This window comes from Homo sapiens, chromosome 4, assembly GCF_000001405.40.
Source record: "Homo sapiens chromosome 4, GRCh38.p14 Primary Assembly".
Lineage (NCBI taxonomy): Eukaryota > Metazoa > Chordata > Mammalia > Primates > Hominidae > Homo > Homo sapiens.
Genome location: NC_000004.12, coordinates 54,749,359 through 54,893,537, shown reverse-complemented (window position 1 = coordinate 54,893,537; position 144,179 = coordinate 54,749,359). Strand labels below are relative to the sequence as shown.

Here is a 144,179-nt window from a genome sequence, read left to right as displayed (position 1 = left end):
AAAGAAGGAACAGTCAGAAAGCTTGGAAGAGGACAGTATATTATAAGGTGGACTGAAGGAGGCTGGAGAATTTCACTGATCTAGTGCCTCACAGGTGTAGAGTATGATCTTAGGTATTTTTTTACATGTCAGTACATGGATTATCCACAACACACTTTGAGCAAGATAGCTTCTTCCTCATTTTACAGGTGAGGAAATTGATGGTCAGAGATACTAAGTAACTTGGCCAAGGTCATTCAGATATCAAGTGGAAGAATTTGAACCCAGGTGCTAAGTTTTAATCCAAAGTGTTTGCTCTTCCCCTAAACCTTTCAAGAGTGGAAATGAAGATGGTTAAAAGATTCTTGTGACCATTTAGAGCAAAGGGTCTTAACCTTTGGTTCTTAAGGGCTCTCTGGATAAACTTCAGGAAGTCTTTTAATCTCTACAATTATGTGCAAAATTTTGTATGCAAAAAAAGTTTACATCCTCCTGCCCACCCACAGTGAGATGATCTATAACATCCACCAGATTCCCAAAGGGATTTTGAATCCTCCCCAGAATTTAAGAACAGCTATTCTAGATGGCTGTTTTAGTGGAGCAGTGAAGGTTAGGGAGTTATGGATTAAATAGGTAGTGAGGAAAACAAAAGTAGTCTGTGACATAATCAAGAAATTCAGCTCTGAAAGAAGAAAAGAATAGTATGGTAGCTTGAGGAGGTAGACAAGTGAAGCTTTTATTTGTTTTTTTTAAGACAAGGAGATGTGGTCAGGCACAGTGACTTATGCCTGTAATCCCAGCTCTTTGAAAGGCCTGGTTTGAGCCCAGGAGTTCAAGAGCAGCCTGGGCAAGATAGTGAGACCCCATATCTACACAAAGTACAAAAATTAGCTGTTCATGGTGGCCTGCTCCTGTAGTCCGAGCTACTTAGGAGGCTGAGGCAGGAGGATCACCTGAGCCTAGGAGGCAGAGGTTGCAGTGAGTCAAGATCGCATTACTGTACTCCAGCCTGAGTGACAGAGTGAAACCCTGTCTCAAAAGAAAAAAGAAACAAAGATAGACAGATATGAGATATGAGCCTGCTTGGCAGCAGAAAGAGATACTGATGACCTAAGGGTAGGAGGGAGAGTGGGTGCTGTCTAAGGAAGTTCACCAGAGACAGGAAAAAGGTTGGCAATCTCTCCTGGGGATGTCAGTCTCCACTAATCATTGCTGGTGTTCTGTTAGCTGGTTCAGTGAGATTCTAGGGAATTTCTCTCTCAGAAATACAGTCCAAAATATATATAAAAAAGATAGGAAGGAAGAGAGAGAGGGAGGGAGGGAGGAAAAGAGAGAGGAAGAAAGAAAGGAAGGAAGGGAGGGAGGGAGGGAGAGAGGGAGGGAGGGATGGAAAACAAGCCCCATAATGTTTCTCTTAGAGAGAGTCAAGGAGAATGAAGGTGAGAGAAACCAAACCTCCTAAGTGGTCAAAGCCAAATCTGTGACAACATCTTTCTTCTTAGGGGTCAAAGCTAATTCTGTGACAACATCTACTTTGTGCATTAAGAGGAGGTAGAGGCTTTCAGAGTCAAAATCCACACTCAGAGCCTTCAGGGATACGCTAAAAGAAAAGCTCCTTCTGTCCTCCAAGTACCATCATTTTTAAAGTTGGAGGGAGAGGGAGGGGATCTGGCTAGGCCGTTTTTATTACAAAACTCTTCATCTATTTTTATCTCCTGAGTTTCAGATGCATTTAATTATTCTTTCTAAATGCCATCTTCTGCTTTTAGTGAATTTTTTTAAAGAAAACCTCTTCTTCATGCAGATGCAAATTAAATTTGGTGTTTTGTTTACATGAAGGAAAATATAAGGATTACCTTGTTTGCTTCTCCATGGACTGTGGGCATTGTGTATTTTGGAGCTTGTTTTTAAACAAAATAGAATTTTATTGTTATTATTAATAGATGCCCATGGAATATCAAAAAAGAAATTCAGTTCAAGTGTATAACCTCTGGGCATTATTAGCTCACAATTCACTAAGGTATGCATAGGTACAGAAGTTTTTAATTAAAAAAATACATATATACATACACACATGTATTTTACCTAAATTAAAATTTTGATTAGCATGAAATGTATGTTCAGATTCTACTTTGTGCTGGGCATTGTGTTGTCCTTAATTTCAAGGAGCTCAGAATCAAATCAGCAAACAGAAAGATAAGTAAATTAATAATTTTAATAAAAGTAATAACTGACATTTATTGAGCACTAAGTCTGTGCCAGGCACTGTTCTAAGTGCTTTACAAGTATTAATTCATTGAATCCTCATGATAAAGCTATGTCACAGGTACTAGTATTATCCTCATTTTTTATTTTATTTTATTTTATTTTATTTTATTTATTTATTTATTTTTTTGAGACAGAGTCTTGCTCTGTGGCCCAGGCTGGAGTGCAGTGGAGCAATCTCTGCTCACTCCAAGCTCCGCCTCCCGGGTTCACACCATTCTCCCGCATCAGCCTCGCGAGTAGCTGGGACTATAGGCCCCCGCCACCAAGCCTGGGTAATTTTTTGTATTTTTAGTAGAGACGGGGTTTCACCGTGTTAGCCGGGATGGTCTCGATCTCCTGACCTCGTGATCCGCCCGCCTCGGCCTCCCAAAGTGCTGGAACTACAGGCGGGAGCCACCGCGCCCGGTATTATCCTCATTTTGTAAGCAAGGAATTGAAGGATAGAATAGTTAAGTAACTTGCCCAAGGTCACACAGCCAGTAAGTGGTGGCTCTAAACATCCCGCATTCTGACCCATAAGTGCAGTTATGGAAACAGAAAACCCAGGACAGCAGGGGCTAGGAGAAAGGATTGATGGAGGTAGAGGATGCTTCCCCATGCAGGTGACCTTGGAGTTGAGTTCCTAAGGATGAAGTGGGTGGTAAATTATAGGAAGAGAAGTCTGAAACAGCAGGGTGAGTTCTGGAACTCTAGCAGTTTGGTGTTGCTGGAGTGTGTTGTAGAAGGAGTAAGTATTGGGTGGGAAATGAGATTGGAGAGATACCCATGAGGCAGATCATAAAGGCCTTGAATGCTGTACCCAGCAGCTTAGACTTTGTCCTAAGGCTTGTGAAAGAGTTAAATAAAGGAGACATACAGCCACATCTCAGAACGAAACACCGAACGTGATTATATAAGTGTCTTATTCTCTGAACTTTTCTAGATTCTTAGTTTTTTAAAAATATGTATACTAAAAAAAAAATAAAAAAAATAACCCAAGAAACTACAAAGGTTTATTAAAATGATGTAAGTTATGGAAAATTTTAACTTACTGCTGACTTAGTTCCTTGATTAGTAAACAACACGTCTCCTTTGTATCTGATTAATAAGAGATTAATAAGATAAATTAATTAATTGTAATTCATACTATTAATAATTGATAATAATAAATAAAATGAGGATGTAGTAAAAACCTGATTGTCCTCCATGCTTTGGGAAAGACCACATTTCTTGAGTGTTAATAGAATAATTTGCTTTATGCCTGCAGTTTAGATTCTGTCCCCAGACTCAATTCTAAGCTTTATTCTGGGGCTAAACTGCAGTCCTGTATGCACTGTGTAATCCATGTATGTCCTGCCCATATGTTCCAGACTCTCCACCTTTCTAGAGACAGGCTTTTTTTTTTCACATACACATTAAATAGTATGAGGACCCCTCTCCTGTGTTATGAAAAGGCCACACCTTCCCAAGATGGCCAATACTTCTCAGGGGTGACACATTATCAGGGTCACCTCCTGCTTTGAATTCCAGCTCCCATTAAAATTTTCTTCTCTTTCATAATCATACCTGCTTAGTCTCCCTCCCTCCTTGAACAAAACAACTGCTTTCTTCATAATAATTTTTGCCTTTCTTCCGAGTCAACTAGTGTAAACTGCAAATGGCTTTTAAAGTAACAATGTTTTCTTTACTATTACAATAATACCTTACATTACTACATGTATTATAATTGCCCAGTACATTACAGCTTTCAAAACATTTTCACAATAGAGCAGGTATTATTGTTCTCATTTGAGAGGGGAATGGAGGGGAAACTAACATTTGTAGACTGCATTTTATGAGCCAGCCATGGTGCTCCCTTCTTCATATATTTGAGTTCATTAGCATATGGAATCTAATTAAACCCAGTTTCCCTATCATTCTTCACAAAACTTTTGCAAAAGCATATGTATTAGTTATCTATTGCCATATAACAAATTACACAAATTTAGCAGCTTGAAACAACAAATATTCATTACCTCACAATTTTTGTGGGTCAGGGATCTGGTTGTGGCTTAGCTAGGTACCTCTGGGTCAAGGTCTCTCAGAAGGTTGCAGTCCTGCTGTTGGTCTGGTGTGGTCTCATCTAAAGGCTTGACTGGGGGAAAATTATCTTCTAAGCTCATAACACAGCTGTGAGAAGACCTCAGATCTTAACCTAGCTGAGGTCTCCCTCAGTTTATTCCCACGTGGGTTCCTCCGTAAGGCAGCTCACAGTATGGTGGCTGGCTTCCCTCATAGTGAGTGAGCAAGAAAGTGAAGCGAGCTCTTAAGTTGGGAGGCACGGTCTCTTTGTACTCTAATCTTAGAAGTGGTATCTTATTACTTTCACCATATTGTATTTGGTAGAAGTGAATCACTGGATCCAACCCACACTCCAGGGAGTGGATTATACATGAATACCAGAAAGCAGGACTTTTGGGGGCCACTTTAGGACTTGCCTACCATAGCATTATCGTCCCCACTTTATAGTGGAAGACAAAGGGAGGTTAAAGAGAGTAAGCAAATTGATCAAGACCTCAAAAACTAGCAAATTAAAAAACTGGCAGTAAACTCTGATTTGATGTTCTAAGGAGAAAATGCTCCAAAAAGATCTTTTTTTAATCAATAAAAAGAGCTAAATCAAGGATATCAGCAATTTTTATTAAAAACAAAGCAAAACAGAAGGCCCTTCCAGTGACTTCCTTGGGTTCAGTACAGATTCAGCCACATCCCTTATCCAGTGGTTCCCAAATGCTGGTCAATGCCTAGGAAATAGTTTTGGCCAGTCTGCAGCAAACTAAGACATATAAGAACTATGTGGAAGTTTTTCATAATGATAACATTCAATGAAAAGGTCTTTTCTTTATTCTTACTTTTATTCTTTTCATTTTGAGTTGTTAAAACAGTCTTTTATAATGTGTTAGCAATAATAGAATGGTAGTCTTTCTAAAAAAGTATTAGTCTTATTTGACACAATGAATAATATGAAACACTCTGATAGATTCCTAGTTTTTTTCTGAACTTTCACTGGTTTTTGAAATTCGAGAGTTTAGAGGCCTCTGCTTCGTATCACAGTTACACAATCCTGTAAAGTGTCCCTTAATAGAATGATGTCTCTGAGCTTTAGATAAGATCCTCAAATGTTAAAGAAAGTCTCAAGAATGTTTAAAACATTTAGTAAGGCAGGAGAGTGGGGTTTTATTTATAGGAAGTAAATAAAATCATTTTTCCTCAAACTTTTTAAAAATAAGCATTTATATTTTATAATAGTTTTAGATTTACAGAATGCAAAGATAGAGGGTTCTTGTATTCCCTCATCTAGTTTCCTCTACTGTTAACAATCTTACTTTACTATGAGACATTTGTCACAGCTAAGGAACCAATATTGACACATTATTATTAACTATGCTCTACAATGTATTCAGATTTCACTAGTTTTCCCCTGATGTCCTTTTCCTGTTCCAAGATCTTACTCAAAATACCACATTACTTTAGCAGTTGTGTCTTCTCAGCCTCATCGAGTCTCTAATAGTTTTCTCTGCCTTTTCTTGTTTTTGATGACCTTGATAGTTTTGAGGGGTATTTGTCAGGCATTTTGTTGAATGTCTCTGAATTTAGATTTTTCTGATGTTTTTCTATAAAGATTCAGAACTCTAAGAAGACAAAATAATTTACATTGAAACCAAACACAATTTATGAAAGATATAAGAAACCTGAGTTCTAGGCCAGGCATGGTGGCCTAGAATCCCAGCATCATGCCTGTAATCCCAGCACTTTGGGAGGCTGAGGTGGGCGGATCACAAAGTCAGGAGTTTGAGACCAGCCTGGCCAGTATGGCGAAACCCCGTCTCTACTAAAAATAGAAAAATTAGCCAGGCGTGGTGGCGGGCACCTGTAGTCCCAGCTACTTGGGAGGCTGAGGCAGGAGAATCGCTTGAACCTGGGAGGCGGAGGTTGCAGTGAGCCGAGATCGCACCACTGCACTCCAGCCTGGGTGACAGAGTGAGACTCTGTCTCAAATAATAATAATAAAAAAAAGAAATCTGAGTTCTAGATCCTTGGGATATAGCTCTACAAATTCCAGAGTTCTGCAACAGTGATCTTTCTAAAGCACAAAACTTGTTGTGCCTTCATTCTCACAACCTAATATTTCAGTAGCTCCCAAAGATTGTAAGATTAACACCATTTATTCAACGATTACCTGCCAAGATCCAGGTACTATGCTATTACTGGTGAGTCAAAAAGATATACAACATTGTGTTGAATATCAAGAGGTTTTCAGATCCCACTTTCATCCTCCCTTTGACCTCTGAATATATTATTTTCCTCTATAGTGGTTAATTCCATTGCTAATGTAAATCAATTTAGCACCTACCTTAGATTTTGTCTATTTTTCAGCTCTACCTGTTATCCTGATCTGCATATGAAGGATCACAACACAAACACAGATACCTTTCGAGGTGGCTGGAATGGGATAAGGAGCAGGAGAAAGAGGAAGAGGAAAGCTTTTGTTGCTGACACTTGAATGTTTTTTGATGCTTGAATATTTTGACAGGGACAAAGAGAGTTATAGGATATAGGCAACAGAAAGTTGAACAGAGGCTCAGAAAAAGCATAAAAAAGGAGTGAACAATTCTACCTGGGAGGACAGAATCAGGTGCATCGTCTCTAAGGTACCATTAAACTGAAGTTTAAAAGCTATCCAGATGGATGGTGGTTTGAGTTACATCAGGCCTCCTCAAAATATATATTCCTCTTAACCCCCCTGTGAATGTGACCTTAGTCAGAAATAAAGAGTCTTCAGATTAAATCAAGTTAAGATGAAGTCATACTGGATTAGGGTAGGCCCCAACCCAATGACTGGTATCTTTATAAAAGAAGAGAGAAATTTGGACACAGAGACACATGAGGAGAACACCACATGGTGGCAGAGGCAGAGATTGGGGTGATGCATCTACAAATCAAAAAAATGCCAAGGATTGTCAGCAACCACTAGAAACTAGGAGTGAGGCATGCAACATATTCTTCCTCTAGACCCCAGAAAGAATCAAACCTGCTGGCACCTTGACATTGGACTTTTAACCTCTGGAACTGCGAGATAATACATTTCTGCTGTTTTAAACCATCAACGTTTGTGGCAATTTGTTATGGCAGCTCTAGGAAACTAATATAGATGGCACATGGAAGTAAATAGTAGGCAGAAGACTCAGCACAGTGAAGGCCTGGGCTGTGAAGTAGCCTAGGCATCTGCTTATGGAAGATCCTCAGGAACAATTTGTAGGTGGGGTTTTAGAACCCTGACCCTACTATTAATAGGCTATTACCACTGTATGTTAGTCTCAGGCAAATGACAGCTTACACTTTCTAAAATATTACCTGCATATCTACAATAAGGGAGAACATTTAAAATCTGTAAACACACTATTACACATACTTGTTTGTTTTACGCATTTCTTTAAAATTTAAAAAGAATCTGTTATTTTCTATTCCAAATAGGGTAAAAGAAAGTTGTAATTGCATATCTGTTCTGTGAAACATAAGAAAAGAAACCCTTTTCCCTGCTCCCCTTGCTGGAACATTATGCTTACTTGGCTGTAGGCTGGTGGTAAATTCCTCTGTATCTCTCCCTTGCCAAGGAACTCTCATAGCCCTGAGACAGAGGGTAGTTGAGTTGAGTGAGAGGGGTTTACAATCTTCTTCCCAGGGAGAAGTTCAAGTAATGCTGGAGGATGATAAGCTACCTTCTGAGAAGAGCGGGCTGATCAGTGGCTGAGTATTTGCTTTGATGAGTGAGATGTATACAGGAGGGAAGCACCCAGCTAACTCACAGCCCACGCAGGGCTCAACACTCTTCAAAATGAATATTGAACATTTAAAGACTATTGGTTTTGAAGTGGCATCAGGTTGTTCAGCTTTACTGAGGAAAAGTTGGGGGCAGGCAGGCACTTATGTGTCTCCTTTGGTCCTCTGTGGAGCCCTACCTGGTATAATTATAATAGCTGACATAAAATGAACTCTATGTGCCAGGCACTGGGCTAGTTTATGAACAAGATCAGCATTGATCATAAAACCAATCCTATAAGGAAGGTAGTGTTATGACTCCATATTACAGATAGAGAAGCTGAGGCTTCAAGGGGCTGAGAAATGTGCCCAAAGTCACATGACTAGGTAAGTGATGCAGCTGAAATTGATAGCCATGTCTAACTTCAAAGCACCAGTAGCATTTGAGAGGTATCTTAGTCAGGGGAATGAGGGTGAAGGACAATGCAGGAATGAAGGCTGATATCAGATCTTAGACATCCTTGGCTGCCCCACTAAAGACTTTGGACTTTGTAAATATGCAACAAGGACCACTGAACAATTTTAAGCAAGGAAGTCAGAGCATCCCATTTTTGCTAGGTCTTCAGTCATTATCTGTTGAATGGACATCAACAACCTGTGGTTCATAAGCTACAGAAAATGTATTGGAGGAGGGCGGGACCAGAGGAAAGGAGACCAGTTAGGAAGTTGGAGAATAGACCAGGAAAAAGAGTTGAAATGTCTTAGCATGCCACACAGGGTCCTGCTACACTGTCTCTGTGTTCTCTTACTTAAGAACATCGGGCAAATTTAATCAAAGGTGTCCATGAAATAACCCTACCCCTCTTGAATTTCACCCAACTCATCCTACAACACTTAAAATCCATCTTTCCAGCATCAGTGACATGAAATCTGAAGGGAACCAATTAATTATGCAAAATTTAGAGTCCACCTAGGAGCCAATCAGAGACTTGAGATCAGAATAGTCTTTGCCTGATCTGATGTGATTCCTTCTTTTCACCCTATATGCAGCCCTTTCTGTTGGGAAACTGGCTGAACTCACACCTGAGTATTATGCCTTGTCTTTGCCAGGCATATTGAGCCCTGCATGGGCTATGAGATATCTGAATGCTACCCTCCTGTGTGCAACTCACTCATCAAATAGAGTAGTAAGCTCACTTTACTTCAAACTGGTATTTGGTATTCTTTATTTCCTTCCAACTCTTTCAAGCTTGAACTCCAACTGCCTGCATTGGTAAACCCTTTATTCTAGCCCTGGCATTTCCTGGAATGTGATAGGCTTGCCCCAGATTCGTCTCTTTCCTTATGCTTTTTCTTCTGCCTGGAAGGCCATCTCTTCTCTTGTTTATCTCATGCATTTCCCACTAATTCTTAAAGATTTCATTCAAGTGTTACTCTCTCTGAAGACTTCTTTTGTCCTGCTCCCTCATCTTCCAAAACTTTGTGCTCGTATCAGCATCTCCTTAATTACACTGGTGCGTATACAGCCTTTCTATCATGTCAAATTATTTCACTAGGTTTTGTACATGTCTGTTCATGAATTCAATAAGTGTTGATTGAAAACCTGCTATGTGTTAGGCACTGGGTGCCTAGTAATGCAGAAATTTCATGCTGGTTTATGAGAGCTCTCACCCCTACAAATCCACACTGTTTCTATGTGTGTTTGTTTTACTGTTGTAAATGTTTTCACAAATACTAACAACCTCCTTACATATCCTGTTTTGGGTTTGTAGACAGTGGTGCCAAAGAAACATCAGGATCCCAGAAGTAAAATATTCATTCAGTGTAACTTTGGGTTAAAATGGCTCTGTCATTTAGCCATTTAGCCAAGTAGCTAGTATACTATTTTTTGTATTATAGCTAAATACAAATTTTCCTTACAGCAATTTTATTTTTAAATAATATTTATAACTTATAAAATTACCATAGTTATCTATAAATGTATATTTATAGATAATATGTATATTATAATTTCTTATAATAATATTCTGATTGGGAATAGCTGAGAAAATACAAAGAAATATAAACAATAAAACTAAAGTCACCAGTAATCAAACCATTTAAGAAAAGTCTCATTAATATTTTGGTGAGTTTTCATTCACATTTATATAAAATATATATTCATATATGCATAAGCACATATTTAACGGAGTTGAGAATAATATTGCAGAAGAAGTTGCATTCTACTTTTCTCCTTTAACCTTCTATTATAAATATTTTGCATCCCTCAAAAAATTCTTAGTAAACAATTTTAAATGATTTCATACTTTCGTATTATTATATTAAGATTGGCTTAACCAATCCCTTATTGTTGGATATTTAAGTCATTTCTGGGTGTTAAATGATATTGTAATGCACATTTTTACATGAATGTTTATAATGGCTTTATTAACAATAGTCAAAAACTAAAAATAGCCCAAATGTTTATCCACAGAAGAATGAACAAATTGTTGTATATTCATAAATGGAAGACTACTCAGCAATATGAAGAAAAAAAGTGCTGATACACAAAACAACAGAAATGCATCTCAAAAACATGCTGCGTGAAAGATATTAGACACAAAAGAGTACATACTGTGTGATTTCTCTTACACATACTTCTAGGATGAGGTAAACAGAAAGAATAGTAAAGATTAGAACAGTGGTTGCCTGTAGGGGAGGCAACTGACTGGAATGGGCAAGGCAGAACTTTCTGGAGAGATGAGACAGGCTGTGTTTTGATTGGAATGGTAGTTGCATAGGTATATACATTTGTCAAAGCTCATAGAACTATACATTGGAAATTCATGAACTTTATCATATGTAAATTGTTCCTTAATTTGTTGAAGTGTTAAAAATGGTAATAAAAAAAAGGAACGGTAAATAAAGAGAATTAAAAGACATATCAAGTTAAACAAAAAGATGGACAAGGCTATAATGTTTAGGGATGAGGACTTGAATGATGAAATTATAGATAAATGTGAGGAAGCAATTATAACATTTACTTTAGTGGTATGAGAGAGGACTGTGTTGGGTACGGGGCCAGTGAAAAGGATTCTGGGAGGCTGTCAATGGTCTGTTTCTTCAGCTGGTTTGTGGTTGCGATGGTGTTCACCATATAGTGATTCATTAAGTAATATTTTTTATGCAGGTTTGTGTTGTTTGTGTTTTATTTGACAACAAGTAAGAACTTTTTTTAAAATTAAAAAACAAACCCAGTGAATCGCTATAGACAATTAAGAAGGTCTCTCTGAGAATGTGACTTTGTGATGAAACTTGAAGGAAAAGACTATGAAAAGAATCTGGCTATGTGAGGAGAAGGGGGAAGACCCAAGAAGGGAATGCTATTGACAAATGTACCTGGGAAAACCAGAAGACCAGAGAGCTTGAGGGAGGACAGCACTGGGGACGTGTGAGATTTAGTGGGAGAGGAAAGCATGTGCTGAAAACATACACGAATGTGTGAAGAACAATTACAGAGCTTGGATTTTACTCTATGCAAAAGGAGAAAACATTGAAGGGTACTACACAGGAAAGAAACAGACTCCAATTTATGTTTTTAAATAATTATTGTGGCTACTCTGTGAAGGATGGATGCAAGGGAAACAAAATGGAAACAGGACGTTAGCAAAGTAGTTGGGTTAGAGAGACGCAGTATGTGGGGTTTGGGTGGTGACAGTGAAGACGGATAAATGCGAATCTTTCTGATTTGACTATAGAGTGATGAGAAGTGAATTTAGGAGTCTGCTTTCCTTCATAAATAACAGAATAGACAATGATGTCATTACTAAAATAGATATGCGATGGGAGGAAAATTTTGAGAAGGAAAACTGAGAGTTAACTTTAAGAAGTGGGAAATCAACAATCCAACCAGAAATGTGGAAGTTTATTTCCACTTCATATTAACTCTGGCATCCCATATAAGTGTTCATCCAGCTTACCTCTGAGCCTCCGCTTCCGGCAGCTAACTCTTGTTCCAGCCATAGTGTCCTTGTTTGTTTCACCCCCCTCGCTCCTAGCCCTTATCCATGTCTGTGCCCTTTAAATATATTTTTCTGTCAACAAATACCCTTTCCTATTATATTTCTGTCACTAATTTACCATCTGTTCACCAAGACTCACTTTACATCCTATTGCCTTTGGTCCCTATCCAGCCCATCTCCTATTTTTGTGTGACCCATGAGCTAAGAATAGTTTTTACATTTGTAAATGGTTATACAGTTTAAGTGCTTATGTAATAGTCTAGGTTTTGCCTCTTGGACTGAAAGCCTACAAAAAATGTACTATCTGGCCCATTTAAATTTGCTGACCCTTGTTCTAGATGCTTAGGAAAGAAGTTAATTCATTATATTCAATGGATTCCTTGGGGTGTTAGGCCTTAATACTCTCTTGGAACTCTGCTGAGGAGGCTAAGAGAGAAAGTACTTACCCCAAGCCAGGTGCTTTCTGATGTCTCAGCTGAATGCCCAGGTTGTTAGAGAGGTGTTAACAAAACAAGATCTCTTCTCTGCAGCTGAGCTACTATTCCCATCCTCCAGTACTGCTTGATCTCTACGATCTCTTTTCCTCTGTCAATCCTTTAGTAACCACTCTCTGGGAAGTCGTCCCCTTGACTGTATATACTAGACCTCAGTCAAAAACTCATGGATGAAATCCACAGAACCAGAGAACTCCTGGGCTCTTCCTCTGCACAGGTCCTTCTTCTCTGCTGTGCTCTTGTTATGGGCTGAATGTTTGTGTCCCTCTAAAATTAATAGGTTCAATTCCTAACCCCCACTGTGATGTTATTTGGAGTGGAGGCCTTTGGGAAGTAATTAGATTTACATGAGGTCATAGGGTCGGGGGGCTTCATAATGCGATTAGTGTCCTTAGAAGAAGAGGAAGAAAGATTAGCATTCTCCATCTCTCTATGCCATGTGAGGACACAGCAAGAAAGTGACCATTTGCAAACCAGGAAGAGAGCCCTCACTGGGGGACAGATTCAGTGGGCATCTTGATCTTGGACTTCCCAGCCTCCAGAACTGTGAGAGATAAATTTCTGTTGTTTGAGCCACCCAGTTGATAGTATTTTGTTATAATAGCCCATGCTAAGGTACCTCTTCTGCAGATTCTACCCATTTAAATTGCCCCAAATTCTGACCTCTGCCTCCTCAGCTCTGAAGGACCACTGTACTCTGCTTGGCTGCTTAGGCAGTGCTCTAAATTACCTAAGTGTCTCTTCTCTGTCCTGGCTCTAGCCTTTCCAGCTCCTGGCTAAAGTACAACTCCCATCTGAATCCTAGAATCCTAAAACCACCACTTATATTTATCTCACCTCCTGAAGTAATGAGATAATCTAGGAAGATGTTCTCAAATGGACAAGTTAGATAACAGTTAAGCTCAAATAAAAAGAAAAACAGTCACTTGTGGCACCGTTAATACTTGAGAGCCATATTCAAGCAAGACCTTACTCTAAATCTTGTTGTATATCATAATCACTTAAGGAGCATTAAAAAAATAGATTCCTGGTGATTTTTGCCTCATTATGTACTTTTAAAGGTACTTTAGGGGAATCCTCATACAACTAGCCTAACCCTGAATCTCAAACATATACATTTAGGAATTCCAGTGGTTATTTGTCATTTATCTCTACCCACTAGATTCATTCTCTATCCTTTACTGCTGGCCCTGCACCCTGGGGGCTGACTCATGCAGAAAGCATACTCTCATGGATGCAGTGTTCTCTCAGCTCCTTGGTTAGAGATTAGAGGGCCTGGTATCTCTTTCCCAGGATCCTTCTCAGAATTCTGGTTTGGATAGTGGTTATTCCCTCTATGGCCACAGCCAGTGGTTTGCTGTTGCTGTGGCTTGTTAAATTTCCAGTAATTTTGTGGGCCAGTTGCTAAACATAGTCAGTATTAAAAAATAAAGCACATATATATGTACAATTAAATAGATTATATTAAAAATAACAAATATTCAAAACCCATGACTTCCTAATTATTTTACTGCATTTTACTATTATCTATGCTTTTGAAGTTCCTTACCTCTACCTGTGTGATCAAAATACATAATGATGTGCTACTCTGCATCTCTTCCAAACTCCACGTTCACTGACCACATCGGTAGCTTGAAATTGTCCATAGTGGGAGGATTTACTGCATAAAAATCAGTATTACAAATAGGTTTTTTTTTCTCCTGAAGAGCAGGCTGTTAAACATTTCCCAGGAGGCACAGCACTGGCTCCAGCTACTATGAAAGGCTCCTCTTCCACTATCTCATCTCTCTTCAGGCCCTAGGAATGCTATACCCTGCCTTTGGGTCTTCAGGTCTATGGATGATAACAGTTTCTCCTCACTGTTAACACCTGGATTCTTGTTGGTTCTCTTACCTCTAGCCATACCTTCAGAATAGTCCCTTCATTAGACTCACATCAGTCAAACCCTTTTGAGTTGACATCTGTTTCCTACTGGATCCCTGACTGATACAGGCACCATCTCCAGAGACCAGTACTTTCAGAAGTGCAATTGGTAGAAAACAAATACTGTAAAATGTAGATAATTTTCACATTGAAGAAGGTTCATTGGTCAAACGTTTAAGAAAAATTAAATCTAACAAAAATAGGGATGTTTCTTTACTGTGGGACATCTCAAAACCTTTTATATAGGTAACATATTTTGTGATATACCTTAAACTTTCATGTCCTTTTTTTTTTTCTATAAAACTTCTATTGCAACCAATTTTCCAAGAAACACTACTATGGAGTTATTTTAAAAATACAATATTAGGGTCCAGGCACAGTGGCTCATGCCTGTAATCCCAGCACTTTGGGAGACTAAGGGGGAATGATTGCTTGAGGTCAGGAGTTTGAAACCAGCCTGACCAACATGGCAAAAACCCCATCCCTACTAAAAACACAAAAATTAACTGGGCATGGTGGTGCATGCCTATAATCCCAGCTGCACGGGAGGCTGAGGCAGGAGAATTGCTTGAACCCAGGCGGCGGAGGTTGCAGTGAGCCAAGATCACACCACTGCACTCCAGCATGGGCAACAGAGTGAGACTCCATCTCAAAAAAAAAAAAAAAAAAAAAAGAAAGAAAGAAAAAAAGAAATGCAGTATCAGTGTTAGGCACTATATTGGAAATTGACCTAAAACAGAAATGCTTTAGTAATTCTCACAATGTGTTTATATTTTTAAAACTAATGAAACTGATAGATGCTGCCATACTTATAAATATATACTAACATCTTTTTTATCCATTGACATTGAAGAATAAGTGTTGTACACATAAGTAAACATTTTAAATTTCTGAATATTACCCCCAGGAACAGCGAAAATCAATTTAAATCATTTTGAATGGAGAGCATTTTTAAATGTATGATGACTTTATGATATATGTATGATGACTACTTGAAACATTTCTCAGTATGCTTTGGCGGTCAGTAGCTGTTGATTTATCCCTACATGTAATGACTCCAAACTTTAGGTTTTATGTTTTCATGGATGTGCTTATTTCCCTCTGTGTCAGGTTGTCAGCTAACATTGCTTACAGTTGTCAATGCATCTAATTCTAGCTTCCCTCTTGCTTCTAATCTTCTCTAACATGGGAAACCAGATATCCAAGCTGGTTAGAATTGTGTATACAGTGATGGAGGATGTTTATCCCCTAAATTCTAGGTTGATATAGCTATCAGATAAATGGCCTCCAGAGAAGAGACATAATGTATCAAACTCAGCCCAAATTTAAGCCAAACCAGAACTAAATTGAGTCTGTTTAATTGTCATAAATATGTAAAATGTAAAATAACAAACGCCAGTACATAGAATATATTTTGTGGAAATTAATCTTTCAGGCTAAAGTTATCATTTTCACAGGATACCTTTTAAAATACAGACAACTTTTCAGTTTTTGGTGAAGCTAAGCCTATTTTCTTGACAGCCATTTTGTGAGGTTTATGTCAGACAAATTAATTCCAAAGGGAAAAATAAATATTCACTTTCTTTTTTTTTTTTTCTTTCTTGACCGGCTCTTCAATCCAGGATTGAAATTATCTCTGTGGGATGACATCTCAGAGAACCCAAACATCTGAAGGAGGGAGAACACAAAAATCACAAGAGAAACCCAAAGGAGATCTGAAAAGGCGCCCGCCTGAGGCAACCCACACTCACATAAGCTTCCATTATGCATGAAGTTGCTGAGAATCTTTGCAATGGCTCATGGGAGATCTATTTACATGGATTTTGTTACAGAAGCTAACCACATTTTGAGTCAGACAGAGTGGTGTCTGATGTTAAATAAATAAATAAAAATTTCCCTTGTGAAAAACCATCTCTTCTAGTCAGGGGCAGTCACTGGTGTGACTCATGACCTTGAAGCTGCATTTGAACTTGATGGAAGATGGTCATTAGTCCACCTAAAGACCTGATCATGGTTTTTGACTTCTAGAGCACAGTTATTTTTTTGTTAATGCTGGGAATTTGCAGTGAGACATTCACACACACACATTTTTCTTTTCTTTTGTCTTCTTTTATACACTATGTTTGGAAGGAATTTCAAGAGGGCTTCAATTTGTTGAAAGAGGTTGCCTCTTTATGGGGTAGGAGGTGGGACTCAACTCAAGAGGCAGGGCTCGGCTCTGGACCACATTGAAGACTGGCTCTATAAGGCAGGCCTTCCAATATCATGACAGTTTACTCATTTTCTGGAAACAACCCTACCTGGAAGTTACCACTCCTTTTTCTAGAAATTTCCGAATAGCCTGCCCCCTAATTTGCACATAATTAAAAGTGAATATAAATGTGGTTGTAGAACTGCCCTGAGCTGCTACTCTTGACACACTGCCTATGGGGCAGCCCTACTCTGCAGCAGCAGTCATGAAGCTCTAATACTACTCCCTCAATAAAGCTGTTTCCTTCCACCACTGGCTCGCCCTTGAATTCCTTCTTAGGCAAAACCGAGAACCTTCTGGAGGGGAGTCCCAAAATTGGGGTTGCAACACTTAAAGGTTGATGTTCAACTTCTGGGTGAAAGGAATCTAACTTAGGCTAGACACAAAGAAAACTGAGGTAATAATGATTGCAATGACCACTACCATTTATCAGCTTGCTATTATGAGCAGTGTACTTGCTTCATTGATATTCATAACCCTTATCGCAACTCTATGTTAGCTCCACTTTACAAAGAAGAAAACTAATGCTTGGAAATGTTAGTTTCCCCTAGTTTTTTTTTTTTTTTTTTTTTTTTTTTTTGAGACAGAGTCTCGCTCTGTCCCCCAGGCTGGAGTGCAGTAGCACAATCTTGACTCACTGCAAGCTCCGCCTCCTGGGTTCACGCCATTCTCCTGCCTCAGTCTCCCGAGTAGCTGGGACTACAGGCGCCTGCCACTGCGCCGGCTAATTTTTGGTATTTTTAGTAAAGATGGGGTTTCACCTTGGTCTCAATCTCCTGACCTCCTGATCCGTCCGCCTCAGCCTCCCAAAGAGCTGGGGTTACAGGCGTGAGCCACCGCACCCAGCCAGTTTCCCCTAGTTTTACAAAGATGTAAAGTGGTAGAGCTGGGATTGAAACATCAGATCCATTTGACTCATTTGCTCCTTTGAAGTGCATACTCAGCACCTTTCTCTGTCACAGTTGTAGGTACATGAATCCAAGCACTTAACACCTCAGGTCTGGATTGTAGCCAGTCTCTTACCTGGCTTTCCATAGCTGGCTCTTGCCACCTAAGATCTGATGGCCATATTGTGGCTATTTTTATCTTCCTAAAGCTCACTTCTCCTTCATTAAAACCCCACCCTCTGCAGGATGGAGCCTGACTCTTTAGCCTAACCGTAAGAGACTTCCAGGACTGGATTTTGTTTTCATTTCCCATCACTCCCTGCCATCTTCCTGTGCTTCAGCCACCCTAAAGCATTTGACCTTATACTCTCCCCATTCACTTTATACTCACCCTATGGGTACCATTTTCTCTACCTGCAAAGTCTTTTACCATGTCCACATATATAAATTTCACCTGTCCTTCATGGCCCACCTGCTGTGTCACCTCTTCCATGAAACCTCTCCTGATGCCCCAGCCAAAACTGATCGTGCCCTCCCTTGAACCCCTGCAACAGTTTGCACTTCCATTTCTTATAGGTTTTATCACTTACTTCCTAGGGCAATAATTTTTAGTGACCAATACTCATCTTGACACACTATAGGGGACCATGCTGGTCTTGGTCACCATAGAAACCTCGTCTTCATATTAAGCATATAGAAAGCACTTAATAAATAATTGTTACATGGATATTGATTTCTTACTGCTAATATGTCTTTCTATTGAAATATACAGAAAAGAGAGAATAGCGTAGAGCACAATGAATTATCACAAAATGAATATTCTCATTAAACCATAACTCAGATCAAGAAATTGAACATTAAGGCCAGGAGCAGTGGCTCACGCCTATAATCCCAGCACTTTGGGAGGCCAAGGCAGTTGGATCGCTTGAAGTCATGAGTTCAAGACCAGCCTGGCCAACATGGAGAAACCCTGTCTCTACTAAAAATACAAAAATTAGCCAGGTGTGGTGGTGCACACATGTAATCCCAGCTACTTCAGAGGCTGAGGCAACAGAATCACTTGAACCTGGGAGGTGGAGGTGGCAGTGAGCCAAGTAAACACCACTGCACTCCAGCCTGGGTGGCAGAGTGAGACTCTGTCTAAAAAAAAAAAAAAAAATTTGAACATTAAACATACCTCTAGAATCTCTCCTTCATTTATCTTCCTAATTGCTACCTCATTCTTCTTTCCCCAAAGTAGCTACTATGATTACTTTTAATACCATAGGTTAATTTGACTCTTAACATTTTATAAAATGTAATCATACATATGTTTTCTTTGGTATCTGGTTCTTTAGGTCAGTATTATATTTGTGAGACTTATCTAAGTTGTTGCATGTGGCTGTACTTTGCTATTTTCTTTTTTTGTTTTGTTTTGTTTTTTGTTTTTTTTTGAGATGGAGTTTCCCTCTCGTTGCTCAGGCTGGAGTGCAATGGTGCAATCTCGGCTCACTGCAACCTCTGTCTCCTGGGTTCAAGCAATTCTCCTGCTTCAGCCTCCCGAGTAGCTGGGATTACAGGCATGCACCACCATGCCCAGCTAATTTTGTATTTTTAGTAGAGACAGGGTTTCTGCATGTTGGTCAGGCTGGTCTCAAGCTCCTGACCTCAGGTGATCCACCCACCTCGGCCTCCCAAAGTGCTGGGATTACACGTGTGAGCCACGGCGACTGGCCCTGCTTATTTTCATCACTGAATAGTATTCCACTCTATACATATTTCTTGGTTTATTTATTCATTCTACTCCTGATGAACATTTTGCTTGAGACATTGGTTCCTCATGGACATTCCAGTTTGGGACTCTTACAAATAATGCTGCTATAAACATCCTTCTATGGTATTTGCATTTTAGTACTGATTATGGTATTGAGTTTAACATAGTCCAGATTGATTTCAGGGTAAATTATGATACATATGAGCAGTTAAAATGTTTCCAACTTTGTGTTAGACAGTGAACACCATTAGTATAAGTGAAAGAATTACTGAGATGAAAATGCAATGTCCAGTCAAAAGGTTTTAAATACCAAGGCATCTGGGAGTTAGCATAAGCCCATGCCTCAATGTTGGAGGTAATGATGGTAATAAACGGAATCTCAAAGCTTTCTGAAATCCATGTTCTGTGTGGCAAACTTACACCTGCATGCCATTTAGTACACTCATCAAACTAAAATCCCACTGAAAGCCAAATCACATGTTTTAATGGCTTCCTATTAACTTCATTGGGATTCCTGTTCTGGGGTTGAACACAAAACATCCAGCACTGGACAGATGAGATATACAGGAGTGTATTATACTCCATGTCCAGAAACTCAAACCCTGGGAGAGGAGGGCAGCGCACACCCTGAAGAGCCACACGGGGGTTGCACTCAAGAGCATAATGAGCCATCAGGGGCTGTGAGGCAGGCTTTGTAGTATCAAAAGGATGGATGACCCCTGGTTTTCATGGGAGGAGTGATTGGCTTGTTTGAATAATTCTCTAGGCTGGAAGGGAAACAAAACCTACTACTCAGGGATGAGCAGGAATTGCACCTGGTCTCTTTGACGAGGTGGGCTGTTTGGCTAAGGGACCTTATTCACAGAAGCAGACTGGGGAGGGGAACTTGCAGTTAGGCCATTCAAAGCCCTTCCGATGTCACCTGAAGGCAGCACATAATATTGGGCCTTAATATTAGAACTTATACCACACATGTAAATGAAGAACAGGGGTTCCAGCAGAATTAAGAGTAAGATCCAAGATATGACCAAATTTAGCAGTAATGGACAATAGGAAATACTTACTATGGATATTCCAGAAGACAGGTTTTCGGGGATAATTTCAATTAAAAAATTTCCAGTGCTTTACATTCCTGCCTTTCAAGATCTACCTTCAAAATTTATTACTTCTCCCCTGCCCCCTGTGTAAAGGTAAATGCTGTAAGCATTTACCCAGAATATAACTAACTTTAAGGTCTAAGAATAGTGAGTATGAGAGAGAGAGAAAAGAAAGAGAAAGAGAGAATTTCATTTACAGGTACATTTTAAGTTGCTTACCATGGATTTGGCAATAGGTCCTATGCCCTTATTATGGGGCCTTTTCACGTTATAATCATAGTGCTATTTTATGTCCTTGGCTTTGAGCTTAGATATGGTCTGGAAACTCATTGAGGGTAGGAATCAAATATTCATCTTTGTACCTTCCCCAGGACCTAGGAGACTGTTTCTGGTTTGAAAATAAATGTCAATTCAACATCTAGGTCAGAGCCTAGTGCAGGTAGATATTCAGCAAATGCTATGTCTTATGATGACAATGATAGGACCTCAATACTCCAAGTGTGGCCCAGGGACCATTAGCATTGGCATCACCTGGGTGCTTGTTAGAAATGCAGATCATCCTGTGCCATCCCAGACCCACTGACTCAGAAGATGCTCGGGTGATTCACATTCTCATTAAAGTTTGAGAAGCACTGCTCTAGAAGACCATCTTCTCAGCATATGAAATTCCCTGTGGCTAAGACTGCCTCCAGCATGACTCAGGAAGTTTACTGAAAACAAGAAAGAGCTGAGGGAGTTGATATGTCTCTCCTTCACCGCATCCTCCCTACTCCAGTGTAACTGAAAACGAATTGACCAGGACCCAAAGATTTCATCAGAGTATGCATTTAATTTCTCCCTTTAAACAAATAAGAAAGGGAAAATATATTGGGAAAGGGAAACAGGAAAAAAAGGAGACATGAAGAAACACTCTTGGTCCTGCCTTACGATGTTCCCATGTGTGGGATTTGATCCTCATAAAGTGAGGAAATCTCCACGGACTTGCTGCTCATTTCTGTTTGCTTACTTCTTCACGCCTCACTTTTATTGTTCTGTTTTGATATGCATAGTGCCTGATGCCAAGATGTTTGGTGAAAGTTTCTAACCAGAAACTTGCTGGTAGAACATAATAAGATGAGGGGAGAAGTAAGAAAACAAGAGCTTGGAGCCTTTCCTTTTGGGTTAGGGAGGAGGCTGGCTTTTTTTTTTTTTTTTTTTTTTTGCCTCAAACTTGGTCATCCATAGCAGAAGTACATCTGGGACTTATTTTGCTCCTGATAAGTTTATTCCTTATAAAATAGCACCAGATCCTAGCATGAAGGTCCTAGAAAAATCCTCGGAGATCCCTCAACTTTAGCCATTTGAGAAATAAAGTTTTATGTATAACTTATTACGTATGTAATATTTTATATATATTATATATAACTTTATTTCTCAAATGGACCAGGGCCATCAGAAGCTGTGGTCTGCCTACCCATGGTCTACCCAAGGACCTACTATTATTAAATCTGTCTGCCTTCACTAAAAGAGAACAAACATATTAATTTTTGCTGATGTTAACAATCTAATTTGGGGGATTTCTATATTGCCATAGAGGCACTTATTAACTCATGGTTCCTCTTTAACTTAGATCACAGTCCAAGTTTGCTTTCTGCCCTCTTAGACGTATAACCCCTGGCCTAGACCATGCAAGATTAGAAATGAAGAGACCAATTGGGAGTTTATTGCAATAGTCTAGATGAGAAATGCTGAGATACTGAACTAGGGTAGAGGTAGGATAGAAAGGAGAGGTGGAGCTCAAATAAGGTGTAAACTTGGCAGGACTTGATGAGTATTTGGACCTGAAGGGTGAGAGACAACTTACATTTTTCTAGCGTGAGTGCTAACAGTGGTGGTACCGCTCCAAGAAACAGAAAATATAGGAAGAAAATAAAATCTTAGGGGAAGATATAGTGTTGAATTTTGAACATGCTCTTTGAGGTCTGTGTGCATGCATGTGGAGATTCTAGTAGGCAATTAGATATTCTGATTCTCAATACTCAGAATCCCAATAGGCAATTATGAGTTGGTATCTAATCAGAGGCCATGACTTTACATTAAATGATGGAATCTGGTAGTTCATAGGAAGTAGTTAAAATTATGAGATTACCTATGGGTAATAGGCAAAGTGAAAATAGCCAGAGAATGAGGGGTGAGCCCTAGTGAACCAAAATGCTTATGGAGAACACAAAGGGTGAAGCACTTGTAAGACTGAAGAATGATCAGGAAATGAGAAAGAGGCCCAGGATAATTTGTATAAAAATCAGATAGTGTATGATAATATTCCTTTTAACTCACAAAATTGATATTCATAAAGTGGAACAGTGGTTTGTAATCTGTAAAAAATTCTAAAGATGTAGAATAATATGAATTTGTAATTGGCTTTTATGCATGCACTGTTTTATATGTGTGTATTTGCCTATATATTTATGTGACATAATGATTTGAAGGCACTGGAGATTGAAAAAAAGTGGGCAGAATTTCTAAGGGATTCAACTCTTGGAAGAAGGGAACAACAGTGGGTGAGGTCTGCCTTTATCTGACTGTTCCTCTGAGGGCACTCTGCATTCTACAAAGTATAGAGTGGCTGGAATTCAAGCAGAGAAAGCTACCATCTTATTAACCTGAGGTATCTGAAGATGCAATGTGGGCCTGCAAGAGTGGCTGGAAATTAAGGAGGGAAATCCTGAAAAGGAGGCACTTGTAAAAGAAGAAACCTGCAGATCTGATGACAAACTCTCTTCAAATCCATGGATGAACTAGAGGCAAGAGGAAGATTCCAATTTGCTGAGCAGAACTCAATAGCTAGAAGTCTGAAAAAGCTGGGCAGAATTTTAGCTGTTATTCAATACAGAGGAAACAGACTTTGAAGTTGGAAGGGCTTGGCAAAAATCTCAGGCTTTTCTTTGTTTCTTCTAAGCCTTTTATTTAGAATTAATAAATAGTAAAGTCACAGGAAGTTACAAAGATAGCTCTCATGTACCCGTCACTCAGTTTCTCCCATGGTTATCTTACATAACTAGAATACAATAACAAAACCAGTCTATAAACTTAGCACAATACATGTGTACAGTTCTATGCCATTTCATCCTATGAGTAAATTCATGTAACCTCTACTGCAATCAAAATACAAAACTATGCCAGGTAGGGTAGCTCACTCCTGTAATCCTAGCTCTTAGGGAGGCCAAGGCAGAAAGATATCTAACCTTTTTTACAAATTACCCTGGGCCTCCTACTCATTTTCTGTTTCATTCTTCAGTCTTTTACAAGTGCTTCACCCTCTGTGTTCTCCATAAACATAAGGCCATAAGGTCAGGAGGTTGACATCAGCCTGGGCTACACAGTGAGACCCCATCTCTACCAAAAAAATAAAAATTAAAAATTAGCCAGGCATGGTGGGGTGCACTTGTAGTCCCAGCTACTCAAGAGGCTGAGGTGGGAGTATCACTTGAACCTAGGAGTTTGAGGCTGCAATGAGCAGTGATTGTGCCACTGCACTCCAGCCTGGGTGAAAGGGGAGATTCGGTCCCTAAAAAGAAAGAAAAAAAAAGATACAAAACAACTCCATCACCACGAAAAAGCCCCTCATGTGAATCCTTTATAGTCATGCCCAACCTCTTCTCCACAACCCTCTCTAACCCCTGGCAGTGACCTAAAATATCCTCAATCTCTGTAATTTTGTCATTTAGTAAATGTTACATATATGCAGTCATACAGTATGTGACCTTTTGAGGTTGGCTTTTTTGTCTTTTAACTCAGCGCAGTGCTCTTGAGATCCACTCAAATTGTTGCATATATCAATAGTTTCACTTTGTTGCTGAGCACCATTTCATGGTATGGCTATAATGCAATGTGGTTAGCCATTCACCTAATGAGGGATATCTTGGTTGTTTCCAGTTTTTAGTTATCACAAGTAAAGTTTCTATAGTCATTAGCGTATGGGTTTTTCTGCAACATAAATTTTTATTTCTCTGAACTAAATGTCCAGGAGAGCAATTGCTGGGTAAGGCTTTCCTTTTGAAATTCCATGAAGACCATGATTTTGTAGTAAAATCTATGTCTCTCAAAGCTGAGTAAAAGCTTTAAAATAGGGAAAAACTGAAGCAGGTTACTAATAAAGCTTAAACCCAAGTGATTACATATTCATGGGGAATGATTAGCAATTACACTGTTGAAAGAAAAAAATCCATTTTAGGGAAGACAACAGAATCTGGAGTTTCTACAGTATATTATCAACAATGTCCAGTATACAGTTAGAACTTACTAGACATGAAAAGAAACAGGAAAACAAGTCAACACAAACAGCTCCTGAAATTTCTCATACATTTGAATTTGCTGAAAAAGACTTTAAAGCAGCTATTATAAACATTCTCAAAGATTTAAGTAAAAACATGGTCATAAAAAGTGACTAGATGTGGAAACTCAGTAGAAAAATCAAAAAGAAGACATTCTAGAATTAATATGTGTAACAAATGAAATGAAAAATGGAGTAATTAGGCTTAAGAACAGACTGCAGACAGCAGAAATGCTGGTAAACTTGAAGACAAATCAATATAATCAAAGTAACAGAGAAAAAAGTTTCAAAAAAATAGACAGGGACTCAGTGACCTGTGAGACAATACCAAAAAGCCTAACACACATTTAATTGATTTCCCAGGTGGAGAAGAGAGAGAGAGAAAAAACATTTGAAAAAATAATGGTGAAAATCTTTCTAAATTTGATGAAAATAACAACACACAGAGCCAAGAAACTCAGTGAAGCACAAGCAGAATTAATACAAAGAAAATCACAAATAGATTCATCATCATCAAGCAGATGAATATCAGATGAAGAGAAAAAATTTGAAAGCAGCCAGAGTGAAAAAAGACACACTACACATAGGAAAATAACAATATGTATGATGGTGGACCTCTCCTTAGAAAAAATGAGCCCAGAAAAAATTGGAATGATGTCTTTAAAGTGCTAGAAGAAAAAAAAAATTGTTAATCATGAGTTTTGTACTCAGCAAAAATATAACTTTTGAAACTGAAGCTGGGGAGTGTGTGTGTGCACATGCATGTGTAACCTCATTAAAAATACAGAAGATTTGAGCAACACTGTTAGCCATCTTGATTTCTTTGACCTATTTGAACACAACATCTCAAAATAGCAGAATACATCTTCTTTTCAAGTGTACATCAAATGCTCACTAAGATAGACCATATGCAGGGCTACAAAATGTCTCAATAAATTTCAAAAGATTAAAATTTTACATAACATATTTTCTTATTTCAAGAGAATTAACTTGGAAGTCAGTAAAAAATCTAAAAGAAAAAAGCCAAAATATTAAGAAATTAAACAATATACCTTTAAATAACCCAAGTGTTAAAGAAGGAATGGCAAGTGAAATTATAAAATATTTGAACCACATATCAAAATTTGCAAGATGTATCTAAAGCAGTGCAAGACTTCTGGACTAAAAATAGCAAACTTCTTGAGAGAATTTTTAAAATACCTAAATATATGAAGAGATATACTATTCTCCTGAACTGGAAGACTTAATATTGGTAAGATGCCAATTCTTCCCAAACTGACCTATAGACTCAACACAATCTCTATCAAAATGTCAATAGACATTTATTTAAAAGAAATTGCCATGTTAATTAATAGTAAAATGTATATTTAAACAAAGGATGTAGAATGTCAAAATAACTTTGGGCCGAGCGTGGTGGCTCACTCCTGTAATCCCAGCACTTTAGGAGGCTGAGGCAGGTGGATCGCTTGAGCTCAGGACTTTGAGACCAACCTGGGCAATATGGTAAAATCCCATCTCCCCGCAAAATACAAGAATTAGCCAGTTATGGTGGTGTGCACTACTTGGGAAGCTGAGGTGGGAGGATTGCTTGAGCCTGGGAGGTTGAGGCTGCAGTGAGCAGAGATCACACTACTATACTCCAGCCTGGGCAACAGAGCCAGACCCTGTCTCGAAAAAATAAACTAACAATCAAAATGGGAAAAAAAAGAACAAAGGAGGCCCACATTATCTGATTTTAAGAGTTACTATGAAGCTACAGAAATCTAGACACTATTTTTCCCCATAAAAATAGACAAATAGATCAATGGAACAGAATAGAGAATCTAATAATAAATACATTATATATATGGCTAACTGATTTTCAACAAGATCACCAAAGCAATTCAGTAGAGAAAGGAAAATATTTTCAACAAATACTATGGGACTATCTGATTAAATGTAGGTTAAATGCATGTTAGGTGCAATTATAGGTGATTTTAAGTTGCTTCTTTATACCTCTTTGTATTTTTCATATTTCTTACAAAAGAATTACTTTTTATATCAAAAAATAAAATATTTTAAAAATTCTTTTCATTAATCAACAATTTGGTCTTGTGTGCTTCAAATATTCAGCATACTTTGTCCTCCCCATCTAGTAGGATAGCTAAACAAGAATCAGAAGGTCAACCTTAGTTGGTCAGCCTTTGCACACCCTGATGGGCCCTTTCAGTTTATCCAGGCTTGCACCAGGATCACCCACCTACCACATAAACAACCTCAGCCTACATAAAATAATGTATGTCAATTTAAAAAGTAGATGAAGTTGGGGATTCATGCTTCTGCTCTTTATTCAATCAGTGATGGTTAAAGAAATGGCTGGTTAATGGAGAAATAGGGGAAGGCAGGAAGAGATTGAAGTGGAAAAACAGCTGGAGACATTACTTTTAAAAGATAATTGTGAGGGTCATAAAATATAGTGGTTAGAGTGTGGGCTGTCTTGAATTTTATTCCATTTCTAGTGCTTCTTACTTTTTGTGACTTAGGGCAAGGTACTCAAATTCCCTATGTTTTCTCTGTAAGGCAAGGATCTGTAAAATAGTGATGATATTAGTACTAACTTCTGGGTTGTTATGAAGATTAAATGAAATAAACATGTATCTAAAGTGCTGGGAAACTGCCTGGTACTAGTAATCACTTAGTAAACTAGTTGGCTATTAGTATGTATTACTTGGCAGCTATTAGAGGCTTCAGAACCCCTCTCCTTGATTCATCTTTATGATAAATAAAGAAGAATGTCAGAGAACTCAGCTGAGTTGACTACTTAGTGACTATGAAGAGAGGAGGCTCAGAAATATATATCCATCTGTCTTAGTCTGTTTTCTGTTGCTACACCAGAATATCTTAGACTAGGTAATTTATAAAGGAAAGAAATTTATTTCTTACAGTTCTGGAGGCTGTAAAGTCCAAGATTGAGGAACTATATCTGGTGAAAGCCTTCTTGCTTGTGGGAACTCTGTAGAGTCCCAAAGGGGGCTCAGGAGAGAGATAGCAAAGCTGACTTTTATAAAAAAAAACCCCACTGTCATAGCACTTATCCCACTCCCTCAATAACCAATTAATCCATGAATGAATTAATTCAATCCTCTGGATGATTCAGTCACCTACTAAAAGCCCTACCTTTCAACATTGCTGCATTGGGGACTACGTTTCCAACACATGAGCTTTTAGAGGACACATTCACACCATATCATCCTTTGATACGCTTTTCATAATTTTAACTTATCATCAGAGACCAGGCTCTAATGTAAAGTATTCATAATTCTATTTCATTAAGATTTGCTGTTGGACACCCATGCTAGGTGCTAGCCTGTTTGAGTGTGTGGAAGATAAGTGGGGTATAATACACACAGCTATGCCTCCTATATCATCAGGAAGCATCAGTTGTGCCTTGGTGAAAAATGAACCCCCAAAACCTAGTAGCTTAACACAACAAAGGTTTATTTTTGCTCACAGTATTTGTCCATCATGGATGAGTGAGGAGCTCCGCTCAGCGGAGTCATTCAGGTTCCCCAGGTTGGTAGATGCTACTCCATTTATAGCTGTACCATCCAAAATACGCAGACAACTCCCTGGTCATTGCGGCAAGGAAATGAAAGCCTGGAGAATCATGTCTGGGCCTCTCACTACCTAGGCCCGGAAGTGACTTATTTTACTTCTGCTCCTAGTCAAATGGCTGCAAGAACTAGTCAAATGGCTCCACTTGACTGTAAGAGAGTTGAGAAGTACTTTAAGGCTCCCAGAAAGAGAGGAGAACTAGATGTGAGTGGACTTCAGTAAATACCTACTATATCTCACGGCTTTCCCCTTTCTTGCAGGTGACTCTCTCTCAGTATCATTTGAAAAGTAAGATTCACAGAGGCACACAGGACAGCACAGTCATCTCATAACCGAAGAGGCATCCCATGTTCTTGATGGCACACTTCAGAGGGGAACTTTGACTCAACTTTTTTTTTTTTTTTTGAGATGGAGTTTCGCTCCGTCGTTGCCCAGGCTGGAGTGCAGTGGCGCGATCTCTTCTCACTGCAACCTCCGCCTCTCGGGTTCAAGCGATTCTCCTGCCTCAGCCTCCCGAGTGGCTGGGATTACAGGCATGTGCCACCACGCCCGGCTAATTTTTTTTGTATTTTTAGTACAGACGGAGTTTCACCATGTTAGCCAGGATGGTCTCGATCTCCTGACCTCCTGATCCACCCGCCTTGGCCTCCCAAAGTGCTGGGATTACAGGCGTGAGCCACTGAGCCCAGCCTGACTCAACATTTTTAAAACATCTTCCAAGTTCCCCATTTCTCCCCTTCTTTAAGTCATTAAGCACAAATCCCAATCTAATGCCAACAGTCAATGACAGTGTAATATGCAAATCCTCAAGTTAACAGGGCTCTGCTTATGTGGACTGCTGTTGTTTAGGAATTCAGGGCTTGGGAGGCACTTAGGATATTATATCTCACATTCAATTCAATTCTATTCAACTCTTCTCTCACTTCCCAGGTTGTTTTAATGGCCCTTCCCTGTGTGTCAAGATACCGAAAGAATCTATACCATGTCTCCTTTACCAATAAGCACAGTAGTCCCAGAACTCAAGATTCTGGCTTCTTTCTAGTTGCACTAAGCAAATAGAAACTGCAGAAGCTCAAAGAAACTCAAAGAAAGTGCAGATCTGTGGTCTGGAGCAGGCCATCTGGCTACTCAAATAGTGGCAAAATCCCACAAAATAACATTTGTCTGATTCTGTGCTGGCCAAAGTATGTTCCATTGAGCATTTGTTCCCCAAGATGCCACTAGAGAAGATAGTTGCAGAGTTTAATTTGTGTAAGAAACTCTGCACTCTCTATCGTCTTCTTAGAGGCTGATGGTGTAACAGCCTATTAAATGTTCCAAAAAACATGTAGCATAAAGAAGAATCACATTTCTTAATTTAATGATTTGAGAATTTACTTTACCAGAGAACTGTACACTTTTGGCATAAAAACCTATTAACACACTGTGGAAAAATATTCTTTGGGATTCATTTTGGAAAAGGTAAACCTAGGAAAATTCACTATGATAATCCAGAGTCTTTCTTGCCAACACAGCTGGAGTAGATTGGTCTTTTGGGGCAGACACTCTCTAACAAAGACGTCTATAAGCCCCAGATGAAATTATTTATGTTTGGGATTTTGGTGGATAAGTGGTGGGTGGGGGTGGGGGTTGGGGCATAAATAAAGCAAGAGTCACTATTATTAGTTGATGACTTGACTTAGTTGGGTAATGGGTACATGGGAGCTTCTTTATACTATTCTCTGCTTTTCTGCTTCCTTGAGGTTTTCCCTCAAAAACTTTTTTTTTTCAAAAGGAAAAATTTAAACCAGAATTCCAAATGATTTATCTATAATAGTAGTAATAAGGGTAAATTTATCATGTTCCAAGATATGTTCTAGGAACTTGACAAGCATTGTCACTTAATCATAACAGCTCAATGAGGAAGGCATTCATTAGTATTCTCATTTTATAGATTGAAAAAACAGGCTCAGAAATGTGGCCACATGCTTGAGGTCACACATCTAGTAAAAAAACAGGCAGAATGTGGACCCAGGTCTCTCTGATTACTAAGCCTGTGCTCTTAACAAGTGTGTTACGTATACTAGCTGCAAAGAGGACCAGGCCCTCATGTTCTCTGGCTTCCCTAAAGGCAAGCTGTATGATCAAGGTTGCTCACAATGGGTGGAGAAAGAAAATAAATAGAACCAAAGACTCTCAGAATTAGCGTGGCATTAGCATCTACCCAGTGCAACCTCTGTCTCTTCTTTAGTATTCTGCACATGGGGATATCAACAAAGTTTCCTTCCTATTTTTCATTACAGTAAGTGCCTTTCCTGGAGTTGGAAAGCAAACTTAGGACAGCAATACTATTCCAAACCTGTTAACTAATTTTCAAATCTTCTGATCCTAAGTTTTGCAGAAGGGCTAACATAACACTGGCTTAATCAGTACAGAAGCTCTTCTACTTATGAAGTTTTGTTAATTACATGAATAGGAACAAAGCTTTGCTTTAAGGGGAAAAAAAGTGTCTATTCTGCTTGCCACCAAAAAAGGCAAAAGCAACCATGTCCAGTCATTTTCACCTATGACCACTTTGCTGATTTCTGCTTAATTTCTGAGGCATTTTTCCAAAGGTTATTAACCTCATCATGTCCAGTAAGTATAAAAGCCATAAATGTGAAAGGAGTGTTGAACATAGGTATACTATTACAATTTTAAGTTGAAAGTGGAGAGAAAATGACAAATGCCCAGTGTCATTAGGGATTTACTAATAAACGGACCCACAAACAGTTTCCATAACCCAAGCTGTGTGTAAGGGGGTTGATTCTATATTCCAAAGAAATGGGATGTTTTCAGGGTTGTTTTATCGTCAGCAGCAAAAGTCTTTTTTGAGAAAACGAAACAAACACCGAATAGTGTATATGCAAGTTTTGCTAAGTCAAATTGTGTGTATTTAGATGGGAGGGTGAAAGAGTTTATTTGTGTATTGAAATGGTTCATGTCAGTTTTGTCTTTTAAGTCCTTGTGGAGCTCCCAGGAGCCCTTACCTGAGCCAAGTTTTCCATTTATAAGCAAAATCTATTTGTTTATGCACATCCATTTTAAATTTCAATTTTCTTTGGGAACAAAAGAGAGAGCTAATTACTGTATTAACTGAATTTTTTATTGCAACAGGGCACAGAGAGCTGCAGTCAAAGAGAAATGAGAATATTCAAATGCCAGCAACTGCTACATGCTCACTCTTGAACCAATCATTTAGCAAAAGATTTTAGAATACTGTGATTGGCCAGGACTGGGTCAAAAGCTCTTTCCTAGGGGAAGAGGAAGGGAAGGGAAATTTCACCTAAACCATACAGGCTGAGCAAAATTGCTATGGACTAGGGAGGGGTAATTCTCCAAAGGAAAGCATGCTGAACAGACAAATCATACTTCCATATGGGAACCAAACAACAAAAGAAAAAAGTCCTCGATGTATATAGTAGATGTTCAGTGCAGAGTGTAACTAAAATTTCAGAACTTAAACCCACAAACAAGCCATATTCCCACTGCTGCTTTGATAGAATAGATTCTTCATTCAAAATGCTATCGTTGGTTAAAAGTGCTTTAGAAAATGTTTTGATGAAAGTAAGAAGAATGAGAAACAGCACAAGGATGCTTGGAATGGGGAAGAAAAGAGGGCTCTTTCGAGGGCTGGGCAAGAGAAGAGATTGTCTAGAAAATACTGCTTATTTCTGTCAAATGACAAGACTGAGTTCTTCAAAAAAGACTTGGCCATTTGATGTGTTTAAGCGATTACATGGTGATCTGTTTGCTCACTTCTGGGTGTCACAGCCAGCCTTGGTCATCAAAAGGCCTGTTTGCCACAGGGCAAAACAAAGTCCAGGTAAGCAGTTAGAGTATGTTCAGCAGTTGGGAATACATGACTCCTAGCCCTTTCAAGTTTGAGGCTAAAATGGATTTTGTTTGTTTTCAAAATCCACTCCCATACCCTAAGCAGATTTCTGGAAAAGAACTCTAGTTCCCCTACCTCCTACCAATAGTGCAGCCAAGCATTCCTGAAAGTGTTGCTTGCAATTTAAAGCATAGCCATATTTAATTTTTTCCCATGCTTTTCTATTTGACCTTGTTTCCTTCTTTCCCTAGAGAAAAATTTGAGATTCCAGAGGAATCATCATGTCTTTGGCATAGTATTTCTCAGCCCTTTCATTCTTGCCTTTAACCCTGCAATTTAGCTCCTTACCTTTGCAAATAAAATATGCTTCTGAGAGCTTTGCTTCTTAAAAGGTCCTCCCTAGAAAGCCTTTGAGAATTTTCTTTGTGTGTACTATGTGTGTTTGTGTAAATATGTTCTTTTAAGTAAGACCATATTGATATAAAAGAAAGGCAACTCCTTTTCAGCTGGGCCAAGATCCAAGTCATCTTCCTTACCTAAAACACTGAATATGCAAGCCCCACTATACATACTTAAATTCCTGCCTTGCTGCAAGCTAATGGTTGATGGTACAAGCAACACACTTGGAAATTCAGGTCACAGCCTGACATCCTAACCATGGAAAATGACATATTCAGGAGGGTATGAATAAAATGCAGCTGTCAATGCAGTGATATCTGCCGGGCTCCAGGTCCTGCTCTTTGGACATTGTCTTATATGTAGATATCATTAACTCCTGCTATTATCTACACCTTTTCCTGGTGCTTTTACTAACCCTTGGCTTCATCGGATGCCACCCAGAGACTGACTGGGTGGCTTCCTCAGTGGAAAGGGCTTCCTACGCAAGTCTAAAGGAGAGTGGCTGTTCTTAATTACACCTGACAGTTATTAAAGTTTGCCATTGTGCCTGCCTTTATTGAGAAGAAAACTATAAGACTATGAGAGATGGGAAGATATTCTGATACCTATAACTGTTCCCACCAATGAGTCTACAGCTTAGATTTATAAAGGTGGCAAGGAAAACTCAGAATCCCAGGCTACTGGAAGAAACCACGGTTTGTTAGTCTAAGAGCTTCTGATTACAGTTAAGATGATCATGTGGTCTACGTACATAAAACAGTTCAGTGACTTCTCATTGGCTTATGAAAAAAACAAAAACCAAAACACCCAACAATTCCTTTACATGGTCTATTCCCATATCATTCTGACCCCCAAAAAATGTCCCCAGCTTCATCTCATAACTGCTCTCCCCCTCACTATCTGAGTTCCATTTCCTCTTGCCTGTCAAACTCCAGCTTCCACAGGGCTTCTGTGTAAGCTGCTCCCTCTGCCCAGAATTCTCTTCCTTCCTCATTAACTCCTGCTCACCTCAGAGAAGCCTCTCCTGATAGTGGATGGGTCAAATACCCTTCAATATTCATGGCTTCAAAGGTAGGGATGTAGGAAATGGAAATGGCCTTCCCCAGTCTCTAGCAGGAAAATCCTATTTAAACTTCAAAGTTCAGCTCCAGATGTCTTCTATGCTATGGGGTCATTCCTAAGTCCTCTGGGCACAGTCTGTGGTTCATGACTTATTATTCTTATCTTTTCTATAGCACTTAAACAAATTTGGTTATTTATCTGCTCACAATTCTGTTTTTCCACCCAATTTTTCCTTTTGAATGGCATGAACTTTGTCTTATTCATCTTTGTGTCCCTAGTGCCTATATGCTTAATAAATCTTTGTGGAATGAATGAATGATTGAGTGAATAAGGAGAAAAACATGAAGGGCAAGTGTAGGAGAAAACAGATATGATGGCAGTCTTTATTTATAGATAGGGTGCTGTTCATGCCCCTAAGTAGTAATTTCTTTTTTGTTTAAACCAGACACCTTCTGGACTATATGTTCAGACACTTCATTTGTAGTGGGTTTCCTACTTTCTAAAACTGTGCATCTACTTTATAAAACCATCACTTATAGTTAAAGATACCCTCTCACTTTCTGCCTCCTTATGATGACAGGTCCTTGACACTCCTCCATCCGACTCTTCAGTTTGAATCCACGAACACTTACTTCTTCTGTGTTCTAATCAAGGTGATGACTAGTTGATACGATCATATGAGCTCAGCTAATCTGCTATTCGGTAAAGGGCTACAGAGAAAGTTAGTCAGATCTTCAGGCTCCTTACTCTTCTCCCAGGCAATTTTTTCTTGGTGGCCCTCTGAAAGTAATGCTGTTGTTTAATCTGATAGCGACTGAGATTAGGTGATATCAGTCAAGAGTGGACTCAGCTGCAAGTAGCAAGGAACTCGAGAAGATTGGCATAAGGAAGGAAGAGGGTTATTTTTCTCCTATTAAGAAAAGCAGAGGTACTTAAGTCCAGGGCTGATACATCTAATCATAGTGTCTTCAACTATGCAGAGTCCTTCCACCTTCTGAGCTACCATTCTTTGTGGCTTTTATCTTCATGATTGCAAGGTGACTGCTGTACCATGAGGCTTTGCATCTATATTCCAGACAGGAAGAACGGGAGAGAGGGAAGGGCAAATCAGTGAAGAAATGTGCCAGCCAAATTAGAGTTATTTTAGTAAGGAAGGAATAAGAGAAAACAGCTTTAGGGTTGGGATCTAGCAGTGTCTGCCACAGAGCACTTACATCCTAACGAGCCAAGGAAGAGACATGTTTGAATCCCTTTCCTTTGGGCATTTTCTCAAATCGTGAGAAAAGGCTTACTCCTCCCCGGAACCTGGAAATATCTACTATAGAACAATGTCACTCAGGATTCTCTGGAGAAACAGAACCAGTAGGATACCATTATCTATCTATCTATATCTATCTATCTATCTATCTATCTATCTATCTATCTATCATCTATCTATCGATATTTTTATTTTAAATCAGCTGACATAATTGTGGGGACTGGCAAGTCTGAAATCCGTAGGGTGAGCTGGTAGTCCAGAAATTCAGGTAAGAGTCAATGTTGCAGTCTTGAGTCCAAAATCTGCAGGGCAGGGCAGCAGTCAAAAAACTCAGGCAGCGTTTCTCTTTTGAAGTTGGGAGGCAGAATTGCCTTTTCTTCAGCAACTCAGTTCTCTCTCTCTCTCTCTCTCTCTCTCTGTGTGTGTGTGTGTGTGTGTGTGTGCATGCGCGTACTTGCTCGCTCTTAAGGCTTTCAGCTGATTGGATGATGCCTACTCAATAATGGAGGGTAATCTGCTTTACTCAAAGCCTACTGATTATAAATGTTAATCACATCTAAAATTAATCTTCATGGAAACATCCAGATTTATGTTTGACCAAACAACTGGGCATCATAGCCTAGCCAAGTTGACACATAAAATTCTCTGTCAAACCCTCAAGATCTAGTCCAAAACCATAGCCCAGGGAATGCAAAGCCCTTTCCAAAGTAGCTGCACTTCCCAGGAGCTTATGTTTTCAGGGCCACCTCAGGTGCTACAACACATTCTGCTTTGCAGCTTCCATTCTATACCCCAGTTCAAGTCTGCCCTAAAATTCAAACCTGTCCTCAATATCCTATGACAGAAACATGACTTGCACACAGCATTTATGAATTTTAAAGACTTCCCTGACTGTTGAGTTGGGAGACATCCCTCCACCATATTCCATATCCCTTTCCCCTCCCTTCTTAGCAACTCCCTTTTCCACTGAAATCCCCACCAAAACCCCAAATTCTTTCTCTCCAACTACGCAAAATGATTTCCCTTCTTCTGATGTTTAAAACCTTGAATTCTCAGGTATTTGGAATCTACCTTGAGTTCTTATCAACATATTATTTTTCACACAAAGACATGTCTTTTCCTAATTGGAACTCTGGACTGATTGCTAAGATGACAGTATTTTTTACCTCTTTATACCTAGGAGTGTGAGACCAATAAAAAATGGCCCTTGAGAGAGTTCAGGCTTTTCAATCAAGAGAGGGTGATGAAGACATACAGAGGCAGAGATTTCAGAAAGGCATTATAACCCCAAACAGTGGCCCCATTTTTCTGCCAACAAGCTGAAGCTCCTAAGCACAGCACACATGGTTCTTGACTATTTCTCTACCTTCCCAGGCCATCTACCCTCCAACCTTATATTCCAGTCATGGTAGACTACTGGCAGTGCCATGCCTTTGCCCATGCTGCTGTTGCTTCTCTCTCTCTCTCTCTCTCTCTCTCCCCCAGTCATTCTGGTGAGCTCATCCTTCTGAGAAGCTTTTTCTGCCTCCTCCAGGGAGAATGCTCCCATAGATCCTTGTACAATAATTCTCCCCCAAGAGGACCAGGATCCTTAGCACTCTCTATTCCCTTGTGCCTGCCGTAGCATCAAGACCACAGTTCCATAAATACTTGTTGGATTGAATTCAGTTCAAATGAATTGGCACAAGACATAGTTCATCTTTGGAGATTTTCCACCCAAAGTCATTACAAAGCCAAATAGAATTTCACTTCTGGGTCTTGTATCTAAACTATTGTCACATTGCAAAGAAAACATTGTTTTCCACTTTTAAGAGAGGAAAGAAAAAGACCATTCACATAGATCACTGAGAATGTACAGAAAGATCTGCTATTCTCTTGAAGACCACAGCTAGAGAGACACTGACTTAAAAAAAAATCAAATTTTATTTGATGGAAGAGGACTTCCAAATGGGAATTGCTACTCCAAAAGAAAACTCTTGTCTTTATAACTGGTAAAACTTCTGTTTTACGATTATCATTAAGATAAAACCCCAAATAAAGAATGTCTAGGGTTTCTAAAAATTACTCAGACTCCAGTTTCAGAAACATTGAGATCATAGACTCAGGATGCAGGCTTCATGACAAGATGAAGGTGAGACCCTGAGGCAGAGGACCAGGTCCTTGTACGAAGATACCTTTGATCTTCATTTCACAGATTTACATTCAGTAAGGCCAAGGGCAAATCTGCACAAGAGAGTAAGCAAGCTGGCATGCACACGTCCTAGACACAAAAGTTGCCATGACTACCTGTGGTTGTGTCTGTGTGCAGGGCCCTACTCGCACGGGAGGCCGGTACACAATACCCTTGGCACAGGACTCCCAGCTATCTCCCTGTCCCCCAAAGAACCTTTTTACTGTTCCCTTTGGTCTTGCCATCGTGCCTGAGAAGAGAATGTAGAGGCCTGGAAGATTACAGCAGGCTGGCCCCTGGCCCCACAAGCTCAGCCCATTATCTGCCCAAGTGCTGCCCATTTGCCAACTCAGCAAACTGCTATCTCCTGGAGATTTACAAAAACATTTGAAAATTGAAAAGTATGCTTCCTATGTCAACAGGATGCCACGTGTCCGTCCTCTGAAACCTGCCGTCTACCAAAATGTGGCTTGTGGCACCACCTGCAGTGGAATCACTTTGGGAGCTGTTAAGAATGCAGATTCTTGCTCCCCCCAAAACTTTCTTGCTTCTGCATGTCTCAAGGAGTTTCATTAGCAAGGAGATGCTCTGCGGTTCTTCTGTCCCTCCTAAGCCCTTTCTTTTTATCTGGGTTCACTCCATTAGCTCATGGTGTCCTATTAGCTTTCTCAGGCAGCCTGCAGGCCCTGACCTCAACCCGGGTCTGGCCGCGGGATTGTCCCCCAGGGCCAAGGCAATAGATTATTTCTGTGTGTGCACACCATTCACCCTGGACATTCAGAGATGGGTTTTGGCTGATGAGCTCTGTGATCCTAATCTTACTGGAAGACAGCCTGCTGAGCAAAGACTGGCTGCAATCCCCACGGCTGCCAGTGCTCTTTTACTCTCCAATAATTTTTGGACTCCAAGGGGCCCTTGGGTTTACACTAAACACAGAAAGTAAAGTCCAAACATTTTCTCCTTCACCAGTTCCTTCTCCACCCACAGCTGCACCCGGAAGCCTCATAAGAGGAGCTGGGCTCTGTGAATCAATGCTGGAGTAATTTCTCCACATTCGGCTCTCAGAATCCTCGCTACCATCGTCTGGCAGATTGCAGGTGCTTCTCTTGGGATTGGGAGCCTGCCAGCCCCCCGTGTATGTGGTGCTTTGGATTGCAGCTTTCCTCCAAGTCTCTCTTTTCACCAAATAATGCCTTTGACTTCCTGTTTCCCATGCCTATTAGCTGCAGACCAACCCCATCTCCCTTTTTCTCTTTCCTAGCCTTGAGAGGGGAGCTTAGGACAACCACCTTGGGGTTTTGGCTGGAAACTGCTTAAATAAGAAGGACTGAGACACAAAGGAGGGACTCTTTCTTTCTTTCTTTCTCTGTTCTTCTTTTCTTCTTCTTCTTCTTCTTTTTTTTTTTTTTTTGGAGACAGGAGTCTCGCTCTGTCACCCAGGCTGGAGTGCAGTGGTGCGATCTCAGCTCACTGCAAATTCTGTATCTCAGGTTCAAGTGATTCACATACCTCAGCCTCTTGAGTAGCTAGGATTACAAGCATGCACCACCATGCCAGGTTAATTTTTGTATTTTCAGTAGAGACAGGGTTTCGCCATGCTGCCCAAGCTGGTCTTGAACTCCCAGCCTAAAGTGGTCTGCCTGCCTTGACCTCCCAAAGTGCTGGGTTTACAGGTGGGAGCTACTGCACCCGGCCAAAGGTGGAATTTCTATTCTGGTTTTTGCTCATTGTATACCATTAAGAAAAAAGAACTGCCATCATGCAAATGAATAATGGTGATAGACCTCTAAGGAGAGAGTCAAAAGTAAGAGTCACAAACTAACTGATGTGAACTTATTACAAAGACACATGGGGACTCAGAGTAACACAAGAAGTCATGTCCTTGGCCTTACTGGCTATGAAGTCACACTGGTGACCCCTTATGAGGCAGGGTTCAAAGCAAGGTTCAGAGCAGGGGGGCTCCCTTGGGTCTAGGTCACAAATAGTGGCCTTCAGGACATAAAACTTTCCTTGGCCCCATATACGGTGGGGCGGTGATGGGTGCAGGAGGCTTGGTTTATTTGACATAGCTTGTGTGATAAACTACCCACAAATGAAAGTGGCCAGACAGTTGGGTTTATCTTTTGTGCTAACATGACAGAAAATCATGGGCTGGAATATTGCTATAATCCTGACCTTCACCTGCCCTTCACTCCACTTACAACTTTGGGCAGATTACTCTGACCCACCTGAAATAAGTGATGCCAGCCATTTAGTTATTGCAATGGGCGCTGGAGGGTTTGTGTGTATAATCCCCTCTATTCCAGCTCCCTAATTGTTGATTTAGTACTTCTGTTGATGCCCCTTGACCAAATGTTACCTGCACTGACCTCCCAGCAGGCAGTGGTTCTATTTATACGAAGCTTTAGTCTGGTATTCTCAAGATGCTACTTATCCTCCTGCCTTATCCCACTCTCAATGGGATAATTCTCTCAGAAGACAAATATCAGCTTCAAAAGCAACCACTGAAATGTTTACATATTGCTATTAGTTGTCCAGAAATTTCACCAAAAAGGTCTGAGAAGCCTAGAAAAAAGACCCTCACAAAGCACCCTATGCAGCTAACCTGCCCAGCAAAACTGTCCTTCAAATATAAGGGAGTGATAAAGATTTTCTGAGATAAGCAAAAGCTGAGGGACTTCATCATTACTAGACCAACCTTATAAAAATTGCTAAGGGAAGCTCTTCAAGTTAAACAAAAGGATGCTAAGCAATATGAAAGCATGCGAAAGCATAAAAGCCACTGATAAAATAAATATATAGGCAAATACAGAATACTGTAATATGGTAATGGCGCTATGTAAATCAGTTTTAATTCAGGGAGCAGAGATTTCCAACAGTACAAGGTCTTCTTTATATCTTTATAATGTCAAAAAACAAAACAAAACAAAATCTGGCAGACCACCACCACTCCTCACTCCCCTCCCAAATTATGCTAAAAATTGCTTTGAGGAGCTGCAGATTGAGAAAATGTGCAATGATAAAATGAACTCAGTACCTTTTTAAAATCGAATGTATATTTTATGGATCACAATTGCTGCATGCATTCTAAAAATAGCAATACACATCTGGGAAGGTGTATTCTTTAGCAGTTTACAGATACTGCAGCTATCACAGACCTCTTGCAGGAATTCTGGATTGGAACCAATGTCAGAAAATAGTTCCCTACAGCCCCTGCTCCGGGGATCTGTTTTTCTCCTACCAAGAAGGCAGGAGCACCTGGGCCAGGAAGAGTCCAAAGGATTCAATATGTTTTCAAATTTTCCCCAATCTGGGGGACTCCACAAAGATAAGCAAGGGATCAATTATTGTAGGACTAAGCTAGGGATTCTGACCTCTTCAGGAGTAAGAATGGGGTATCTGACCAAAGCTAGAGTTCTAGGCTGTGGAAAGCAACCCATTCTCAAGGGCCTCTCCCCATCCTCAGAGGCCCCTAGATTAACTCTATAGCTAGGCTGGGCCAAAGGCCTGTGAGCCCCTGCTTTTGTGTTAGTCATAGACCGTGCAAAGTTATGACTCCAACTTTGCTGCTTAGAGATGTGACCTAGGATGGCTGTGGTAGTCATTAATGGTAGATGGCAGTACACGCCATGGCCCTCTTGTGGTTGCTGGGGCCATGTGACTAATTCTGGCCAATGAATCTTGAGCAGATGAGATGACATCACTTCCAGGCCAGATCATTTAGTTGCTACTTTGAGACCCTACAGGGCTTTCTTTCCCTCTGGAAAAGGAAAGCATGGTATTGGAGATGGTGGCTGTTCCATCAGCCTGGATCTATGAGGGGCATGATGAGTGAAGCCTCTCTACTGAATAGTGATGAACAACGAGTATTTTGGGAAATCTGCCTTTGTCGGGTTCAGCCACCACAAATCTAGAGTTGCTTATTACTGTGTCATAACTTAACCTATGCTGACCAGATAGGCTAGGTTACTCTTCGCAGTGGTTCTATATTTTAGATTCTCCAATATAATTTAGTCAAAATGGCTATTTTTATTTTTTATACTAACCAGTTGCCCCCTCCAGCACTCTCCTCCTATTTCTATCAGTCCCCTCTGATTTGACTGGAATCAAGCTGGTTTACAGGACTGCCAGGGTACTTGGCTAGTGTCATCTATCTGGCCAGGCTTCTTTCAAAACAAAGCCTTTCTCACTGTTCCCTCACAGGCAATGAGCCATGCAGGCAAGGCAGAGGAGGGCGGGCCCTCCCAGAAGCTCAGAAAACACAAAACTCATGCCTTTATGCTTTATGGATGTCAATTCAGTTTTCTCCACAGGCACAACCTTTTTTTGTGCATGACTGTATATGACATTTTGAATGTTGGCCCATTTGAATTGTTTTAGTCCTGTACCCTGATCCTCTCTGGGGCTCTTGAATACACTTGGGCTTGTGTTTAGACAGTTGCGATGATGTATTCTCAAACCCAGTGTTTAGCTGCACACTTTAATGACAGGCAAGGAGTAATTGGGCAGTTTGGCACGTGTCATGTCCTAAATGTAGAGATGAAGGTTCTAATGGTAACAGAGGGAGAAATAGATTTGTCCTGAACTTGGCAGGAATGTCACTCTGCCAAGCTCTGCCAGCCTGATGCTTAGACACTTCCAGATCCAGGACCCTTCTGAAAAGTGCAAAAGCACCCTGAAATCACCAATGAAACAGGAAAGAAAAAAACCATCTCTGCTTTGCAACACCTTTAGCACACATAAGTGACTTCGGTGTGACTCTTTGGGGTGAAGGTTTTTTTAAAAGCATGACATTTAAACTCGGCCCAACATCATTGTTTCCCCATTGCCATTTCCCTTCCTGTGACAGACATCTCATTATTAAGCATCACATTATTAGCACAAACGCTTTTTGTAGAAGCATAAAGGCAAGGATGCTTATTAATCAGAAACCAAATTTTCTATTCAGGCACATAATCAGGGATCTTGGAAAATGTGAATAGCTTATTTGGTTGGAGGGACTGAGAGCAGCTTCCTCCCATGGTACTTGATCTGCCAGGATAATGATGTCCTAGGGAAGTGTACTGTGAGACCCAGTAGAAACTACTTGAAGCTCAGCAGTCCTGTGGATGTCACCAAGGAGAGTCTTACAGGAATGGATGAGCCCCTGCAAAGTGTGAAATAAAGAGTGCTAGGAGTGCTACTCTGCTTAAAAAAAAAAATCTCCCCATCAATTTGCCTGCATTTTCAATGTCAGAGATACCTTCTTTCTTCTCTTAAAGATTTCAGATGTTAGGAGAGGTAATATAGTTAGTGGCTAAGTTCATACGCTTTGTGGTCATGCTCTCTGCATTTGAATACTAGCTTTGCCACTGACTAGCAGTATGACTTGGGGTAAGTTACCCAACTTCTCTGGGCCTCAGCTTCCTCACCTATAGAATTGGATAATAATCATTCTGCCTCATATATTTATTATTGTTTTGCCTCATATATTTATTATTTATTATTAGGGTTATTGTGAAGATTAAATTGAGGTGATATATGAAACACACAGAACTGATCTGGTACCAAATTTCTAACTTGGGGTTGAAGTTCCACTAACAGCCAATAGTGGTGGTTAGGTAGTCAGGTTGAGAAGGAGCTATTTCCAGGCTTGGAAAGTTCTCCTTGGGAAGGATTTGTTCTGGAGTTTCCTGTTGCTGTATAGCCTTTTTAAGGTCTTGATCAGTCCTAAATTCCCCAAAGACAACTCCAGAGAGTCACAACTATGGTGGAATGTGGACATGAGAGAATGAAATGAAAACAGAGCTGTTCCTTTCTCCTGGGGGTCCTGGGCTGCTACGGAAATGCTGGGCCCAATCTGAATGAAAACTGGTTTCAAAAGGTAACCCCTTAACTCAGTTTGTTAAGCTCATTTTCTGACTTCAAATGGTAGACAGAGTTTCTTTCTTCAAAAGTAGAAAACACTCTGTTTAAAGTGAAAGACCACTGAAAAGTAAACATGATTAGTTCGCCTTAATCAAGAATGTTCAAAAAACTTTTCAGAAATTGCAGGATCTAATCCCACAGGGGGCAGCTGGTTCCCAAGCCCTTTTCTTTTCTTTTCTTTTCTTTTCTTTTTCTTTTTTTTTTGAGACTGAGTCTCAGAGTCTCGCTCCGTCGCCCAGGCTGGAGTGCAGTGGCGCTGTCCCGGCTCACTGCAGCCTCCGCCTCCTGGATTCAAGCAATTCTCCTGCCTCAACCTCCTGAGTAACTGGGACTATAGGCGCGTGGCACCACTCCTGGCCCAGACCCTTTTCTACGCACAGTACTGGAGGACAAAGGCACAGAAAGCTGCTGACCTATCTGGTCACATCCTGGGCAGTGCCAAGAAGAGGCTGCTTCTATCTTCCTCCGACTTTTTGAGGTTCTAGTCACAAAATTGTTTTTCTTGCTCACAAATGGCTCTGTCCTATGCAAAGTGCTGAACAAATAAAATGGAAGTTTTAAAGTTCACACTGACCTTTTTTGGTGCTTGGGACAATGCAATCTTTTCAGTTCGTAATGGAAAATAGATTAAGCTACCTGCCTGGTTTGCTTTTTAGGAAGTTGCAGCCTTCCCATTTTTAATGCCCTGAGATCTTTGCTCAAACTGTCTTTTTTGGTACAACCCATGGGCATTGTGCATAGTCAAGGAGGGCTTATTTGTAACCTGGTTTGGGTTTTACTTCTCTCCCAAAGCAAGTCACCAGCTTTTTGTTTTAACGTAATCTCCCATTTTCTCCAGTTCCTTAATTCACATCATAAAAGTTCACTTTCTTTAGCTACTGACAATTGAAATCAGAACAAAGGGCCCAGAGAAGTATATATATTATAAACGTTTTTAAAAGGTATTTTCTGGGCCTGGAGTCTTTCAATGCCAATTTATCCAGAGTTTTATTTTGTTTTGTGTGTGTGTGTTTTGCTATTACTCCAGGTTAATGGACTCTCTGAATACCAGCCCATCTAATTCTTTCTCTAAAATGGCATTTTGTATTTTCTTCCTGAAAACTCTTGACTCTGTGTCAGGACAGGGTATACTGGATCTTCTCAAGGAATTGCCTGCCCAGCAGACATTATTTTGGCTAGGAAAACAAATAGGAAAATATTAAATAAACATAAGAGTTTGCATTACTGGATTTTCTAAAAGCAAAAAGAAACATATATTTATTTAATGGGCCAACCCCACTGGAAAAGCCTCCAGAGAACCAAGGAAATGTTTGTGTCAGCAACCTGAAGTAAGGAAAACCTCCTCTAATTTTCATTTTCTATCTTCTTCTTCTTCTTCCAAATCTTCAAATAAACTCACCAGTAACTTTATACTTTTGCTTAACTAAAATGAGATATTCTGGCATGCACTGCCAGAGCGCATGCCTATTTATCCAAAGGAGAGCAGGTGCTGGGAACCTGCCTTGGTGATCACATTCCTTCAGTCCCTTCAAGGGTTATCACTGGATTTGAGTTTCTTGGCTACACAAGTACGATGTACTTATAAATTTGACTACTAATAACAGCTCATTTTATGTTGAATTTAGAAAATTGGAGATTTGCAATAATTGACTCTGCAATAATATCAAGTTTCATTGAGATATACACTGGATAAGGAACAAAGTAGTTTGCATGCATTAATTAGTTCATTTAATTCTTAGGACAACAACCCCATGAGGTAGATAGTGTTATTACCCCTATTTTACAGGTGAAAAAACTGAAGCACAGAGAAATTAAGTAACATGTTCAAAGTTACATAGCTGGTAAGTGACAGAGGCAGGATCCGAACCCCTATTTTGATTCCAAAGTCCAAGCTCTGAATCACAGTTGACTCTACTTCATGAACTGGTGTCTAGCAGCCTGACTCTTGTGTAGTGGATTTGAAACGATACTTGTTGAATAAATTAAAAAGCGAACAAATAAATTAATCCTTATATTAGTCCTATCAGGAAAATCAATACCTATAGTATTCAAGGTAAACACAGCTAGCTTCTGTAAAAAAGCAACCACTACATCTCAGTGGCTTAACCACAGTCAAAGTGACTTTCTCCCATATGTGACAAAGTGATATGGTCAGTAAAGGTGGAGAGTATGCACTCTGCAGACCTTCAGGATCCAGGCTCCTTCCAAACAGTGCTTCTGCCATTTTCAGTACTTGTCTCTGGAGGTTGCCCGGAGCATTCTTGTCTCCAAGCTTGCATATTATCCAGGTGGAAGATGGTAGCTGAGAGAGGACAGGATGACTCTGGGAGCTTTAGGTCTAGACCTGAGAGTGTTATGCGTTAAGTTGGCTGGAACTCATAACAAGGCCCCAGTGACTGCACAGGGAGACTGGGAAGAGTGGCTTTGCTATGTTCCCAGGAAGAGCGTGAAATGGGTTTAGTGAGCACACAGCTTTGTCTCTGCCACCGATCCATACCCTGTTTTTAATAGATGGAAATGTACAGACTTATACAGTATTTTCTTAACAAAATCCTTCCCTCAGGCTTGAATGGAAATGTCCATCATTTGAGTGACTCCTTTGAGTTTGAAGGCAAAGATGGGAGTTTTACACACCTAAAGCCAGGCGCAAAATGTACAAACTCTTCCTAGGACTACCATGACTAGTTTTCTTTTGTTGACAGTATTAGAAAGCTCCAGGGTTGGTTGGGAAATTTTAATAAAGGTGGACTCCATGAAAAACTCTGGGTGTTGAGGATGGAAGAAGCAATCTGATGGTATGGCTTGGTGAAGGATGCCTGGTTTAGAGATAAAACATGTGTGTGGCTTTAAAACTTCACAGGTTTACTTATAAAGCGGTTAATTATTTTATTCAAGATGACAAAGAAGCAGTTGGTAAACCAGAGCAGGAAAGTATTCATCTCTTTATCTTGAACTTGACCCCAGTGGGTGACCTCATTTCTAGGGAGTTTCTTTTCATTGAGAAGTGTGCTTGAAGCTTACGTTAGTGACAATTGGCAAAGTCTTCCTCATTTTAAAATTATAACCCATTAAGGCAAGCTTCTGTTTACTCTCCCATGTAGCAAGGCTCTCAAGTTTCTAATTTCTAATGATAGACTGAATTATTCATAAAATACATCTATCTTTCTTACTCCAATTATTAATCTCTTGATGCCATTGGGGGTCTTGAGGCTCTGCTGTAAAAGCTTAATGCATTTTGCATCACTGTGTCACACTCACTGGCAATGTTTCTGGCCTGGCTTAAAGGGGTTAAAAAATAGGACTTGAAGTGGTGCCAGACAATTAGGTAATTACAAAACACTTTTGTACATTAAAGTAATCTTGTAAGCATTATGCCTGAATCGTGGCTGCCAACTTAGTGCTTTCTTGATTGTACACTAGGGTTTTCAAAGTCATCATCAAATTCTAAGATTTTTTAAAAAGATCACTACCTATTTTAAGAGAGTACTGTGATTTTTTTTTTCTCAGTAACTTCTTACTCATATGAAAATGCTTCCAAATTAATAATGATCATAGTAGCCAACATTCATTGAGCACTCACTATATACTTGGTTCTGTGCTAAGGACTTCGGAAGTGCTATCTTATTTAGTCCCTTCAACCACCCTATGAAACAGGTAATGATAAACAGCTAAGGATCAGGGAGTGCATTCCAGCTGCAGACACTCATTTAATATAATTACAATCTTCTGAAGTATATACTTTAAATTTCACTGAAAGTAAGAAGCCATCAATTGTAAGGCCACTGTTATGGCCAGAATTGTGTTCCCTTAAAATTCATATGTGAAGTCCCAATTCCTAGTTTAAAACAAGACGATATTTGGAGATAGGGTCTTTAAAGGGGTCATGAAGTGAAAATGAGGACGGGGGGGTGGGCCTTAGTCCAATATGACAAGTGTCCTTATAAGAAGAGGAGATTAGGGCAGGGTGCAGTGGCTTATGCCTGTAATACCAACAATTTGGGAGACTGAGGCTGGTGGATGACTTGAGCCCAGGAGTTTGAGACCAGCCTGGACAACATGGCAAAACCCTGTTTCTACAAAATATACAAAAATTGACTGGGCGTGGTGGCACCTGTCTGTAGTCTTAGCTATTCGGGAGGATGAGGTGAGAGGATCCTTTCCAGCCTGGGTGACAGACTGAGAACCTATCCCAAAAAAAAAAAAAAAAAAAAAAGACGATTAGGACACAGACACACAAAAAGGGAAGACAACGTGAGGACACAGAAAGAAAATGGCCATCTACAAACTATGACCTCAGAAGAAACCCTACCAATACCTTCATTTCAGATTTCCAGCCTCTACAACTGAGAGAAAATACATCTGTGGTGTTTAAGCCACCCAATCTGTGATACTTTCTTACGGCATCCCTGGCAAACTAATAAAGACACCACTATTTTATGTATCATGAAGTAAGAATAAACATAGTAAATTAAATAAGAACCATGGCTATGACTTTTTACTTTAGCTTTTGTGCATACACAAAAAGGAAATCATAAGCGAAATACATGAGTGAAGGCATTCCTAAAACTTCTTCACCTAGGGTATAACTTTTCTAAAATGCTTTGTTAAAATCTGTGATTTTTCACACAGTTATCTTCTTTACCATCAACAGTGTTGGTGATGCAGCAGTTTTTCAAACAAGGCACCACTGTTGTCTCTGGAATGTTCTTCAGTCCACAGATATTAATCCTGAAAGTTTTGATGCTGACATTGTTTTGACCCTGCTGCTCTGTTTCATTGCTTTTTGTATACAAGATAAATATTATGTCGATGCAGATTCATGTGGTAAAAATTTTGCACTCAATAATGAGTTACATAAAAAATTTAAAAAGAGGAATTTGAAGTGGGGGCATGTCTTGAAATAAAAGGAAGAACCCCCCACCCAATATAAATAGTCTACCTCACAACTTTTCCACCATCTGTCTTGACATCCATCCATCTTCTGGTTGGCATAGAAATCTGACATTCTTTCCCATTAGGGGACAAAGTTATATTCTATGTGTTACCGAGGTAACTGGGGGCACTTGGGGCTGAACCAATCTGAGTTATCCTGATGGTATCCAAAGACGACATCATAAAGAGAGGGTTCTGGGGGACATTTGACCCTGGTCTCATATGCGCCAAGAACCTCAAATTTAAAATTGGGATTTTTTTTTACTTAAAAAAAAAATCTGACTACCCTCAAATATACAAATGATTCTAGTCTTCCCTGATTTCTAAAAGGTCCTGATACCAAACATGAACCTGCATTTTCATCCATCTTTGCAACCAGTATTGATAGAGTGGCTACTGTGACTTGCACTAAGCTGGGTGGGCATGCTTTAGGCACCCAGGGAAGCAAGGCATGGTCTCTCACCTCAAGGAGCCCACCCACTTCCAGGAGAAACAGGTCTGTCCACTTGAAACTGCCCTGGTGTGATGCATGGCTTGCTGGAGGCATGGAGAAGTGGGAAAATTCTAAGGTGATTCGAGTTGGGACCTACTCAGAGAATGGTTCATATAAGGAAGAATAAGTACCCCGATATGGGTGGATAATTTCTCACAAGAGACATGACTTGAGCAAAGATACACAAACATAAAAAGTAGGTAAGTGCAAACATAAGACTCGGATATGAGGTGTAGCTAGTGGAGAAGCAGGGATGAAATGGGAAAGGGAGGTGGAGAACCTGTAGACCAGTGGTCCTCGACACTAGCTCCCATTAGACTCGCTAAGGGCACTCCTAAAAACTACAGATGCCTGCACCCTGGCACAGATCAGTTAACTCTGAATCTCTGGAGGTAGATTCTAATGAGCAGCCAGGGTTAGGGATCACTGCTGTTTCCTTAGAAAATTATGTCAATATTTCTAAGGGGCATGCACTGCTATAGTAGCATCACAATTTTGGGAAGAGTTGTCCTGAACAATTAATTTGAAAAAGCCCCCCTTGCCCAAGATGATTTTAATTTGACTAAGTTTATGTGATGGAGGACATCTAGTCAGTCGTCTGGAGTTTTACAACACCTGGATATGAAGTGATGGACTGGTCATGTCTAGGGGACCAGATGAAAATTTCACCTTCCCTCTAAATCATCTGGCACTATTTGGGGGTGGAGGCACTGACCTGTCTTGTGAAGAGCAGGGTTATGGTTCGGCCGTGACCTTGGCAGTCGCCATCACAACTTTGGTTTTGCTTCAGTCAGTTGCCACCTCTTGGGACTGTAAATATTGACACTCCCCTTTAGAGAAATCAATATCTGCATATTAGCCTCCAATTTCATATATCGATGTGCAGATCTGAGGGCCTCGGGTGAATATGAGATGACTTCAGCATTTGCTGCCTCTGAGCTGAAAAGCCAGCGGATTTGCATTTCCCCCAGTGATTCTTGGCTGCATGACTTGTATCACTATTATCTCTTCACAGTGTGTTTGTATGCAAAACTTTTGGCAGAACCATTTTAGAAGCAAGCAGACAATAAATGAAGGCTCTGCTTTCTCAGAGTTCAAAATTAACTTTCTCAAATTCTATAGAATAAGTTTTCTGAAATAACTTCTAAATTAAAAAAAAATTAACCCTTTGGTCAAAAATGTGCTTTGAATGGAGCTCTTGTTGATCTTTTCTTACATCAAGGAATCAGAGTATTTTGGGTGAGCTTTTCCATCCCCAGTCTCAATTCAGGTACCAAGTCAATCAGATTAAAAGGGAATGCTCAAATATTATCATCATCCAAATACACTTGCCACAAACAATCAGTAGGGCTAGTTTATCTTCCTACAGAACGGACTGATGTTTTAACTAGAACTGTGTGTACGTAGATCCAAAAACAACCATGCTGTTCAGTCAACTCTGCAAGGCTCTGTGTAGATGAGATCCCTAGGACTGATGGAAGGGAGTGACCTGGTTGGTTTAGTCAAAGGGACACAGATTTTGACACAGATCTGCCCTCTGTTTCAAAAAATTGATTGAGGCACTCTAAAAAAACAAAAACCCTTAGGAAAACCACCTTACTCCAGCATACTCACCTATGAGACTGCTTAGAAAAAGTAGGAAGAGTCAAAGGGTGCATCTAAAAATAACTGACAAGCCCCACAGCCTTCATTCTAGAAGTCCTGTGATTGTGATTCCCTTAGGCAAAGTTGGCACGGGTGTGGTGGGGGCAGGCGGGAGAAAGCACTTCACTAACATCACTCCTTGGTTTGAAATCCTGCAAGAAGATCAGCACTGTCGCAGCAGGAAGGCTGAGCCTGGCAGCTGCAATAGGCAGGCCTCCGACAGGACACAGAGCTGAGGTGCAAAGACGGCTGATGGCAGTTTGCTGGAGTGGCAACTTGGCTCTGACTTTCTCCCAGGGGTGCTCCGATCTGACAGTCAGAATTTGCCTACTCCTTCAACTAAGTTCCCCTTGTCTTCCAGCTCCCCTCATGTACACCTAAGTTAGGATTTTTTATTTTCAAAATTTTAAAAATAAAAGGAACTGTTCATGTTTTCCTACATTATAGGCATTATTCAGTCCTCATTATAGAAACTTTGGATAAAATAAAACCAAAGGGGAAAAAAAGTGCCTAGAGTTACCAGACAAAGGCAACCCTTGTTTATCTTTTGGCCTGTTTGCTTTCAGGCCAAATATAAACAATGCATATATTCTAAATGTAAAAGGACAAAATTAAACAAAGTTTGCACCCAAGCTAATCCCATGATGGATGACGTTCAAAGACACATATACGCAGTTAAGAGCAAGGACTACCAGGGCCTTGCCTGAGCCACGTGACACTGTGGAGGAGGCCGTTATATTTCTAATTTATAGTTTCGCTACACCAGGCAACTCAGTGATAAGCACAACTTGTTTATTTGTCTTTGATGGATGCCAGGTGGATTGTAGTCAGACAATCTGACTTCAGCAGACTCGGTATCTGAATCCACGGATTCAACCTGACACCCTCTCCTGGGGCAAAATGCAGGTCACACAATGGACACAAAATGCAGGTCACAAAATGGGTACCCACAACCTAAAGGGGTCACAATGGCAGCAGCCCCAAGAATGAAGACAAATAAGTACTTAGGCCACAACAAAAGAGGAAGAGAGCTAGCCAGCACCCAGGAGATGCAGATAACAAGGTGGCAGGTCAGGTCCACCAGCTTTTCTGTTTGTGTTTCAGGTTTGCTCCAAGAAACCAAGCTTTTGTCAACCTTTTAATTAGACAACCTGTATTGCTTCCAGCAATGAGCTCAGGCAATTTGCTGAGTTTTGACATTTTTCCCCTCTTTGAGAGCTGTCAGCTTGTGAGGCAGTATCCTCTAGTAGGAGATTTGGTGCCGGCTACAAAATTAAAAGCAAGAAATAACCACAAATAAGAGAGCACTCATAACCAAATATTTCCTGATCTGGTGTGGGCTGTGAAAGACCACGTGTGTCTGTCTATGTCCTCCTTACAGCTGTAGGTCAGAAGAGGCATCCGGGATGATGGCATCTAGAGGCCTCAAGAGGCAGGGTAGGTGGCATGAATAAAGGTGGTGGATGTCGGGGGAACAATCTTCTAAAAGGTGTCAGAAGCCCTATGGAAGCCAGGGAAGCATCCTGAGTTTCCTCAGGCCATCCAGGCTTGGTCATTTATTTTTTTGTTTTTTATATATTTTTTGTCCTCAGCTTTTGCTTGCTTGTGGGCTAGAATATGACATATTCTTTCTTTCTTTTTTTTTTTAATGGGGTCATAATTTTAAAAAGCAAATGGTTTCCTTCCCTTAAAGAATCAGGTCTTCAGATCCAACTAGAGGAAATGGTGCCACAGGGCTGGTGGTCAGCCTTGCTCTTCAAAATGTCCTGTAGAAGACCCTCTGGGTCCTGAGAAGATGCTACCCACTGCTCTAGAGAACTCTGCTCCAGCAAGGGTAGAACACATTCCAGAAAATGCCTCAGGGACAAATATTAGGCTCACATATCAGGTCAGTTCAGACCAGAGCATGGCAGAGATCCAGGCAGAGCTCAGTGAGCTGGCCTAGGGCAAGGGTTCCAAACTTCCTAGAGAATAGAAATCTCTTTTGCAAACACCAAAATCATGCAGACACCTACAGCACACTGTCAGTACCCGCTGATTGAGAAAATGAAAGGTGATTCAACAATAATTAACAATATTTAAAGGCATATTACTTGGTAATCAAGTTATATCATCACATGTAGTCAAATCTGGTGCTGTAAAGGAACTATCACAATAATTCTTACAAAAATCAGGCAAATCTACACTCCTCTTGTTCATTCACCCCAGGCTGTGGCACATCTGTCCATGTCTGAAATGGCTGCCAGGATGCAGCCCTTCATTTCTCCAGGACTGGGAGATTCTTGCCTCACCCCACAAGATGGCAATGGTGTGATAGTCTGGGGACCTGGGTGGCCACTATTCCAGAGTCAAGTAAATATTTAAGCAGTAAGCCCTACCCAGCGCCCTGAAATATATTCATGATGGTATTTCTAGACTGCACAATGGAAGTGAGGGGGACCCTTATTCTGCTGGAAAATTTGGTTTCCAGAGATTTCCTGAAGCTGTGGGAAAAATCCTTCAGTATATCCTGATTTATGACTCCTGACACTATGTTCTTCCCACACACATGTGTGCACGTGTGTGTGTGTGTGCACCCACACACACACACTGGCCCAAAGCCCCGTGTGTGATACAGCACAAAAAGCATTAACTACTGGGGAATCCTTTACATTTCAGTGACAGGTTGTTATTTGGGGCCTCATATATGGATGCTGTGGAAATTAACTTTTCTAGTGAAATGAAATGACCTCACTAAATTAGAAACAAGCTCTTCATCGTCCACCTGAGTTTAGAAACAACAACTGAAGTTTTATCATTTTACTTTATCTGCTTCTATCACAACCTGCAGAGGGTGCAAGAAGGTTTCATTTTCTACAATTTATAGAGAATGTTCTAGACCGTGGCCTGAGGAACACAGAGATCTCTGCCAGCCCTCTTTATTGATTTCTTGGGGGCTAGGCTCAATGTGAAACAAAAATGATCCACAGATTTCTCAAGACACATGAACTGTAAGAGTGGTTCTGAGTTGGTGCTTATTATATGTTACTAGTCATTGAGTAACATATTTTTCAATGTTTAATTCTTTTTGAATTACCCTGTATGTATTGGCTAAAAACTATAAGTATTCAGTAATGCTTTTGAATTAATTTGCATTTTCCTAATCATCAAAACATCTAAACATGCCATAAAACAGACACACATGTATTTCATGCCACAATAATGGGTCACTTTATAAGATGGCATGCCTTTTTATATTTACCTCAATTTGGACCTCAGAACAACCCTGTAAGATAGATATCTCATCTCATTTTATAGATGAGGAAACTGAGGCTCAGAAAGATCAAGTCACTTGACCAAGGCCTTGCAAAGAGCAGCTTGTAGAACTGGGATTCCATCTCAGGCCTGGCTAAATCCGTAGCCTTGGCTGTCAGTCCTAAATCATGTTGCCTTCTCTAATAAGGAAAAAGCTCTACTAAAAAAAAATATATAGTGCTTTTATTTTCTTTTTTGGCATGTATAAATAAACATTTTAAATCTTGAATTTTGTTTGTTGTCGTAGATTGACGTGTGTAAAATTGCTGATATTTGACCTTTTTGAAACTTTTATTTTAGGTTCAGGGATACATGTGCAAGTTTGTTGTATAGATAAACTGCATATCACAGGGGTTTGGGGTACAGATAATTTCATCACCTGGAAAATAAGCATAGTACCCAACAGATATTTTTTCTGATTTTCTCCCTCCTTCCACTCTCCACCCTCAAGCAGATCCCAGTGTTTGTTGTTCCCCTCCTAGTATCCATGTGTTCTCATTGTTTAGCTCCCACTTATAAGTGAGAACGTATGATATTTGGTTTTTCTGTTCCTGTGTTAGTTTGCTTAGGATCATGGTCTTCAGTTCTATCCATGTTGTTGCAAAACACGTGATCTCATTTTTTTATGGCTATATAGAATTCCATGGTGTATAAGCACCACATTTCTTTATCCTGTCTACTGTTGATGGGCATTTAGGTTGATTCCATGTCTTTGCTATTGTAAATTGTGCTACAATGAACCTATGTGCACATATGTCTTTTTGGTAGAATTATTTATATTCCATTAGATATATAGCCAATAATGGGATTTCTGGGTCAAATGGTAATTCTGTTTTAAGTTCTTTGAGTAATTGTCACACTGCTTTCCACAATGGATGAACTAATTTACACTCCCACCAACAGTGTATGAGTGTTCCCTTTTCTCCACAACCTCACCAGCATCTGTTGTTTCTTGACTTTTTAATAATAGTGAATAACTATCATTTTGACTGGTGTGAGATGGTATCTCATTGTGGTTTTGACTTGCATTTCTTTAATGATTAGTAATTTTCAGCACTTTTCATTTGCTTATTGGCCACATGTATGTCTTCTTTTGAAAAGCATCTGTTCATATACTTTGCCCACTTTTTAATGGGGTTGTTTGATTTTTGCTTGTAAATTTGTTTAAGTTCCTTATGGATTCTGGATGTTAGACCTTTGTCAGAGGCATAGTTTGCAAATATTTTCTCCCATTCTGTAGGTTGTCTGCTTACCCTGTTGATAGTTTATTTTGCTGTGCAGAAGCTCTTTAGTTTAATTAGATCCCATTTGTCAATTTTTGTTTTCGTCGCAATTGCTTTTGGCAGATATATCACCATTTTAAATATATGATTCAGCCTAGTAGGTTCCTTTTTCACAAGAAAGAAAAAAAAAGGAAACGAAATGCAGAAAATAGAGACAGAAAGATAAAAAAGCAGGAAGAAAAAAAGAAATAAGGGAAAAAGAAAAGTATAAGAAGATTTTAAAAATCATAAGCAATGCTCTGTCGCCATTTGCTAAATCCTGCTGACCTACAGCTTCTAACCCCACAATCTTGGCTTTTATTGTCCATTGCCTTTGATCAGGATTTTCACAGTCACCAGACTCCTTAAGTAATCAACAGAGACCAACTGTATCATATTGTCTTTCATTCTTTATTTTTTTTTTAAACAAGGATTGCGCAGATTTCTAGCCACCCCCCTGAGGGGGTGAGAAAAAAGAAAAGATCAGCAGAACAAAGTCTTGCATTTATTAGAAGCATATAAATACAACTTTCTTTTTCCAGGGGGAAAAAACACTGGACCAAAACAAAATGCCCTCAATGTATGAATTTATAGAAACATTGAAGTTTCAGATGAGAAACCTGACCTCAGTGTTGAAAGAAGAGAGATGAGAAAGCGAAAAATGAAAGAAGCCTTTTCTTATTAAATAATTAGCTCGGGGATAACATGAAGTGTTTTCTAAATGAATGCATTTGTAGGAAGAAATAAAAACATTGGAATAACTTGATTAGCACATATGAATAACAATTGATAACGCCAGTGAACAATCAAAGTCTTGAAATTGAAGTCTTTAAAGGACAAATGTTTCTCACCCCCTAATGCTATCTCCAGCATCTAAATATGTTCAGCAAGAGCTGATGGGAGAGAATTGTTTTCTAAAATGATTATTATGGTATTGCTATTACTCAACACCATCAGCATGTCGAATCACATTTGGCTCCAGCCCAATGTAATGTGAAAGAAAGAGGACTTTTTTTCTTATAAATGTTTACAATTAAACTGGATAGGAATGGCAAATCTAGGAGACAGAGCCCCCTGTTTTCTTTAGAAACTTCTTCCCAGATGGCACTCCCTTGGACAGCATTGCATCTTTGGCTCTTTGTGGCTGCCCATAGAGGAGAACAATGGTGAGACCTGCCCCAGGGCACAATACTGGTTACCTCTGTGCCAAGACCCATTATTAAAAGTGTCTTTGTAAGGACAGAGTTGCCAGAAGACATCTTTCCATAGCACATGGTCACTTTTGTGATCTTTAGAATTATCCAAAGCAAATGGCCTGAAAATATCAAATAAGTTATTGCTTCTATCACAATTAATTACTCTTCCTTAAGGCTCTATTTGCTTGTGAGAGCTGTCATAACAAAGTACCATACAGGGGGTGGCTTGAAAGACAGAAATTTGTTAGAAGTTCGAGATCAAGGTGTCAGCAGGGTTTGTTTCTCCTGAGGTCTTTTTCTTTGGTTTGTAAAGGCCACTGTCTCCCTGTGTCTTTGCATGGTCTTCTCTCTCTACCTGTCTGTGTCCTAATCTCCTCTTCTTATAAGGACACCAGTTGTGTTAGATGAAGGCCCACCCTAATGACCTCATTTTAACTTAATTACCTATTTAAACAATCCTATCTCCAAATGCAGTCTCATTTAAAGCTACTAGGGGTTAGGACTTCAGCATGAATTTTGGGGAGATATAATTCATTTAGTCCATGACAAAGACCTCTGAGGCTGTTTTGAATTGAAATTGAACTATTTTGTTCTTAATTGAAATTTGTCTTAGTTTCAGAATGCTCTAGCTATATCTACGCAGTTGAAGAACATGGAATTAGAAACTTCTATCAGTTTTCCTTTGTTCTTGTGGGCCTGTTTGTTTTCCTTCCTTATGCTGTCAATTTCTCCAGTGCCTTTATGCTTTAGATGTGTCTCCTAGGAATAGCATATAGCTGGAGTTTTTAAAATCTCTAATCTGAAAATCTTGTCTTTTCAAGGTAGCGTCTATGCACTTTATTGTGATTACTGATAAATTTAGTCGCATGAGTCATATGTAGTCTATTAGTCCTTTCAGGCTGAATTATATTGTGGTAAAATACAAATTTAGAATCTCATTCTGTTTTCGCACATTCTTCACTTAAATCATAAGTTCATTAGGTACCTTATTTGCCTTTCAAGTTCGCAAAGGTAATCGTTTTACTCAATGGTTTACCACTGCATAGTGTAAACTGCCATCTTTCCAGGCTGCTGTAAGTTGCCTTGCTACCCACTTCACAGTCTGAAAGCCAATACCTATATTTTAAATATGAAGTTGTTTGTTTGTTTGCTTGCTTTGTTTGTTGTAGTTGTTGTTATGATAGAAGCATTGTATTTGTAAATGTTAATTTCTGTATCAGGCTAAGTTATGCTGCAATACTAAACAATTCCAAAATCTAAATGGCATTACATAACCCAAGTTCATTTCTCTTTTATATTACATGTTCCTTGCAGCTTTGCCACTTCATTCTTGGGCCCACGCTGAAGAACCAGTCTTTTTCTGAAACATTGCTAAGAATGTGGCAGAAGGAAGAGATATGGCAGAACTTCATCATGGCCCTGACAAACTCTGCTCTGAAAACCTTCATGATGGTGCTGAAAACTGACTCCCCCTGAGAGTTCCTTGGCTAAATGAGTCACTTGGCCAAGCCTGACATCCTCAGAGTGGGAAAACAATCTTCCCAAAATAAGGGCACCATAAATTACATAGCCAAACCTCATGTCAGTAGAATGGCAGGTAAAATCCTCCCACAAGAAGGAGCAGCATATATTTGGAAATAAAAAATGCAGTCCACTACATCTCAATCATTACAGCCTCAGAGGCTGAAAATTTGTCACAGGGTGATATGGTTTGTCTGTATCCCCACCCAAATCTCGTCCTGAGTTGTAGTTTCCATAATTTCTGTGTGTCATGGGAGGGACCTGGTGGGAGGTAATTGAATCAGGGGACAGGTCTTTCTCATGCTCTTCTAGTGATAGTGAATAAGTCTTATGAGATCTGATAGTTTTATAAAGGGGGGTTCTTCCACACACGCTCTCTCGCCTGCTGCCATGTAAGACGTGACTTTGCTCCTCATTTGCCTTCCGTCATGATTTTGAGGCCTCCCCAGCCATGTGGGACTGTGAGTTAATTAAAACTCTTCCTTTATAAATTACCCAGTCTCGGGTATGTCTTTATTAGCAGCATGAGAACAGATTAACAAATGTGTTTAGCTAAAAATTGAGGCTTCATCATTATATAAGAAAGAGGATAGATATAGGGGACATTAAGCAGTCTTCTTTAGTGGCTACTCTAGTATTTTAATTTACTTAACACCTTTATTGTCCTCTCAGACAATAAAAAACCTTATGACACTTTAACCCTTATCATCTTCCCCACAACTTAAATGCTTTCATATCAAATATTTCAGTTATATCTTTTATTTAGTCACGAAAGTTAGATATTAATTTATTGTTTTGTCCAGTCAAATTATTTTTAGATTTATCTAATATTAACTAATATCCAAAACTTTTTTTTCTGAAAGTGTATCTTTCAGAATTTTCTTGATTCTTTCCTAGAATTTCCATCTTTCTGCTGACATTATCTGTCTGTTCTTGCATGTTGTCTACTTTTTCGATTAAAGACCTTAACGTATTAACTGTAGTTTGTTTAAAAATTCCTGCTTTAATAATTTCGACATTCCTGCCATATCTCACTCTGATTCAAATGCTTCTTCAGTTCCTTCAAACTATGTGTCTTCCCTTTGAGTATGCCTTGTAATTTTTTGTTGAAAAGTGACCATAGTGTACTGGTTTCAAGGAACTGCTATAAGCAAGCTTTTAGTAATGTGGTTGTAAGGTATGGGAGGGAATGAAAGCCTTCTATCACCCTATGATTAGGTCTCAGTCTTTTGGTGAGCCTACGTCACTGGGCTGTGAATGTCACCAGTGCTTCTTTCTCAGTTTTAAAAATCTCCTTAGACGCATCAAGATGGATGGAGTGGGCTAGAGTCTGGTATTTCCTTTCTCACACACAGAAAGCTAGAGAGGACTAGAGTTTTGAGTATTTCCCTTTCCCTACATGGAAGTCTAAGCTGAAGTTGGATATTTCCTTTTCCCTAGGTAGGTTAGGCTCTGATAAAACCCTAGCAAATTAGATTCTGGTAAAATAGTTTCTCCTGACATCAGGCCTTGTTAAGAACAGAATGCCCTGGTGCATTTTTAAATGGTTCCATTTTTCTTCTCCTTGCCAAAAGCTCCTGCAGGTAAAACTCATAAAAGTGTGGAGTCCCCCTAGGATTAGGGCCCCCTGTGACTAGGTCCTCCTGGAGCTTTTAACTCTCAGACTTGTCCACACTGAACCTCTGGCAATTCATCAATTACAGTTCAGGTTTTCCTACACTGGCACTGGTTCCCACGAAGGTTTCTGCTGCTGAGTAAGTTGCTATTCTCTCGACCCATCTCTCTGTCTCTCCAATTTGGGGGACTGCAGTTTGCCCTATGACCTCACTTCTTTGTTGGATCTAAGAAGGGTGACTGATTTTCAGTTTGTTCAGCTTTTTGCTTGTTTTTAAGATGGAGTGGCAACTTCTAAGCTCTGTACATGTCAGACCCAAAACCAGATGTCCAACTAGAATTGTCTTCAGAGAGGATCTGTTGGTGGTACAACTCTCGATTTTTTGTTGGCTTGTCTTTACAAAAAGTATTTTTCCTTCATTATTGAAAGATATTTTTGCTTTCTTTGAAAGTCTAGGCTAATAGCATTTTTTCTCTCAGCACATTGAATATTTTATTCCTGTTGTTTGTATTTTATTGTTACTGTTGGGAAGTTAGCCATCTGTCTAATTGTCATTGCTTTGGAAGTCAATTTTTTTCTGGCTTCTTCTAGGATCTCCTCTTTGCCTTAGGCTTTCTACAGCTTTTCTAGAATATGTCTAGGTGTGAATTTCCTTTATCTTGGAACTTTTTGGGTTTCCTGGTTCTGAGGGTTGGAATCTTTGAACAAATTGTTCTGAAAAATTCTGTTATTTTCCCTTCAAATATGCTTCTTTCCATTTTAATTTTTAATCTGTTTTTGAAATTCTAGACCATATCATTCTGCCCTCTGTGTATTTTAACATATCCTGCATATCTGTGTCTATCTATGACATCCTGAGTAGTTTAATGGCATCTATTTTTCATTTCACTAATTCACTACTCACCTGTGCCAAATCTTCGGTTGAACATACCCAATGAGTATTTTATAGAGGTGAAATTAAATTCACACAAGATAAAATCGACCATTTTAAAGTGCATGATTCAGTTGCTTTTAGGACATACACATAACTGCAATGATCACTTCTGTCTTGTTCATTGAAAAAAGTTTCATCAAACCAAAAGAAAACCCTGTGCTCATTAGGCACGCACTCCCTATTACTCCTTTCCCCTAGCTCCTGACAACCACCAATCTGCTTTCTATCTCTATGGGTCTGCGTACTCTAGATATTCCATGTAAGTAGAATTATACAATATGTGACCCTTTGTATGTAGCTTCTTTTACTTAGCATAATGTTTTCAAGGTTCATCTATGTTGTAGCATGTATGAGAATTTCACTCTTTTTTATAGCCAAATAATACTCCACTGTATGGGTATACCACATTTTGTTATCCTTTCATCTGTTGATTGACATTTGGGTTGTTTCTAGCTTTTGGGTATTGTAAGTAGTGCTGGTATAAAAATTTATGTACGAGTATTTGTCTAAGGGCCTGCTTTCAAGTTCTTTGGAGTATAGGCCTAGAAATGTAATTGCTGGGTCATATAGCAAATCTATGTTTAACTTTTGAGTAACTGCCAGCTACAATTACTTTGAAAAATTCAATTATCATAACTTTAATTTCTGGGCATGTTCTTTGATTCTTTTTCAGAGCTACTTGCTCATTCTTATGGTCTTTTGTAACTGCTTATATTTGCAAACCTCTTTTTAATTTCCTGAAACTTACTATTAAATAATTGTATATAAAATAACAACTCTATGATCATTCCACTACCAATAGTTTTATGGATCTGATTTTGCTATTGTTTATGCTGATTACCACTCATTTTATTTAGTTCGTATATGTGCTGTAATTTTTTATTGAGAAATCATGTTCTTTGGATCATATTCACTCTATTTATTGGAGTTCTTACTGGCTGGGATTGCCTTTGCTTGTTGCCAGTTTCCTGGGCAACTTATCAACCTAGAATTATATTAAAATAATTATCTATCTGTCTAAAGTGTCTGTACCATACAGGTGGCGTGAATTTTGGATGTATATCATGTGATGAGAAGTTTACAGTAGTTTTCAAAAGAGAGTTATTTGGTTTACAGTAGTTTTCAGATGAGAGGTTTTTTTTTTCCTTGCCACCATCATTTGAAGTCAAGACAGGTAAAGTCCAAAAAAAGAGCAAGTTTTATGGTTTTACTCTTTTGTGTTCTGGGTTTATCTCTGTTGAGTGAATAGGCCCCAAGCCAAAAATTATTACCAGAGACAAACAATATAATTAAAAGCATCTTAGTTTACTTAATATCATAGCTTCCAAATACATAAAACAGATAATTGACAGAACTTTAAGGAAATAAACAAATCAAATCCCTCCTAACAACTTGAATTTTTAATCTGCCTCTGTTGGTAACTGATAGATCAAGCTAACTAAAATGTGATTAAAACCAAGGAAATCTAAATAGCATAGTCAACAAGCTTGACAGAGTGTATACATTGAACATTGCGTCCACCAATAGAAAAACAAACATTCTTTTTAAGCAGACATGGAATATTGATGGAAACTGACCATATGCTAGGCCTAAATTCATACTTATTGTGATAGCTTTGTAATGTGTCAGTTTGGCTAGGCTGAACTACCCATCTCAGACTTCCCTTTCTTCTGTGTTTCCAGTTAGCATGAGCCACGTGTCATGCTATTCTGGAAGGCAGGAAGAAAGCAAAAGCCATTTTGTAGCTCACACACTTCGTTGCTGATCTGCAAACTCACCTTGGAATAAAGCAGAGCTGGGCCTCAATTATTCCCCTTTTCTCCTGGATCTTCCTTCAGTGTCACTGACTCCTGGACCAGGTATGTTTGTTTAGCTCTGTGACAAGGGGCCAGCTTCAGCAGGATACCTGCATCTCCAAGATTAGAAACTATAAGAATGGATATGGTTTTAGTCTATTCTTATGGAGTGGCAGCTCATGCTTGTGGGTTCTGGCCTGATAGTGATGAATTTCCCTTCCTGAATTCCTGCCCTGCAGACTTTGTGCTTCAGCAGCAGATAGGAAGCAAACGCCTTACAGAGGCTTCTTAACCAGCTCCCATTTGGATTGTGGAAGACCAATTCTTTGTAAACTGGTTAAATTTACAATCATAAAATGTTATGAGGAATTGAGGGAATTAGCTGGATGGTTCAAGTTGCCTGATATTTAATTCTTTAATTATGTAGGTATTTCTGGACAAAATTGTGGACATTGGCTAATATAACTGGAAAATTACCCAAATTTGCATCTCTTCTTTGCATTTGTAGATATAGCCATTATCAGTGTCCCTTAAAAAAAACTGATGATATAATAAAAACAAGATATCTAGGCTTCTTTTAAAAATTCCACCTTAAGCAATTATTTGTTACCAGTCATTATATGTGTATGTCTTCTTGGTGTCTTTTTTTTTTTTTTTTTTTTTGAGACGGAGTCTTGCTCTGTCACCAGGCTGGAGTGCAGTAGCGTGATCTTGGCTCACTGCAACCTCTGCCTCCCCGGGCTCAAGCAATTCTCCTACCTCAGCCTCCCGAGTAGCTGGGACTACAGGCAAGTGCCACCACGCCCAGATAATTTTTGTACTTTTAGTAGAGACGGGTTTCACCATGTTGGCCAGAATTGTCTCGATCTCTTGACCTCGTGATCTGCCCGCCTCGGCCTCCCAAAGTGCTGGGATTACAGGCGTGAGCCACTGTGCCCAGCCTGGTGTCTTTTTTTTATATATACTTTAAGTTCTGGGATACACGTGCAGAACATGCAGTTTTGTTACATGGGTGTACACGTGGCATGGTGGTTTGCTGCACCCATCAACGAGTCATTTACATTAGATATTTCTCCTGATGCTATCCCTCCCCTAGCCCCCACCCCCAAACAGGCCCCAGTGTATGATGTTCCCCTACCTATGTCCATGTGTTCTCATTGTTCAACTCCCACCTATGAGTGAGAACATGCCATGTTTGGTTTTCTTTTCTTGTGTTAGTTTGCTGAGAATGATGGTTTCCAGCTTCATCCATGTCTCTGCAAAGGACATAAACTCATCCTTTTTTATGGCTGTATAGTATTCCATGGTATATATATGTGCCACATTTTCTTTATCCAGTCTATCACTGATGGGCATTTCAGTTGGTTCCAAGTCTTCATTATTGTGAATAGTGCTGCAATAAACATATGTGTGCATGTGTCTTTATAGCAGAATAATTTATAATCCTTTGGGATTGCCAAGTCAAATGGTATTTCTGGTTCTAGATCCTTGAGGAATTGCCACACTGTCTTCCACCATGGTTGAACTAATTTACACTCCTACCAACAGTGTAAAAGCATTCCTATTTCTCCACATCCTCTCCAGGATCTGTTTCCTGACTTTTTAATGATTGCCATTCTAACTGGTGTGAGATGGTATTTCATTGTGGTTTTGATTTGCATTTCTCTAATGACCGGTGATGATGAGCTATTTTTCATATGTTTGTTGTCCACATAAATGACTTCTTTTGAGAAGTGTCTGCTCATATCCTTTGCCCACTTTTTGATTGGGTTGTTTGTTTTTTTCTTGTAAATTTGTGTAAGTTCCTTGTAGATTCTGGATATTAACCCTTTGTCAGATGGATAGATTGGAAAAATTTTCTTCCATTATGTAGGTTACCTGTTCACTCTGATGTTAGTTTCTTTTGCTGTGCAGAAGCTCTTTAGTTTAATTAGATCCCATTTGTCAATTTTGGCTTTTGTTGCCATTGCTTTTGGTGTTTTAAACATGAAGTCTTTGCCCATGCCTATGTCCTGAATGGTACTGCTTAGGTTTTCTTCTAGGGTTTTTATGGTTTTAGGTCTTATGTTTAAGTCTTTAATCCATCTTGAGTTAATTTTTGTTTTAAGGTGTAAGGAAGGGGTCCAATTTCAGTTTTCTGCATATGGCTAGCCAGTTTTCCCAACATCATTTATTAAATGATGGGGAATCATTTCCCCATTGCTTGTTTTTGTCATGTTTGTCAAGGATCTGATGGTTGTAGATGCGTGGCATTATTTCTGAGGCCTCTCTTCTGTTCCATTGGTTATATATCTGTTTTGGTACCAGTGCCATGCTGTTTTGGCTACTGTAGCCTTGTAGTATAGTTTGAAGTCAGGTAGCATGACACCTCCAGCTTTGTTCTTTTTGCTTAGGATTGTCTTGGCTATGTGGGCTCTTTTTTGGTTCCATATGAACTTTAAAGTAGTTTTTTCTAATTCTGTGAAGAAAGTCAATGGTAGTTCGATGGGAATAGCATTGAATCTATAAATTACTTTGGGCAGTATGGCCATTTTCACAACGTTGATTCTTGCTATCCATGAGCATGGAATGTTTTTCCATTTGTTTGTGTCCTCTCTTATTTCCTTGAGCAGTGGTTTGTAGTTCTCCTTGAAGAGGTCCCTCACATCCCTTGTGAGTTGTATTCCTAGGTATTTCATTCTCTTTGAAGCAATTGTAAATGGGAGTTTACTCATGATTTGGCTCTCTGTTTATCTATTATTGGTGTATAAGAATGCTTGTGATTTTTGCACATTGATTTCATATCCTGAGACTTTGCTGAAGTTGCTTATCAGCTTAAGGAGATTTTGGGCTGAGACAATGGGGTTTTCTAAATATACAAACATGTCATCTGCAAACAGAGATAATTTGACTTCCTTTCTTCCTACTTGAATATGATTTCTTTCTTTCTCTTGTCTGATTGCCTTGGCCGAAACTTCCAATATTATGTTGAATAGGTGTGGTGAGAGAGGGCATCCTTGTCTTGTGCCAGTTTTCAAAGGAAATGCTTCCAGTTTTTGCCCATTCAGTATGATATTGGCTGTGGGTTCGTCATAAATAGCTCTTATTATTTTGAGATATGTTCCATCTATACCTAGTTTATTGAGAGGTTTTAGCATGAAGCGGTGTTGAATTTTATCCAAGGACTTTTCTCCATCTATTGAGATAATCATGTGGTTTTTGTCTTTGGTTCTGTTTATGTGATGAATAACGTTTATTGGTATGTGTTTGTTGACCCAGCCTTGCATCCCAGGGATGAAGCCGACTTGATCTTGGTGGATAAGCTTTTTGATGTGCTGCTGGATTTGGTTTGCCAGTATTTTATTGAGGATTTTTGCATCAACGCTCATCAGGGATATTGGCCTGAAATCTACTTTTTCTGTTGTGTCCCTGCCAGGTTTTGGTATCAGGATGATGCTGGCCTCATAAAATGAGTTAGGTAGCAGTCTCTCTTTATCTATTGTTTGGAATATTTTCAGAAGGAATCGTACCAGCTGCTCTTTGTAGTTCTGGTAGAATTCGGCTGTGAATCCGTCTCATCCCGGGCTTTTTTTTTCATTGGTAGGCTATTAATTACTGCCTCAATTTCAGAGCTTGTTATGGGATTCAACATTTTCCTGGTTTAGTCTTGGGAAGGTGTATGTGTCCAGGAATTTATCCATTTTTTCTAGATTTCCTAGTTTATTTGCGAAGAGGTGTTTATAGTACTATCTGATGGTAGTTTGTATTTCTGTGGGATCAGTGGTGATATCCCCTTTATCATTTTTTATTGTGTCTATTTGATTCTTCTCTCTTTTCTTCTTTATTAGAATGGATAGTGGTCTATCAATTTTGTTGATCTTTTCAAAAACCCAGCTCCTAGATTCATTGATTTTTTGAAGGGCTTTTTGTGTCTCCATCTCCTTCAGTTCTGCTCTGATCTTAGTTATTTCTTGTCTTCAGCTAGCTTTTGAATTTGTTTGCTCTTGCTTCTCTAGTTCTTTTAATTGTAATGTTAGGGTGTGTCAATTTTAGATCTTTCCCACTTTCTCCTATGAACATTTAGCACTAGAAATTTCCCTTTAAACGCTGTGTCCCAGAGATTCTGGTATGTTGTGTCTTTGTTCTCATTGGTTTCAAAGAACTTATTTATTTCTGCCTTAATTTCGTTATTTACCCAGCAGTCATTCAGGAGCAGGTTGTTCAGTTTCCATGTAGTTGTGTGGTTTTGAGAGAGTTTCTTAATCCTGAGTTCTAATTTGATTGTACTGTGGTCTGAGAGGCTGTTATGATTTCTGTTCTTTTGAATTTGCTGAGGGGTGTTTTACTTCCAATTATGTGGTCAATTTTAGAATAAGTGTGATGTGGTGCTGAGAAGAACGTATATTCTGTTGATTTGGGGTGGAGAGTTCTGTAGATGTCTATTAGGTCCACTTGGTCCAGAGCTGAGTTCAAGTCCTGAATATCCTTGTTAATTTTCTGTCTCATTGATCTGTCTAATATTGACAGTGGGGTGTTAAAGTCTCCCATTATTATTGTGTGGGAATCTAAGTCTCTTTGTAGGTCTGTAAGAACTTACTTTATGAATCTGGATGTGCCTATATTGGGTGCATATATATTTAGGATAGTTAGCTCTTCTTGTTGCATTGATCCCTTTACCATTATGTAATGGCCTTCTTTGTCTTTTTTATCTTTGTTGGTTTAAAGTCTGTTTTATCAGAGACTAGGATTGCAACCCCTGCTTTTTTTGCTTTCCATTTGCTTGGTAAATATTCCTCCATCCACTCATTTTGAGCCTATATGTGTCTTTGCATGTGAGATGGGTCTCCTGAATACAGCACACTGATGGATCTTGACTCTTTATCCAATTGCCAGTCTGTGCCTTTTAATTGTGCCATTTAACCTGTTTACCTTTAAGGTTAATATTGTTATGTGTGAATTTGATCCTGTCATTATGATGCTAGCCAACTATGATGCTTTGCCCATTACTTGATGCAATTTCTTCATCATGTCAATGATCTTTACAATTTTGTATATTTTTGCAGTGGCTGGTACTGGTGTTTCCTTTCCATATTTGGTGCTTCCTTCAGGAGCTCTTGTAAGGCAGGCCTGGTGGTGATGAAATCTCTCAGCATTTGCTTGTCTGTAAAGGATTTTATTTCTCCTTCACTTATAAAGCTTAGTTTGGCTCGATATGAAATACTGGGTTGAAAATTCTTTTCTTTAACAATGTTGGATATTGGCCCCCACTTGCTTATGAAGCTTAGTTTGGCTGAATATGAAACACTGGGTTGAAAATTCTTTTCTTTAAGAATGTTGAATATTGGTCTTCACTCTCTTCTGGGTTATAGAGGTTCTGCAGAGAGTTCTGCTGTTAGTCTAATGAGCTCCCTTTGTGGGTAACCTGACCTTTCTCTCTGGCTGCCCTTAACTTTTTTTCCTTTGTTTCAACCTTGGAGAATCTGACAATTATGTGTCTTGGGGTTGCTCTTCTCGAGGAGTATCTTTGTGATGTTCTCTGTATTTCCTGAATTTGAATGCTGGCCTGTCTTACTAGGTTGGGGAATTTCTCCTGGGTAATGTCCTGAAGAGTGTTTTCCAACTTGGTTCGATTCTCCCCATCACTTTCAGGTACACCAATCAAATGTATGTTTGGTCTTTTCACATAGTACCATATTTCTTGAGGCTTTGTTCATTCCTTTTCATTCTTTTTTCTCCAATCTTGTCTTCAAGCTTTATTTCATTAAGTTGATCTTCAACCTCTGATATCCTTTCTTCTGCTTGATCAATTTGGCTATTGATACTTGTGTATGCTTCATGAAAATGTCTTGCTGTGTTTTTCAGCTCCATCAGGTGATTTGTGTTCTTCTCTAAACTGGTTATTCTAGTTAGCAATTCCTCTAACCTTTTTTCAAGGTTCTTAGCTTCCTTGCATTGGGTTAGAACATGCTCCTTTAACTTGGAGGAGTTTGTTATTACCCACCTTCTGAAGCCTACTTCTGTCAATTCATCAAACTCATTCTCTGTCCAGTTTTGTTCCCTTGCTGGCAAGCAGTTGTGATCCTTTTGAGGAGAAAAGGCATTCTGGTTTTTGGAATTCTCTGCCTTTTTGCACTGGTTTTTCCTCATCTTCTTGGATTTATCTACCTTTGGTCTTTGATGTTGGTGACCTTTGGATGGGGTTTTTGTGTGGACGTCCTTTTTGTAGATGTTGATGCTATTCCTTTCTGTTTGTTAGTTTTCCTTCTAACAGTCAGGCCTCTCTGCTGCAGGTCTCCTGAAGTTTGCTGGAGGTCCACTCCAGACCGTGTTTGCCTGGGTATCTCCAGCGGAGGCTTCAGAACAGCAAAGATTGCTGCCTGTTCCTTCCTCTGGAAGCTTCATCCCAGAGGGGCACCCACCAGATGCCAGCCAGAGCTCTCCTGCATGAGGTGTCTGTTGATCCCTGCTGGGAGTTGTCTCTCAGTCAAGAAGCACAGAGGTCAGGGACTTACTTGAGGAGGCAGTGTGTCCCTTAGCAGATCTCAAACGCTGTGCTGGGAGATCCACTGCTCTCTTCAGAGCTGGCAAGTAGGAACGTTTAAGTCTGCTGAAGCTGTGCCCACAGCTCTCCCTTCCTCTTGGTGCTCTATCCAAGGGAGATGGTAGTTTTATCTATAAGTCCCTGACTGGGGCTTCTGCCTTTCTTTCACAGATGCCTTGCCCAGAGAGGAAGAATCTAGAGAGGGAATCTGGCTATAGTGGCTTTCCCAAGCTGCAGTGGGCTCTGCCCAGTTCAAACTTCCTGGCGTCTTTGTTTACACTGTGAGGGGAAAACCGCCTACTCAAGCTTTGGTAATTGTGGACGCCCCTCCCCCAACCAAGTTAGAGCATCCCAGGTCAACTTAGACTGCTGTACTGGCAGTGAGAATTTCAAGCCAGTGGATCTTAGCTTGCTGAGCTCTATGGAGGTGGGATCTGCTGAGCTAGACCACTTGGCCCCCTGGCTTCAGTACCCCCTTTCCAGGGGAGTGAACAGTTCTGTCTCACTGGCATTCCACGTGCCACTGGGGTATGAAAGAAAAAACTCCTGCAGCTAGCTCGGTGTCTGCCCAAATGGCTTCACAGTTTTGTGCTTGAAACCCAGGGCCCTGGTGGTGTAGGCACCCAAGGGAATCTCCTGGTCTGCAGGTTTTGAAGACCATGGGAAAAGCATAGTATCTGGGCTGGAATGCACTGTTCCTCACAGTACAGTCCCTCATGGCTTCCCTTGGCTAGGGGAGGGAGTTCCCCAAGCCCTTGCACTTCCAGGTTGAGGCAACTCCCCACCCTGCTTCTGCTCACCTTCCATGGGCTTCACTCACTGTCTAGCCAGTTCCAATGAGATGAGCTTGGTATCTCAGTTAGAAATGCAGAAATCACCTGCCTTCTGTGTTGATCTCACTGGGAGCTGCAGACTGGAGCTGTTCATATTTGGCCATCCTGCCAGCCACTCTTAGTGTCTTTTTAAAGAAAGGTCTTGCTGTTGGCTTGTATTAAAGCTCATAGAATGTTGATCTTAGTGAGAAATCGAGTGCTGTTGATCTAAGAACTAACATTTGTGAAGCATTTAATGTCAACTCTATATGAAAAACTTCAAATGCATTATCTCATTAATCTTCATGAGAACCCTATGAAATTGAGTATTTTACAGATGAAGAAATTAAGGTGTAGATAGATTAAGCCATTTCTCAATACACACAATTTTTACATGGTAGGACTTGGAATAGAGCCCAATTCTTTTGTCTCCAGAGCCTGTGCTCTTATTCAGCACTGTTCGTTATTTTGGGCATAATATAAAGTGGTAAGTGGGTCTTGTGGGTAATACTCTTTAGGCTTCAAACCCTCAGAGAATCTCAGTACATCATTTCTTACATTAGGGTCCAGTTTTTTGTTTTATCAAGATCTTTGCTGCAAAGTCATAACTGTGGGGACTTGATGGCCAAACTGAGAATATGTAAAAGTGTGGACCAGATACCATGCACTTACGTCAGTGGTTCTCAAAGCATGACACAAGAACTCCTCATAGTTCTGCAGATCCTTCCCAGCTGTTCATGGAGCTACATATCTTTTTTCCAGCTACATATTTATGTACAGCCAAATTTTCTTTATGTGCTTGAAACAAAAAAACATACAGCAACTGATTGAATGCATAAGCAGATCTGAGAATCTGGAAGTCTTGAGCTGGACATTAAAAAGATTTCCAAAAAAAGTCACACAATGCCATTCTTCTCATTAATTTTTTTGTTTTTAAAATATAGACATTTTCTCATACAATGTTATTTATAGCAACATGTAATGGGTTTATTATTGTTATTAATAAATTAATACATATAATTTTTCTAATTTTTAATTTCTTATATGGTAAATATAAAGGGATTTATTTCTCATAAACAACAGCTCTTTGGGGTCCTAAGTAATTTTTAAGACTGTAAAAGGATCTTGAGACCAAAATATTTGAAATCCACTGTCCTATGCAACTTAAACACCATTGCTGGGCACTAACTTTCTACCAATGTGGCTTCTAGCTCTAGCCTTATCAAACTTGAGCAAGATATAGAAATGAAGTCTATAAATTCACCTCTGTATTTGAAATTATCAGATTCTTTCCTTATTTCTCATAATAATCCCATGAGGCAAGTATTATTTTTTGCAATAAAGACACTACTAAGCCAAACCAAAAATCAATAAAATGAAGTAAGAAAATTAAGAGTCATGCTCCACATCACATGTCATCAGGAAATTACAGACTAAAACAATGAGATACCACTACACACCCATTAGAATTACCAAAAATCCAAAACACTGACAATACCAAATGCTTTCAAAGATAGGGAGCAACAGAATCTCTCATTAATTGCCGATGAGAATGCAAAAGAGTGCAGCCACTTTGGAAGACAGTTGATGGGAGTTTCTTACAAAACTAAACATTTTTTATCATGCAATCCACTAATTGAGCTTCTTGGTGTTTACCCAAATTAATCTGAAACTTATCTCTACACAAAAACTTGCACGCAGATGGCTATTGCAGCTTTATTTATATTTTCCAAAAATTGAAAGCAACCAAGATGTCCTTCAGTGGGTATATGGATAAAAAACTGTGGTGTATCCATACAATGGAATATTATTCAGCACTAAAAAGAAATGAGCTATTGAGCCCTGAAAAGACATGGGAGAATCCCAAATGCATGTTATTAAATAAAATACATCAATCTTAAAAGGTTACATACTGGGCTGGGCGCAGTGGCTCACGCCTGTAATCCCAGCACTTTGGGAGGCCGAGGCAGGCAGATCACGAGGTCAGGAGATCGAACCATCCTGGCTAACACAGTGAAACCCCATCTCTACTAAAAATACAAAAAATTAGCCGGGTGTGGTGGCGGGCGCCTGTAGTCCCAGCTACTCAGGAGGCTGAGGCAGGATAATGGCGTGAACCCGGGAGGCAGAGCTTGCAGTGAGCTGAGATCGCACCACTGCACTCCAGCCTGGGTGACAGAGCGAGACTCCACCTCAAAAAAAAAAAAAAAAAGATTGTGTACTATACCATCCTAACTATAGAACATTCTGGAAAAGGCAAAACTAGGAAGACATTTTAAAAATCTGATTGCCAGGAGTTAGAGGGGAAGAAGAAATGAATAGGTGGAACACCGCGGATTTTTAGTGCACCGAAACTATATTCTGTATGATACTATAATGGTAGACACATGCCATCCATAGACTGTGCAACAACAAAGGTGAACCCTGATATAAACGATGGAACTATGGGCTTTGGGTGATAATGGTGTGCCAATGTAGTTCATCGATTGTAACAAAGGTGCCACTCTGATACAGGGATATTATCAGTGGTACAGGCTCTGTACTGGGGGCATATGAGAACTCTCTGTATTTTCTGCTCAATTTTGCTGTGAACCTAAAACTGCTCTAAAAAATAAAGCCTATTTTTTAAAATTAAAGGAGTAAATTTCCTCAGAAGGCAGCTATGTGAGGGAACAGAAGTTACTGTGGAGGACACTAAAGAGGGAGAGTCTTCTGCACCAACTCTCCTGGATACTTCTAGGAATTGGAGATTGATGTCCCAGGTGAATGGCCAAAAGAATAACATGCATTAGTGAATAAAGGTGGGAGGGAATTATCCTCAGATTGTAGACAAAGAAGTAAGACCTGGAGAGGTGAAGAAATGTGTCCATGATCATGCTTAGCAAGAAGCAGCCCAGAAGCTTGTACCCCCAATCTGCTTCACCCTGCATCCCACACTCAGCCAGTGCTCTGCAGCCCACCCAGAGGAAATCCATGGGAAAGCAGAAAGGCGCACCTAACAAAACCTTGTCCAAGAGTTTCCAGAAAACTAATGTAATTGATGAACTATTGGCAAATAGTCAAGAAAGATGAATGCAATTGAAAAAGAGAAATTATCTGTGAAAACCATGACAGTTGATACTATTTTGGGTTCATGTGATTGACATTTTGAAAATTCAAAATATAAAAAGAATATATCCTACACAAATTATCATATGAGCATAATAATATAGGAACAAGGATATCAATTTTCTAATTTTCCTCCCCCCGAACAGGTAGAAAATTCCCATCAATAAGGGGATGGCTAAATAATGGTGTGTGTGTGTGTGTGTGTGTGCACATATTTTGGAATTATAAGCAGCTATATAAACAGACGAAAAAGCTCTCTATATGCTTATGTAAGTGTTCCTCCATGAAATGAAATATAGTTGAGTGAAGAAAGTAACATGTAACATAAACCTCATGGAAGGAGGTCCATTAAATAATTTACAGGTCTGATATTCAGATTGTTTTCAAATAAAATCAAGGGGCTACTGCTACATGACACTTACCTAGAAGGCTTAATAATGTAAGCACTATGTAGCATTTATGTTTGATCTAGATAGCATACTCACATAGGCAAGCCTGTCTGAAAAAATCTCTAACAGGTTAGCGCAGTCTACAAAGTCAGCTCTTCCTCTGGGCTCTTTTTTAAACAAAACTATATAAATATGTTTTTAAAACAAAACTATATAAATTTGTGTTTGTCAGCTTATCTTCTTTCCCCCTCAGCCAGAATATTAGGTCTCTAACATCTAGAACAGTCTCTGCCACACAGTAGATGCTCAACAAACATTTGTTACTTGACTGAATATATATTTCAGTTCAAAACAGTAGAAAATTAATATGAAAGATTAATCAATGGAGAGAAGAAAGTAATATTTTAAGGGTACCTAATCTATTTCAAGCACTTAATTAGATACTTTATACTCGTTATTCTTTTTAATATTCACAAAATTCCTAAAAATAAAAAGAGAAAATTAAGGCTTAGAAAGATTAAATAATTTACCAAAGATTACACATTTAGTCCAGGATTCAAAAGTAGGCCTTCTTGATTTCACAGCGCTTGAGCACATGGTCAAGTGGAATCAGTCATAGAATTCCAGAATCTTCTTGGTGATGTCTTGCATGGTAGCTTGATATCTTGTTTATATTATATTCCCAATAAAAAATAAAATGGAAGTGCAAATCTTGGTGTTCATAGCTCCCTAGAGCAAATAGGTCTAAGAAATATAGCTGTAGATGTAAGAGATCTTGTGGATGCTGTAAATTCATAGAGTGAAAGAAGTTTTTATCGATATCTAAGCTTGTATTATGCAGCATAATTGGTGTTTCCACATTAATCCTCCAAAGCACTCTGAAGGGCAGATCTTATGCTCCCCATTTTGAGACATGAGGAAACTGAGGGTCTGAAAGGTTAAGCAACTTCTCCAAAGTCACATAGATGATGAATGTTCAAGCTTTGAGTTTCCCTAGGTTTGTCTGCCTCCAGAATTCCTGCTCTTCCCAGATTCTTCATGACCTTCTTTATTTAGTGATCAAGACATGGCCTTTCCAGGACATGGCCCTCTTAAATACCAGGCCTCATTCCCTCAAAGGCTCAGATCCAGCCAACCCACCACTGAAAGCCAGGAGAAGCAGGGAGAGGGCTGGGCTGGCCTCCCTGAGCTTTGGCTGAGTACTTTCTGGTAATAACCCTTAAAGACAAAATGTATCAGAAACGAGACCCTACTGCAGATTAAGCCTCACGTTCTCTGTCCTCGTACAATAGAATTTGTCATTAAGTAGCTGTCAGTTTCTTCCAGATCACTGTATTATGTATGGGTTGCAGGTCTACCAATTAGTTTGAGCAAGTGCTAAAAATAAATAAATGATGAGGAGCCTTCTATTTTCATCCAGGATAATTAGGGCCTGCATTTGGGGTGATGAGGTGGAGTGGGGGTGGGGGAAGTCCAAGGAAACATTAAAGACAACGTGCAGCTTTTGAACATCATTCGACAAAGCCAACGGTCCACTCTGCAGTTTCTGTTTACAAATCGACCAACTGCCCCTACTGGGCCCTCTTCCTTGGGTCTAGGGCTGAAGACTGGAGAGAGGCAATTATGGGGTGCTCATGATTTTATTCTTTCTTAAGATCCTCTTATATAACCGATTTGTTGTGCAATCGAGCAGTTGGCAGTTCAAGGAAGCTGGCTCGTACCTTAGATAAGAAGTTGAATTATTCCAGAGGACATTTGGAGGCAGGCAGGCTGGGACACGCCGAGAAGTGATCTGGGCCTCCTACACAGGACATGGTATTTTAGCTGTGAAGTTCCCTATATGTAAGCCACATGAGTCCCCCATTTCCTGAGCATCTGTATTTGGTGAGCACTGGAAACCTCTTGCTTTCCCACTGAAGGCCCCTTGTTTCCTCTTGCTAGAGTCAAAAACATGACCCAGTTACAACAGAGGCACAGAAGAGCAGCTTGGTAGGAAGAGGAGAAGAGGGGAGGGAGGGGAGGGACGAGGCAGTCTCCATATTTGAAAATAAAAATGATCCCAGAGAATCATAAGCATGTTAATGTACAAGTTCAAGGTTACATACATGCCGAGACATGCACACTCACACACACAGTAACAAACACAACCAGGGCAATAGCCGGTGGTGGCAGACTCAAGTAAGAAGAGGAAAGGGGAGAAAAGAGAATCAAACACATCATGTGGAGAAGCTAAATGATCTGTAAATTGTCAGAGATGGCTTTCTTTTCATGAGAAAATTGGAGCAAATCCTAGAAATCTACATTAGAATGTTTATTTCCTGGCAGATTTGCTGCTCAGTCATAATAGGATGTCAGCGGCCTTCAGTGCCTACATCTTCCCGCATCCCATGAACTCACGTGGGAAATACCTGGAGCCCAGATCTTCCTGAGAGAGCTGCGGAAAAACCTGACACCTGCTCAGGGCTTTTTCATAATCAAAGGTAATGACAGAGAAAATGAATATGCCACTTTCTCCCACTGTCAGCTTATTTTTATTGTGCTCCATTTTCAAATCCTGGGGGTGCATGTGGCAGGTAAATGTCTTTTGTGTGTGTATGTTTTGATAAAAGAAAGATAAGGCCACGCAGTAAGATCCTATACCCAAGGGATTCTAGTGACATGATGGACACTTTAATCTCCATATTTCTGGTCCCTACCGACCGTGAGTAATAAAGGTGTTAGAATATCCTGATTTAAAGCTTCTCTCCATTCATAACTGGGTGTGCCTATTCATAGAACCCTGGTCTATTTGGGGAGCAAATAAAAACTTGCCATGACCAAGACAAGGCGGTGAGAGTCATGGACAGGAAGCTGCCTCCTGCCTCCAGCTTTGATGAGGAGAGAAGCATCATCAGACCCTCCAGCTGAGAGGGACTCTACTTCTTCTGTGCTGCCCTTGGTTGAAGACGTGGTGCACCCCCGCCTCAGTCACTAGCCGCAGGCCTTCTGGAAACAAAAAGGATGGAGGTTGATGATTAGGACAAAGAGAGATGACAGAAACAGAAGGCTGCAGTGTGGAGGTGAGAGAAGTAGAGAATGGAGGGAAGTAGCAGAGTAGGGCTGGAGGTGATGTAAAGGAAGTGAAAAACTGCCCTGGTGCATAGGAATGAAGCCACATCAAGCTGCAATAAATCTACAAATCACCCTCCCCAGAGGGAGATCCTAAGAAGTATGCTGTCTCCCGGGGATGTGCCATGCAATCCCTGCTTACCACTAGGACTTTGGGTTTGCTGGTGGCCAGGGAGGGTGTACAAGCTCAGGAGGGAACCTAAGTGTTGCAAACAAGGGTCTTCATATGGGGATTTTCCCAAGTCTTTTTTCAGGGGAGAAAGCTGAAAAGAAGGAAAGCAACCAGGAAGAGACAAGAGGAGAAAGACTGAGATGTTAAAGGAGATGTTTAGGAAGTTCTTTTCCCAGGGAAATCTGCACTGCTCCCCAGTGCTTTGGAGTTGAATGAGCATGTGAGGGGTTGGGAAGAGAGGCTGAATTAGGACTCAGTATGAGGCCTGGTGCAGGGTAGAAACCTTCCACAGCAGGCTCACTGTTTACATCCAGGTTTTTCTCTGAAGATGGTTAGATAAGTTTTCAGTGCAAAATCATAATTCTTATAGCATTTCCCCTTGGTATCTTAACTTCTACAAATACTTAATTTGTCCTGAGACCTGATTTTCGTGTACTTATCAGATAATCTGTCAATAAATTACTGTTTTAAAGAGCCCACTACACACCTAGAACTGAACAAGGCAATTCGAAGGCTATAAAACAAGCAGATAAGATAGTCAATGGCCTCAAGGTGGTTCTAGTCTCCTTGTCTCCAAGGAGGCAGGTAATCTAGGAGACGAAATGTGGCAGTGAAAATATGTATCATAATTATTCTAAGCACAACAGGAGTTCAGAGAATGGAAACAGCCAGAATCATATCCACCATTTACTGGTAATGGCAAGGTCATATGCATCATCATTCTCAACGTTTTATAAACATATTAATACTTTTAATCTTCCCAACAACCTAGTGATATTGTTGTACCCATTTTACAGATAAGAAAGTGAGGCTTAAAGAGGATAGGTAAGTTTTCCATGGTCTCCACACAAAAAGGATCTGAGGTAGGGTTTAAAACTTAAGCTTGTCTGATTTAAACTATGGCGTTTTAACCACAGACATTGCATCTACATTCCACGGTGGGGGGCAGAGAAGGAAAGGAGAAAGACAAAGGCACGCACCAGCTGGGTTTTCCCTTTTATCGGGAAAACCATAGCTCTCCCAGAATTCTTGTGTAGTAGAGTTGCTCATCGGCAGAACTAAGTCATCCACCCCTAGATGCAGGGATAACAGGAAAGATATTTTTACTTGGGTGTGTTGCTATTGACTCCCTCCCCCACGTTACTGGAGCTATTGTAATAAAAAAGGAGGGGAGACTAGATACTTAATAGGCAACCAGAGGCATCTGCCTCACTGAGCATCTTTCATACATCATGGCATGATGCTGTTGCAGGGTGCTATGTAGTCTGGACAAGGATATTCAAAGTAGAAATTAGAAGAAAACAAAAAGATCCAAAGAATACTTTAAAGATAAAAATAACTTACTTGAAGATAGATTGAATTGAGGTCCTAAAAAAGAGGGATGAATAAATGATGATTCCTAGGAGAATGGGAATGTGGTGAGCAGTAAAAAGGTAGATTGTATTGGTCAGAAGATAGCGTGGTTTTGTCCATGTTGAGTTTGAAATGATAGTAGGACATCCAAGTAGATATGACCTCTGAGTTGGTGGAAATTACAAATCCTGGGAGCAAAATATTTGCCAGGGATGGAGATGACAGCCTCAAAATGATACTGTAGTGATGGGTAAGTTTATTAAAGCAAAGAGGGTAACAGGACAAAAACAGAGGTCAAAGGATATTGAAGGAGCAGGCTCACTTACATAAGAGGAAGAAAATGAGCTGAGAAAGTGAAAAAAAAATTTTCTAGGAGTTCAAAGAAGAATTGGGAAAGTGGACTTTCATAGAACACTGGATTAGAGTGAAATTCAAGATGGAGGTTAATTGTTAAATGTAGCCAAGGAGTTAAAGAGAAAGAGAACTAAGAAAGACTTCTTATTTGGCAAAAAGGAGATAATTACTATCTAGGGCAGCAGAATGGAGAAGAATGGAGGGGAACAGAAGTCAAAAGATGGTTGTTGTTCTCCACAGAGGCCCACAGCAGCTTTAAGAAGTATGTTTCGAATTAAATAATGGTTTAATTATGTCTTCTATTTATATATTATTTTAATGACAATGTGGTTCTTTAAAATTGTGTTATTCTTACGTAGCAGGTATGACAACTCTTTAAAACCTGAATATTCATGAATCACTTCATTGCCATTCCCTGATCATAGCAGAAAACATGTATTTTGTAGAAGATTACATGGATTAGATAATGGGCAAACAGATAAAGAATAATTTTACACTCTGTGTGTTTTTTTTTTTTTTAATCCTCAGTCCTCTTATGTTAAAAATCATCCACCTGTCTTAGCCCTGAAAAGCATTCCCACATGCTCTGTGCCCAACTTCAAGGGCCTGGCACTTCCCAAAGTCCAGCTTCCTTTAAAGTCTTTGAAGTATCTGTGGGAGAAACTGGAGGATTTGAGACAAGCAGTGCCTTTTTGGTCATCTGAGTGCCAAGTCTCCATCACCACTTCTTGAGACTAAAGGCTATTTTTAAAGTGCAATGGTTTCCCCCTTTCTGTGAAAGAATTGCCATCATGAGCTATGGATGCTACAAGAGCAGGGACCCAGTGGAACAGCAAATCTATAGGCCATGATTTGTAAGGATGTGGAACATTCACAGGTTTAAAAACATTCCATTTAAATAATTTCTCAATAAGATGAAAGCAATGAGTCATTTGAAAAATGCATCAATACTTTACAGTTGTTCCCCAATTCAAGTCCGCAGAAGACACTTTAGGAGTATTTCTCAAAGTGTTATTATATAAGATGACTTTAGGTAATATAGAATGAGCAATTGATTAGTCAGCATAGGTTAAGTTAGGCTGCAGTAACGAATGACCTATAAGAAAATCTCAGTGGCTTACAATAAAAAACATTTATCTCCCACTCCCAAACCTGTAGGTTGCCAGTGGGTTTCAGCTTTGTTTCATATTTTCTTCTTTTCAGTACTAGGCTAAAGTACAGTCTTGAGGCTGGGAAAGAATTGTGACCAGTCCAGGAAATGCCACTTAAATCTTCTGCTTAGGAGCAGCAAACATCACTGGACAAAGCCAGTCAAGTGACTGAGCCTGACATCAACAGAGATGGAAATGAGACCATCCCGGTACAGTGGTAGGGCTCAGTGGGGTAGAGTAGCAAACATTCTGAACAAATTACTTTAATTATAATATATTTGTTTTAATGTATATTATGGAAATGTAATCAAACCTATGATTTCACATATAGTATTTTCTAAAATGCTGAAGTAAAAACATGAACCAATGTGAAGAGTGATTCTATGTAAACAGTGGTACATTTGGCATGATGAGATGACAAAAATCATGATGGTGATGTACAGATGACTAGAGTTTGGAAAACAACATGCTAAAGTGTCAAGTGGTGTCTCTTTTCCTCTTAGTAAATAAAGGACATTAAATACAACTAGCTTCTTATTTGTTGACTGAGAAACCAACCAAGACTCTAGATCCTTATCAAGCACATCAGAGGCTGTCTATTTGTACTTTAGATAGATACAGATAGAGAACAAAGAGGGTGTTATGGACTTAACTGTGTGCCCCTAAAATTCATATGTTGAAGCTCTAACCCCCAATGTAACTGTATTTAGAAACAGGCTTTTTTTTTTTTTTTTTTTTTTTTAACTGGAGACGGAGTCTCACTCTGTCGCCCAGGATGGAGTGCAGTGGTGCAATCTCGGCTCACTGCAACCTCTGCCTCCTGGGTTCACTCCATTCTCCTGCCTCAGCCTCCCGAGAAGCTGGGACTACAGGCACCCGCCACCATGTCCGGCTAATTTTTTTTATTTTTAGTAGAGACGGGGTTTAGAGACAGGGTTTTTACAAAGGTAATCGAGTTTAAATGAGGTCATAAGGGTGGGGCCCTAATGTACCAGGTCGGGTGACCTCATAAGAAGAGGAGACAAAACCAGAGTGCGTGCTCTCTGTCTGTGCACATGGAAAAGAGGTCATGAGAAGAGGCAAAGAGGTCATGAGGACATCCTGAGAAGGCAGTCTTCTTACAAACCAGGAAGTGAGACCTCACCATAAACCAAATTTTCTGGCACCTTGATCTTGGACTTCCAGACTCCAGAACTGTGAGAACTTAATTTCTGTTGTATAAATCACCCAGGTTTTGGTATTTTGTAACACAAGCTGACTAATACAGACGGTAATATTAAACAAACATTTATAGAGCACTAATTACATGCCAAAATGTTATATTAGTACCTGTAGAGGATACAGAGATAAATCATGTGTGCATTGTCCTCAAGGGAAATGGAAACATGTACAGAAATGATTTTTACTTGCATAAAAAGACAAGTCGCAGATATACCTCATTTTATTGGGCTTTGCTTTATTGCGCTTCACAGATATTGCATTTTTACAAATTGAGATTTGTGGCAACCCTGTGTCAATCAAGTCTATCCGTGCCATTTTTCTGAGAACATGTGCTCACTTCATGTTTCTGTGTTAGTACTTTTTAGCAATATGATATTTTTAAATTAAGGCATGTACATTTTTTAGACATAATGCAATTGCACATTTAATAGACTACAATAGAGTGTAAACATAACTTTTTTTATTATGCTTTAAGTTCTAGGGTACATGTGCACAATATGCAGGTTTGTTACATAGGTATACATGTGCCATGTTGGTTTGCTGCACCCATTAACTTGTCATTTACATTACATTAGGTATTTCTCCTAATGCTATCCCTCCCCCTGGCCCCCACCCCATGACAGGCCCCCATGTGTGATGTTCCCTGCCCTGTGTCCAAGTGTTCTCACTGTTCAATTCCCACCTATGTTTGGTTTTCTGTCTGCAATAGTTTGCTCAGAATGATGGTTTCCAGCTTCATCCATGTCTCTGCAAAGGACATGAACTCATCTTTTTTTATGGCTGTATAGTATTCCATGGTGTATATGGACCACATTTTCTTAATCCAGTCTATCATTGATGGACACTTGGGTTGGATCCAAGTTTTTGCTATTGTGAATAGTGCCACAATAAACATACGTGTGCATGTGTCTTTATAATAGCATGATTTATAATCCTTTGGGTGTATACCCAGTAATGAGATCGCTGGGTCAAATGGTATTTCTAGCTCTAGATCCTTGAGGAATCACCACACTGTCTTCCACAATGGTTGAACTAGTTTACACTCCCACCAACAGTGTAAAAGTGTTCCTATTTCTCCACATCTTCTCCAGCATCTGTTGTTTCCTGACTTTTTAATGATTCTAACTGGTGTGAGATGGTATTCTAACTGGTATAAGATGGTATCTTATTGTGGTTTTGATTTGCATTTTTCTGATGACCAGTGATGATGAGCATTTTTTCATGTGTCCGTTGGTTGCATAAATGTCTTCTTTTGAGAAGTGTCTCTTCATATCCTTTGCCCACTTTTTGATGAGGTTGTTTTTTTCTTATAAATTTGTTAAAGTCCTTTGTTGATTCTGTATATTAGCCCTTCATCAGATGGGTAGATTGCAAAAGTCTTCTCCCATTCTGTAGGTTGCCTGTTCACTCTTTTTGCTGTGTAGAAGCTCTTTAGTTTAATTAGACCCCATTTGTCTATTTGGGTTTTTGTTGCCATTGCTTTTGGTGTTTTAGTCATTAAGTCCTTGCCTGTACCTGTGTCCTGAATGGTATTGCCTAGGTTTTCTTCTAGGGTTTTTAGGACTAACATTTAAGTCTTTAATCCATCTTGAATTAATTTTTGTATAAGGTGTAAGGAAGGGATCCAGTTTCAGCTTTCTACATATGGCTAGCCAGTTTTCCCAGGACCATTTATTAAATAGGGAATCCTTTCCCCATTGCTTGTTTTTGTCAGGTTTGTCAAAGATCAGATGGTTGTAGATATGTGGCATTATTTCTGAGGCCTCTGTTCTGTTCCATTGGTCAATATATCTGTTTTGGTACCAGTGCCATGCTGTTTTGGTTACTGTAGCCTTGTAGTATAGTTTGAAATCAGGTAGCAAGATGCCTCCAGCTTTGTTCTTTTTGCTTAGGATTGTTTCGGCAATGTGGGCTCTTTTTTGGTTGCATATGAACTTTAAAGTAGTTTTTCCAGTTCTGTGAAGAAAGTCAATGGTAGCTTGATGGGGATGGCATTGAATCTATAAATTGCCTTGGGCAGTATGGCCATTTTCACGATATTGATTCTTCCTATCCATGAGCATGGAATGTTCTTCTATTTGTTTGTGTCCTCTTTTATTTCACTGAGCAGTGGTTTGTAGTTCTCCTTGAAGAGGTCCTTCACATCCCTTGTAAGTTGGATTCCTAGGTATTTTATTCTCTTTGTAGCAATTGTGAATGGGAGTTCACTCATGATTTCACTCTCTGTTTGTCTGCTATTAGTGTATAGGAATGCTTGTGATTTTTGCACATTGATTTTGTATCCTGAGACTTTGCTGAAGTTGCTTATCAGCTTAAGGAGATTTTGGGCTGAGACAATAGGGTTTTCTGAATATACAATCATGTCATCTGCAAACAGGGACAATTTGACTTCCTCTTTTCCTAATTGAATGCCATTTATTTCTTTCTCTTGCCTAACTGCCCTGGCCAGACCTTGCAATACTATGTTGAATAGGAGAGGTGAGAGAGGGCATCCCTGTCTTGTGCCAGTTTTCAAAGGGAATGCTTCCAGTTTTTGCCCATTCAGTATGATATTGGCTGTGGGTTTGTCTTAAATAGCTCTTATTATTTTGAGATACATTCCATCAACACCTAGTTTATTGAGAGTTTTTAGCATGAAGGGCTGTTGAATTTTGTCAAAGGCCTTTTCTGTATCTATTGAGATAATCATGTGGTTTTTGTCTTTGGTTCTGTTTATGTGATGGATTACGTTTATTGATTTGTGTATGTTGAACCACCCTTGCATCCCAAGGATGAAGCTGACTTGATCCTGGTGGATAAACTTTTTGATGTGCTGCTGGATTTGGTTTGCCAGTATTTTATTGAGGATTTTTGCATCGATGTTCATCAGGGATGTTGGTCTAAAATTCTCTTTTTTTGTTGTGTCTCTGCCAGGCTTTGGTATCAGGATGAGGCTGGCCTCATAAAATGAGTTAGGGAGGATTCCCTCTTTTTCTATTAATTGAAATAGTTTCAGAAGGAGTCGTACCAGCTCCTTCTTGTACCTCTGGTAGAATTCAGCTATGAATCTGTCTGGTCCTGGACTATTTTCATTGGTGGGCTATTAATTATTGCCTCAATTTCAGAGCCTGTTATTGGTCTATTCAGGGATTCAACTTCTTCCTGGGTTAGTCTTGGGAGGGTGTATGTGTCCAGAATTTATCCATTTCTTCTAGATTTTCTAGTTTATTTGCATAGAGGTGTTTATAGTATTCTCTGATGGTAGTTTGTATTTCTGTGGGATTGGCAAAGATATCCCCTTTATCATTTTTTATTGCATCTATTTCATTCTTCTCTCTTTTCTTCTCTATTAGTCTTGCTAGTGGTCTATCAATTTTGTTAATCCTTTCAAAAAACCAGCTCCTGGATTCATTGATTTTTTGAAGGTTTTTTTAATGTCTCTATCTCCTTCAGTTCTTCTCTGATCTTAGTTGTTTCTTGCCTTCTGCTAGCTTTTGAATTTGTTTGCTCTTGTTTCTCTAGTTCTTTTAACTGTGATGTTAGGATGTCGATTTTAGATCTTTCCTGCTTTCTCCTGTGGGCATTTAGTGCTATAAATTTCCTTCTACACACTGCTTTAAATGTGTCCCAGAGATTCTCGTATGTTGTGTCTTTGTTCTCATTGGTTTCAAAGAACATCTTTATTTTTGCCTTCATTTCGTTATTTATCCAGTAATCATTCAGGAGCAGGTTGTTCAGTTTCCATGTAGTTGTGCGGTTTTCAGTGAATTTCTTAGTCCTGAATTATAATTTGATTGCACTGTGGTCTGAGAGACAGTTTGTTGTGATTTCTGTTATTTTATATTTGCTGAGGAGTGCTTTACTTCCAACTATGTGGTCAATTTTGGAATAAGTGTGATGTGGTGCTGGGAAGAATGTATATTCTGTTGATTTGGGATGGAGAGTTCTGTAGATGTCTATTAGGTCTGCTTGGTGCAGAGCTGAGTTCAAGTCCTGGATATCCTTATTAACCTTCTGTCTCGTTGGTCTGTCTAATATTGACAGTGGGGTGTTAAAGGCTCCCATTATTACTGTGTTGGAGTCTAAGTCTTTTTGTAGGTCCTAAGGACTTCCTTTATGAATCTGGGTGGTCCTGTATTGGGTGCATATATATTTAGGATAGTTAGCTCTTCTTGTTGCATTGATCCCTGTACCATTATGTAATGGCCTTCTTTGTCTTTTTGATCTTTGTTGGTTTAAAGTCTGTTTTATCAGAGACTAGGATTGCAACCCCTGTTTTTTTTGCTTTCCATTTGCTTGGTAGATCTTCCTCCATCCTTTTATTTTGAGCCTGTGTGTGTCTCTGCACGTGAGATGGGTCTCCTGAATATAGCACACTGATGGATCTTGTCTCTTTATCAAATTTGCCAGTCTGTGTCTTTTAATTGGGGCATTTAGCCCATTTACATTTAAGGTTAATACTGATATGTGTGAATGTGATCCTGTCATTATGATGTTAGTTGGTTATTTTGCCCATTAGTTGATGCAGTTTCTTCTTAGCCATCGATGGTCTTTACAATTTGGCATGTTTTTGCAGTGGCTGGTACTGGTTGTTCCTTTCCATGTTTACTTCTTCCTTAGGGAGTTCTTGTAAGGCAGGCCTGGTGGTGACAAAATGTCTCAGCCTTTGCTTGTCTGTAAAGGATTTTATTTCTCCTTCACTTATGAAGCTTTGTTTGGCTGGATATGAAATTCTGGGTTGAAAATTCTTTTCTTTAAGAATGTTGAATGTTGGCCCCCACTCTCATCTGGCTTGTAGAGTTGCTGCCAAGAGATCTGCTGTTAGTCTGATGGGCTTTCCTTTCTGGGTAACCCGACCTTTCTCTCTGGCTGCCCTTAACATTTTCCCCTGCATTTCAACCTTGGTGAATCTGACAATTATGTGTCTTGGGGTTGCCCTTCATAGATACACACAAAGGAGTATCTTTGTGGTGTTCTCTGTACTTCCTGAATTTGAATGTTGGCCTGCCTTGCTAGGTTGGGGAAGTTCTCCTGGATAATATCCTGAAGAGTGTTTTCCAACTTGGTTCCATTCTCCCTGTCACTTTCAGGTACACCAATCAAACGTATATTCGGTCTTTTCACATAGTCCCATATTTCTTGGAGGCTTTGTTTGTTTCTTTTTACTCTTTTTTCTCTAAACTTCTCTTCTCACTTTATTTCATTAATTTGATCTTCAATCACTGGTGCCCTTTCTTCCACTTGTTTGAATTAGCTATTGAAGCTTGTGCATGCATCACGTAGTTCTCATGTCATGTTTTTCAGCTCCCTCAGGTCATTTAAGGTCTTCTCTACACTGTTTATTCTAGTTAGCCATTTGTCCTATCTTTTTTCAAGGTTTTTAGCTTCCTTGCGATGGGTTCGAACATCCTCCTTTAGCTAGGAGCAGTTTGTTATTACTGACCCTCTGAAGCCTACTTCTGTCAACTCATCAAAGTCATTCTCTGTCCAGCTTTGTTTCATTGCTGGTGAGGAGCTGCAATCCTTTGGAGGAGAAGAAGTCCTCGGTTTTTAGAATTTTCAGCTTTTGTGCTCTGGTTTCTCCCCATCTTTGTGGTTTTATCTAACTTTGGTCTTTGATGCTGATGACCTACAGCTGGGGTTTTGGTGTGGATGTCCTTTTTGTTGATGTTGATGCTATTCCTTTCTGTTTGTTAGTTTTCCTTCTAAGAGTGAGGTCCCTCAACTGCAGGTCTGTTGGAATTTGCTGGAGGTCCACTCCAGACCCTGTTTGCCTGGGTATCACCAGCAGAGGCTGCAGGACAGCAAATATTGCAGAACAGCAAATATTGCTGCCTGTTCCTTCCTCTGGAAGCTTCGTCCCAGAGGGGCACCCGCCTGTATGAGGTGTAAGTCAGCCCCTACTGGGAGATGTCTCCCAGTTAGGCTACATAGGGGTCAGAAATCCATTTGAGGAGGCAGTCTGTCCATTCTCAGAGCTCAAACACCATGCTCGGAGAACCACTGCTCTCTTCAGAGCTGTCAGACAGGGACATTTAAGTCTGCAGAGGTTTCTGCTGCCTTTTTGTTCATCTATGCCCTGCCCCCACAGGTGGGGTCTACAGAGGCAGCAGGCCTTGCAGAGCTGTGTGGGCTCCATCCAGTTCGAGCTTCCCTGGCCACTTTGTTTACCTACTCAAGCCTCAGCAATGGTAGACGCCCCTCCCCCTGCCAGGCTGTTGCCTTGCAGGTTGATCTCAGACTGCTGCACTAGCAGTGAGAAAGGCTCCATGGGTGTGGGACCCACTGAGCCAGGCGCAGGATATAATCTCCTGGTGTGCCATTTGCTAAGACCATTGGAAAAGCTCAGTATTTGGACAGGAGTGTCCCAATTTTCCAGGTACAGTCTGTCATGGCTTTTCTTGGCTAGGAAAGGGAAATCCCCCAACCCCTTGTACTTCCTGGGTGAGGCGATTCCCCACCCTGCTTCAATTCACCCTCCGTGGGCTGCACCCACTGTCCAACCAGGCCCAATGAGATGAACCAGTTACCTCAGTTGGAAATGCAGAAATCACCATCTTCTGCATTGATCATGCTGGGAGCTGTGGACCAGAGCTGTTCCTATTTGGCCATCTTGGAATGGAATCTCCATAACTTTTATATATATTGAGAAACAAAAAAAAGAAGTGTGTCTCATTTTATTGCAATATTCACTTTATTGTGGTGGTCTGGAACCAAACCCACAGTATATTTGGAGTATTCCAGCACAGGCAAAATTCTTGGGAGTTCAGGGTGGGAACTGGTGGAATTATGGCAGGGTCAATAGTAGAGATGCCAATTAATGTTTAGAGTATAATAAGAGAAGGAAAGGAAAGATCATTTCAGGTGGAGGGCATAGAAGATGTCAAGGTGCAGAGGTGGGGATGTAGAGTGGTAGAAAGCTAGCTGGGACCAGAGTGTAAAAGGACTTAAGTTACCTGACAATAGGCATAATTGCTTTCCTGTAGGCACTTTGAGGACACATTTTAAGTTGGAGCATGGCTTTGATCAGATCTGGGTTTAAAAGAGTATCTTGTAGCCATGAAATGAATTAGATGGGGGAGAGATGTTTGGTAAAGGAAGGAGCAAAGAAAGGAAGGCAGAAAGCAGGGAGAGTAATCTAGATCAGAGACTTCTGCAACTTTTTTTCTTTCTCTTTCTTTCTTCTTTCTTTCTTTCTCTTCCCTTTCCTTCCTTTCTTCCTTCCTTTTTCCCCTCCCTCCCTCTCTCCTTCTCCCTTCCTTCCTTCCTTTCTTTCTCTTTCTTTTTTCTTTCTTTCTTTCCTTCTTCTTTCTTTCTTTCCTTCCCTTTCCCTTCCTTCCCTTTTCCCTCCCTCCCTCCCCCTTTCTTTCCCTCTTTCTTTCTGTCTTTCTTCTTTCTTTCTTTTTCTTTCTTTCCTTCTTTCCTTCCTTCCTTCTTTCTTTCCTTCTTCTTTCTTTCTTTCCTTCCCTTTCCCTTCCTTCCCTTTTTCCTCTCTCCCTCCCCCTTTCTTTCTTTCCCTCTTTCTTTCTGTCTTTCTTCTTTCTTTCTTTCTTTTTCTTTCTTTCCTTCTTTCCTTCCTTCCTTCTTTCTTTTTCTCTTTCTTTCTTTTTTAATGTTCTTTTTGTCCAATCGTAGGTTTTGGGGGAACAGGTGGTATTTGGTTACATGAGTTAGTTCTTTAGTGGTGCTTTCTGAGATTTCAGTGCACCCATCACCTGAGCAGTATACACTGAACCAAATTTGTAGCCTTTTATCCCTCACCCCTTTCCCAGCCATTCCCCCTGAGTCCCCAAAGTCCATTGTATCATTCTTATGCCTTTACATCCTCATAGCTTAGCTCCCATCTATAAATGAGAACATACAATGCTTGGTTTTCCATTCGTGAGTTACTTCACTTAGCATAATAGTCTCCAATCCCATCCAGGTTGTTGTGAATGCCATTAATTCATTCCTTTTTATGGCTGAATAGTATTCCATCATACATATATATATATATATATATATATATATATATATACTACAGTTTCTTTACCCACTTATTGACTGATGGGAATTTGGGCTGGTTCCATATTTTTGCAATTGCAAATTGTGCTGCTATAAATATATGTCCAAGTACCTTTTTCATATAACGACATCATTCCCTCTGGGTAGGTACCCAGTGGTGGAATTGTTGAATCAAATGTTAGTTTTACTTTTAGTTAAGGAATCTCCACACTGTTTTCCATAGTGGTTTTACTAGTTTACATTCCCACCAGCAATGTAGGAGTGTTCTGTGTTCACTGCATCCACACCAACATCTATTATTATTCTATCTTTTGATTCTGGCCATTTTTGTGGGAGTAAGGTGGTATCACATCACGGTTTTGATTTGCATTTCCCTGATCATTAGTGATGTTGAGCATTTTTTCATACATTTGTTGGCCACTTGTATATCTTCTTTTGAGAATTGTCTATTCATGTCCTTAGCCCACTTTTTGATGGGATTGTTTTTTTCTTGCTAATTTGTTTAAGTTCCTTAAAGACTCTGGATATTAGTACTTTGTCAGATGTATAGATTATGAAGATTTTCTTCCACTCTGTGGGTTGTCTGTTGACTCTGCTGAGTTCCTTTTGCTGTGCAAAGCTCTTTAGTTTAATTTAGTCCCACCTATTTGTCTTTGTTTTTGTTGCATTTGCTTTTGGGAGCTTGGCCATGAAATCTTTGCCTAAGCCAATGTCTAGAAGGGTTTTTCCGATGTTACCTTCTAGTATTTTTATAGTTTCAGGTCTTAGATTGAACTATTTGATCCATCTTGATTTGATTTTGGCATAAAGTGAGAGATGAGGATCCAGTTTCATTCTCCTGCATATGGCTTGCCAATTATCCCAGCACCATTTGTTGAATAGGGTGCCCTTTTCCCACTTTATGTTTTTGTTTGCTTTGTTGAAGATCAGTTGGCTGTATGTATTTGGGTTTATTTCTGGATTCTCTATTCTGTTCCATTGGGGTATCTGCCATTTTTATGCCAGTACCATGTTGTTTTGGTGACTATGGCCTTATAGTATACTTTGAAATCAGGTAATGTGATGCCTCCAGATTTGTTCTTTTTGCTTAGTCTTGGTTTAGCTATGTGGGCTCTTTTTTGGTTCCTTGTAAATTTTGGAGTTTTTTCTCTCATTCTGTGAAGAAAGATGGTGGTATTTTGATGGGAATTGAATAGAATTTGTAGACTGCTTTTGGCAGTATGGTCATTTTCACAATATTGATTCTACTCATCCATAAGCATGGGATGTGTTTTTCATTTGTTTGTGTCGAGAGACATCTTCAGTTTCAAAGTGAAAGGTGGAAAGGGCCTGGCCTAGGGAAGTGGGTTTGGGGGGTGAATGGAGACAAGACACAAATTAGATTGATGTGAGAGGCAAGGAAGATGGAAGGATAAGAAGTAATGCTGGAGTATAGAAACCACACAGCAAAATACACCTTCAAATAGTGATTCTTAAACTGTATTGAATTAGGACCCCTTTGGAAAAAATCCTGACCCTTTTCACAGAAAAATACATGTGCACATGCATGCGCACACACACACACACACACACACACACACACACACAAACACACCATTTTGCCTTCAATTTCCAGGGTTCATAATATCCCTATAATCTATCCATGGATCCTAGGTTTAGAAACCCCAGGAATCTGTTGACTGCTTGGTTTTGTTGTCAATGAAATCTTTGACCCTCAAATTATTTTCCTATGATTACTGCTCCCTCCTAAAAATTGAATAGAGCTAATATTTTTCTGAAAATTGAAGCTTCTGATTAATCAAGATTTCACTATCTTTATCTTGTTATGTATACATTTCTTTATCGCTATATAGCCAGTAGTTTCTCAGGAAGACAAAAGACTGTAAGCATTAGCCAACAATCTGCAATCCTCCAGTCATTGCCCATGGGAGTGAGGAGAACTTGAGTAAAGGAAGAAGCGGGACCTGTTGGGAAGGGACAGGGAGGCCATGAAGGGAGTTCAGTTCATGTACCTGGAATATGCTGGAAAATGGAAAATGAAGAGGGTGTTGGGGTTCAGAAAACACCCTGGGGTTCTGAGGCCAAAATGAAGGCCTCAGAAGCAAAAATTTTTCTCTGACCTTCTCCAGCCCTCTTGTCTGTTAGTGTCATTCTCCCCCAAGGCTAGCCAAAGAAACTAGAATCCCTCGTCCCTAGAGCAGGTCATAGAAACTAGAACCCCTTGTCCCCAAAGCCAGCCATTAAACATAAAAATCTTACTCTAACTTTCATTCTGCCTTTCTGTATAAAAACTGGCCATAGAGAAATGACGTGACCCATCTTGTTTGACTCTAGGTCATGGGACCCTAATTCCAGGGAAGGCCCTGTTTCATACCCCTTCATACCCAGGAGGAAGGAATGACACACAGAAGCCAAGAGGAATCTAGACTGACAGGCCTCACTGGGCTTCCCCAATCAGTCCTCTAGCATCAGATCATAACCTTTTTGTCCAAATATATCTCTACATAGCTGTCCATACTTTGTTGAACCTAAGCATAAAAATGAACAGTTTCTCCTTTACCATTGGATCTTCATTCTGTATTCATTCATTCTAAATTTGTATGCCCTTTCTCCAATTAACCTGCCTTTTGCGAGTTGATTGTTCAGCAAACCTTCCATAGTCAAGGAAGAGGCTTTCCCTTGGACCCTACAAGGGTGAGGAGGAATGAAATGACAACATAAAACAATTCAGAGTCTTCCAGCCAATTGGCCATTAGAAAGCTAAGTTTTCATGCCCGCCTCACCACCACAATACCTTTCCACATCAAGCAGAGAGGCAACTCATAAGCTCCCAAAGCCTCCAACTTATATGGCATCTTCAGGTATGGTTCACCATGGTGCAAGAGCCCAACACAGACTCTTGGTACCCATTGTCTACTCCAGCTATAATTCAGAATTATGTAGGGGTATTGGAAAACAAAAGTGTTGGTGCTACGGCTTCATCCTGGACTAACTGAGACAAAACTTCTGCAGGTGGGAACCAGACATCTGTATTTTTTTCTGTCATCCCAGGTGATGCTGATGCACAGTTGAGGGGTGTGAAAAATCAAGCAAAACTCTCCGTGAATGCTGAATGACAACCACAAGCTCTGTTTGTTGAGGATCTGGAGTGAGTTCTGCCAGCTGCCTTTGGCCCAGATCTCCATGGAGTGACTCATCATACCTCTGCATTTCTGGGAATTTGGAATGTTCTTTTATGATTTTTTAATTAAGGAAAAAAGTGTTTTGCTTAGAATATATACATCTACATATTTGAAAGAAAATACACCAAAATGTCAAGTGTTCATTTTGAGGTAGGAGGATCATAGGTAGTTTTTACCTTTTGGGTTGCATGTTACATTTTCTATAAGGGACCATGTATTTCTAACAAAGGTTAAATAATTACTTAATATTATTTAGGGAAAAGACCCTAGAATAACTTTTGGTTTGAATATGTGGAGAGCCTTGGAATCTTAAGCTATATCCTAAGGAGAGCATCCTGCTGGAGAGAAATTCTTGAGTCAAAAGAAGGTGGGGTTTGAGTGAAATTGGGGAAAACAAAGAAGGAAACAATGAAGAAAAAGGGAGAAAACTTAAGAAAGGAGATAAAAACAGAAGCCCAAGCCATGCAGAACAGGAAGTGAGGATGAGAAAGAAGGAAGATGGAGCTTAAAATACACACTCCTGAAAATTGAGGAGTTCCCAAAAACAAGAATTTTTCCTAAATGTGTTGATGATTCTGAGCCAGAGGTCAGTGGAGAGTTTGATTAACCACAACAAGATATCTTTGGAATCCTAAACTGAACATTGAACACAGAAAGTGAATTAATCTAGATTCTTAAAGAGCATAGCCCATTTATCTCAATGCCTCTCCTCCATCAAAACCAAGTTGATGGTAAGATAAAGTTGAGCCCTCATGAAAGGATTTGTTAAAGCCAAACTGGAGTGAATGTTTGAAATTAGAGGAAGCATTTAGATGGTAAATAGAACATGAATGATGGACAGAGAAGAGAGAATTGAAAAAAAAAATCTAATAGCCATTGTTTTTCTCTTTAAATTATCCCATAGATAGCTGACATATATCTGGTTTGAGTAAAAATTTTCCAATCTGAAATACAGAAGCAACAAGAAAAGCTAACACTGACAGCTTTATCCTTTGAAGATTAAATCTAAGCCATCAGCAATCCACAATCATCTCCCTGTCTAGTGGTTGAGTCCTTTTTCTAAGCCATGTCCTTTTGACACAAGTGACACAAACATGACTTTTAACCCAGTTAGAGCAGCTCTCTAGATGGCATTTTCTGTCCTTGTGCAGAGGGAACGTTTGCTGAAAGCTGACACTTCACTTCCTGGAAGGCAGAATGAGGTTTGTGGTTCTTGGGCACCCTTGTCCCTTGAGACTCTCTTCCCTGTCACAGAGGTGTTAGTGAACTGTCCCCAGCTAATATTTAAACTGCCAGTCTCCCTGGATCAGCAGAAGGCAGCATAAATTGGAGCTAAGGGGCTCTCCTCAGCTCTTCTGGCTACCTAGGAAGAAAAAATTCTTAGTGCCCAATTAGAAATTCCTCCATAGAGGACCTGTCCTGCCCTGCCCTGTCCTCCCCAAAGCCCACCCGCATCACCCAGAGCTGGGGCTTGCTTAGTCCTAACAGAACCCTCTGTATGAGTGGACAGATGGAATAAAGGTCAGGTTTAGTGGGTCAATACTTGGTAGAAAGCACTTTGATTACTGTAGCCTTGTAGTATAGTTTGAAGTCAGGTAGCACGATGCCTCCAGGTTTGTTCTTTTTGCTTAAGATTGTCTTGGCAATGCGGGCTCTTTTTTGGTTCCATATGGACTTTAAGGTAGTTTTTTTCCAATTCTATGAAGAAAGTCAATGGTAGCTTGATGGGGATGGTATTGAATCTATAAATCACCTTGGGCAGTATGGCCATTTTCACGATATTGGTTCTTCCTATCCATGAGCATGGAATGTTCTTCCATTTGTTTGTATCTTCTTTTATTTTGTTGAGCAGTGGTTTGTAGTTCTCCTTGAAGAGGTCCCTCACATCCCTTGTAAGTTGGATTCCTAGGTATTTTATTCTCTTTGTAGCAATTGTGAATGGGAGTTCACTCATGATTTGACTCTCTGTTTGTCTGTTGTTGGTGTATAGGAATGCTTGTGATTTTTGCACATTGATTTTGTATCCTGAGATTTTGCTGAAGTTGCTTATCAGCTTAAGGAGATTTTGGGCTGAGACAATGGGGTTTTCTAAAGATGCAATCATGTCATCTGCGAACAGGGATAATTTGACTTTCTCTCTTCCTAATTGAATACCATTTATTTCTTTCTCTTGCCTAACTGCCCTGGCCAGAACTTCCAACACTATGTTGAATAGGAGAGGTGAGAGAGGGCATCCCTGTCTTGTGCCAGTTTTCAAAGGGAATGCTTCCAGTTTTTGCCCATTCAGTATGATATTGGCTGTGGGTTTGTCTTAAATAGCTCTTATTATTTTAAGACACGTTCCATCAAGACCTAGTTTATTGAGAGTTTTTAGCATGAAGGGCTGTTGAATTTTGTCAAAGGCCTTTTCTGTATCTATTGAGATAATCATGTGGTTTTTGTCTTTGGTTCTGTTTATGTGATGGATTACATTTATTGATTTGCATATGTTGAACCAGCCTTGCATCCCAAGGATGAAGCTGACTTGATCCTGGTGGATAAACTTTTTGATGTGCTGATGGATTTGGTTCGCCAGTATTTTATTGAGGATTTTTGCATCAATGTTCATCAGGGATATTGGTCTAAAATTCTTTTTTGTTGTGTCTCTGCCAGGCTTTGGTATCAGGATGATACCTCATAAAATGAGTTAGGGAAGATTCTCTTTTTTTCTATTGATTGGAATAGTTTCAGAAGGAATGGTACCAGCTCCTCTTTGTACCTCTGGTAGAATTCGGCTGTGAATCCATCTGGTCCTGGACTTTTTTTCATTGGTAGGCTATTAATTATTGCCTCAATTTCAGAGCCTGTTATTGGTCTATTCAGGGATTCAACTTCTTCCTGGATTAGTCTTGGGAGGGTGTATGTGTCCAGAATTTATCCATTTCTTCTAGATTTTCTAGTTTATTTGCATAGAGGTGTTTATAGTATTCTCTGATGGTAGTTTGTATTTCTGGGGGATCAGTGGTGATATTCCCTTTATCATGTTTTATTGCATCTATTTCGTTCTTCTCTCTTTTCTTCTTTATTAGTCTTGCTAGTGGTCTATCAATTTTGTTAATCTTTTCAAAAATCCAGCTCCTGGATTCAATGATTTTTTGAAGGTTTTTTTTGTCTCTGTCTCCTTCAGTTCTGCTCTTAGTTGTTTCCTGCCTTCTGCTTGCTTTTGAATTTGTTTGCTCTTGTTTCTCTAGTTCTTTTAATTGTGATATTAGGATGTCGATTTTAGATCTTTCCTACTTTCTCTGTGAGCATTTAGTGCTATAAATTTCCCTCTACACACTGCTTTAAATGTGTCTCAGAAATTCTGGTACATTGTGCCTTTGTTCTCATTGGTTTCAAAGAATATCTTTATTTCTGCCTTCATTTCGTTATTTACCCTGTAGTCATTTAGGAGCAGGTTGTTCAGTTGCCATGTAGTTGTGAGGTTTTGAATGAGTTTCTTAGTCCTGAGTTCTAATTTGATTGCACTGTGGTCTGAGAGGCAGTTTGTTGTGATTTCTGTTCTTTTACATTTGCTGAGGAATGGTAGTGGTACCAAAACAGAGATATAGACTGATGGAAGAGAACAGAGGCCTCAGAAGTAACATCACACATCTATAACCATCTGATCTTTGACAAACCTGACAAAGACAAGCAATGGGGAAAGGATTCCCTATTTAATAAATAGGGATAACTGGGATAACTGGCTAGCCATATATAGAAAGCTGAAACTGGGTCCCTTCCTTACACCTTATACAAAAATTAATTCAAGATGGATTAAAGACTTAAATGCTATACCTAAAACCATGAAAGCCCTAGAAGGAAACCTGGGCATTACCATTCAGGACATAGGCATGGGCAAGGACTTCATGACTAAAACACCAAAAGCAATGGCAACAAAAGCCCAAATAGACAAATGGGATCTAATTATACTAAAGAGCTTCTGAACAGCAAAAGAAACTACCATCAGAGTGAACAGGCAACCTATAGAATGGGAGAAGATTTTTGCAATCTACCCATCTGACAAAGGGCTAATATTCAGAATCTACAAAGAACTTAAACAAATTTACAAGAAAAAAATCAAACAACCCCATCAAAAAGTGGGCAAAGGATGTGAAGGGACACTTCTCAAAAGAGGACATTTATGTAGCCAACAGACACATGAAAAAATGCTCATCATCACTGGTCATCAGAGAAATGCAAATCAAAACCACAATGAGATACCATCTCACACCAGTTAGAATGGCGATCATTAAAAAGTCAGAAAACAACAGGTGCTGGAGAGGATGTGGAGAAATAGGAACACTTTTACACTGTTGGTGGGAGTGTAAACTAGTTCAGCCATTGTGGAAGACAGTGTGGTGATTCCTCAAGGATCTAGAACAGAAATACCATTTGACCCAGTGATCCCAATACTGGGTATATACCCAAAAGATTATAAATCATGCTACTATAAGGACACATGCACACGTATGCTTATTGCAGCACTATTCACAACAGCAAAGACTTGGAACCAACTCAAATATCCATCAATGATAGACTGGATTAAGAAAATGTAGCACATATACAACATGGAATACTATGCAGCCATAAAAAAGGATGAGTTCATGTCCTTTTCAGGGACATGGATGAAGCTGTAAACCATTATTCTGAGCAAACTATCGCAAGGACAGAAAACCAAACACCACATGTTCTGACTCATAGGTGGGAATTGAACAATGAGAACACCTGGACACAGGGCAGGGAACATCACACATGGGGGCCTGTCGTGGGGTGGGGGGATTGGGGAGGGATAGCATTAGGAAAGATATCTAATGTAAATGACGAGTTAATGGGTGCAGCAAACCAACATGGCACATGTATACCTATGTAACAAACCTGCATATTGTGCACATGTACCCTAGAACTTAAAGTATAATAATAATAAAAAAAAAGAAATCACTTTGAGGGAAAGCAGATTATTCTTAGTATTTTATTCTCTTTATAACCCAGTGGCTTAGCCTATTGGGACTGCCATAACAAAATACCATAAAGAAGGTGGCTTATAAACAATAAAAATTTATTTCTCACCATTCTAGAGGGAGGAAAGTCCAAGATCAGGGTACAGACAGATTTGGTGTCTGGTTGTTGTCTGGTGGGGACCCTCTTTCTGGTTCACAGATGACATCTAGCTGTGTTTTCACATGGTGAAAGGAGTGAGGCTTCTCTCTGTGGCTTCTTTTATAAGGTCACTTGTCCCACTGGTAAGGGCAAAGCCCCTCAAAGGCCCTATCTATTAATTCTATCACATTGATGATTAGGTTTCAACATATGACTTTGGAGGGACACAAACATTCGGGCCCTAACAACCAGTTTAACATGGGATCACCTCATTGCCACATAAATTATAGGAATCAAATGGAAGTACATTCTGTTTATGGTCTTCTTGAATACAACAGAAATTCCAGGCTGCAGAGCTGGAAAGGACACTAATCATCAGTGAGTTTGACCTCCCTTAGGTACTTTTGAACATTTTCCCAGCCATCCGATAATCCAGATCATATTTAAACATCTTCATTAATGCAAGCTTATTAGATTCCATGGAAAGCTATGGATGTTGGAAAATTCCTCCTTCCCTGTGCCTCCAAACTGGGACTAGGTGCCCTTCTTTATGTCCTTATGCTACCTGTATGAACCCACCATGACACTGACCACTCATTGCCTTGTAATTGTTCATTAGCATCCTGTGCTTCACCCTCACCCTCTCCATGCTGTAAACTCCCTGAGGACAAGCACTACGTCCTTCTTCAACACTGAATACACAGCATATAACACAGAATACTTACATACTAGGCAATCAGAAACTATTTGTTAAAAATATGAAAGTACCTGCTAAGTCTCTGCTGCTGCTGGTGACTCAGCCTTTTTATCTATAACAAGAGAGGATTGGACTCCACTGTTTCCCACCACAGTAGCACCAGCCTTCCCTAGGAGATGTATGGAAATGTATGGGGGCCTTATTTGTTGCCACAAGGCTTCTTGCTTGGAGGTTACTGGCAAGGACCAAGGATTCAAAATGTTCTACAATGTCTAGAACAGTCTAATACAATGGAGAACTGCTCACCGCCACCAGCCACTCCACCAAATATCAATAGCATTTCCACTGTGAACCACTGTAGACAAATACAGGCTGTGAATCAGGGGACTAGGATTCTAGTCCTAACTGTCACCAACTAGCTGTGTGACCTTGAGCATACTGATTCACCTCTCTGTGCATCAACTTCTTTATCTGTCACATGATGATTTAAAAAATTGCCTGATGTTTTTACCTTCCTGTGTAAAATCAAATAATCATGAAGAAATGCTGCAAAAAGAATGTATGAGTACTAAATGGATATGAGCCCTCACTGGTGTTACATGAGGTGACTAGCAATTGGGCCAGAATTGCTAGAAGTAGGGGGGATTATCCACAGATTACTGCCCAAAAGTGGCATCTCTTAGGTCCCTGGTTGTGTACACAGACCATGCCCTCATGCATGCTGTGACAGGAAGGAGAGACATGAGAGGCGGCAGGAAGACAACCCTGACCAGAGGAAGTACGCATGTGGAAGGGACACACTCTACCTCTGCCTGGAATTGCCTTCTTCTGGACTTGCGCTGCCAACCTCCTGCTGCAAACTTCTTTTAAAGCCTAAAATCAGATCATGCCCCTCTCCCACTTTAAACCCTCCAGTGGCTTCCCATGCACAGGGGACTCTGTTTACCATGGATCATAAGGCAAAGAGACTTTCCTTTTCGCCCTCACCTCAAGCCATTCCCTCCCTCTCTCATTGCTCTCTGGCTACACTGGTTTCTAGCTGGTGTTTTAAACTTTGTTTTGTTTGTGAATAGACCAAAGTAGTTCTTACCATGGGGCTTTTACCATTGCCTCTGCCTAGAAGGCTCTGACACTAGATCTTTTCATGGCTATCTCCATCCCATCATTCAGGTCTTGACTCAATGTTATCTGCTCAGAGAGTCTTACTTAAAATAGCCTCCTCCAGTTCCATGTCCCACATCCTCCATTACTTCTCACTCCTCACTTTCTTCTTAGCATTTGTATTGCTGTCTAAAGCTGTTTATATATTTATTTGCTTTTTTGTTTTCTGTCTCCCCTAAGTAGGATGTAATTTCCACAAGAGGAGAGACTGTCTCGTTCACCACTCTCACCTCAATGCTTAAAACAATGTTTGACATGTAGTTAGCACTTGAAATATATTTGCTGAATAAAGAAATGGAAGGATGGAGGCATGCATGCATGGCTTCTTCCAGATTGAACCCAGGCATCACCTCCTCCAGAAAGCTGTTTGTGACTTCTCCAAGCCCATATGCTCCATGCTCATATGCCAATCACAGAGTTGACCAGCTCACACAAAATTCTCAGTGTGTCCATCTGTCTTCCCACCAGCCCTCGAACCCCTCAAAGCTAAGAATCATATCTCTTTCATGTTTGTATCTTTCACCTCAGGCATTGTCTTGCCCATAGATCATTGAACTAAACTGAACTGAACTAAGCAATGACAATGGGCAATTTACATTTTCTCCTTGGCGATACGGAGTGAGGGGGTGGTCTGCTCACCTCATAGTTAGTAAATCCCACCGCCCCTGAAGTCTTTAGTAGGGAGTATCAAACATGGCCAACTAACACCAAGTCGTTAGGCAGGCAACTGCCTGGAAATTGAGAATAGGATTTCACATATTCCTGGCATCTGTTACAGACTTTCAGGATTTCCCTTTTTACTTTGATGAACAGATATGTTCTTAGAGAAATGCATGTAAATTAAGCTTTTGCCCTTTTAGATGAAAAATTATTTAAAATGCAAATTCAGAATTGACTCTGAAAGATTTAGTCTTTCAGATTAAAAGACTGAAAAATATTTTCAATAGCTATTTTGTGCCAGACACCATACTAGGTATGTCAAAATTTGTTACCCCATAACAGTTTAAAACATAAATATTAAATGTGCCCAGAGGTTATGACTGAGGTTTAAAGTGGCTAAGTAGCTTGTCCAAGGCCTCACAGCTGATATGAAGCAGAATCTGGGTTAGAATCCACAATGAAATGCCAGTTCTGTGTATTTTTACATCACCACTGGAACCCAGCAGGAAGTCACCCCCAATTCACTTACTTTGCTGGTTAGAATTCTTGTGTATTGGGCTTTCTCAAAGAGAGCCCCCCCAGAATTCTTTAACCACACTGTGACTTCTACAAGTCACCTCTTTTAACTGCTAGCAGGGGTTTAGCACCACTAATCAAACCGACCACATCTGACATATGGGTGTTCCTGCTCAAATGACAGATCGTTTGTACTGTAAGTCCCTTAATAATAAAAATGAGGTACTTGGGAAGATCAAAAGCAATTTGGGTCTAAATCATTGTTGGCTTTGTAAGCTAGGAAAAACCAGCAAATAGATGAACATCTGCCTCTCTTAAAAATTGTCCAAAAAATGTCATCACTGGGCAATAACAAAACCTCTACAAAATAGAATATTTTGGCTACAAATCTCCATAACAATGATGACATTGTCTGCAAGTTCTAGCTATATATTATTAGTACATTTTCAGAGAAAAGGTTTTAGTAAGTGCAGATTTTATGGAATTGACTTCCAACCCAAATACTTTATAGAGATGTTTCAGGTTGAGTTTCCTCAATGGATGTGTTTTGGCAAGTGAGAGGTGAAGAGGTAGGTGAGACTCCAGAGATAAGCTCAAGTTTATTTTGGAATTCACATATTTCTGGAATCCTTATATTAATACTGTAATACAAACTTTAAATCTAATATAAATGCCAGTTTCTCTTTAAGTTAACTCTGGACCTTCCTGTTATTCTTCTTTGACAGCTCCTGTTCAGAATTCCTGAAGCATTCAGAGTTGTAAGGCAGTGTGATGTGGTGAGCTGGGTCCCTAGTCCATCACCTAGGCACCCTTCACTGAATAGAAAGGTTTATGTCCAAATCTTGGCTTCACTCCTTATTAGTTGTGTGACCTAGTGCGAGTTGCTTAACCCCTCTGAGCTTCAGTTTTCTTACCTGTAAGATGGAGATAATAGTACCTACTTCAGAATGCTATTGTAAGGATAAATGAGATAATAGGCATGAAAGTACCCGGCATGCTTCTGGGACCTTGAGAGCATCCCCTGCTTTGAAAATTGTTGGATATAAAGTAATGGTACATGGGCAATAAGCTTTGTATATAGCTCTTTTGATGAATTAGGTGCATGGGTTCCTGTTAGACTCATCCAACAAGGCCAGTCCTTGGCGTGTATGTATATGTGTTTGTGGGTCTGCATCTGCACCCTCCCTGGGGAAAAAGAGAGTTCGATTTGTGATCAGTGGAGACCAGTGTGTAATGGTTGAGAGCTGAGTTCTGAAGATAGGCTTCATAGATTTAAGTCCTTGCTTGGCCATGTACCTACTGTGTGGCCTCAGACATATTTCTTACCCTCTCTGTATCTCAGTTTCATCCTCTGTAGAAGTGGAAAGTAACTTAGTGTTGTTGTGAAGATTCATGGAGTTAATATATGTAAAGCACTTAGGATCCACTATTCTCCATTTCTAGGACAAACAGGAAGTGGCAGAGGAGAAAGCTGTGGTGATGAAAGTGACAGGGATGCCAAAGAGACTTGTGCTCCAGGAAGTGCCAGGGCAATGATCCCCATGATGGACACAGGCCATGGAGCACTAGAAGCCAAGGGTCTGGTAGGGAACAATACAAGATCAGGAAAGGGAGCAATGGCATCGGGCAGCACCCAGGGTCCATGGTGCTGGGGACACAGGGACACTCTGCCTCCCATCAATGATGCTGGAGTTGAAAAAGAGATTCGAGTCTTGGGGTTTGGGAACACTGCAAGCTTCCAGGGTTACCCCATATGACGGTGCAGGTCAGACAGTGTAGAGGAATCCTGTAGCGTCTGTTTGACATCTGCAGACATGGTTAGGCCTCTTCCTGTAACATTGTATAAAGGATGCCAGAAGAGACAAGGTGGAGTGTTCAAGTGCATGCATTTCCCTTGGAGCTGGAGGAACAAAGCAACCAGGACCCTTGTGGTGACATAGGGCAAAGGTCTCCAGTACAAAAAGCAGGTGACAAGTAGGAATTAAGACAAAAGATAAGGGTAATTACATAAAGATACCCCTCCAAGCTTCGAAATTCACATATTTCTGGAATCCTTATATTAATACCATAATATAAACTTTAAATCTAATATAAATGCCAGTTTCTCTTTAAGTTAACTCTGGACCTTCCTGTTACTCTTCTTTGACAGCTCCTGTTCAGAATTCCTGCAGCACTCAGAGTCATAAGGCAGTGTGGTGTGGTGAGCTGGGTCCCTAGTCCATCACCTAGGCACACTTCACTGAATAGAAAGGGTCTATAAGCTCAAATCTATGCTTATAGACTAACATAACTTAGACCATTAAGCGTACAAACAGTTCTGGGAACCCAGGCTTACTGTCAAGCTAAATATCATACAGATGATAACAAGGAATGGAAGGCAGTCTACTGCAGCATTTGATTGTATGGGCTCAGGGGCCAGACTTCCTGGGTTTGAAGCCCATCTCTACCACCTCCTACCTGTGGTTTGGGCAAAGTTATTGAATTATTTAATTTTTCTTTGATTCAGTTTCTTCATTGTTACGGGGTGAATTGTGTTTCTTCAAAATTCATATGTGGAAGTCCTAACCCAGTACCTCAGAAGGTGACTGTATTTGGACATAAGGACTTGAAAGAGGTGATTCTGTGAAAATGAGGCTGTGAAGTCCTCGCCAACAATAAATGGTGACAACCTCAAAAACAGAAACAAAACAAGACCATGAGGGTGGGCCTTAATCCAATGTGACTGGTGTCCTTAAAAGGAAGAGGGATTTGGACACAAAACGAGACACTAGGAATATGCAGGCATAGAAGAAAGACCACACAAGGAAGCAGTAAGAGGTGGCCATCTGCAAACCAAAGAGAGAGGACTCAGAAGAAACCGAACTTGTCGATACCTTGATCTTGAACTTTGAGCCTCCAGAAAGATGGGAAAATAAATGTCTGTTGTTCAAGCCACCCAAGCTTTAATATTTTGATATGGCAGCCCTAACAAACTAATAGATTCATCTGTAAATTAAGGATTAAAAAATAGTACCTACCTCATAGAGTTGAGGTAAAGTTTAAATGAGATATTCCACATAAAGCATTTGTTACTTTGCTTGGGACATAATTAATACTCAGTATATGTTAGAATTATAGAAGATGCATCTGAAAGTTCTGCCATATTGTGGGAGGGTTGAAACGTGGTGGGAGAAGTGGTTCTCCAAAATTTGTAGGTGATGGCTTAAGTGACAACTATCATGTATTAAGTACTTATTGAGTGTGGATCCTGTTTAGGTTATATTTGGCTGCAGGCAACAGAAATAAACATAATACTTAAATAAGATAAAAGGTCTTTCTCTCTTTCTAGCCAACAGCTGGAGGCAACCTAGGGAAGTTATGGTACTCTATGATATTAGGGACTTGAGCTCTTTCTATTTGTTAAATTGTCGTTTGTGGATTTCATCCTCAGTTGTCCAAAATGGCTGCAGGAGCTCCCAACATTGTGTCCCAATTCTATCCAGGATGAAGGACAAAAGAATAGAGAAGTGCAAGCCTTTATTTTAAAGAAACTTCCAGGAAATTCCATATACCTATTCCACTTGCATTTCTTTGACCAGAACTTAGCTCCATGGTCACACTTAGGTGCCAGGGAGACTGGGAAACAATCTTTATTCCAGGATAATAAGAATGCAGCTAAGTATCCAAGACTCTATTATAGAGCACAGAAGACAAAGGAGACATTTGGTAACAGTAATTGGTCTCTATACCACGTGCAATATGTGTGCAGAGATCATTGAAACAGGGATCCTTATTGTGTTCTGTTTTGTTTGTTTGTTTTTCTGGTGGGGAAACTGAGCTTTTGTTTCTTCTTCAAGGGATATACAGCTCAGATTGACCTAACCCCCAGTTTCTCATGGATCCTAAAATCTCTCTACTTAACAAGTAAGAGTGACTGATCTTTACACAGTCCAGGAACCTCAAGGTGATGGTGACAAACTCCCCCAAATGTCCACTGCTATCTGATGAAAGACATCAACTTTGGTTGCAATTTCTTAAGCCAGATACGAAGAAGAATGTTTTAAGTCTCACCACAGTGATGCATGGAAATGAATCCTGAAGTAAAGTATAATGTCACCTTGCCATCCCTAGGAGATGCTTAGGGATAAGCAAGAGACAGCAGTCTGGGGTGTATTTGGAGGGCCGTTCCGCCTGAAAGTTAGGCCTCTGTTGAATTTGTGATGAGAAAGAAAGGGGCTTATCTACATGAAAAAACAAAAATAATGATCGTCATATCTTTAAAGGCTTCCAGGGAAAAAGAAGTCTGACAGAAAAGTTGAAGGAATAAATGTTAGACTAGAGTAGAAAAAAAAAAAGCTTTCACCAAAATGTCAGGGGAAAAAGAAGTGCGGGAAGAGAGGCATTAATAAGTGAACAGGGGATAAAGTTGGTGGCAATTCTCAGAGGGGAAGCTGCTGGGCTACTTTTTAAAAAATGTTCATTTCTCTCTCTTTTTATTCAGCTCATTTGTAGGTGTCCATTATAGAATAGCTAATCTTTTACAGGCAAAGGATCTAAATAGAAAACATTAAAGAAGTCTCACTCCGATGAATGAGGCCGAGCCTGCAGCTCAAGGAAACCCTGGAGACTGCATAGGGTGTTGGAAGAAAGAATCTCAGAAGAAAGAAATCTTCCCATGAAGAGAGAACATCAATTTCCAAGCCAGCAAGGGCGAGCTGGGGCCTCAGGAAGGAGGGGTGGGGTGGAGAGTGAACAGATCCACACACTGGTAAGGTAGATGAATAAGAGAGAAACACCTAAAGCTTGCCCGAAAGCAAAGTCCTTGACCAGGTTTTTGTTCTGTGGAGGTCCCTTAAAACAACCCTGACTGGAGTTTTCTTTAACTGGCCCTGAGGGGAGAAAAATGCCAGGACTCACCAATGGATGTTTCTCAAATGCAAAGAATCCTTCCAGTGGTCGTCTATGTGTAGTGACGTGGGCAGCCCTGATATGATCTGAGGGGTGCAGCGCAGTGGTTCCTCCCACACAGATTCTGGCTCTGGCCCCATCCTGGTTTTTGAACACCTATCTACATAACCTGCTATGGAGTAAAGGTATTGTTTGCCCAACACGCCTGTTGAAAGGCAAGTGTCCCTGGTAGGGTAATCCATTAGCATTGGCAGGTCCTTCAGCATAGATGTGTGTCTCAGATTAGAGGACTAGAAAGGCCTGGAAGTTGGGGAGAGTTAGTCTGATATGGAACATTAGAGAGGAATAGAGAAGGAGGGGAAGGAGAGAGGAGGGCAAAAGGGAGAGCATTTTGACCAGCATTTGGCCTTGAGACAGAAGGGGCTGAGTGAGGATGAGAGCAGAAATTTAAATGGGAAGGTGTGGGGGCCCCTAAGGGGTTACTGTTTCTTCCACAAGCTACCAGGGCCAGACTCATTCTTTCCTAAGGGCTCTCATTCTTCCTCAAGCCCACTGGTGAATTCACCTTTGAGTATAGGCCAAAAGAGGAGACAACTCACTTCCTTTTAATTATTGAAACAATAATGTAATAGCACCATCATTAAGCACTGGTTCTTAACTTGGGAGGGAGGTGATCATCGAACTCCTCTGAGAATCTGATGAAAGCTGTGCTCGTACTTCTCAAAAAAATAAACATATGCACAGCCACACAAAATATGGTATGTTTTCACTTGTTTTATGGACACTGTGGGGGCCCATCTCTGGGTCCCATGAGAGGCCATTGTCTCCTAGCTAAAATGCTTTGATTTATTCTTTAATAATCCTAACACAGAGGTTTCATTTTTGTGCATTTATTCTAAGCCCTCTTCCTTATGCATGCATAATTGTTACAGTGCAATCATAATCTACATACAATTTATGTGTTCTACTTTATAAAATCTAACATTATCTGGTAAACATTTTTCTATGTTGTTATATATTCTTCACAATTATAAATTTGAATGAATATATAAAATTGTATTGAATTGTTGCAGTATAATTTTCTTAACTGTTCCTTAATGACTAGGTGTTTAAATGGCTTCTAATTTTGTAGTATAGATAATGCTACACTGAATATCCTTATCCATTTATCTTGCTTCTGTTGAATGTTTCCTTGAGAAAAATTCCTACCCTTTACAAAATCAAAGTGTAAGAATATTTTTATGGGTCTTAAAAGATGATGTGATATTGCTTTCCAAAGAAGTTATAATTTTGGGTACCGCCAATAGTATACAAGTGTCCCAATTTCCCCAAATCTTTACCTATAATGGGTACTATTATTGAATTTTTTTCTAATTTAATAGTTTTCAAAGCATCAAGAAGATAGTCTGATGTTTGGTTGCCAAGGGGTGAAGTGGAGAATGAGAAGAGTGTACTGGGAGGATGGGGAAGTCTGGTCTATAATGGGAATGGATAAAGCTTCTAAGCTTTTCAGTAACAACTGGAACCAAGCAGGCTATATGAGTTAAGGAGCAGCACTCACGGACTTAGTAAACAGTACATTCCCACTTTCTGTCCAATCCCTTTTCAAGCTTCCACTTCTAAATTTTATCAGTCAAAATGGAAACTGGGAGCTAGGGTTTGATCAGGACCAACAGGGTTACTGTGGGTCACTTTGTAAGGCTACTGTGATATGGTAACAGTATGGTTTATCCTCAGGATGTCATTGTCTCTAAAAAATTGCCTTGTGCTCCATAGCAGCACTATCCAATAGAAACATAATGCAAGCCACATATACGTAGTTTTCAGTTTTCCAGTAGCCACACTAAAGAAAAAAAGTAAAAAGAAACAAATGATCCTCCTGACCTCAAAATATATTACAAAGCTACAGTTGTTAAAACATGGTACTAGCATAAAGACAGACATACACACCAATGGAACAGAATAGAAAGCTCAGAAATAAACTCACAGGTATACATTCAACTGAGCTTTGACAAGGGTGTCAAGAATATATAAGAGGGAATGGACAGTATCTTCAACAAATGTTGTTGGGAAAACAGGATATCCACATACAAAATAATGAAATTAAATCTTTATCTTACTGTATGCATAAAAATTAATTCAAAATTGATTAAAGACTCAAACGTAAGACCTGAAACCATAAAACTCCTAGAGAGAGGAAAAGCTTTAGTACACTGGGCTTGCTAATAATTTCTTAGATATGATACCAAAGTACAAACAACAAAAGCAAAATTGTACAATGTGACTACATGAAACTAAAAAGCTTCTGTACAACAAAGGAAACAATTAACAGAATGAAAAGGCAGCCTACAGAAAGGGAGAAAGTATTTTCTATATATATATTGATAAGGGATTAACATCCAAAATAAATAAGTTCCTACGACTTAGTAGCAAAAAACCAAATAATCTGATTTAAAAACAGGCAAACAGGCAAAGGACTTGAATAGAAATTTCTCCAAAGAAGACTTACAAATGGCCAACAGGTGTATGAAAAGATGCTCAACATCACTAATCATCAGGGAAATGTGAATCAAAGCCACAGTGAGATATCACCTCACACCCATTGATATGGTTATTGTCAAAAACAAAACAAGGCTGGGAGTAGTGGCTCACATGTGTAATGCCAGTACTGTGAGAGGCCAAGGCAGGAGGATCACTTGAGGCCAGAAGCTCAAGACCAGCCTGAGCGAAACAGTAAGACCCCGTCTCTTCAAAAAATTAAAAAATTAGCTGGGCATGGTGGTGTGCCCGTAAAATCTCAGCTACTTGGAAGGCTGAGGTGGGAGGATCGCTTGAGTCCAGGAGTTCGAGGCTGCAGTGAACTATGATCACACCACTACACACCAGCCTGGGTGACAGAGCAAGACCTTGTCTCAAAAATAAATAAATAAATCAGACAAAAAAGATTAAAATGTTGGTGAGACTGTGGAGAAATTGGAATTTTTATATACTGTTAGTGGGAATGTAAAACAGTGCAGCCAATATAGAAAACAGTATAAAGTTTCCTCAAAAAATAAAAAATAGAACTACCATATGTTCCAGCAATTCCACTACTGGGTATATCCCAAAAGAATTGAAATTAGAATCTTGCAGGGATATCTGTACTCCCATGTCCATTGCAGCAGTATTAGCAATAGCCAAGACATGGAAGCAACCAAAATGTTCACTGGCAGATGAATGGATAAAAAAATATGGTATATATATACAATGGAATATTATTCAGCCTTTAAAAAGAAGAAAATCCTGTCACTTGAGACAACATGGATGAACCCGGAGGACATTATGCTAAGTGAAATGAGCCAGTCACAGAAGACAAATACTGCATGATTCCACTTCTATGAGGTACCTAAAATAGTCAGACTCACACAAGCAGAAAATAGAAGTGACTACCAGGAGCTGAGCTGGGGGGAGTAGGTTGGGACTTGTTCAGTTGATATAAAGTTTTGGTTATGCAGGAGAAATAACTTCTAGAGATCTGCTGTACAGCATAGCACCCATAGTGAATGGTACTGTATTATGCCCTTAAACATTTGTTATGAGGTTAGATCTCATGTTAAGCACTCTTGCCAAAAACAAACAACACAAAACAAAGAAAAAGGAAAAAAACAGTGGAGGGAGGACACAGGGAAACTTTTAAAGGTGATGGAGATGTCTATTACCTTGATTGTGGTGATAGTTTTATAGGTGTATGCATATGTCCAAACTCTTCAAATTATATGCATTAAACGTACATAGTTTTAATATATCAATTATATCTCAATAAAACTATTAAAAAACAAATCAAATTAACTTCAGTACTATATATTATTTAACCTGTCATATATTTAAAAATATCATTTCAGCATGTAATCAACATAAAAATTATTAAGTATTTTCACAGTCCTTTTTTCATACTAAACCTTTGGAAACTGTTGCATATTTTATACTAACAACACATCCCAGTTCGAGACACCTATATTTCTAGTACTCAGTTGCCACATGTGGTCATGGCCACTGTAGTAGACAGTGCAGCTCTGTGGCCTCAGCCCACAGAGATGAGCCTAGGATGCTTTGCATTGCAGAACTGTCTTTCTCTTAACGCTTGAGCTATTGGGAAATCAGAGCCATGTTATTTATCATGAAAGAGCATTTGATTAAAAGTATAAAATATCCTAGGTCAGATGGCTCACTGTAGTTGCAGGGGAGACAGTGAATTGCTGACCATGCACTGTGATACATCAAAATATAGGGACATTCAGGCACCTCCTCAGCCTACTGAATCAGGATCTTTGGGGTGAGTCTAGAAAACAGATTTTTAAGTACAGGTTTTAATATGATAATAAGTGGTGCCTGTTATTAATGGGAGGACATTGAATCCCAGAGAGAATGAATGACTCACTCATGTTCTTCTCATAGTTAGGGGTCAGCTAGACCTAGAACCTCACTTGGACCCACTAGACACCTTTCCACGCCCTCACCACAATCACTGCCAACTGCTATTCCAGCACAATTCTTGCCAAGAAAATACCTGCTGTCATGTGACAGGTATCAGCACACTTTAGGAGCAGTCAAGACAACTTCCTAAGAAGGTAAACTATATTTTCCCAACTTACCAAATTAGAGTAAGAAGAATAGATTTCTTCCTTTAATCTGGCTTTGTCTCAGACTGGAAGTGCTCTCTTGTCCAGTTAGAAACTAATCGTGATAAAATTAGTAGGCCAGAAGGACACTCATGGCCCATCTTTAACAGGATTTATAGCCCTGGTTCCTTTTCTTGTTGCCTCTGTGGAAATGTGCAAGCATACACATAGTTAGGAAGGTTTGAAGGAAATGCCTTAGAGAAGTCTCAGTGACCAAGAAAAGCTAGTCAAATTGCCAGCTTCGGCCACAGCCATGTGTTAAAATGCTCTGCAGACCCAAGTGTGATCATGAAACAAGTACAGCAAGAACAGCAGGTCTGTAAACATCCTGATGACAATGGGGAACAAACAGCTGGGCCGAGACCAGATCGGTTCAGGCAAATGTGCTCGTGCTTTTGATCCAAGTGCAAGATGAGCGGATGCAGGGGAGGCGGCAGCTGCGGCACAGCTGGACTCAGGAGGCATGTGATAGCGTGACTTGCAAATCATGCTGGAAAAATTCATTCTACTAAGCTTGGACGTGAACACAGTCACGTGGGGCCCATCAGCTCACACACTGCAGCCAAGAGCGAGACAGAAATGCAACCGGGCTAATAAGAGGCGTCAGGCCCACTTCTAGTTGGACACGGCTGTCTTTCAGGGAAGGAATGGGACAGGAAATGCACTATATTTGGAAATGACTCTAAATTTAGAATGAAAGACTGACTTGAGAATACTGAAAACTTGATTGAGAGATACTTAAATGTATTTTATAAGCATGGAAGGCATTTACTGGGGTCTCTACCATAGTGTTTTTTGCTTGTTTGTTTGTTCGTTGAAGACAAGGTCTCACTGTGTCACCCAGACTGGAGTGCAGTGGCACAATCACAGCTCACTGCAGCCTCAACCTCCTGGGCTCAAGTGTTCCTCATGCGTCAGCCTCCAGAGTAGCTGAGGCTACTTGACCACAGGCAAGCACCACATGCCTGGCTAATTAAAAAAATTTTTTTTTGTAGAGATGGTATCTCCCTGTGTTGCCCTGGCTGGTCTCAAACTCTTGGGCTAAAGTGATCCTTCCACTTCAGCCTCCTAAAGTGCTGGGATTGCAGTTGGGAGCCACAGCTCCTGGCTTCATAGTGTTTAATATGAAAGGCTATTCTGATCTTTCCTACTGGTCTAGCACTTTGGGGTTTGCAAAGAGCCTTACATTCACTTTCACTTCACCAATGAGTAAATAAGCCTCAGAAAAACTGAGTAAATACTAGAGCTCCAGTGGCGCAATCGGTTAGCGCGCGGTACTTATACAGAAAAACTGAGTAAATACTGAATGTATGTGTGTGTAGACATACAATATTACATGATGTGCTATTAATATAGCATGTGTATATATACTGTTTTACACATATTTATATATATTATCATACTATATATGCATATATGCATACTATTATAATCATTCATTTAACAAATATTTATTGAGCAATTACTTAGGTACCGGGCACAGTGCAGTATATCAACAAGGGTAAGGGATGCAGACATTGCAACTCTCATGGAACTCAGAGCCTAGTTAGGAAGAAAACCATTGCATAAACAATCACAACATAAATATGATTAGAGTCTGGAGTAAGTGCTACAAAAGAAAAGTCTAAGAGGTCACAAGAGTATAAGAAGAGGGTCTGCCTTGCCTGGAGCATCAGATGCTCCCCTGAGGAAGGAGCCTGTGAGCTGAGCGGTCCGGATGAGCAGGTGTTTTCTACAGTCTGTGCATTGTGTCTGCTGAGAATCTGGAAATTAAAAATGCTGCTGTTGGGGGTTTCACCATGTACGGACGAGGCAGGAGTTCCTCCAAAAAATACAAATTCCATGAGGTTAAATCAGACCTCTCAGCCCCAATCAAAAGGTAAGGACTTCGTGGAAGCTAAGGTCAAAGTCCAATCGATTTAATAGACCCTGAGAATGTAACATCCTATGGAAGCTGAAATCTAAGTGCAGGTTAGTTCTCCCAATTGCTTTCTGCCCTTTAAGGTTAGAGAAAGATGACAGCAAGAAGCATAAAACTCAGTTGTGGCTCTCAGAGCAGTCCTTGTTTTGAGGTTTTCTTTTTTCTGTCTTCTCCTTTCCCCCCTGTCTCCTCTCTGTCTTTGTCCTCCTTCCTCTACCTTCTTTATTTTTCACTGTTATAGATTAGTACCATCTATTCTATTAATATTGACTATAAATGCATGTTTTCTTCATGTTAAATGCCTATCAATTGTCTTCTACCTTCCAAAAGTTAAAAATGTATATATGATATGGCAAAACTTGTGCTAGATCACAAAAGCAAGCTTTCATTTTGATTTACACAGGTATGTGTGTACACACAAACACACTAAATACAAAGGGTTGCTGCTATAGGCTAGCATAAATAGCTTCCTGATTCTTAACACATCAGGTAATATAAATTCTGGTAAGCTCAGACTGCCTCTATATGTTCATATCAATTAGCCTTAAGGGTCTTTTTCTGAAGCACACGGTAAAATCAACACAGCATTAGGAGCTATTTTCTCAAAAACAAAGAGTTTGAATTCTTGCTGTAGTAGTTCTGAAGTAAAAGAGAGGCTCCTTGCCCCTCGTTGTTCAAAGTCATCCATTTCCAACAGGCGAGGGCATCAACAATTTGGCAGAGGCAGGTAAAAAAGAGCCAGGGGAACCCAAGTGAAATTTCAACACAGCGGTTGCCTTGGAACCCATTTGGAGGTTAACTTGCTCTTGTTTCTCCAGCATTTCCTTGCTGAAGGAAATTTGTACTCCAATTCCAGCCGCGTTCCAACTCCAATAAAACAGTGATAAGATGCCCTGGAGGGTTGCAGCCAAGCCTGTGGGTGCAAACAGGGTCAAATCACATCATGGGAATGAGATGGGATTCTACATAGTTTGAGTGTTGACTGTTTTCCTCTTGCCAACAGTGGGACGTTTGTTCTCATTGTTAAATAATTAAATAGGCAGTTTGTATTTATTTAACATACAGACTGTAGCCAATTCCTGCTGACAGCTACCAAAATAACCCCATATTTCCTAGCTCTGAATGGCTCAGAAGACTGTTTCCTGACTGCGGGAGCATCACCGCAGAGCAAAACTCTCCTCCAAGTCTCCGAACACCTTTTTCATCACTTTAAACAATAAATCAATTCACAGCATGTGATCCAAAAACAACAGCCCAGTTTTATTGGATGAGGTTCATTCCCATTCTCTCAGGCACTCCTTCACTACCAGCACTGAGCTGTCTTGAAGCTGTACTTGGCTGTGGATGGAAAAAAAAAATCTACTAGTTTTCCTCATTTACACTTGCCCATTAAAAAAAGTGAATTGTGACCTAATAACTTAAAAAAGAAAAAAAAAAAGAAGAATTATAACTTGGAGGAGAAAGTAGAAAGTTTGGGAGAAGCAGGCCAATCAGGAAGTCAGGGGAAACAAGTATTTAAATGTGGAGGTGGGTAGTCCTTGGAGCTTGGGAATGATTCAAGATAAGGTAGAGACTCTCACTGGTCTCCTAAGGTGGTCAACATGGCAGAGGGAAGAAACTGAGCAGTCAAAGATAGCATCCTCTGTGGAGGGTGGTGCTAAGAGAGATTCTAGAACCATTTACACATGATCAATGCTTTGATCCTGTCATGTGTATCAGAAGAGATGTAGACCAGGCCGGGCATGGTGGCTCACGCCTGTAATCCCAGCACTTTGGGAGGCCAAGGTGGGCAGATCACTTGAGGCCAGGAGTTCGAGACCAGCCTGGCCAACGTGGTGAAACACTGTCTCTACTAAAAATACAACAACAATTAGCTGGGCGTGGTGGCACGTACCTGTAATCCCAGCTACTCGGGAGGCAGAGGTTGCAGTGACTGAGATTGCACTACTGCACTCCACTCTGGGTGACAGAGAGAGACTCTGTCTCAAAAAAAAAAAAAAAAAAAAAAAAAAAAAAAAAAAAAAAAGGAGATATAGACCAGACTCCTCTTGAAATTTCCTGGTATTTGTAGTGTCTGAGGCATTCAGACAGTAGGTGCTAAAGACTTATCCCTAGGAGTCCGGAGTCCCACTTAAGTGGAAGAAGGAAGCGATTTTCCCTGTCCTAAGTGGCTAGCTACCAGCCAGCAGCCAGGCGATGTGTGGGTACTGACATACCACAGCATCTTCCTCTCGATGCTCCCACTAATGTGGCCACCAAAGGTCCACCCTAGAGGAAACAGCAATGAAAGGAAACAGGACAAAAGACCCCGTGGCAAGAAAAAAGATGGCCTAATTTTTTCTTTCTCACCATTCCTCTTGTCCTCTTAACCCATCTCTTTACTGTGCAATTTGCACTTTGAGTGGCTCTACAGATGGTGGATACAGTGAAGACCTCTGTTATCAATATTAAAACTGAGCATCAGTGAGTCAACAAGGCTCCACTTTGTCCTGTTCAACTTTAGCAGCACCACAGAGATCAGAACTAAGTAAAGCCATTTACACAATTAAGGAGGAGGCTGCCTTTTAGAGTGGCACAAGCATTTCCTCTGGAGTAGTGTGTCTGAACCAGGAAGTCCCTCTCTGCCTTGTCTGTGGATTTTAGACAGTCTGAATTCAGTTTCTTCTTCTGTGAAATAGATCAGCCCCACTTGTACTGTCATAGTATTGCTCTGAGTATGGAAAAGGACAATGGAAAATGAGGTGCTCTGTATTCTGTTATTTGTCATTAGTTGTGTTCTACTAACCAAACTTTAGGCATGGTGGAGTTCATTTCTGCCTCTTCTGGAGATAGGAAACTATAGAACTAACTTCAGATGTAGATTTTTTTAAAGTTGTCACTCTGTCCCTTTTCTTGTTTGTAAAAGGAGGAAGTGCTTCTGTGTGCCCTCCAAGGCTTCTTCCAACCTTCCAAAAAAAGAAAAAAAAGGCAGACAGTCCATTCAAGGATGGCAATCATGAAATCTTGACCTACTTTGGAATGAGAGGCAACATCTAAGAAAACCTCAGCTTAATCTCTATTAGCTCACCACAGAAGCATATATTCTGGGCTAAGATCTCTCAGAAGCTGGGCCATGGCCATGGCATGTGCTTAAAGCATAATAAAATGGATGTGGAAAAAAGAGGAGTGTATCCCACCTGCTCATTATCTGGGGCCATATTCCTAGCAGGGTAGTTCAACTATTCACAGCCAAGAAACATTTTTGATCAGAGTCCAAATCTCCATCCAGAAACAGGTTCCTGGCATACCACTCATGCCCCTGTAATCAATTCCCTGGACTGTGAATCAAGTGACTACTGCCAGAGCAATGGAGTTGGATTGTTGACTTTTTGACAGGTCTCTCGCCTCTTTCTGCATCTTATGTCTTCCCCGCTCTCCTTCTTGCCCCACCTACTGAAGCCCTCTACCTTCATCCCTTTTCTCCCTTACCAATCTCTCCTCCCTCCATTTTTTCCTTTCTCTGCACCTCAGCTGATGGCAGATACTATTTTTCATACTTCTAAGCTTGCATCAGTATCAACACAGCCAGATTCACTCACATTTCCCTCCCCCTCCTCCCTCCCTGTCCCACTCCAATTCTTTCCAAGGAGAACTTGGGGATTGTGTCCAAACTGGGACTGAATACAACCAACGAGGAACCCGATGATCCAAGTCCCACCCCCACAGCACACTATAATCCAGCACTGTATAGAGCAGTTCACAGAACCAAATATAAAGCCCTTATTAAGAATAAACATGTTGGCTGGGTGTAGTGGCTCATGCCTATAATCCCAACACTTTGGGAGGCTGAGTTGAGTGGATAACTTGAGTCCAGGAGTTCAAGACCTGCCTGGGCAACATGGTGAAGCCCTGTCTTTACGAAAAATCCAAAAAAAAAAAAAGATTAGCTGGGCATGGGGCATGCGCCTGTAGGCCTAGCTACTTGGGAGGCTGAGGTGGGAGGATAGCTTGAATCCAGGAGGTTGAGCTGCAGTTAGCCATGATTGCATCACTGCATTCCAGCCTGGGCAACAGAGCAAGATCCAGTCTAAAACAAAAAAACAAAAAAAGAAGAATGAACATTATTCCATATGGAGACTTAGCCTCTGTCAGTTAGACCCCTTGACATCCATAACACAGAACTGGAAACTGGACAATGGGCAAAGAAAGAAAAATCACAGGTTCAGGTTACAGAAAAGAAGGCAGGGAGAAAGGGCAAGTTAATCTAAATACTGGGTAAGAGACAAAAAGCTAAATGAGATGGAGGAGCATTCCGTGGTGGGAGTGGGAGGTGTTAGTAAACAGGGGCTGTGGAGCAACATGGGTCCAGGAGAGTTGGGGAGACAGAAAAGGACATATGAAAAGTGTTGCCAGCTGGTAAGTTACATCCTCATAACTTCTTCTTAAGACATAGAAATTAGAGGCTAAATTCCTTTTTCATTACTTTTGACTGATCTGTAAGTTTGTGAATATAAATCTCTGGAAACTGAGGCACATGGTCAAGGAGGCACACAGGCTACACGCTGGAGTTTAGGTAACTCTCAGATCTTCTGAGCCATCTTCAGATTAATCTCAGATCAAAGAGGTTTAGAAAGGGAGATGATCTTCAGGAATCTCCCTTACAATACACTCTCATCAGATGCATTTTTCAAAGGACATTTGCTTTAGCAGAATTGGAGAGAGATAAATCGCAGCCCTGTGCATTCGATACTTGATACATCCTTCCTCCACTGAGAAGCTAATGCTCTAGTTCTGGGTTTACCTGAAGCCATTAGGAGAGCTAAAACTCCATGTAGTGTGCTCTGCTAAAAGTAAGTGGATTTCGGAGCTAGAAGAAGAATTCTCTCTCTCTGTAGTTCAAATGGCATTCAGAAATCCAATTAACGTTGGTTTTTCTAAAGCAGAATCTGTAATTGTGTCCAATACTGCCAACTGTTCAGTTCGATAATAAAACAGGCTATTCTTAAGATGGCCTGTAGTCATTAGGGAAAGTCTAGCTCTGTAGGATACAATTTCTCTTTGGAATAATATATGTGATGTTTTTATAATTTCTTTCATCCAAGCATTTCAAAGCATTTTAAAATAATTTGGAGACACAGGATATATATTTTTCATAAATTAAGCTACATATGTCAATACTTTGCCTAGGGACAGAAATTAATTATTCCACAGAAGTGATGCTGGTATCTAATCTTATTACATTTATACTGTAAAAGTATCATTATTAATAATTATGACAGCTATTATTTATTGAAAGCAGAATGCTTATCCTGTTAGGCATTGTGTTAAGTGCTTTGCGTGTATTATCTCATTTAATCTTCCCATGAATCCAATTCTAAATCTAATCCCATTTCAGTATGATTCTATGAGTAAAGTACTACTTCTATCCTTTTTTCACAAATGGTGTCAATTAGGTTCAAAAAAGTTTAAGTAGCATGCCCATTGTCACATCGCTAGTAAGAATGGTGGAGCATCTCTTATTGGGGAGGACCAGTTATTAAGAGTTCCGATGGTCAATTTCCTTTTCAAATGTCACTTGTGTGGCATATTGTGCAGCCTGTTTGATCATGAAGAGATGGCCTTCTTAATTCTAGAACCGTGTGGCTAAAATCTTTGCTAATTCTTGAATGTACCAAGGGCTCTACTGTCTCTCAACACCTTGTAAGTAAAGAAAACTTAAGGGTGATTTTTAAAGTATGGCAAAGAACAACCTTTCTCAACTGTCAGACAGTTCTCTAGATCACAACTATAGCACATACCATACCAAAAATTACAAAATTTGGAAACATAAAGTTGTCATCTTCCTCCTGGGTTATTGCAGTGTCCTAATTGTTCTCCTTGCTTCTCATTTTGCCCCCTTGGAATAAAACCCATGGCTAAATGTTTTAGCCTAGCTTACCAGTAATCTGATCTCATCTTATGCCACGCTCTTCCTAACCCACTCTATTCCAGCCACACTCACTCAGCCTTTTCCAGCTCTTCAAACACACCAAGTTCTTCTTGCCTTTATACATACTATCATCTCCTGTTGAAACTTCATACTCCTGCTCTTCTCCCATATTCCTTCCTCCTATTTCTTGGCTCTTAAATGTTATAAATGGTGTTCAGTCACATACACACACACATTCACAAACACACACCCCACGTCTAAATTACACCCTGTTTTTCCTTCATAGCTCTTATCCATATTTACAGTTTTCTGTTGTTTTGAGTACTTTGTCTAATGAGTGTCTCTTCAATTGGACTATAAGATCCATGAGGGAAAATTTCATATCTCTTCATTTACCATTGTATTCCCAGTGCCTGATACACTGCCTGACTATATTAGAAGCCAGTGAACTATTTCATAAGTTGAGTGACTCTAAGTTTGATTCCTTATCAACCACCTAATTGCTGTGTGACCTTTGGAAATGCATATTCAACTTCTTCTCTGAGTGTCAGTCTTTTCATCTGTTAAATGGGGCTCACAATACCTATATTACAGGATCTACATGGAGAAGATGTATGCTAATATATATAAAATGCTTCAAAAATTGTTAAACCTTGTAGAATCTCGAACTTTAAATTCAGTATCGCCCCATTGAAGCTAAGGGTGTTTCCGCCAGTTTAGTAGGCTAAACTTGCAGAAGGAGCAGACTTTGGACAGCATGTGGGCAATTTTCACAAGGCGTTTAACTGGGCTTCAAGCCCAGGGCACTCAGAGGCTCAGCAAGGAGTGAAATAGGGCCAGCTCGCCCCCCGAGGGGTCCATCGGTCCCTTGACTAAGCTGGTATGCTTATGTTGTGTATTTGTGCATCATAAACACAGCCATCTATCTGGTTTTTTGTCCTCTTTTCTGACTGACTTCTCACTCAAAGCACAAAGAAAAAGAAAGGAAATGCAAAGTCATGTGCATCAACAGAGCCTATATCTTTGAGTATCTTAGTGACTTGGGATTATTTTAAGGGAAAAAATATGGGAAAGTTCTGCAGGGACCTAACACACATGGCTGGCTATCATCTATACTCCAAGTAGACATCGCTTTCTTAACTGTTGTAGTTGTTTGGAAGGAAGGGTGTGTCTGATGCAGCCTAGAACTTTTCCCAGGGATTTTGGGGAAAGCTCTCTTCCTTCTTATTGATCTGGATTTGAAAAAGCAATAATATCTAAAACTACGTTAGGGGAAAGGTCAGAAAAGAGAAGTCACCTGATAGAGAAAGGGTCAAGGTAGACAGAGGTCACCAGTGGAGACTAAGGTCTAAGACATATGGTTTCCTTTGACTTTCTTCTCCTCACCAGTGGGTAAAGTGGTGAACTGGATATCAGCATTCTTGGAAACTCCTGGAAGTTTTCTAATTCTCTACAGAACCATGAAGTGAACAGGGCACTTCAAAGAATACTTGATCCATAGCCCTTGCTTTTTCATAGGTTAGTCTCTGAAACAAATGAGAAAGTAATTCACATTATAAGTGGTATTCCAAAAACAACAGCCATTTGGGATTCTTATCTGGTATTGAGGGGTAGACAGGATTTTTCCAAGCTTGAATAAAAGTCCCAGGATCTGCTAGACACGGGGAATTTACCCTCTCTTCTTCACCCATGTGAAATCTCACTCCACGACCATTCCCTGACCTAGGCCCCATCATCTCCTGCTTGGGCCACTTCAAGAGACTCCTAAGCAACTTTTCGCTTCTGGTCTGGTGCCTGCTCCACTTCACCCCCAATCCATTCACACTTTACCCAGAGTGATCTTTCTGAAACAAATCTAATCATACAAACCCTGCTTGAATGTCTTCCATCATTCTCCACGGTTGTGGAGGTAAAGTCCACACTGTAACATGGCCTATGAGGCCTTCCTACCTCACCAGCATCATCTCGTATAATTCTTCCCATATCTCACCATCCACCTCGGCCCACCTCTTATTATTCAGGCATGCTGTTCTTAAGGCAGGTCCTGAACAGGCTGTGCTCTCTTGGGACTCTAGGTCTTTACATATCTGTGAATTATAAAGTTCACCTTCTCACTACTATTATTCAAAACATTTTCTTGGAGCTCTTTCATTGCGCTTAACATTGTACTTGGCAGTAGAACAGACAGACAGGTAAACAAGTAGTTACAGTTCAGATATTACAGAGGACAAAATGTATAAATGTGATAGAAGCCAGAGAAAGGGGCAACTAATTTGGTCAGGGCGGAGCAAAGGAAAGCTTCACAAGAAGAGAAGACCAATCACATTAGCTCATGTTTAGTGAACATTTACTTAGCTCTGAGCTAAAGTGTTTTACAAATGTTATCTTATCAAATTATCAAAATAACTCTAGGAAATGGATACTGTCAGGAGAGAGGAGAGCATAACAGTTAAGCACATGAGTTAGGCCTCAGCTTAAACCCTGTCTCTACCACTTAGAAGATTTCTAGCCTTGAGCAAGTTGTTTAACTCCCAAGGCATTTTTGTCAACTTCAAAATGGAGATAGATAATAGTTTTTTTAAAAAAATTAGTTCTGGCTGGGCGCGGTGGCTCACGCCTGTAATCCCAGCACTTTGGGAGGCCGAGGCGGGCGGATCACAAGGTCAGGAGATCGAGACCATCTTGGCTAACACGGTGAAACCCCGTCTCTACTAAAAATACAAAAAATTAGCCGGGCGCAGTGGCGGGCGCCTGTAGTCCCAGCTACTCGGGAGGCTGAGGCAGGAGAATGGCGTGAACCTGGGAGGCGGAGCTTGCAGTGAGCCGAGATTGTGCCACTGCAATCCGGCCTAGGCTAAAGAGCGGGACTCCGTCTCAAAAAAAAAAAAAAAAAAAAAAAAAAAAAAAATTAGTTCTTATTTTTTTAAAAGAGAGAGATGTATGAAAATACATAGCATGGTACCTGGCACCTAGCTAGTGTCCACTAAAAGGTGGCAACTACTACTATTCTCCTTGGTTTACAGAAAGGGTTAAGCAACCTTCCTAAGGTCACACAGCTAGTAAATTCCAGAGCCTGAATTCAAACCCAGAATGATCAGGCTCCAGAGCCCAGCCTCTCAAGCAGGATCAGGCTCCAGAGCCCAGCCTCTAAACCTTTTGAGTCTGAAAGATGAATAGAACTTGATAATGAGTATTTGAAACTACTTCTCAAAGTAGGAGTCATAAAGAAAAGAAGAGAAAAGAGGTAGTGTTGATGCAGCACCAGCCTGGGAACAGATACTTGGAACTGAAATCTGAAAAAGATGTGACTTACCCAGAGAAGAAAGTGCTGAGGCTCACACAGCTCAGGTTGGTGGTCCACACATGGTGAGAAAGCAGCAGCAATTTACACTATGCCCAAGGCTGGCTGGCGGGGGCAGCTGGGACAGCCTCTGGGATTATAGAACCAACTCTCTCTCCTGCCCTCCCTGCCACCCAGGTTGCTGCTTCTGAGATCTACCTTGAATGCAAAACAGCTGCCTCCTAAATACCAGGGTGAGCCTCTCCCAGCTCTTCTCACTAGCTCTATTAGGAGCTGGAGGGATGCAACAAAGAAATAGCAGAGTTGGGGATCCATTCCGCAAACTTTAACTGCTCCAAAGGAGCAATTATGGAGCATCTACACAACAGACCCTAATTATCTGTTAACCCAATAAAAAGAGTTCAAAGGGCCACAAAGACCTATTTACCAAATGCGTATTCTGTAATTACAAATCATCCATTGCGCAATCAATAGATGTTTTAAACCATTGCTTGAAAGTTTATGTGCTTCTCTGACAGATGGTTTTCCTGAGTCCTTTTATGTTTGTTTTAAGTTGATCATGGGAATAAGTTACCCACTATTATGGAACTCACAGCAGGGTGAAATAACTGAATTTGGATGAGTTTACTGATACAGATTATGATGTTGAGAGTAGTCCCCGAATTGCACTAAAGGCAATGGACTTGGGTCCTCAAAACTTGAAATGGATTTGGGCCTTGAAATGGTCTACGTTAATGAAATACTTGTCTAGTCAAAAACTGGCAGCTTTCAGCGTGTCTTATCCATGAAACCAGATTATGCAGTCCAGGCAAACAGATTCTGACTCTTGAGATGAATGGGACCCCTGTGAGGTGGTTTCATCCACATATTCATTCACTTAGCCAACAAATAGTTGAATTGCACTGCAACTCTATGCCACTTTGCTAAGCAAGGAGGATCAGATTGACAAGGTCCTGCTCTTGCGGAGCTTATATTTGGAAGTTGGAATGAGGGCAGCAAGACATAAGTAAACATAATTTCAGAGAATGGTAGTTGCTATTGAGAAACTCAAATGAGGTATTGGGAGAGTGACTATCCAGCCAGAGGGCTGGGGATAGGTGGTCAGAGAAGCTTCTCTGAGAATGTGGTTTTTTGGCAGAAGACCAGTTGATGAGCAGGATCTGATACCATAAAGATCAGCAGTGAGCTTGCCATGTTTGAGAAACAAACAGAAGGCCAGCATGTCTGGAGTACATTGAGTGCGGAGGTACAAGAGGCTATCAGAAAGACAGGCAGAGACCGCTCATCCAAGGATCTTCAGTGATTCTAAGGAGTTTGGACTTCATTTTAAGTGTAGTGAGAAACTACAGGAGTATTTTAAATAGAGAGGTGACATGAAAATCTACATTATAAAAAGCACATTCTGGCTTCTGAGTGGATAATGGATTATAAAAGAACAAGAGTAGATACAGGGAGACAGCTAGGCTACTGCAGTAATACAGATGAGAAGAGATGTAGGCTGAGATTACAGTGACAATAGTGCAGATGGTGGAAATGGTTGAATTTGTGATCTATTTTGGCATCAGAGCCAACAAGATTCACTTCATATGGAAAATGAGGGACAGTGATAACGGGAGGATGATTCCTGAGATTTTGACTGGAGCAATGGAAGAATGGAGACATTCACTAAAATGAAGGAAGGTAGATGAGGAGGAGGCTTCAGGGCATGGAGCTGCAGGAATCAGAAATTCTGTTGTGAAAATGAGTTGAATATGCCTGTTGGTATCAAAATGAATACATCAAATTGGCATTGGATGACTTAGAGCTCAGAGGAAAAGTCAGGGCTTGAGTTTTAGCATATTTGTATTCGTTCGTTTTCACACTGCTATAAAGAACCTGACACTGGATGATTTATAAAGGAAAGAGGTTTAGTTGACTCACAGGTCTGCATGGCTGGGGAGGCCTCAGGAAACTTACAATCATGGCAGAAGGCAAAGGGGAAGCAAGGCACATCTTACATGGCAGCGGGAGTGGGATGGAGGGAGGACCTGCCAAACACTTTTAAACTATCAGATCTCATGAAAACTCACTCACTATCACGAGAACAGCATGGGGGAAAATCTGCCTCCATGATCCAATCACCTCCCACCAGCTCCCTCCCCGAGCACATGGGGATTTCAATTCAAGATGAGATTTGGATGGGGACACAAAGCTAAACCATATAGATATTGAAAATTATCTCCCTTGTAAGAAAACTGAGGCTTAGAAAGGTTACCTAAAGTCATACGGCTTATTAGTGTGACCTCCAAAAGCCCTTAAGATGTGGGGTCTCATTCGGTCTTCTCAGCCTCCTCCAGACTTACTGGCCTGTGTTGGCTAACCTCTAGCCACACTGGCTTCCACTCCACTTCCCAAAGATGTAGCTCCTTCCTGCTTCAGTGCCTTATACACAACCTACCTTCTGCCTGAACATCCTTCTAGAATTCAATCTACTGAGACGCACCATGGCACTTCTCAGAAAAGCTTTTCCTGAACCCCTGAGATAGATCACAGATCTCTAAAACATGTATTCATGATTGCTTTTATGTGTTACATGTCATGATCCAATTTGAGTATGAGTGACTATTTGATTAATTTCTGCTCATTCTCTAGAATATAAGCTTCAGGAATGGTCTCTTACTACTGTATACTTAGTACCTGGGGAATCACGAAATATATGTTGAAAGTGGTAATTGGTAAATAGTAGTAATCAATGAATACACAGTAGTTCCTCCTTATGAAATAACATTCCAAAACCCCCCAGTGGATGCCTGAATCTACAGATAGTACTCAACCCTCTATCTACTATGTTTTTTCCTGTACATACATACCTATGGTAAAGTTAATTTATAAGTTAGGCACCGTAAGATATTAATAACAACAATAGTAAACAGAACAATGTAACAATATACCGTAATAAAAGTTATGTGTATGCGGTCTCTCTCCTTTCTCTCTCTGTCTCAAAATATCTGATTGTACCATACTCACCTATTTTTGAACCACAGTTGACCATGAGTCACTGAAACTGAAGAAAGTGAAACTGCAGGGGGGGTCCTGAAGTGTATTGGAAAAATGGATGATTTTCTTAAATGAATTGATGACTAGATAGATGAATGATTTTACTACCCCAATCACGTTAGGGAAGTTATTTAGCTTTTCTTCTTCTACCAGACTTACAGAATTAAGATGAAAATACCTTCTCTCTCCTATTAGGGATGTTAAAAAGCTAATGATAAACTGCTTTGCCAGTTAGAAAATAAGACCTATATAAGTACAGGGTATTTTTAAAGCAGAGAAAATACCAAAGCATCATTTAGTTAATAGTTATAATTTATCCACTTTGCCAAACCTTTTCTTAGGGTTGCAAACAAATTCATTTAAACAGATTCCCATTTCTCTTCTCTTTTCAACCTTGTTCACTCACTTTTGGGAAGGTGGAAATACTTTTAGAAAATGTCTCAAATATCAGCAACTGAGAGGAGCCACGAATGTCCCAAGTAATCTTTAAATATCTATAGAATTATTCTCAAAGCAGAAGCTGGAAAAGCTGACTGCATTTTTCTTTCCAGTGTGCCTGTTGCTTCTTTCACTGGTGGCCAAGAGAAGTGGGATCTAAAAAAGCCTTCATAGGGAATCTGTGGGCCATGGCAAATAAAGTGCCATTTGCACGTGAGCCAGATGAAAGAAGTCAGCTACCCTGCTGGGAAGACCATGTGGAGAGGGAATAGCTCTGGGACTAGATGGAGAGTGGGAGAATGGCCCAGCTATTCCAGCATCCCAGCTGAGCCCAATCTTCCTGCCATTCTCACCAAGGTACCAAAAAGGTGAATGAGCCAGTTTTGGAGATTCCAGTCCATCAAACCCCCAACGTGACTAGAGACACAGCTGAACTCCATGAAAAAAAGCAGGAAAAAAAATGCCATTCAACCACAGAAACATGAGAAATAATACATTGCTATTGTTTGAAGCCTCTGATTAGTGGAGTGGTTTGTTATGCAGCAACAGAAATCAAAATAAAAATTGCTACAGCCAGCAAGATGCTTCCATAACAAAAAGCTAAAATATGTGGCAGTGGGGCCAAATGACAGGTAGAAGCTAAGAAGGCCTTGAGAATACTTTCAGTAAACACTGGACAGACATGAAGGAAATGTTATTGGAGCCTGGAGAAGAGGCAACCCTTGTTATGTAATTACAGAAAGTTTGCCAAAACTGTCTCCCACAGCTACTGAGAAAACAGAAAAGATATTTAATTAATTACTAGTTATGGCTAAGGAAATTTCCAGAAAGAATGTTAAAAGTATCAGTCTGTTTTATCTAGCTGCCTATAACATATAAGAAGAGAGAGATTAACTAAAGAAAGAACTGTCTAATTCTCACGCAGGATTTAAAGAAATATAGAAAGCTCAGAACAGTCTTTATAGTCTGAAAAGAGGTTCTTAAATTAAGAGATGTTCTTAAGCAAAGACCAAATCTAGGACACTACCAGTTAAAATGGCCTCAGGGTAAATTCAGATCAAGTATGTGGCTAGGAAAGTCATTAAGACCCTTGGTAAAATATAAGGTAGCACCTCATATATCCTCCCAGCTGACTAGAAAAAGACTTCCATTCTACTTCTATTCTTCAGGTACTAGAAAACAAAGGCAAGTTTTTGAGTTTATATGTGATGAAGTAAAAAAGTGGCTTCTGAGAAATTAGTCTGGCAGTAGACTGTAGGATGGATTCAAGTGGTAAACCTTGAGAAATTAGGAGACAAAATAGGAAGTACCTTAGTGGTGGTGATTCCTTCTCAGAGACAGTTGTTTTCTCTTCATAACCCTTAAAATAACACAGATGATTCAGCACCTATTATAGTACCTAGTATATAGTAGATATGCAAGAAGTATTGTTCATGTATGAACAATCTTATATTTTGGAATATTAAGCAGGGAGGATGAATAGGAACAGACCAGCTCTTACAAAGATCCAGCTTCAAGTCAGCTCATTGGGTCAGGATGATCCAATCCCCATAACTGCCTGCAGAAGTAAAAGCAAATTCTCAAAATACATAAAGCGAGATCTGACCCACCTAAAAGAGGAAACAGGAAAATTCATGAACAAAGTGGGAGATTTTAACACATTCCTCTTATTGATAAAATAAGCAGACAAAATATTAATACAGACATAAGAGGCTCGAACAACACTACTAATAACATTTACCTAATTTATAAATATAAATAGATATAAATAAATGTATAAATAGATACATTGACCTACACACACACACACACACACACACACACACACACACACACACAACTGTAGAATACATGTACTTTTCAAATGCATATGGAGCATTTCTTTAGAGTCCAAATGCTGGGCAAAACTCAAAATTTTCAGAGGACTGAAATCATATGGAGTACATTCTCTGACCACTGAGGAATTAAGCTAGAGATCAATAATAAAAATAACTTCAAATGTTTAGAAATTGAATAAAAAGGTTAATTAGAAAAAGAAGAGCAAATTAAAACTAAAGAAAGTAGAAGGAAGAAAACAATAAAGATAAGAGTATAAATTAATGAAAGAAAAGCCATGTACAATACAAAGGATTCAAAGCTATTCTTTGAAAAGACTAAAAAATGTTATAAACTTCTTGATAACCTAATTAAGAAAAAGAAGTAATAGTAAAATAACCGATATCAAGAATAAAAAGGTGAATGTCATTCTATATCTTACAGACTTTGAAAATATAATAAAAGAATATCATGAACAATTTTTGCCAATAAAGTAAAAAAATAAGAAAAAAGCAAATAGAAAAATCAAAACCTACCAAAATGTATCCTTGAATAAAAAGAAAATCTAAACAGCCATGTATCTGTTATAGTAATTGAACCTATAGTAAAATCCTTCCTGCAAAGAAAACTCAAACCCAGATGGCTTCATCAGTGAATTCTTCCAAATATTTAAGCTATTTAAGGAAGAAAAAACATCAATCTTGTACAAACTCTTCCTGAGAAAAGAAAAAAATGAAACAGTTCCCAACTGATTTTATTAGACCAATAATACTTTGACACTAAATCCTAACAACCACATTACAATGCAGGCCAGAGTCTCTCACAGAGATGCAAAATTCCAAAAATTCCAAAAAGAGTGTTAGCACATTGAATATAAGAAAGAAAATACATCAGGACTAAGCTGGGTTTATTCCAAGAATGCAAAGTTGATTTAACATTTGAGAATCAGTAGCTGTGATTTACCACTTTTCTAGAACAAAGGGGAAAGAAATCATATAATCATCTTAATAGAAACAGAAAAAACATTTTACAAAATTTAACAGCCACACAGGATAAAAATTTGTAGCAAGCTAGAAATAGAAATGTGCTCCCTTAATCTGGTGAAGACTATCCGCAAAAATTCTACTGAACACGGAGATCAAGAACAAGATAATGATGCCCCTATCATGACTTCTGATGAACATTATACTAGAGGTCCTAGCCAATATAATGTAAAAAATGCAATAATGTAGTAAAAAAGAATGAAAGGTAAATGGATTAAGAGTCAAGAAATAAAGCTGTCCTTATTTACAGATGGCATGATTTGTATCTACAGCTAAGAAATCTACATATACATTTTTATAAATAATAAGTTAATTTGTAAGATTTCTGAGTATAAGAGCAACAAGAGATAATTTATATTTCAATACACCAGCCACAACAAACAAATAAAACCTTTAAAATATAATTTACCATAGCATCAAAACAGTCAAATACCTAAGACTAAATCTAATAAAAGCTGTTCAAGATCTATATGCTGAAAAGTATAAAATGTTCCTGAAAAAAATTTTAAAATCCTAAATCAATTGAAGGCTAGGCCAGTTTTCATGAATCAGATTAATATTATAAAGATGTCAATTCTCATCAAAGTGATCTACAGATTTAATGTGATGCCAATCAAAATCCCAGCAGGCAATTTTGTTAAAAATTAATGAGGCAATTTTTAATTTTATATGAAATACAAAGGGTCAAGAATAGCCCCCCAAAAAATTTTGAAGAAGTTCAAATATAGAGAACTTACCTTACCGTACATCCAGACTTATTAAAAAAACTCTACTAATAAGGACAGTTGAGCTGATAAGTTGATGAGTGTGATCACTTTGTGATAACTAACAGAGCTGTCAATTTATTATTTGTGCAATTTTCTGTGTATATACTATGCTTCAATTAAAATGTTTATTAAAAAATTGCTTTGCCAATGTGGGAGAGATGGCCATCCTATGCCTTCAGAAGTGTGTCTTGAGAAGATCACTTTGGTTATGTAACAGTCCAGTCTAAAATCAAAATCTGAATTTAACCATGGGAAACATCACTCAAACCAAAAATGAGGAAAAAAATCTAAAGAAGGGAAAGACAATCATATTCTTTAAAAATGTCTATGCCATGCAAGGCTGTGGAAACATTCTGGATCAAAGATGACTAAAGAGACATAGCAGCTAAATGTCATGCTTGATCCTGCACATAGGAATAAAATTATAAAAGGTATTATTGGATGGATTTACCTAAATGGACAACAGAGTAGTATTTTTATGACATGTACACTAAAATATTTAGGCATAAAGAACCAGGAGGAATGCAACTTACTCTCAAAAGCTTTAGAAAAATATATTATATACATACATGTATATATGTGTATGTGTGGGTATATATATATGTACATGTGTATTTGTGGGTATATATATATATACACATATGTGTATATATATATATATACACATATGTGTATATATATATATATATACACATATGTATATATATAGAGAGAGAGAGAAAGCACAAATAGAAAGCAAACAAGGCAAATATTAAAAACAGGTGAATCTGGGTAAAGGCTCTTAGTTGTGTTTTATGTACTATTCCTATTCTTGCAAATTTTCTCTAAGTTGAAAGTTATTTTCAAATAAATTACTTTAAAAAACTGCACTGGTTTATTGGACAACTTCACTGCACTGAGACTAGTTGACATGGTTTTTGAGTTTGCAAGTGTTACAGATAAATTGAATAAATGAATGAAAAGCCTGCACAGACCATTCTACCTAGTTACTGAGAAGTACTCCAATCCCAGCCATATAGATAGATTTAATGAGAAGGATGTCCCCAGCAACCCTGTCAGACTCCTGTCATATGGAATTAGCATAGATTTGCAAGTCATTTGTAATATTCCTTAAGTTCGAGGAGAGATAAAGCCAGTGACGCTTGCATAGTTTTTCTTATGATTTGTCAGTTCAATCACTGAACACCTACTATGTGCCAGGCCCTGTTTTAGGCAGTGAAGGTAGTGAAAATATATGCTACCTGAACTCCTAAAGGGAACATAAAAAGGCAAATAAAAACACTATAATTCAAACAATGTTTATTTTATGAATGCTTATTGACTGAATTCTAATACAATTCAATAGACTCCAAATGACCACTGTATACAAAGACAATAAAGCTCTGAGAGTTCTGTCTTCCTAACTCTTAATGATCCAGAATTACCATGCTAAGGAAGCATGTATTTTATTTATTGTTGTTGTTGCCCTCTACTAATATATTCAGCACAATCTTATCATAACAGCTTCCTGTGGAATCCATACCAAAAAGGACAAAAAGAGTAAGTGCACGAGGGGATCATGGCAGTCGGGAGGCAGGACTAGATTGCAGCTCCCACTCCGACGGACAGAGCAGCGTGTGGAGGCTTGCATTATGAATTTTTGCTCCGGAAGGACTGCAGGAATAAATCGGGAAACCTGAGAGGACCCACAGACCACCTGAAGGAAGTGGATTGCTCCTGCAGGACCCTGGAGACACCCCAAATACTCAGCTGCGACAAGACCTGCCCAAGGAGAGTCTGAGCTCAGACACGCCTAGCCCTGCCCCCACCCACTAGTCCCTCCCTACCCACCCTGGTAACTGAAGACAAAGGGCATATACTCTTGGGATTTCTAGGCCCTGCCCCCCCACCTGTTCCTGCCCATACTACCACAGCTGATATTCTCTGGAAAGTGCCACCACCTGGCAGGAGGCCAACCAGCACAGAAATAATGCATTAAACCACCAAAGCTAAGAACCCTAACAGAGTCCATTTCAAGCCCCCTGCCACCTCCACCAGAACAGTTACTGGTATCCATGGCTGAGATACCCACAGACGGTTCACATCACAGGATTCTGTGCAGACAAGCCCCAGTACCAGCCCAGAGCCTGGTAGACTTGCTGGGTGGGTAGATCCAGAAGAGAGATAACAATCACTACAGCTCAGCTCTTGGGAGGCCACATCCGTAGGAAAAGGGGGAGAATACTACATCAAGGGAATACCCTGTAAGACAAAAAAATCTGAACAACAGCCTTCAGTCCAAGATCTTCCCTCTGACAGAGCCTACCCAAATGAGAAGAAACCAGAAAACCAATTCTGGTAATATGACAAAACAAGGTTCTTTAACACCACCAAAAAAACCACACTAGCTCAACAACAATGGATTCAAATCAAGAAGAAATCCCTGATTTACTTGAAAAAGAATTCAGGAGGTTAGGCCAGGTGCAGTGGTTCATGCCTGTAATCCCAGCACTTTGGGAGGCTGAGGTGGGTGGATCACCTTAGGTCAAGGGTTCAAGACCAGCCTAGCTAACACGGTGAAACCCTGTTTCTACCACAAATACCAAAAATTAGCCGAGCGTGGTGGCACGCGCCTGTAATCCCAGCTACTCGGGAGGCTGAGGCAAGAGAATCACTTGAACCCAGGAGGTGGAGGTTTCAGCAAGCTGAGATCACAGAATTGCACTCCAGGTTGGGCAAGAAGAGCGAAACTACATCTGAAAAAACAAAAAGAATTCAGGAGGTTACTAATTAAGCTAATCAATCAGGGAGGCACCAGAGAAGTGTGAAGCCCAATGTAAGGAAATTTAAAAAATGATACAAGAAGTAAAGGGAGAAATATTCAAGGAAGTAGATACCATAAATAAAAAAACAACCAAAACTTCAGGAAACAATGGACACACTTATAGAAATGCAAAATGCTCTGGAAGATCTCAGCAATAGAATTGAATAGGGAGAAGAAAGAAATGCAGAGCTCGAAGGTAAAGTCTTCAAATTAACCCAATCTAACAAAGACAAAGAAAAAAAGAATAAGAAGATATGAACAAAGCCTCCAAGAAGTCTGGGATTATGTTAAATGGCCAAACCTAAGAATAATTGGTGTTCCTGAGGAAGAAGAGAAATCTAAAAGTTTAGAAAACATATCTGGGGGAATAATTGAAGAAAACTTCTCCAGCCTTGCTAGAGACCTTGACATTCAAATACAAGAAGCACAAAGAACATTTGGGAAATTCACTGCCAAAAGATCATCCCCTAGGCACATTGTCATTGGGTTATCTAAAGTTAAGACGAAAGAAAGAATCTTCAAAGCTGTGAGACAACAGCACCAGGTAACCTATATAAAGGAAAACCTATCAGGTTAACAGCAGATTTCTCAGCAGAAACCCTACAAGCTAGAAGGGATTGGGGCCCTATCTTCAGCCTCCTCAAATCAAACAATTATCAGCCAAGAATTTTGTATCCAGCAAAACTAAGCTTCATATGTAAAGGAAAGATACAGTCTTTTTCAGACAAACACATGCTGAAAGAAGCCACTACCAAGTAACCACTATAAGAACTGCTAGAAGGAGCTCTAAATCTTGAAACAAATCCTGGAAACACATCAAAACATAACCTCGTTAAAGCATAAATCTCACAAAACCTATAAAACAAAAATACAATTTAAAAAACAATAACAAAAAACAGAAAACCAAGGTATACAGGCAATAAATATAATGATGAATGGAATGGTACCTCACATCTCTAACATTGAATGTGAATTGCCTAAACGCTCCACTTAAAAGATACAGAATTGCAGAATGGATAAGAACGCACCAACCAACCATCTGCTGTCTTCAATAGACTCACCTAACACATAAGGACTCCCACAAACTTAAGGTAAAGGGGTGGAAAAAGGCATTTCATGCAAATGGAAACCAAAAGCGATCAGGAGTGGCTATTCTTATATCAGACAAAACATACTTTAAAGCAACAGCAGTTAAAAAATACAAAGAGGGACATTATATAATGATAAAAGGCCTTGTGCAACAGGAAAATATCGCAATCCTAAACATAAATGCACCTAACACTGGAGCTCCTAAGTTTATAAAGCAATTACTAACAGACCTAAGAAATGGACTTTAATACTCCACTGACAGCACTCGACAGGTCATCAAGACAGAAAGTCAACAAAGAAACAATGGATTTAAACTATACCCTGGAACAAATGGACTTAACAGATATATACGGAACATTCCATCCAACAACTGCAGGATATACATTCTATTCAATAGCACATGGAAGATTCTCCAAGATAGACCATATGATAGACCACAAAATGAGCCTCAATAAATTTAAGAAAACTGAAATTATAACAAGTACTCTTTCAGACCACAGTGGAATAAAACTGGAAATCAACTCCAAAAGGAACCTCCAAAGCTATGCAAATACATGGAAATTAAATAACCTGCTCCTGAATGATCATTGGGTCAACAATGAAATCAAGATAGAAATTCTAAAATTCAACAATAGTGACACAATATATCAAAACCTCTGGGACACAGAAAAGGCATGTTAACAGAAAAGCCCACAGCCCTAAATGCCTACATCAAAAAGTCTGAAAGAGCACAAACAGACAATCTAAGGTCACACCTGAAGGAACTAGAGAAACAAGAACAAATCAAATGCAAACACAGCAGAAAAAAGGAAGTAACCAAGGTCAGAGCAGAACTAAATGAAATTGAAACAAACAAAAAAAAATACAAAACATAAGTGAAATAAAAAGCTGATTCTTTGAAAAGATAAATAAAACTGACAGACCATTAGCAAGATTAACCAAGAAAAGAAGAGAGAAAATCCTAATAAGCTCCATAAGAAACAAAACAGGAAATATTACAACTGACACCACTGAAATACAAAAGATCACTCAAGGCTACTATGAACACCTTTACCCACATAAGCTAGAAAACCTAGAAGAGATGGATAAATTCCTGGAAAGATACAACACTCCTAGCTTAAATCAGGAAGAATTAGATACCCTGAACAGATCAATACAAGCAGTGAGATTGAAACGGTAATTTAAAAATTACCAACAAAAAAAAAGTCCAGGACCAGATGAATTCACAGCAGAATTCTACCAGACAGTCAAAGAAGAAATGGCACCAATCCCATTGACACTATTCCACAAGATAGAGAAACAGGGAACTCTCCCTAAATCATTCTATGAAGCCAGTATCACCCTAATATCCAAACCAGAAAAGGGTATAACCAAAAAAGAAAACTACAGACCAATATCCCTGATGAAAAGAGATGCTAAAATTCTTAACAAAATACTAGCTAACTGACCAACAATATATCAAAAAGATAATTCACCATGATGAAGAAGGTTGCACACCAGGGATGCAGGGATGATTTAACATATGCAAGTCAATAAATGTGATACACCACATAAACAGAATTTAAAACAAAAATCACATGATCATCTCAATAGGTGCAGAAAAGCATTTGACAAAAATCCTGCATCACTTTATGATGATTAAAACTATCACCAAAATTGGCATACAAGGGACATATCTCAATATAATAAAAACCATCTAGGACAATCCCAGAGCCAACATAATACTGAATGGGGAAAAGTTGAAAGCATTCTCTCTGAGAACTGGAACAAGACAAGGATGCCCACTCTCACCACTCCTCTTCAACGTGATACTGGAAGTCCTAGCCAAAGCAATCAGACAAGAGAAAGAAATAAAGGGCATCCAAATCAGTAAAGAGGAAGTCAGACTGTTGTTGTTTGCTGATGATATGATCATTTACCTAGAAAACCCTAAAGACTCCTCCAGAAAGCTCCTAGAGCCTATGATAAAAGAATACAGCAAAATTTCTGGATACTAAATTAATGTACACAAATCAGTAGCTCTTCTATACACTAACAGCAACAAAGTGGAGAATCAAATCAAGAACTCAACCCCTTTTACAGTAGCTACAAAAAAAAAAAAAAACAAAAAAAAACCATAAAATACTTAGGAATATACCTAACCAAGGAGGTGAAAGAGCTCTACAAGGAAAACTACAAAACACTGCTGAAAGAAATCATAGATGACACAAACAAATGGAATACATACCAGGCTTACGGATGAGTAGAATCAATACTGCGAAAATGACCATACTGCCTAAAGCAGTCTATAAATTCAACACAATTCCCATCAAAATACCACCATCATTCTTCACGTATTGGGAAAAACAGTTCTAAAATTCATATGGAACCAAAAAAGAGCCCTTACAGCCAAAGCAACACTAAGAAAAAAGAGCAAATCTGGAGGCATCACATTACCTGACTTCAAACTATACTATAAGGCCATAGTCACCAAAACAGCATGGTACTGGTATAAAAATAGGCACATAGACCAATGGAAGAGAATAGAGAACCCAGAAATAAGCCCAAATACTTACAGCCAACTAATCTTCAACAAAGCAAACAAAAACATAAAGTGGGGAAAGAACACCCTAGTCAACAAATGGTGCTGGGATAATCGGCTAGCCACATGTAGGAGAGTGAAACTGGATCCTCATCTCTCGCCTTATACAAAAATCAACTCGAAATGGATTAAGGCCTTAAATCTAAGACCTGAAACTATAAAAATTCTAAAAGATAACATTGGAAAAATCCTTCTAGACATTGGCTTAGGCAAGGATTCGTGACCAAGAACCCAAAAGCAAATGAAATAAAAACAAAGATAAATTGCTGGAACTTAATTAAACTTAACAGCTTTTCCATGGCAAAAGGAACAATCAGCAGAGTAAACAGACAACCCACAGAGTGGGAGAAAATCTTCACAATCTATACATCTGACAAAGGACTAATATCCAGAGTCTACATGAAATAAAAAAAAATCCACAAGAAAAAAAACTAACAATCCTATCAAAAAGTGGGCTAAGGGCATGAATAGACAATTCTCAAAAGAAGATATACAAATGGCCAACAAACATATGAAAAAATGCTCAACGTCACTAATGATCAGGCAAATGCAAATCAAAACCACAAAGCGATACCACCTTACTCCTGCAAGAATGGCCATAATAAAAAAATAGTAGATGTTTGCGTGGATGTGGTGAAGAGGGAATACTTCTACACTGCTGGTGGGAATGTAAACTAGTACAACTGCTATGGAAAATAGTGTAGAGATTACTTAAAGAACTAAAAGTAGAACTATCATTTGATCCAGCAATTCCACTACTGGTATCTACCCAGAGGGAAAGAAGTCATTATACGAAAGCAGCAAAATTTATAATTGTGAAAACATGGAACCAACCCAAATGCCCACAGTTATATACATATGATTATATATATATATATATATATATATAAAATATATATATATAAAATATATATATATATGATGGAATACCACTCAGCCATTAAAAGGAATAAATTAATGGCATTTTCAGCGACCTGGATGAGATTGGAGACTATTATTCTAAGTGAAGCAACTGAGAAAAGGAAAACCAAACATTGTATGTTCTCAGTCATAAGTGGGAGCTAAGCTATGAGGATGCAAAGGCATAAGAATGGCCTTTGGGGACTCAGAAGAAAAGGGTGGGAAGGGGGTGAGAGATAAAAGACTACAAATAGGGTGCAGTGCATACTGCTCTGGTGATGTCTGCTCTAAATCTCACAAATCACCACGAAGGAACTTACTCATGTAACCAAATACTACCTGTTCCTCAATAACCTATGGAAACAAAAAAAAATTTTTTAAGAATAAGTGCACGCATTTATTGAGCAATTAACTGGTAGCAGGCACTTAAAATAGATATCCCTTCTTGTGGGTTGAATTGTGTCCCACCAAAGATATGTTGAAGTCCTGAACGTGACCTTATTTGGAAAATAGGATCTTTGCAGCTGTAATGAAGTTAAGGTGAGGTAGGTCATACTGAATTGGGGTTGCCCCTAACCCAGTGACTAGTATATTTATAAAAGAAAGGAGACTGAACACAGACACACAAAAACAAACAGAAAAGGGAGAAGAGAATGTCCTTTGATGTCAGAATCAGAGACTGGAGCGTCAGGCCAAGAAATGCCAATGATTGCCAGGAAGGAGTTTTTCTCTAGAATCTTCAGAGGGTGGCTGGCCTTGCTGACAACTTGATTTTGGACTTCTGGCCCCCGGATCTGTGAGAACATACATTTCTTTTGTTTTAAGCTACCTAATTTGTGGTACTTTGTTACAGTAGCCTGATAAAACTAATATGCTCCTGTTTTACAGTTGAGGACACTGTAACTCAAAGACATTATGCAACTTGCTCCAGTTTATGCAGCTAGTAATTTGCAGAAGCAAAAGTCAAAGCAAAGCTGTCTGGCTCTAAAGCCCATCCTGCCATTTTCTATCTCTGACCTTGACTTCTCTCCCGAGTCAAGCCTATAACATCTATATATGTACTTTATATCACTACTTCGATAACTAATAGGAACCTCATCCATGTCAAAATTAACATGTCAATAGTGAACTCTTGATTTTTCCCTTCCTCTTTCACCCCATCTTCCTCTTTCTCCCCATCCCATCCCAGTAGCTTGCATCACCATCCAGCAAATCTTTTAAGTGGAAAACTAGAGTCACCCTTGATTAGCCCCATTCCCTAATCCCTTATATTTAAATCATCAGGAAGTCTTGTTCACTTTACCTCCAATAAACCTGAATCTAACCATTTCTTACCCCCTTCACTGCAGACATGCTGGTCAAGTCAACATCATCTCTCAACATTATCTCTTGCAGGACAGTCCTGACTTCACTCTTGCCCCCTTATAATTTACTCTCTACCTTGTAACCAGGGTGACCTTTTAAAAATATAAGTTTGATTATATCACTTCCTGTTTAAAGTCCTCCAATGAATTCCCATTGCACTTAAATAAAAAGATAACTCTTGCTAAGTTAAAGTGGACATTTGTCATTTCCTAGGTTATCCAGAATCCTAATCCACTTTCTACCCTTGGGAAATTCCCCACCTTTTGAGTTTTGGGTGGTGGACTTTGCTTTTCACTCAAGAATACTTTATATACTCACTTTCCCAGGCTTTCACATTCTGAAGGAATAGGCTCATGACCACTCAGCCAATTAGCTGCACTTGCTCATTGTGATGGTTAATTTCACATGTCAACTTGACTGAGCCATGGGTGCCCAGATATTTGGTTAATCATTTATCCTGGGTGTGTCTGCAAAGGTGTTTTTGAATGAGATTAACATTCGAATGTTAATCTTCCCACCACTCCATCCAGGTGTTGGGAAGAGGCAACAAGGCTGCTGTCTAGTGATGACAAGGGTGGTAGTACAACACTGGTGTTGCAAGTGCCCAGCTACTGCCTGTGATCTGATCTCTTTTCCATATCTTTCCCTGGCAATCCTGAGGGACACCTAAGCTCCTTTCAACAAATTACTTTTCTAATATAATCAGCCATTCAGTCTCTGTCACTTACAAAATGGACTTACACACACGACTTAGAAGGGCTTGTATATACTGGTCACTGCCTCCTTCCCCAGCTTCATCACATACCACCCTTCCCACTCAGTCCCTACTCTCCACCTGTTGGGGTCTTTTTCCTCTAAATTCTTCCCATCTCCAGTCTTTGGCACTTGCCCTTCTGGCTGCTGGAATTCCCCTCCCCAGGTCTTTCTGTGGCTTCTTACTATTATTGAAGAACCAGCTCAAACAGCTCCTCTTCGGGGAGGACTTCACTATGTGATTTGAAGCAAATTCTTTCCCCATAAAAATCCCTGTGTTAATAACTGTCTTAATTTCTTTATAGCACCAGTAATTTCAAAGTAACTATAGCGCTATTATGTAAATGTAACTTATTCATGTTTTGACTTGTTATGGTCTACCTGCCCCCTTAGAAGTCATCCCAGGAGGGCAAGGACCTTGTCTGTCTTGTCAACGTTGCATCCCCTTGAATGCAGTCGATGTGCAGGAATCATTTGTAGAATGAAAAAAAGAAAAGAATGAAAGCCCCTCTCAGGAGATGCCCAGGCCAGACTTCTCAAAGGCCTTCTGCCCCAGCTCCAGGCTTACTCTTCATGCCTGAGCATTAATTTCTGAGTGTAGAAAACTCATGATTTTTTCCTTCTGAAGATTCCGGCTTTATCCCCTACAGGGTGTCAGCAGGGGTGGTTCTGTTCATATCAATGACTGCCATTTAAACCCTGAAAACTGTTAGAATGTTTGACAGTGAGAAGTTAGAAGACCAAAAGCCACGATCACCCCAAGCTACACATGTCATAAAGAGAGCCCTGGCTGTGTTGGAACAAAGGGGCAAACACTGGTATCATTCTCGGAGAAGCAACAATAACAAAAAAGATTTACTTATCTGTTCTGGTCTGTCCTAAGCCTATTACTATGCTTCTTGCCAGGGGCAGTGGGGCAGAGAGAAGAAGAAGGTCTGGTTTTTCAGGCCTTGGAGAAGTATCTGTAGAGCCAGCTTGGTTGAGTAGGCAGGGGGAGGAAGAACAGGGATACAGGGAAATTAAAAAGGGGAGGAGGCCGGGCGCGGTGACTCACGCCTGTAATCCCAGCACTGTGTGAGGCCGAGGCGGGCGGATCACGAGGTCAGGAGATCGAGACCATTTTGGCTAACACAGTGAAACCCCGTCTCTACTAAAAATACAAAAAAATTAGCCGGGCATGGTGGCGGGCGCCTGTAGTCCCAGCTACTCCGCAGGAGACTAGCGTGAACCCGGGAAGCGGAGCTTGCAGTGAGCCGAGATCGCGCCACTGCACTCCAGCCTGGGCGACAGAGCAAGACTCCGTCTCGAAAAAAAAAAAAAAAAAAAAAAAAAAAGAGGAAACAGAGGATGCAAAGAGCAGGTCTCAGGAGGCTGAAGAGAGATAGAGGAAAGGGGAGGAGGAAGCAGAGAGTAGAAGAAAGACGGAGGAAGGAAAAGGGAATTGGGGTCAAAAAAAGGAGAAGGAAAGAAAGGAGAACAAAACGTTACAAAAAAATCAGAGATAGAGAAGGAAGATGACAGGAGGCCAGAGGCAGAGAAGAAGGGAGGACAAGTACAGGGAGCTGGGGCTCCCGCATCGCCCCCCAAGCCCCACCCCTTTTCTTTAATTCCACTCACAGCAAGTTTCCTCACTGAGTTATTGAAAAATTCTGTTTTTAATCTGGATCCCAGGCACTATCTGTCCTTCTTTTCTGTACCCTGCAAACTCCAGTTCAATGCCCACAGTAAGCCGCAAGCCTATGCAGTGCATTTACCATATGCCAGACACTGTTTTAGTACCTTATCTACATTAACTCTTAATCCTCACAACTGTTGACCCCAGTACAATTTACCCCATTTTTTTCAGATAGGAAAACTGAGACACAGAAAACTTAAATATCTTGCCCAAAGTTACACAGCTGATAAAGTGATGAAGCTGGGACCCAATTCCACACAGTCTAACTTCAAAGTCTATCACCTCAAACATCTTCTCATTGATAAATATTTATTGAGTAGCTACTATATGACAGGCACCATAAAGTCTCTTCCGACCCCCCAGACAAAAGTAATTGTTCCCTTCTCTAGGCTTTTAAGGCATTGTGTATACCTACCCCTGATCCCATTGCAATAAATTATATATTTATGACCTCTATCTCCCAGGAGCCCATATATTTCTTAAGGACGCTGTCTATGCCTTCTTTATCAATGTATGTCTGCCACCTACTCTTGTGCCTCACACAGAGCAGGTATGCAGAAAATGTTTTTTTGGATGGAAGACTGTGGTGGTTAAATAATTTATGTTATCTGCTGTGACTTTGGAGCTAGTGGCTTAGATTCTAGAATTGTGGGCTTCATTTGACTAGTATGGAAAATGACAGATCAGCCATGAAGGCAGCCAAAAGAGAAGTGTAAGACTGTCTGCCTGTGTCCTGATTCATTTACCTCAAACATGTGCACCCCAAGGCAAGATTACGGGGAAAAAAAATTAAAAAAGAAAACAAGGGTGAGGGATTGGCAAAGCCAGGGTAGGAGGCATTGCACCATCAACTCCTATTTCCCAAGGAGCTATGCACATCCCAGGAGGGTTAGTCCTGTTACAACATTTTTGGGTTCTGAGCCCATGGCTGGGGCTGCAGCCATCATTTTCTGGCATCTAATAGAGAACCTCGATGGGATAGCATGCACCACCTGTTCTCAGAAGATTCACCTGCATTCACAGAAGCATAGACCCCAGAGATCAATCTGTCTAGTGGTTTTCAAAACCTTTTCTTGCTTTGAGTGCAAGATTGGGTTCTTCTAACCTAATCTATAAACCAGATAAATGTCAGGCAGCTCTAGTTAAAATAAGGTTAGAGACCTATCCACTCCCATCCTCATGCCCACTGAATATGTTGAAAACCATTGCTATATCACGGCCATCTCATTTCAAAGATGACAAATCCAGCTCCCACAAACCTTAAATGACCTGTGCAAAGCCCCTCAGCTGCTTGGCAGGATATTGGTGGGATTAGACAGAACTGAAGAAGGTTTTCTTTCATTTTGACTGTCTGCTTCCTTTCTTTCTGATCTTCTAAAAGTAACAATTAAAATAATGCTGCATATTTTCTAATCTGTACAATTTTCAGGGCATTCTCTGAATCTTGCAGCCAAAATGCTGCTACTTGTTAGGACCAGCCTCGTACTAGATTAGACAAACAGCAAAGCCTTGAGTTATGTTCTATGCATTTATATAACACTTGACACGTCTGAGAACTCTTTCAGATGTGGCAGTATAATTTGTTGAGAGATTAATTTGTGTGGCAGACAGAAGTTGCCAGAAGACAACACCCGTTCCTTTTTGTGGCCTTCATTTTTTAAAACCTGGGCTTATAAAATGCATTATGCTAGGTTTTCTCAGAGAGGGTAAGGGATATTTGGGGAAATTTCCTGAGACTCGCAAGGAAATAGGAGTTTTGCAATGCAGCAAGTAAGTGGGGCTCATGCATTGCAACACCACAATACTCTGGTAGGAATACTCCGAAAAGCAAAGAAGAGCCAGGTCCCAGGTTTATTGAGTAGCTACTATATGACAGGCACCATAAAGTCTCTTCCGACTCCCCAGACAAAACTAATAGTTCTCTTCTCTATGTTTTTAAGGCATTCTGTATACCTACCCCTGATCCCATTGTAATAAATTATATATTTATGATCTCTATCTCCCAGGAGCCCATCTGCTTCTTAAGGATGCTGTCTATGCCTCATTTATCAATGTATATCTGGCACCAAAGACCTGGCTCCCCAGCTGGTACAGGAGCAACAGAAATGCCTGGTTTCAAGGGACCATGCATGACTTTTAAATGAGGATCTTACATTGACCACTACCGACCAAAGGCAAAGAACCATCTCTCCTCTCTTACTGTGTAAGTCCCAGTGCCTTTCCACACATCTCTGGGGAAGAAAGGGAGCCCAATTCTGACTTAGATTAAATCTCTTGCCAGCTTGGTAGGACAAGGGGTGTACAGCAGACAAAATGTGATTTAGAAACATAAATGTCACATGTCTCTTAAAGGCAAAAATAAAGAGATCCTTATACCTACAATATAATGTGAGGTAGTTAGGGAAGGTGTTACTGTTATTCTCATTGTGTTAGTGAGATAACTGGGTCTCAGTCTTGTTTCATGTCCCAAGGCCAGTAGAATCAGTACTCAGCTCTAGTTTATTAATTTCCAGTCTCCTCTTTCCTCCAAGTGTTACTGTTAATATTTGTGTGAGGGAAAAAATAGGTATGTTGGATATAACATAACGAGAGGATATGCTACTTTTATTTTTTAAAAGGTGAAGGGATTGGGAGCATTTTGCTAATTATATCCCTGCCCACCCTACCTTAGACCGGAAAGGATTTATGGCGACTCACAAAAATACTTACAGTTGGATTGGCTCTTAGCGTTCATTGCAGCCTTCTTCTAGTTTGGTTGCAGTGCTGCAGAGTACTTGATGAGAAATATTTCCTGGACTCTCTTGAAGCTAGGATTCTTGCTGTGAATTCGATTCCACCCGTCAGCAGTACTTATCTGAGGTGTAGCAGGAGGAAGTGAAGTGGAGACGATCGTTTCCCTCCTGCTTCAGCTGCTGCTGTTGGGAAAGACGGGCATAGGAAATGGTGTTTTTCTGTATTACGTTGTCTAGCTCCTAGTTTTATGGGCATGAGAAGGCAGAGGCAGCAATCTTAGCAACAGTAGTTTCCTCACCTTTGGGATACAGCTACGAGGTGAGCTTTTGAGATCAATGATTCCAGTGGTGGCCTCCCAATTTCCATATCCTGGCTATGCCAGAGGCAGCAGCAGCCCTTATGGTTAGTTTAGCTGTGTTTTTCAAGAAGATATTCTTGGAGAACCAGCCTAGAGCCCACCATTCCAGCCCCTGATTAAGCACCTAATTCTACACTAAATCCCTCTCTGCTTGAGATAGAAAGGTCGCAGGTTTGGTATCTGTATCTTGAATGATACATACAGTTACATAAAATAACATAAATCTTTAAAACAAATAAAGGGAAATGAAATGAGGGAGGAAACAAGGAGCCAGGCACAAGATTAATACAAAATGAGTATCATCAAATGGTCTCCATTTGCAAGGGGTAAATCACTCATTTGGCTCCAAGCTTTCTAGGAGTAACTACAAAGAGAAAAAAACATTATTTGATTCACAAAATCCATTAAGCCAAAACATTCTGTTTCATGCGATTTCTTTCATGAGTCTTAAAAGTGCTGTTAGTGAAAATAATACAATAGAAATTATATGGGTCTAGTAATTCACTGGCCGATTGAAAACAAAAACAAAAGCCAAAAAAAAAAAAAACCACTCAGTAATACCTTAAACCTTTTATGTAAATTAATTCTATGAACATACATTCATTCCCCAATCTTTCAATGCCCTTTCTTTGATTAAAAGTCCTCTGATTTGAATTATGGTGCCATTTTTCTTATATAAATCACATCCACAATACATCAGCTATGATTTTGAATTTCAGTTTATTTAAATTGGAGTGTGAAATTACACAATTTTTGAAGCATTTTGATTATATATTTATTCTAGACTTTTAAATAGTATTTTCCTCATTAAAATTTTTTTATTTGTATATATGCATGGAGTACAGGTGCAATTTGCTACATTGATGTGTTGCATTGCAGTGAAGTTAGGACCTTCAGTGCATCCAACACTGGAGCAATGCATATTGTACCCACCAGAGCAACCTCCTACTATCCACCCCCTCACACCCCAACCCCTCCAAGTCTTCATTGTCTATCATTTCACAATCTGCTTCCATGTGTATGCATTATTTAGCTCCCACTTATAGGTGAGAACATGGTGGTATTCGTCTTTCTGTGTCTGAGCTGTTTCACTTAAGATAATGGCCTCCAGTTCCATCCACGTTGTTACGAAACATGTGATTTTATTTTTTTTAATGGCAGAATAGTATTCCATTGTGTATATATACCACGTTTTCTTTATCCAGTCTTCTACTGATGGACACTTAGATTGATTACTTATCTTTGCTATTGTGAATAGTGATGAGATAATCATATGAGTACAGGTATCTTTTGATGTAATCTCTTTTTCTTTTTTTGAAACAGGGTCTCATTCAGCCCAGGTTGAGGTGCAGTGGCATGATCTCAGCTCACTGCAACCTCCGTCTCCCGGGCTCAAGTGATCGTCCCACCTCAGCCTCCCAAGTAGTTGGGACCACAGGTGAGAGCCACCATGTGGCTAATTTTTGAATGTTTTGTAGAGACGGGGGTCTCACCATGTTGCCCAGGCTGGTCTTGAACTCCTGAACTCAAGAAATTCACATGCCTCAGCATCCCAAAATGCTGGAATTATGGGCATTAGCCACCATGCCTGGCCTGATTTCTTTTTCTTTGATTGGATACCCAGTAGTGGGATTGCTGGATAGAGTGAAAGTTCTATTTTTAGTTCTTTGAGAAATCTCCATACTGTTTTCCATAGAGGTTGTACTAATTTACATTTCCACCAACAGTGTATGAGTTCCCTTTTCTCCACATCCTCACTGACATCTGTTATTTTTTGTCATTTTTATAATAGTCATTCTGATTAGTATAAGATGATGTCTCATTGTGGTTTTAATTTGCATTTCTCTGATAACTAGTGATATTGAACATTTTTTCATATTCTTGTCCATTTAACTTGTTTTGTTTTGAAAAATGTCCTTTGCCCATTTGTGAATGGGATTATTTGTTGTTGTTGTTGTTTTTGTTCCTTTTAAATTCTGTATATTAGCCTTAAAGTCTTATGGCTAATAGATGGCAGAGGTGGAATGAAAACTCAACTCTTCTGGACTCCAAACAATAAACATTAATCATAATAATGTTCTTTTTTTAACAATTTCTTTAATTTGCGGTGGAAGCTGATGGATTAAACCCAAAGCATAATTTGGCAAAAGCATTTCTGGGGTTATGGTACAATATAACCCAATCCATACACACAGCTTTCTTAAGTTCATGAATAGAACTTGAATTTCAAAACAGAGGGCAGATGAACTGATTATTCTTTAGACAATTGTGCATAAGTATTGTTTCTATCAACCAGGCTTTTGATGGATTCTGAATGCCAGGGAGTTGGAGCTTATACTGCCTGACAAGTACCTGGAGTGCAGCTATTTTTGTGTGGTTAAGAGCAGGCTAATACTTTACCAATCAGCCCAAACTGGAGCAAGGATTGATTGACATTCTTGGGAGGAGGGGGGTTGCATTCATTGGAGAGCAGTTCAAAATGAAAGTGATAACCTATTGTTATCTGAAGGGTGAATGTCTAAAGCAACCCTGGTGTGGTTTGGCTCTATTTTAATCATAGGCAGCCAATCTGTAGAAGTATGTGTTTGATGGGAAAATAACTCCTTTTCTTCCAATTTCCTTTAGACATCTACAAAAAGCTAATAATCTTACTTTTAAAATACATTCAATAAAAATCTGTCCAGGCACACTAATATTCCTTTTACTTTCTCAGTTCATTCTTACTTACCAAAGCATATTATATTTTGAGATTTAACTAACCTTTAATGAGTACATGTGCCTCAACTGGCACTGCACTAGGCCCTCTTATATAAATTATCTTTATTTGCTAAACTGACCAAAATAGTATATCACATACTTCCCCCTGACTTAGCTTTTAGTCCAAACAAACAAATGTATGCCATCCTCTACATTTGGCAGAAGTGGACCAAAAATGATAAGATCTTAGACTGCCAATAGCCAACGTGACAA

The 144,179-nt window shown here is 39.8% G+C and overlaps 2 long non-coding RNA genes across 6 annotated transcripts, besides 2 other annotated features; both read right to left on the bottom strand.

Moving 5' to 3' along the window:
• Nucleotides 1-34,020: 34,020 nt before the first annotated feature.
• Nucleotides 34,021-48,051, bottom strand: LINC02358 (long intergenic non-protein coding RNA 2358). The gene is made up of 2 exons (XR_001741510.1): nucleotides 47,926-48,051; nucleotides 34,021-34,716 (listed from the first exon to the last, which is right to left on the bottom strand). It is a non-coding gene; the product is annotated as a long intergenic non-protein coding RNA 2358 (long non-coding RNA).
• Nucleotides 74,485-75,051: an enhancer, noted in NCBI's record as "OCT4-NANOG hESC enhancer chr4:55684653-55685219 (GRCh37/hg19 assembly coordinates)". NCBI's record gives its function as "activates a minimal SCP1, AML or CMV promoter by ChIP-STARR-seq in naive H9 embryonic stem cells {active_cell/tissue: H9 hESC(naive)}" and the evidence as "EXISTENCE:reporter gene assay evidence [ECO:0000049][PMID:30033119]".
• Nucleotides 74,854-137,413, bottom strand: LOC105377657 (uncharacterized). 5 transcript variants are annotated; one of them, XR_941055.3, is made up of 3 exons: nucleotides 136,009-136,139; nucleotides 117,850-118,078; nucleotides 74,854-75,487 (listed from the first exon to the last, which is right to left on the bottom strand). It is a non-coding gene; the product is annotated as an uncharacterized LOC105377657 (long non-coding RNA). The 5 variants fall into 5 exon arrangements; XR_941057.3 differs by having other exon boundaries at nucleotides 117,939-118,078; XR_941056.3 differs by lacking the exons at nucleotides 74,854-75,487; nucleotides 136,009-136,139 and adding exons at nucleotides 113,436-113,589; nucleotides 136,630-137,413.
• Nucleotides 115,004-115,505: an enhancer, noted in NCBI's record as "NANOG hESC enhancer chr4:55644199-55644700 (GRCh37/hg19 assembly coordinates)". NCBI's record gives its function as "activates a minimal SCP1, AML or CMV promoter by ChIP-STARR-seq in naive H9 embryonic stem cells {active_cell/tissue: H9 hESC(naive)}" and the evidence as "EXISTENCE:reporter gene assay evidence [ECO:0000049][PMID:30033119]".
• Nucleotides 137,414-144,179: the final 6,766 nt, after the last annotated feature.